At 28.5% G+C, this 144,179-nt stretch overlaps 2 protein-coding genes across 2 annotated transcripts; both read right to left on the reverse strand.

The window, feature by feature from the left end:
• Positions 1-33,147: 33,147 nt before the first annotated feature.
• Positions 33,148-57,524, reverse strand: LOC129987500 (fanconi-associated nuclease 1-like). The gene is made up of 16 exons (XM_056095474.1): positions 56,302-57,524; positions 55,299-55,439; positions 55,178-55,224; positions 54,185-54,351; positions 52,805-52,942; positions 50,652-50,750; positions 47,843-47,977; positions 47,366-47,510; positions 45,904-45,984; positions 43,880-44,041; positions 42,856-43,009; positions 42,132-42,331; positions 40,475-40,570; positions 38,628-38,756; positions 34,304-34,409; positions 33,148-33,217 (listed from the first exon to the last, which is right to left on the reverse strand). Exons 1-16 carry the CDS (start codon positions 57,374-57,376, stop codon positions 33,171-33,173), a joined length of 2,922 nt encoding a protein of 973 aa, XP_055951449.1. The 5' UTR covers positions 57,377-57,524; the 3' UTR covers positions 33,148-33,170.
• A 6,098-nt stretch (positions 57,525-63,622) lies between these two features.
• LOC129988294 (centrosomal protein of 120 kDa-like) lies at positions 63,623-88,351 on the reverse strand. Its single transcript, XM_056096481.1, has 21 exons — positions 88,080-88,351; positions 87,047-87,114; positions 85,047-85,318; positions 83,242-83,604; positions 81,066-81,257; positions 79,344-79,463; positions 78,112-78,198; positions 77,564-77,753; positions 74,789-75,035; positions 73,924-74,073; positions 72,945-73,059; positions 72,704-72,768; positions 71,923-72,031; positions 71,389-71,520; positions 70,969-71,058; positions 70,268-70,360; positions 68,953-69,065; positions 68,706-68,754; positions 67,665-67,787; positions 67,027-67,268; positions 63,623-66,023 (listed from the first exon to the last, which is right to left on the reverse strand). Exons 2-21 carry the CDS (start codon positions 87,084-87,086, stop codon positions 65,519-65,521), a joined length of 3,297 nt encoding a protein of 1,098 aa, XP_055952456.1. The 5' UTR covers positions 87,087-87,114; positions 88,080-88,351; the 3' UTR covers positions 63,623-65,518.
• Positions 88,352-144,179: the final 55,828 nt, after the last annotated feature.

The raw sequence follows: 144,179 nt of genomic DNA on the forward strand, positions 1-144,179 counted from the left end.
ACTCTTTTTCTTTTAATTAAAACTAGTTGCATTTGGCGACCAATTGGTTCTCCCAGAATTTTGGCTGTGCATATTTTCACTTAAATCTCTTATGCATAACTTAATAACACGATTCTCTCAAAACAATATATTTGAGTCCGAATTGTGATGAAATTAAAACCATTTAAAATTTAATAAACCAACACTTGTTTGGTTCACGATGTGTAAGTACCATTCGATTAGAATCAACTGCTATTGCATAGCGCTTAAGAAAGTAATTGTCTGCTTCCTTTATCTTCAAAATTTCGTTATAATTTCACTTTTTTTTTCCCTCATATAAACTCATGTGCGCGATTAAATATTTTAGCAAACAATGAAAATGGTTTGAATTTTACTGCAAAAATGTATTCTGTTGTCGAAAATGATACAAAAAATTTTTTTAAGTGGAAAAATTCATAAAAAATTTGTATGGCTATTGAATTGCTATCATTCAAAATATTTTTGTTAAATTTTAAGATAGTATAAAAATAGTTTCCGTGCTGTAATATTTTCAGAAGTTATTGCGGAAAAACACCAAATTTTCTTTAATTTTAATTATCAATCTTTATATATGTGCCGAATTTGGTAGCTTTAATACTAATGGTTTATCCTCAAGAGCATCAAACATAGACACATATTCATCTTTCTTAATAGGAGAGATAATAAAACAGTCATAAACACTCCTGAAAGCAGTGAAACACTCACTTCGCCCATCAAAAGCTACCTAACACTAACATAGTATATTTTTTGAATTTCTATTTTTAGTTAATTCAGAATCAATATGGTTTAAAACTGAATATAAGGCATAAAAATAAACCTTTTTAATATTTTAGGATAATTTATTTCATGAAAAGGGACAATATTAGTTAATAAATTATTAATTCAGTCAAAAAAAACTATCTTAATTATCAAATAAAAATATTGATTTTAATTGAAAATTCAAATAACTTTCAGATTTTTTGATTGAGATATGTTTAAATCTTTTAAAAAATTTTTTCACAAAAAACGTACAATACTAAATCAATAAATTATTAAATAAAAAATTATTTTAATTATCAAATAAATATATGGATTTTAATTGAAAATTCAAGCAACTTTCATATTTTTTTTTATCAAAAATTTTATTTGAAGATTTTGGAGTCTTTTATATCTTTTTAACAAAGACACGCATGAAAATTTCAAGGGCATTTTAAAATTTATGGACTCATTTTTTTTTTTTTTTTTTTTTTTAGAAAACATGCGCGAAAATTATATCTTCAAACCCAGCTCGTTTCGCTTGTCTCTCATCAGATTGATGGCCCTAATCTTCCCTCATTCAATATCCCTACGTTAAAAACTGACCGAACACTTTCAACAACCCTGATCCCTCTTCTTTTTACACCCTCCTTTCACTATCGTTCGATTACCACGCGATTTTTTTCCACCACCCCACTATTCATTTTGGAACCCAAAGAGTACCACGCCACGCGTATCCTTTTCCTCAAGGTCCGCATTTTGTCACCTTCCGCGACGACAAAGAGGACCACAAAGCAGCCACCGCATGAACGTCTCAAACACAATTGATACGTACAGCTCTGGCCTGGAAGGGGGGAGAGATACCAGGGTTGGGGAATTTTGCATAAAAGAAGGATTTGTGAAAACTTTTGGCCACAAACACCCCTGAAAACGATTTACAAATGCTGCGCGAGGAAATAATGAAGCCCTCTTCCATCACCTTCCGTGTGACCTTCCGCGAGACTTAAAAATAATCCGAAAAGGATGTCACTTTTTCGGGAAAAAGTGAGTTAATAGTCCGAATCTTTTCTTCCACAAAAACGGAACACTTTCTCCCGGCCGTTGAGAATAGAGAAGATTAAGAACTCTTAAAGACCTTTAAAAACATTTTGATTGCTGTTGTAGCAAGGTGTTAACCTACTGTTGCCAGTGTCACAATCCAAGAGCAATTATTCCGGAAGACAGCATTCGCTTTGTGCCGTTCTAAAGTGCCTCTTGAGAAAAGTGGGAAAAACTTTCGTTTAACACATTTTCAACAAGAAAGAAGAATTGCTTTGAGAGTCACGCTAAAGAAAGCGAAAAAACTTTTGTTGTTGATCAATGGTAAAAACTCATGTGCTGGCGATTTGATTGTGAGAAAAGGTGTTTTTGGTTAGAATTGGAATCGAATTTGATGGGAAGAATTTGTCTTGGATTGTATAAAAGAAATCTTGCTTTGTCAAAGGATTATCTTTTGTCAATTGCTGTCCAACTGATTCAGATATTGAATCCAATTTTGCCAACTTAATTTGGTATTGAATGGTTTTTAATAATTTCATATTTAATTATAAAACCAAAGATGTAAAGAATATATTGATAAAAACGGACTTTTATTTTTATTGCAGAATTGTTATAACGTGATTAGTGTCATTGGGATATTGTTTAATACTAAAGTAGCCATTTGACACATTTAATTATTTTTTTTAATTTGGCAAAAAAAAAAAAAAAAAAAATTTAAAATGTTTTAAACCTAAATTATATGCAAGTATTTAAAGCAAATAATTTTTGTAAAGAAAAATAATAAAATCTCTTGCATTCTAGGGTTAAAGAATAAAGAGAAATACAGCTTAATTTCTAGTTTAAAATCTAAGTAATGCATTTCTTATGTTATCTGTAAAAATTTTAACAAAATATTTAATAAACTTCCAACTTGAAAATTTTTATCTCATATTTTCTAGCTGATGTATTCTTTTTTCATAGATATTAAAATGTATTTCATGGAAAAATTTAAAAATATGAGTTTTGTATAGCCTTTTTCAAAAAAATTCATCCCCTATATAGTTCATATACTTTAAACTGAATTTATCTTTCATATTTAAAGATCTAAGTGCAGGACCATTTACGAAATCAGAAATCTAAAGCTGAACTTTACTCAAAGTAGAAATATCGCTTCAGGTTAAAATGAAAGCTATTGAATATGATGCAAATTTCGGAATTCCCAAGTTTCAAGTCAATTCTAGATGGTTCGACAAATTCAAAAAGCTATATGGCATCCGAAACCACTTAATATGGAATAATGCATGCAAAACATTTTTCTGGAAATTATTCTATAAGAATATAAAACAAACGACGTGTTTAATCTGATAAAATGCTCTTTAAAATGTTACCGCAATAAAACTCTTATTTTCAAAGATTAAAAGTGGTTTAGAGGAACTGAATTACGAATGTCGTTTGTGTGAGCATTTTCGATATAAGAAGAAAGAAAATTCTTCACAATAGGAAAAAGTAAAAAAGTTAAAGTTAGAAAAGTAAAAGTTAGTTGTTCCAAAAGCATGATTTCAATTGAAATTCACTATGATTTTAACAAATAATAATGATAATGGATGAAGAGAGATGTTTTTATAAAATAGATAGTTAATTTTAAAAAATAGACGCTGAAACAAACAAAAAAAAAAAAAAAAAAAGAGAGAAAAAAAAAGTGTTTATCTATTTGTGAATATTTAACTGGACTTTCCTAGTTCAGTTGGTTGCAAATTGACTGTTAACATTGTTTTCTATCTGTTTAATACAACAGTTAAATTACAAACATGGATCAAGAAGTAATTAAAAATTTGAAAGTTCTTTACCGAAGATAAATTCTCAAACGCTTGAAATTTGCATTTGAAAATAGCAAAGCTACAAAACAAAGTAGTATTCGATTATGTATGAGGAAATTGATCTAAGTAAGAAAGAATGATGTCTTAGAAAAGGATATAGAATACGAATAGTATATTTAGAACACGAATATTTATTTTCTAAAGTTGTGTTTGTAGGAGAAATTTCTAGGAAATATAAAAGCAAAGAAAAACAAATGATGAAGAACAAACAGATACCGAATATTCCGAAGAATCATAGAAACAACTGGTTTCATTAAATCAAATAAATGTTGGCATTGAATTTGAGATGTTTAAATATAGTCTTAAATGTTTTAAATTGTCATTATCAAGGCATGCTAGAAGAATGGTTTGATCAAAATGATAGCAACAGATGATAGCAATGAAAAATTAATTCAAGAACCATTTAGCAAATAAGTCATGGAAATATTCCAAGTTATCTTACACGACCTAATCTTTAACTATCCAAAAGAAAATTATAATTCTCTGAAAAAAATGAAATTTAATTTTATAACATTCAACCAAAAATTAGGTATATTCAAAAAGATATTACAGATTACTTTGATCTAAATTAAACAATTAAGTTTCGTTTTTATGTATTATAATATATTTCTTAATCCATTTTAAGCAAATCTGCAAATTATATGCATTTTTAAGAATAAATTACGTAGTTTTTTTTATTTAGTTTAAGTTTTTTTAATTATCAAAATATAATCATGTATAAATTCAATGTAGGTAAAAAATGAAAAATTCACAATTAGTATTTCTGTTTATTAAAATTACTACAAATCGAATTTTTTCCAGAACTTTTCAACTTCGATAAGTAGAGATTCGACTGTACATAACAAACTTACTAGATATATAAATACTATATATAATCAGCTATTATATAAAATCTTCACTTCCTTTCATAGACGCAACAAAACGCTTTAAGAAAATTAATTTATCCTCAATGTTATCTTAAAGCTCGTGAGAAAATATTTTAAACACTTTCATTTCATTACGAAATATCCGGCGTTAAGAAACTACATTTTTTCTTTGCGGATTTTAAGTAGATAACGGCAGCCACAACGTTACAAAACACAGCAAAAAGTTCTCACAGATCGGTGTTCGGGAGAAAAAAAAAAGCGAAGAATCAAACGCATTAAAAAAAAAAAAATCGTCCTTGAAAGATAGAGATGAACACTACAGAATTTCAACCACGCACCGGAAAAAGTTGTACAATTTCTTTTGTTTACGTTCTGGAGTGTTCTTCGTGACACTATTCGAAACTGATAAACCGAATCATCCTCTCCGTGAGATATATTAACCTGCAATTAAAAGAAGGCGTGGGAAAATCTAGCTGATACGACTTACTTCCGCTAATTTTCCCGCCAGTGAGACACTGATTTCGTAAAAAGTTCAAAGCGATTCATTCCTTGTTCTTTCAGAACACAGTTTCTTCGATGAAAGCAGACGACGTCGTCCAGCGTCGCGTGAGCTCGTGACGATCATTAATTGGCTCAGTTTCGCTTCCTGTGCGTGCGCTGAAAACCAAACCATTTCCGCAGACGATATTTTCACCGCCTCCAAAACAATAATTTTTCTCTTGTTTTCTTGATTTTGCTTTTGTCTCGTTTGCTCTGGGTTGGTGGTAAATTTGTTTATTGTTATGTAAGTGGATATTGCTTTATCTATTTTTTATTTTTTACACCTTTTTTAACTGCGCAGGATATGCAAATTAAGGATTACATTTATTTGTGCAATTCAAGACCTCGATAATTCATCGTTATTAGGTAAGAACAAAGCAGTGTGAGTCATTTCAGAATATACATATATTGCACAGTTTCCTTATAACGAATTCTCTTTAATACAGGATACGTAGTTATTAAATTAAAAAATTTGATAAACTCTGTAAGCGGAGTTCCTTTTTTTTTTTTTTGTAATATTTTTGCAAAAGATTCTTTAAAAATAAAGTCTTGGAACTCGACTTCAGATGTAGCAATCATAACATGTGGAAATTTTGTCTATATAAAAGAACAGATATAATCCTTTTCATCAAGATAATATGTAAATAAATACATAATATAAAATAATATAATATACAAGAAAGTTTTTTTTTTTTTTCAAAATCCAGCCTGCTATTTTACATTGTCAGTTAATGTCAATTAATACTATCTACTATTTTTTTTTTTTTTTTTTTTTTTTTTGAGATATTGTGCTTGAAGAAAGAGGAATCCTCATTTCAAACAACTTTAATTCTAATTCTGTTATACCATTTTAGTAAATATTAGTATTTGACAGATACTAAACAGATGAAATATTCCGATTTAATTACCAAATTACGGCAAAAAATTTACCTAAATTATTTTCTGATAAAAGAAAATTGGTGAAAACTAAACTAGATGCAAAAAAACTCCAAAAGAAATAAAGAAAATAATTTCTGTACTTGTATCTTCATTTCTTAAGATTGCTCTCTTTTTTTGTTGTTGTTGTTGTGCACGAAGATAAATAGTTCATGATTACTCAAGCGCGATTTTTTTACTGTTCTATTTTTTTATATGTCTTTGTATAGCAGATATTATTTGTTTATTCTTGAGTACAAGTGTATGTGCATTTCTACTCAGAACAAAAAGCAATGTGAATTTTTTTAAGGTGTTACTTTTCATCAATTAAATTTATAGCAAATATTAACTCTTTCAAAAAGCCACATAAAGCCGTTAGATTAAATGCTCTAAATGAATTTTCATACGTCGATTAGTTTTTATTCATTGTTTTTTCAGTTATTTAACTTTTTAACTGAAACTTTGCATGAGGGCAACAGCTGAAAACAGAGGTGATTTCGAAACCATATCAAAAAATTCATAAAACTATTACTAATGGTGCGCATACCGAAATATATTAAAATGTATATTAAACTTTGAACGTTTTTTATTTTTTTATTATTTTTTTTAAACATCGTAGTGAGTCGTGGTGGCTTGATAGTAAGGTCTCGTCTTCGGGGCAGAAAGGTTCCAGAATCGAGACCCGATTCCAACCGGAGAACCGTCGTGTAAGAGGATTTGGTGCACGTAAAATCCGTCGGGGCCAAATGTCCTCTTACTAGTGTGGAGCGGAAGTTTCGTGCAGTGGGTGCTAATTCAGGTGTAGTCCTCGTCATCTGATCGTGGTTCAAAATTACGAGGTCCGTCCCAAAATAGCCCAAGTGTTGCTTTAAAAACGGTAGGCTAGCATAAATGAACTTTATATTTTAGTACAAAATATCTTTGCATAAGAGTTTATTATTTTATCTAAGTTGATTTTGTACTGCTTTGCCATTCGTTTTCGATGAATCTGCAATCTCCAGTTATTTTACTAACGAAACAAAGAGTTTAAAAATTTGAAAAAACCAGCCGTCTTCAATGACCAACTTTTCTCTAGCAATACCAATTGCGTTTAATTTCAATTAAATCTTATGCATAATTTGATGTCCATGATTTCTTCAATACGCTTATTGAGTAGACGTTAAAAACACGTTATTTTATTAATCTCGTTCATTTTTGCCTATTGTGTACAATAAGTAAAAATTCCATGTCAATGTAGAGTGCTATTAAAAATGTAATTGTTCGGATAATCTTTCTAACTGCACGTTTACTTTCATGGAATTGTAACTTCGCCACCTTATTCTTCATGTAAGTAATTTGTGCAAATAATAAATGTAGTTTTTAACAAAGAAAGAAAGTCACACGTTTAAATATTTCAAGAAATATTGAAAGCGGCTAGGATTTCATTACAACAATTAAACGTATTGTTGTAAATTATGTAAAAATATTTTTAAAAAGTACTGAGATTTAATAAAAATGTTTATGACAAATAAACTGATGTCCTTAAAAAAGCTTTTGAAAAATAGAAATGTTGCAAAAATCCTTTTTGTGAATCATATTTTTGAATGTTAAAGCAGAAAATGATTTTTAATTCATTGAATTTCTAATGAAATTTCAAAAAAACTTGCTTCATGGTGCATATTTTTATCCTCCAAAGTACGTTTCTGCCTAATTTCTTAGCTCTAAGCCCAGCAGTTTGCCCACAGAGCCAGGGAAGATTAAAAACTGAAAAGAGGCCGGAAACATTTTTTTGAAAAACTTCACGATAGATATTTCCTTTTCAATTCTTCCTATTTTTATCTTGACACTAATATTAATAAGTAATCTCTATTACATTAGAAAGGATTGATAAGAATTTTTAAAATTAAATTTCAGTTTCCGAGATTAAATTTATTCACTTCAATTTATAAAATTTCTTTAAAAAATGCCATGATAAATAAAAGAGATTAAATAACATATTTTTGTTTGGATTTATAAATTATATGTAAAGGCTTATTTCGGCAATATTTAATAGATTTAAAGCAAATTATCTATACTTATTAAAGTAAGTGTTTGTGTATGTTTATGTTTCATTCTGGACGGACATGACAGTTAGAATAACTAAATTCTGCACAGATATACTTTTAAAAAGTAGCAGTTAAATAAAAGTACTAGTAAAATTTTTAGCTATTTTGAAATTCAGTAGAATTTCGGAATTCTTTCTTAAATTTAGTGTTTTTAACTTTCTTCAATTCAATAGCATAAGTTTGATTTTTACATCATTTTAAAATTATAAAAAAAATTAATGACACCAATTTAATTACTATGCAGATTTATTGTAAATTTTGACACATTTTTAAATTTTTTTTGTCTGATTTTCAAAGATAGATTTATTGTTGCAATGAAATTCAAGCCATTTTCATTGTTTCATCAAATATTTAACTGTGTGATTTTCGTCCGTTATGGAAAAACCAAAAAAAAAAAAAAAAAAAAAGAATCTGTTAATTCTCTGAGCATCTTCACAAGGAATCAAAAAAGGAAATTATATTACAACAAAGACGATTTGGATTTTGAAATATATTACCCAGCCACTTAATGACCAAGTAATGTCACTATACTTTGATTTGACTTCATTAGATAAATTATTTCTTTGTTGAGAGAATTATGAACATTAATTTATGCAAATGAAATTTAGTTTAAATTAAACATAATCTTTATTCTTAATAATTCAGCTAGTTGCCAGAGGTAACTAGTAAAATATAATATAATAACAGGTTGCTAAAGAAGAAAAACAGATTATTAAATACCATTACGTTTTTTAATTGCGAATTGAATCATTTATACATAGTATAAAATGAAGTCACCTGAAAGCGTCTGTATGTTTGAAAGAGAAAAACTCGAGAAATACTTACCTGAAATTGGAGAGATTTGTGCCATTTTGTAGGGCATTTATTGGGGAAGGTTTTAGTATATTGAAATCATATCAAAATAAAAAAAAAAGAGTTTTATAATTGCGATTTTAATTATTTTCCTACTACGATTCGCGCATGCGTGAAATAGCAGTATCTGAGCTTTACACTTATCCGCGCATGTGTGAAAACCTCAAATTGCGCATGCCCAAAATGGCGAGAGCTGTGGTATGCATATGCGATACATTTCTTTATTGATGTCTGATTTTAAACAGCGATTCAAAGCTCGTTATGCCTTATTATTATGGGGGGGGGCAAAAAATCAATCTTGGTAGAGCATATTAAATTTTTACCTTTTTAACAGTCTAAATATTACTGAATATGTGCTATAAAAATTGTTTTATAGTTATTTTTGATGATTTCTAAATATATTTTTATGTTTGTTTAATGTTGCGTGACATGCCCATGTCACATCGGATGGAGGATAGACTTAAGTTTAAAGCTACTTTTTCCTCTTGGATGTTATGTCACGGGCAACGCTATGCGGGTACTTCTAGTATCGTATATTTTGTAACCTAATAAATTAGCACTAATATCAATTTTAAAACAAAATGTAAAGAAATTAGAGTGACAAGGATTAAAAATAATTGATGATTGTAGAAGGAACCTTTAATGAGTTATAACATTTACCACAGATTTAACCAGCCTTGCGTAGAACGCTAAAATACATACACATGGATACAAATCTTCCTTTATTGTTATTAGAGGTTCATTTCACTACGTTATTTATAAAGTTTTACATTTACTTCTTTTTGGTTTCTCAATGTCTTTTTAAATAATTGCCAACTTTACCTTTTCCCCAAGATATAATTTATGAGTATATATGTTCTGAATTAATAAAAAAAAAATAAACGATTAATTTATAAAGCTTTAAGTTCAATCTGAAAATGCACTCGGTAGAATCACTTTCGCTCAGCAGGTTTTTGTTTCGCTGTCTCTAGAGTGCTCTGGTGCCAAATTGTCAAAGGATGAATACTGTTATGTCAATTAGAGCTACTGTAATCGTTTTACTAAAACCTTTGAACACAATCTAAATGTTATTTAATTATAGCGCTTTCAAATAAATAATGAACACAGAACAATTCTTTTTAATTTCTTGTATACGAAGCACAAAAAAAGCATTGCATTTATATATACAGTAGACTCCCGATTATCCGCGGGCGGGTTATACGCGGAGCTAGATGAATAACATTCTGTACACAGATTTAACATCTATATTATAGATATCTATCAAATTTTGAATCAAATCCGATAAGGGGTTGACCGTCTGTCGGTCTGTGCTTTCAGAAGCCTATAAACACAACAGTACATAAGCGTAGTGACTTAAATTTATCAAATGTGTTATATTTTATGTTAAATGTGTCTGTTTCAAATTTTGGTTTTAATCCATTTGGAAAACACGTCCAAAAAAGATATTCCATTTTCAAATACTTTTAAACGCATGTCAAATATGTTTTTGGAATTTTTGGAATTTTATATGGAATTTTAGGACAACAATGTAATCTATTATTGCAAATTAGATAAAAAATTTTTTTTGCTTAATTTGTTTTGTTTTTTTCCGCATAAATACAAAAAATTTAAAATCTTTACCCCTTGATTTTCATGCAAAAATACCAACAACGAAAAAAAAAAGTTAACTAATATGATTTTCATTATAATTTATTCTGTTTAACATATAAAATAACTATAAGCTAATAGTCATAATTTTCTAATACGCCCTTAATTCCAATTAGGGAAGCCTTTTGCCTTTGAAAATAATTTTCTCTGTCTTTGCCGAAACTGTTTTAATTTCTAAAATTATTGGAGATAAGAGATTATTAAAAATTTAATTTTCTTTTAAATACAACGAAATGATTTCTTAATTTGGCACCACCTGGCCACATGCCCTTTTTGCCCACTCTAGTTGCACTGCTGATTGAGTATATTATGGAAAATGAAATGCTTGCTCAAATATTTAACTTTATCAATAAACCATGTTTCAAAACGACACATACCTTACTCCCGAAGAAATATGAGGAATTAAAATTACATCAGCTTAACTATTGCTTAAAAATCATAAAAATATTATTCTCCGTTTCTTTTTGGAAACATCATTTTTTAACAGATATACAATTCTGACAAAACATGAAAATACAATTTTGGAAAAAATCTCTTTAAATTTAATTATTTTAAATTTAAGAAAAAAAGTATGAAAATAATTAGAATTTTTAGTGAGTCTTCATTCATTATGTTTTTTTTCAATGACAAAATGTTTATATTATTAAAATGTATCTAATAAACAAGAAAAAAATATTCAACATAGGTGAAAATTTCCATGCTGCCATCTGTCGCTTTCAAAAGAAACTATTTAAACCGAGACAAACTTAATGTCCCAAGTTTAGAAATAAACCTTTTTGTAAAGGAAATTTTAAAATGATAAAATAAAATTTAAAAAATCATTCGTTGCTTGTTTAAGTTGTTTATTAAAAATCTTTATCGTCAAAAAGTTGCTGTAAATAAAATTTATAAATGTGGCATAATTACCATTATTATCGAAATAGTATTGAAAGTCCAAAATTCTAATTAAATTTGGGAAAGATAAAGATAAAATATAAACTTATCATATTAAGTACAGAAAATTATTTAAAACGGTAGAATTCTTATATACATAAATGAAAAGAAATGATAGAAAAGTTTTAGAGAAGCGTTATCAATAATATCATAGCATATATAAAGTTTTCGCCTTGATTCTTCTATTCCTTTTTTAATTTTAAAATTTATTCTTTATTATACGGCTGGGATAACGTGTATATGCACACACACAAAAAGAAATGGCTTTGTAAAATCTCTTAGAATGTACAATCTAAAAGAAGATTAATGCCTAATTTAGTAACTCAATGACCAATAATCTGCTCTATAGAACATTTTGAAGGAACTCTGCATTTTGCGCGCGCAAATATATAAACATTATCATGACAAAAAAAAAATAATTTTATGTAAAATACTAATTTGAGTCATATAATAAAAATTTCCAATATTGTCAAAGTATCGAAGAAACAAGTTTTGTTACAAAGCTTTTATAATATTTTTTAAATTAATCATTTTAAATTCATTTTAGTATAATTTAATTGGTGAAAGCCTTTATTTCGTTGCAGTTTTTATCTTTAAAATAATCTTTATTTTAGAATTCAGGTTGCTTTCTTTATTAATTTAATTAAAGAATAATTCCGGTTTTTTTTTTCAATCTAATTTTATCACATTTTTATATTTTACACGCATTTTAAAATAAAAATTTCAGATATTTTCTATTTTTTATAAAACTTGAAATGTAAATTTTGTTACAGTTTAGTAAAGTTTATGATTTTTGTTATTTACTTAATTGATTATTTTTTTGGAAACATAATCCAAATTAAAATTAAAATTTAAAAAACACTCCAAATTAAAAGAATGATTTCGAGATGATGCAAACTTATATAATTATCACAAATATTACTCGGAAGAAATAATTATTTATATTTAAAATAATATTATATAAATGCATTAATAAAATTATAATTATTAATAAATAATACATTATTAATTTATTTATGTTTTAATAAAATTAAATATAATTTTACAAATTAATTATAATTTATATCAGAGGCATCAATGAAATTAATTATATTTTAAATTGCAACTGAAATTAATTGCAATTGCAATTAATTACATTTTTAATTGCTTTAATTATATTTTTAAATAAATTAAATATTTTTAGTTGCAATTCAAAATAAAAATTTCGATTTCATTTCTTTCATGAAATTCACCAATGTAAGTTGTATACATATCGTTAAATTCGTTGACCCCTCTTAACAAACTCTTACTTTCAAATATAAATAACATTTCACAAAAAAACAAAACAAAAAAAAAATTGATAATGCTTTTTGATCTTGCTTTTTTAAGACCTAACAATTTAAATTTTTATTGCACCTAAATTAATGACCTGATATTCCGATTTCTCTTTTAAACGGCTCGTCGTTTAAGCCCGTGTTACCTACAAAAACTAATAAAATTGTTTTTGATCTTTAAGAAACCATGTACATGGAAAAAAAAAAGAAAGAAATCGACATCATCAAAATTTTAGAAAAGAAAAAAAAAAAAAAAATCCATTAATGCCTTTCCCCTAGCCTTTCCTTGCTACTTTACACTTTTAACCTTTCTTTCTTTGCTCTCATTTCAGATGTGTTACGACTCGATTCTTATTGTCGATTGCATATAGAAGGCGCCACGTCCTATGCCCGAACTCTTTATTTTATTCGTTTCCACGCCAATGAAATTTTTTTCCCTCCTGCATGGTAAAGGTTCTCGCTCAACAAAGCTACGAATTCGCCAATATCAATAAGATACCGGTTGATCAAACCATTAAAAAAATACCGCTTGATGCAAAAAAAAAAAAAAAAAAAATGCTGTCGCAAATTTCAACTTATTATGTGAGAACATTTTTTTCGATGCATTTCTTACAGTTGGAAAGCGATATTTGAAGCTCAGAATCGAAACGGAGACATTTTGCGTTGAGCGTTGACCGTTGTGATTCAGAATCCAAATGGTCACGCTCTGTGTTTGAAGCTGAGTGTTGCGATTGAGAATCTGCAACGCATCGTTTACACTTTCTTCATTGTCGTTATAAAGATATATTACGTTCATGTTTAATTCTACCAGTTTCTAATTTTAAATTTTCAAGATTCGTTTTTGTTGATTGAATGTTCTGACTCTGAAGGTTTGATTGAAAGTTTTATTCCTGGCTGCTTTCTCTTTCGTTCCCTTTCTTTTTTTTCTTTGCATTGCTTCATCGCGAGAAAGATTAGGACGCCCCATTTGTGCTTTATTCATTGCCCCCCCCCGATTTCGAGCTTCAACCCCCCTAACCAAAACAACATGTTCTTTTTCCGTTCTCGTTTCCGTTTCTCGGCTCCTAATAACGTAAGCAACGTTCGATAAAGGACATCGAGTAGAGTGTATCTATGCCAGTCGAAATTCCGATCTGACCGGAAGTCGACGTCATCAACATCCCGAGACAAATAGAATGTCTATGGTATCGATTCGACATTGATTAGACCAATATTCAGCAAAATCCGTACTGCGCATGCGCAATGATTCCAATATTTTGGGGGACTCAGAGAACCCCCCGGGGTACTTCTGAGTGAAAACCTCATGTCTTTAACATATATAGTTTATGAGATATAACGAAAACCATCTGCGCATGCGCAGTAGATGACACCATGGGCAGATCTTCTATAGTCCCCTAGGATTACTATAGTGAAAACCCTTGTCTCTAACACATATATTTTGCGAGATATAATGAAAACCATCTGCGCATGTGCAATAGATGACTCCATGGGGGGTCTTCTATAGTGCCGTAGGATTACTATGGTGGAAACCCAATGTCTCTAACATATATAGTTTACGAGACATAACGAAAACCATCTGCGCATGCGCAACAGATGACTCCAATGGGATGGTCTCTGCTAATAACTGGATAAGCCATTTAACAGGTCGAGCATGAGGATAATCGCTTGTCTAGAGGTTATGTTACGCTTATGCTAACCCTTAGGTCGCGGGTTCGGCCCTCGCGAGTATTGTTTCTGCGTTGATGACTCGCAGTTCTCGTGGTGCCATCTAACCGCAACAAAAAGGAATCAAACCAACTCGGTAAACTCACTTGATGCGACGCCAAAAATTCGGCACACTCACATGACGAAACAGCCGACTTCACCACTTCACAGCAACCACTCACCATAACGTGTGGCGCGATAATATCGTTCGTCGCCCCGAAGACTCGTTTGTGGGGGAGTATTGTGGTGGTAGCTTATATTTGTGTAAGATTACTACGGTGAAAATCCCATGTCTCTAGAATATATAGTTCACCAGATATAACGAAAACCATGTGCGCATAGCATAGCATGGAATCATCAATACATCACCATACTTATTCAATAACACAGAATAAGGTTGCAAGAATGGAACGGTCGCCGATATGTTGCGATATAATAAAGTATGGACAAAACAATTATTTACGAGATCGTGGAAACCAAAACATACAATTGCTCGAAAAAATATATGAGCACCGTAACCCCAAGAAAATTTTCCCAAAAGTAGAAAACGACCATTTTATGATTGTAAAGGGTTGGGGTTTGTGTAAATTTCCATACTTGGATGTTTGTAAGTGAAATGTTTCGTGTTCTGCCCTAAATATTTACTTGAGTCCATACTTGCAAGTGAAATGCTTCGAGTTTTACCCTCTCGTCATGAAACAAATTGCTTATGTTTTAAGAATTAAGTAAAATATTAAATTGAGGGTTTGTGTAAATTTCCATACTTGGATGTTTGTAAGTGAAATGTTTCGTGTTCTGCCCTAAAAATTTACTTGTGTCCATACTTGCAAGTGAAATGCTTCGAGTTTCAACCTCTCGTCATGAAACAAATTGCTTATGTTTTAAGGATCAAGTAAAATATTAAATTGAGGGTTTGTGTTAAATTTCCATACTTGCAAGTGAAATGTTTCGTGTTCTGAACCAAATATCATGAAATAAATTGCTTATAAGGATGAGTAAAATATTAAATTCTTTTATTTTGCGAGATATTGGGTAAAACTTTGCAAGAGACGGGATTCCTTACAAGAAAGAAACTGCAAATTTATGATTGGAGGAAAAAAAATTTTTTTTGCAAGAGAAATGAAACAGAGCCTTTTCATATGAAAACATTATTTATTGACAGCACAGAAATTATTTTACACAGCATTAAATATTTACACAGCACAGAAATTTGTTTACATAGCACAGAAATTTGTTTACAAATATGAAATATTTACACATGACATGACAAGTCCCGTGGACCCGTCCCAGGTTTAAAGACATGAATTTGCCTGGGGAGGGCCACTCTTGCCTCCAATGTCAAGTCCATCGGTGGTGATTCATCGAACAAAGTGTCTCTAAATGACATTGGAGGTAAAGATTCATTGGACCCCCAGTAATAATTATCTGGGGGTGGAGGTAGCACCTCCAAACAGACACATTTGGTGGTTGGTATACATCAGGTGGTCTTTCAACATGTATCTGATGAGCCGGACCCATCGAACAAAGTTCTCGCTCAAAGTTTGCCAAGAAATCATTAATGGTTTCTTGGCAAACATCTTGCTGCATAATGTTCATCCAATCGTCTTCAAAAATCAAAACATCTTCCTGCGATGCTTGTGTGAGCTCAGGTTGAGGGTCTTGTGTGGGCTCGGGCTCAGGTACAGGATCTTGTGTGGGCTGTTGCACAAAAGTCACTTCTGTGGGCTCTTGCATAATAGTTTCAGGCTCAGGGTCCCTCGGCCGAATGAATACAGGTTCGGGTGAATTTCTTCTCATCCTTTTTCTTGATCGTCTTTCCTCAGGTCTGATCATGTCTGGCACTTGCATCTCGTGCTTTGGCGTGGGAGGGTGCAAATTATATGCCGGCAAGGTGTACTGCCTATGTGTACGAAAGTCTTGAAGGCCTCGGACATCCTACCACGCCATCACATCCACAGCAAATAAAGTTTTTTGAACAGTCAAAATCAGATATCTGGTCTAGGGTGGCACGACATATATTGAATTTGGAGCATGGCATACCTGTCGTACAAGAACTGATCTTGTTCCACAAAACTCCTTTGCACCATGCTGGGTTTTGGGTGACACTGTAAACTTTTTGAAGGAAGATGAAAAATCAGCATTGGGGCGTCGGAGGTTTGGAAAACGTAGCGGTCCCCACGAGGCACAGTCCACAAACCAAAGGAAAATAGCTGTTTCACTATTAGCATGTTATACAATTTGAAACTGAGTCTTTGATCAGAGTTTTCTTTTCGTGGGTTGGGCTCAGTTTCAGTTTCTTGGCCACTCGAGACCATCTTACGCTGGTATCGAAGAAATTCACCCGCTTGCATTTCATCACCGTTCTCTTGAAGTTGTCCACGTGCAACGTAATCATAGTCCAATCCCTCACCTCATGGTGAAATATTCGGCGCGTCGTATATTCCATGAAAGAAATGAATGCGATAATCCGGCCTTGAAACATGAGGGCTACAAAGGGCCCCCATGTTCCCGGGTGAGACACCGCCACAAGACTTTCGGACCTCTTCTTAGGAAAAACATCCATGATTGGCACAAAAATTGGTAGTGGGTACACACACAAAGAGAGAGAGTTGAAAGGGAGATCTTGCACAGGTGAGCTGCTGGAACTCAAATGATGACTGCCGTTGCAATCGTCCTCCTTTTATAGTCCTCAACCCGGAAGTAACCGATGCAAAAATAAAACTGATTTCTTGGAACTACAACTAGTTTCCAAGGTCGATACGTGCAATTTCCAAGAATGCTGACTCATCGCGAAACAATGAGTCTGATGCTTGAAAACTTGGATGACGGGCTCTTGAATCGACAAGACTGGTACAGATTCTTCATCTGGAATAGGAGATATGACGGGAGGAACGGTGAACATGGGTAAACCGAGCATGATGAAAATGCGTGCAATGAACAGTGCACACAAAATAACACTGGAAGTTGATCAAGCCTAAAGAAGAAAAAGTTACAGTAAAAAAAAAAAAAAAAAAAAATTCTTCTCTCTGAAAATTTTTTGTGACCAGAATTTTTTTGCTTAATTACTTCATTATGAAAAATTACATTTTACTGGTTGTCGGGTCCACTTTAACTTTTCTCACCGAATTCAATGCAAAGATGGCCACCCATCTCATGCAATTTTTCCCACAAGTCGAGCAATTGCCCGCATTCGTCTTCATGTTGATGACAGACAATTCTGTCAGTGTATGAGTACCTTTCAACCGCCTTCTTAATAATGCCCAGCGGTACAGACTTGCTTCATCCGTTACTTATAACTTGTTAACAAACGTCTCACGCAAATGGCGCAAAAGTGACTTGTCCAAGTCTGGATCGTCTTGTCTCACATAAGGCGTGATACCGTCCGTGAGACAATATCCATGATTCCTGAAACACAGTACCAGAAATGAATCTTTATGCCGATACATCTGAATAATTTTGTTGGCATTTGTCGTTGGTTTCCAGGGTCGAATCATCAAATGACGTCGAGAAGAAATTTTTCGGCGATGTGGAGTAACACATTTGGGAAGCGTGTCAACAGAATCTTCAGGCTGCATCAAAGTTTCGTTCTCGGGCACAGTGAGTTCCAATACGTCCGACATTGTTGGGTGCAAGAAGCGTAATGAGAAACACTCAAAGGGTTAAGAGAATTTGTGGGATTTATAAGCAGTCAGAGTGAAAAAAAAAACTTGTGACCTTGACGTTAAGGTGAAAGGTCAAGGTCAGAAACCAGCGTATGAAACTGGTGACCAAAAATTTTCTTGAGACAAAAAATTTTTCAAAGAAAACAATTTTTTTTTTTTTTTTTTTTTTTTTTTTGCCTTTTCTCGGAAAATTTTTTAGCTTGAAAATATTTGTTGCATTCTGACACACTAGTTTCCTACTTTTAACATTTCATTTTCCAAGCTCAGCACCTGAGCATTTTTGCCCACACATTCTTTTTCATCCAATGGTTTCTGGCTGCATTTTACATGCCTCACATCGCAAATGATTTTTCCCAACCATGTAAACTGTCCATTCATACTTTACCGATTCCCCCCCCCCCCCAAAGACTCAAACATTACTTTTCCAATCTTGGCGCATACACTAATCCAAAAAAAAAAAAAAAAAAAAAAAAGGGAGAGAGTTTGATGCATTGCACCAAACTCTCTCCCATTTTTCTGGGGGGAAATCGCACGACGAAAGCATTATGATGTTGAGACTTCCATCAGTTCTTTTTCACTAATAAAAATCAGATAATCCCATCCTTGCAGTGGTGCTTTGCATTCTGGACAAAGCACTAAAGTATACAAATCTTCCAACAGACACAATAAGTGGTGGACACAGCCACACTCTAGCACGTGCAGTTCTTCATAATCCCAAATGATATTTTCACAAGTTCCACACTTGAGAGTAATATCGTCAATTTCTTCTGGAATATTCATATCGTCTGAATATTCTTCTTTTACAACCATCTCTTGAAAGACTGGGAGGCAGCACATGATGGGGCAGAAAATATCTGCAGAGTGCTGTGCGCCTCCTTTTATACAAATTTTGTGGACATGCGCAGAATATTTTGTGAGAGCGCTACTGTCAAGAGATGACCGACAAGAACGTGCACAAGGTTGACTTGAAAAAAATTTAATCAATATTTTCCATGCAACACTGTTTGACTTTTCCACTCTTGGCCAGTCGAATGAACTAAAAAAACTGAAAGAGAATCTGCTGCGTGCTTCTCCGCAACAGATTCTCTCCCATTTTTTTCTGGACTCGAGTTCCAAGATGAGTTGCATTCATCTCTTGCCCGATGAGCATCAAACAAACTTGTAAAGTCCCACGCATGTCGCATTTTCAGAGGAAAGCAAGCGTAATTGGGCAATAATCACAACGCGCAAAACTCGTTCTTGAAAATGTAATGTTAAAAGTAAAAGAAAGTACCGTCAAGAAAAGTTCACGACTCAAAAAATTTTTCAGAAGAAGGAAAAAAAAAAAAAATATCTGAAAATTTTTTGACATATTTTTTTCTTTTTTTTGTCTTGTTCTGAAAATTTTTTTTTCACCCAAATATTTTTTCAAAGTTTTAAAGTACGTTATTTTCGCGGTTAATTTCGGATGTTTAAATTTTACTCATTTTAAAGGTTTATCATACCAAAAATATGGTCACACACAAGTTGTACCATTTTTCACCAATACCTTATTTAACACAGCTCTCGGTGAGTTTTACCATTGACATATACCTTTTGTTAATACCAACACTTGAAAGGTTTTACCTTTTGGTGTTACCATGCCCACCCTCCCTCCCTGCATGGTAACACAACCAGTTTTACCAAGACTATGGTCTTGTACACATATTTTTTTTACCAAATACCTTTTTGTTGGACCACCGAGACAATAGTCATATACACTCATATTTATTTACCTTTTTATCATACACAATTTATTTGCAGCCATCAAACACAAAGATCCCATTCCAAAATACAAAGATGTTTCCCTCCAAACAAAACCCATTTTCCCCCCAAACAAGACCCATTTCCCCCCAAACAAAACCCATTTCCCCCCAAATACAAAACCCATTTCCCCCCCAAATCAAAGTTATCACTTAAAGGTAACTTATAACATATCATATTAATACACATCAACCATTACTTGTACATTTCACCTTAATAATATTTTACCAATACACATCAACCATTACTTACACATTTCACCTTCATAATATCTTACCAATACACATTTCACCTTCATAATATCTTAACAATACACATTTCACCTTCATAATATCTTACCAATACACATCAACAATTTTTTCCACCTGTTTAAAAATTTATTTATTTTTTTGTTATCATGCCCACCCTACACACCCTGCATGATAACTCGATCGTTTGACATTAGAGTTTGCTTAGTTTAATTAAGTTTTTGGGTATTCAATTTGAGTTTAATATTAAATTTTTGGACCGTTCAAGTGGGTTAGTAAACACGAAACATGTAAAGCGGACAAACATGCAAAGCAGACAGACAAACATAAAACATACAAGACTTGAGCTCATCTGTAATACCGGCCGATATGATTCACGTGGAGCAACCTTTAAGAGGTTTCATCTAAGCGCAAATTAATTCGCGGGGCTTCAGGGGTTTTAAGGAAGCTTCCAACTTTACTTACAAACTATTACTAGCCTAGCTTACAAACTATGACTATCCTAGCTTACAAACTATGACTAATCTAGCTTACAAACTAAATACCTGTTGGCCGTACGTTGACACCGTTAGGTTTCAGGCCAATAAATGAAAAAAATTAACAGAAAAAAGAGCAAAGAAAAATTAAGTTTACTAAGAGAAAAGAAAAATTAAGTTTATTCTCTGTTAAGTTTCAGATCAAGAAGTTGGGAGAAAAAGAGCAAAGAAAAATTAAGTTTATTCTTTACAGACCATTAAGTTTCAGATAAAGAAGTTGGGAGACAAATTTAAGGGTGTCGTGCAATTTCTTCTGGCCAGTCCTCAACAGAAAATATCAAGTTGGCATATTAAGAAACAATTTTGAGCAAATATACCAAACGCATGCCGTTTTTGTCACTACGATTCCGAGGACCTGCGAGCACCACCGCACTCTCTCCATGGGCTTAAAAGTTGATGCGCATTCACCTGCTAGGAGCTCACCTAACAGGTGGGAGAGTTAACGAATGGGCTCAGTTGCATCCGCAACCATTTAAACTGTATAGCCAAGAACTACAGAGATATCGTGTCACCTGAGCAGTGTGAACTTTACAGAACCCCGGGTGTTCACCCGTAGGCGGTCCCCGAGGCCATAGAAGCAACGACACTATTTGGCAAAATTTGCATTGAGTAAAAAAAACAAAAGGGTAGCCCAACAGATACCTCCAGGTATCAAGTGCCACCGCAAAATTCTAGAAGGCAGTGTGACTGAGCCCTCTTTCCCAAAGGAAAGTGACAGGAGCCGGGTAGCCGAAACTACATGCCACGTCGTGGGGGCATTCCACTGCGGAATCCTAGTTTTACACACGCGCTCGCGGAGCCAAACAGGAATTATTCCATTGCATTTCGTATGTCCGTCCAGCTTAGCTCGCTGAGTTAACTGCCACCTTTCGGAACATACTAGAGCAATGAACTCTCATGTTAAACCAATTTAAAGTCTGGGGGGAGGGTGAAATTTTTTTTTTCAAGTTTAAAAAACTTTCATCTCAACTCTGTATGTGATCATAAACCGGTCCAATAACGGTTACGTTACACGGCCGAGGTGTTTTCCATAGCCGAATTGAGGAACGTTATCGAAGCACACATCTCAAACCCAAAGGTTTACCTGTGTGGTCCCCGCGGGGATCTGAGCTTAATCATTCACGCTCTAGTTCCTCGTTCGTCAGGAAACGGGGCCGTCACGATCTTACACCATGGACCAAGTAAGAATATCCAGAGAGAGATGGTAACATTAATTGGAAAAAAAATTTAATAAGAAGAAATTACATTGGGGGAGATTTCTTGGCCGTACGTTGGCACCGTTAGGTTTCAGGCCAAGAAAAAACAGAGACAAAAAGAGTAGAGAAATTCTCTTGGCCGTACGTTAACACCGTTAGGTTTCAGGCCAAGAGAAAAAGAGCAAAGACAAAAACCATAGAGAGGATAGCCAAAAATGTTACCCATCCAATGGCTGGAGTGGGGATATGAATCCCACTGAAGCACAGAATAGCTGGATATTTAAAGGCTGAAAGGTAAAAGTTAAAAGTTAAAAATTAATTATTTGGAGAAGGAAAAAAAAATGAAGAATCTTTGCAGGAAAATGTCATTATTTGCACGGGTACAAAATTTACATGTACAGTGTATTTAAGAGGCAACAGAAAAAATGTGGGTAAAGAAAAATTTTCAGAGAGGATAAAAAAAATTTTTTTTTTTTTTTTTTTTTGCTTGTCTTGCCTTCTTGTCTCTACTGAAAAATTTTTCTGACCCATAATATTTTGTGCTCTCTGCAGAGTATGTTGTTGCATGTAATTTCTTGGGTGGTTCATTAAACAAGTTTTAATCCGACTTTGGTAGTGTTTTATGCGAGAAAATTTCTGTTTCACACTCTTAAACCTTGTTTGGCGCAAGAAATTTTTTGTGGTCCTTGTGCACGCATCTCTTTACCGAGAAAAAATTATTTCTTCCAAGAATGCAAGTCCGACTTTAACATTTCTTCCAGTCGCGTACTCTGACGTGGACCAATCAGACGCAACGGCCCTCCTTTCTCAGGCTATAAAAGCCGAGCCCTCTCGACGGTAAAGACATTGCATTTCTTCACAGAGTGCTAACTTTTTACTGCTCTTCTGACCATGTCTCTCTCGTGTTCACTACGTTGCTCTTGCCGACTGAATTTGACATAGGGATGCGTGGTGCATACGGAAAATAGCTTTTTGTAAAGTCTCTGATCCAGAGTCCACGATCGTCTTGATGCCGACAAAAGAATGGTATGGCCTGTTCACATTTGACAAATTTGTGAAAAACACGACGGTGCATCCGTTGAATGGGTTTGAGACTGATTATGTGGACGGTGCGGATTGCGAAGTTCCCATGCACGAGATGGAAACTTTCTTGACTGGCCGATTTTATCAGATTTTGCAGAGAGATGCCGATACTTGGAAAGAAATTATTATCGGAACATACGACATGGCTACATTCTTGTTGTTGGAACCCATGTTGCTTCACAAAGTGGTGTATTTAGGACCTAGAATTGATGTGGAGCAAACGGTCCAAATGCAAGTGGAAAGCAACAAAAACTGATTGAACTGGACTTGAACTATAATGGGAACATTCCCCCCAAAAAATGGGAGAGAGTTTGCTGTGACAAGCAGTGTGACAAGCAGCAAACTCTCTCCCATTTTTTTGGTTCAGTTTACTTGCCAAGATTGCAAAGAGTTGCTTGTGTTGTTTCAAAGACTGTTGCAGTTTGGACAAGTCACTTTTTGCAACATGCTGTGTATCGGTGTATTTCAGACTTGTCAAGCTTGGACGAATTATTTTTGCAACATAATGTGTCAGTGTATTCTGGATACTTGCCAGTTAGTCACAGAGCATGCGCATATGATGTCATGACGCTGAGAACCAATCAGAAGCTACTTTTTCATCACTCTGACTATAAAAGCTCGCATCAAACATTCATTTGCATGATATTTTTGTAGCAATTGCGCCATGTCTCTCGCTGAGTATATTCAGACTGTTCGAGTCGTCTTGGAGTCGCTGCCCCCGCCTGAAATTGTAACAATGACCAAGGAACTTGAAAGCTTACGGACAAGGATTGAGGGGCAATGGGGTCAATTCATGTGACGTAAAAGTCACATGTCATGAGCTATCCGCGCATGGCATTTAAGTTTCATCCGCACCGCTTTCGTCGAGTAGTCTGCCATTAACGTTCTCCGCCGAGTATGAATCGGATTTTTTTTGTTTACATTTGAAGTTATAATTTTTGAGTCATTTTCTTTCCTCTTATTATGTGTTAAAAGAGGAAATACTGGTGTACTGATGGATGTTTTAATACGAAGCACAAGAGTGACTGTCATGATAAAATGTTTTCTTATTTTCCTTTCAACAATCCTGCCTAGGGTTGATACCTTTGGTATAGATTTTTTCAAGCCTTAGAAGTCGGTGATATGCTTCGATCATTTTGAAGAATTCATTCAGTGTGTGTTCATTTATTAAATTGTAAATGGAATTCCAGTAACCGCAAATGTTTCAGTAATTTTTTAGAGAAATTCTTCGAAAAAAAGAATTTGGTAAGCGATTTGCCAACAAAAACTATCAAACAAAATCGTGAGAGCATTTCTAATTCACTTTATTCACATTTGATGAATTTCTGATAATTTTGAATATGCTTAGAAGGTTTTAAAATGTTTACATGAATATTACATTGCATTTTCTAAAAAATCTTTTCAAAATTTAATTAATGTAAGTAAACAAACTCCTGCTTCAAAAATAACAACTGCTATAATGCTAAACTTAGGTGGAAGTGAATAAATTTCTTAAAGATTTATTTAAGAAGTGAATTTACTAACTACTGAAAATTGAATTTTCTTATTGACTGTTATAATATATATATAATTGATGTATTTTATTAAACGTGCTCTTAATTTGATAAATTGAATGCTATATATAAGAAATATATATATATTTAAGTTTTGAAAACACATGTCATTTAATTAAGTATATAAATTAGTGAAGTATAAAAACAATTAATTAACGTCAAATAATTTTTGCATTTGATTTTTAGTTTTTGGCATTATAATAAAATGCATTATGATGCTTTACTTTTTTATTATGAGCCTTAAAGTTTTCTTTATCTTTTAGTAATTCATGTTATTCAGTTATTGCTGGGTAATCATGTCTAATAACAAAAGAGCAAAATAGATGGCTCCAGAAAGCATTATTACTAGTTTTCTAATTACATTTGCAGATTTGTGATGGATTCAAAGTGAATTTATATCAAACAACTTTTCTATTGTTAAAAATGAAATGTCAATAGTTTATTGTATTTAAACTGAAATTGACTGTTATCATAATATCATGTTATACCATTGTGCACTTCAGTGATTTCTGTTTTAAGAAATACAGGTCTTTTCATTGGAAATCAATTTCCATATCAGCATTTATTATATAATTTTTATTCCCCACTTCATTGCTACATGCATGTTTCACTTTTTTTTCTATTTTTTTAACATATCAATTTTGAATTATAAAATTCTGTAAAAGCATAAAAGTGTTTCTTCTAACTCATCTTTATATCCTATTTAACTTCTCTCTCTCTCTCTCTCTCTATATATATATATATATATATATATTCTTGTTTATTAAATTTACTGTATTGTATGTTTTATTTTATGATATTCATTCAATGTAACTTTAGCATTAAAATTTTTTTTTATAAATGTTCTGCTTTAAAAGTATATTGTTCAACATAATGTTTTTATTCGTGATAAAAAAAACTGTTGTTTAGTATTTAGAATGTTTCTGTTGAATAAAATTGATTTCATCATTTACATTGACATTCTTGTCATACTGTGTTTATATTTTTTCTAAGTCTCTAGAAAAATAAATGTTGATAAATAGTTTTTTAGTTTTTTGAATTAGTGAGTACACTGAAACATCCATTTGATGACATTTTTTCAAATAATTATCATATATATTTTATCTATCTATCTATATATTTTTTTGTAATGTGTAAATAAAAAATATGCAAGTGTAATTTTGTTTGTTTTCCTTTAATGATCTCTACAAATTAAAATGAAATAAATTGATTCATAAGTTGCATAGATTTAAAAAAAGGTATCTATACATAATATATGCATACATATCTATACATTGGTATCTATTTCATAATTTGAAATTGTAAACATAATTTCTTCAATATATACTAATTTGAGTTTCATGTTCTTTCCTCTGAGCAAACTGAAAACATCAATATTAATAAAAATAATTATATAGGAAAAAATTTAATAATTTTATTAGTAAGCTTTAAAATATTAACTTATCTAAGAGTAATAATTTATTTTTTAAAAGAACTATATTTATAAGATTCAACATTCAATAATATTTAAACAATATGTAAAAAAAGAACATATGTAATTTTTCAAAAACACTGCCATAGTCATTTGTCAAAATGTATCCTTTGGATAAAAAAAGGGGGAGAGGAAAGAATAAAGCAGCACCAAACGAATTAAAAAGCGACATTAATTAATTATGCAAAAACAATAATTCCATTGAAAATACTAATTAAAATTTTAATATAAGAAATAAAATTATATAACTACGAAAATTTGGAGAAAATAATAACTTAAAAAGAAAAATCAGAAGTTTTTAATAATTGATCGGCTATCGTAACATTTACTAAAAAATGGTTTCATCAATGTTATCGGCAGACATCCCGACATGCGGAGAACGGTTGAAAATTGAACAGATACGGTTTGTTTGGTACCTGACACGTGACCGTGAATTGACCCCATTGAAAGAGATTGTGAACCATCGAAGCTGGATCATGCCTGGTTTTAACGGTTTCATGGTGTTGGATGCATCAGTATACAGTGACTAGTTCCAAGAACTGGCAAGAGGGCCTCATGGACTACCATGGGCAGTTTGGAAAGCAATTGGCATTACCCCTTTTGATTCACTTGGCAATGACTGTATATTTCCGAGGAACTCAACGGGAATGCAATGTGGAGCAGTGGCAGAAAATGGGTGAGTTGGTATTGGAAGCTATTTACTCATCCGACTGCCCCAATGCCTGCTTTTCAAAACCACAAGAGTGCGTCATCTGCACTCAGCCTCTATTCCACGAAGTGACTACGACCTGTGGACATACGTTTCACTCGCCGTGCTTGGAAAGATGGATGTTTGAAGATGTTACCTGTCCTCTGTGCAGGTACGAACTGTGAACTCAGAACCAACTTCCCAAAAAAGGTGGGAAAGAGTCGATACGAGTCTTGAACAGACTCGTGTCGACTCTCTCCCATTTTTTTGGATCAGATGAAATGCCAATCTTGGAAAGATGCAAACGAGGCTTTTACAGAAAGAGAGTGTAAAAACTACAAACAGATGACCAGTAGTCTTGGAATGTAACATGACTGGAAAGTAAAACAAATATGAAAAGGAGTTGCGGACAACAAAGAGTAAGTCAGACTGGATTATAAAGCGGAAAAGGTATGATTATAAAGAAAATTTGAGCAAAATTTCACATTATTGGAAAAAGAGGAAAAATCAGTATAGGAAACCAGTAACCGAAAAACAGTGAAGGGAAAGAATTTTCAGAAAAGACACAGACAAAGTCAAGTAAAAAAAGAAAAAGAAAAAAAAAAAAAAAAAAAAAAAACTCTGTCTCTGTCTAAAAAATTTTTTTGGTCGGAAAAAATTTCTTGCCTCGTTTACGGTACGCTTTTATGTATGGCTTTTTAACATTGAATTTTTCAAGCATCAATTTTTGTAATTTATTTGCTGATATTAATTATTTATGCGTTATTTAACTCGTTTTACCAGGTTTAGTCATACGGTGAAAAAAGTTTTTCATTCAGAGTCGTAGATGGGCCGTACAACTCAGAAACATACTGGATGACTGATGCAATCTGCCAGATAAACAAATTTTGCTAGAGTCACGATTTAAATGGTGTTGCATAAAGCTTGTCAAGATATGTTTAATAAGAGATTTTCATTTTGCTGCTGTTATTACGAGACGAGTTACAGAGTTTGCAATTTCATGTAGTTTGGGACCCGGTCTGAAACCCATGTTACGGATTTGCTAGTGACAAATGTTTTTTGTTATTGGAAAGATCTTTATATGATACACTCAACGGTAGTCGTTTTATGCTCATCAGGTTGATAGTTTTGGCGCAATAGAGGGTTAAAGTTTGGAAATCTGGTCTCAGAACTCGGTTTCTTTTGGTACAAATTGACATGTGTTTGGTATCAAATGACGCAGAATAACTTGAGCAGTACAAATATATCACTGTTGTAAAGATGACTTTTACCAGACAGAAATTATCCGAGCTCAAAGTTTGCAAAATTGCATGCATTCAGCTCGATTTTATGAAATGTTTAATTTATTGCTCCATAATCATGTGTGATACATTACTTGAACCGTCTTGACGATAAAGATGAATGCAAAAAATATCTAGTCATTCGGCGCCATAGGTGACCCGTGGGAGCCTGAAAACTGATCATTTTAGTGACATACGGGCCATATGACCAACTATGGCTAGACACCCGGTTCAAGGTCATTTGGGATGAGGATGCAGAGATGAGTCTACGGTCTAAATTTCAAATAGTTCGCATCATTAGGAGCCGAGTTATGAGGGTGTCGGATTTTAACAAGTGTCGGGTCCGGATTGGGACTTTGGTTTGAGACCGGCTAGAGACATGGGAGTTTTATAACTTTAAAGCTTGCATCGAGACAAATCCAACGGTACTAGTTTTATGCTTCTAGGATCAATAGTTTGGTCACAATTTACGATTGAAAATTTAGGTGCAGGTGCCAGATCTCGGCTCCTATGGCACCTACAGATTCGGTTCGAGTATCGATGGATAGGGCATCAAATATCGTGTAAATTCCAGTCGATGGTGAAAATGTCACGTGATGCATAAGGGAATTATAGCCCCTCAAAGTTTGAAATTTTTGGACTTTATTGGACCTTTGCACGGAACCTATGGAACCTACCAAACAATACTTTGTGTCAATACGTGCAGAGTGACTCGTTTTACATAACTACCGAGTTTCTTGTCGTTCATATGAAAAATAAAATTTTGGTACCGGTACTCGAGTACCATAAGTGGTACAATGTCATCGATGGTACAGGTACATCCGTCTCGTCGAGACGAGTCATTTGAGTGGTTACAACATATACCTAGGTCCCATAGGAGCCGAGATATCGACGATTGAAACTTTGACCTTGATCGGACCCCAGGGGGGTGACCCCTCACAGAAAAATTTTGGGGGCATTCGGACCATAAACAGCCAAGATATTCACATTTTTTTTATTTTTTAGACCCAGGGGGGTCACCATGGGGGGTCGACCCCCTGGGGGGTAGGACACTCCATGGGGTACCTTCATACCAAATAACAAGACCCTACCCCCCATAGATCCCGAGTTATAGATAAAAACCCTATTTTACCATTGTTTCCTATGTGGGACCATGTTGCACTATAATAAAGTATGGACAAAACAATTATTTACGAGATCGTGGAAACCAAAACATACGAGAAAAACCGGTTGACTGATGGTGATCTCAGGCGATATCTTACAAATATTGATGAATTTATAGCTTTATTGAGCGTGAACCCTTTTCATGCAGGGGGGAAAAAACTTCATGGACGCGGAAACGAGTACAGTAAAGAATTCGGGCATTCAAGGTGGCGTCTGATATATGAGATTGACAAAAAACATAGAGTTGTGATACTCCTAAAGCTGGAGGACAGGAAAAAATGTTATAAACGTTAAAAAGGAAAGGGAGGGAAAAAAAAAAAAAAAAAAAAAAAACGCGACTTAAGCGTTTTTTTTTTTTTTTTTTTTTTTTTAAATCATGCGTGGACATGATGTTTTGGTTTGAGGTTTTTGAAGCCTCAAAATCCACAGGCAACAAATTGATGAAGCTTTAAAGTGCGTAGGCAACAAATTGTTGAAGCCTCAAAATGCGCAGGCAACAAATTGGCGAATGAGCGCGGATTGTTTTCGTTATATCTCGTAAACTATATATGTTAGAGACATGGGGTTTTCACCATAGTAATATTTAGAAATTTTATCACAAAATTGTGCAACCATGGTTCCCCATTCCAAACAATTCTAAAATGGGGTTTTTACCTACAACTCGGGATCTATGGGGGGTAGGGTCTTGATATTTGGTATGAAGGTACCCCATGAAGTATCTTACCGCCCCAGGGGGTCGACCCCCCATGGTGACCCCCTGGGTCTAAAAAATCAAAAAAATGTGAATATCTCGGCTGTTTATGGTCCGATTGTCTCCAAAATTTTTCTGTGAGGGGTCACCCCCCTGGGGTCCGATCAAGGTCAAAGTTTCAATCGTCGATATCTCGGCTCCTATGGGACCTAGGTATACGTTGTAACCACTCAAATGACTCGTCTCGACGAGACGGATGTACCTGCATCATCGAGGACATTGTACCCCTTATGGTACTCGAGTACCGGTACCAAAATTTTATTTTTCATAGGAACGACACGAAACTCGGTAGGTATGTAAAACGAGTCACTCTGCACGTATTGACTTAAAGTATTGTTTGGTAGGTTCCATAGGTTCCGTGCAAAGGTCCAATAAAGTCCAAAAATTTCAAACTTTGAGGGGCTATAATTCCCTTATGCATCACGTGACATTTTCACCACCGACTGGAATTTACTCGATATTTGATGCTCTATCCATCGATACTCGAACCGAGTCTCTAGGTGCCATAGGAGCCGAGAACTGGCACCTGCACCTAAATTTTCAATCGTAAATTGTGACCAAACTATTGATCCTAAAAGCATAAAACTAGTACCGTTGGATTTGTCTCGATGCAAGCTTTAATACGATACAACTCCTATGTCTCTATCTGGCTTAAAAAGTGTGTGGATGTTTGTCACCAGATTTTTGTGAAAATGCGCGAAATATTAAAAAGCTCGCCAAACGTCCTGCTGATACTATTAATTGTTATGAAACATTTGGAGCAGTATTGCCAAAGAAAAATGCAAGCTTGGTCATGTGTTTTACTTTATTTTTAAATTAATTAACTTACTTCACTTTACTTGAATTTATATGTAAATTAATTAACTTACTTGTCTTTATTACATTATTTTAATTATAAATTAATTTACTTTTGACAGCAAAATGAGAATTTATATACGAAATGCAGACATATATAATAGATGAAATGCAGCAATTAAAATTTTAACAAATTTTCAATTAGAAAAATCATTTTTTTGGGGGGGGGAGGGGGATAGCTTTTGATGAAGTGTGTTATACATGATGTGAAGTCATATAATTTGAATTTAATTTTTAGTAAGTGAAAAAAAATAATAATAATAATAATCATTCCTTTTATGAGTGTGCTTACATTGTTAATTTTATATTATATTTAATAATTATTATATTTATATTATATTCAATTATAAATATTATTTTTTTTTATAATCATTCAAATAATGCTCCTAGCTTGGCAAATAAAATCTGTAATGTGCGAAATGCATGATGAAAAATCTTATGAAACGTTCGGCAGATAGATCGGTACAAAATCATATAAGTTGAAAATGCGCGCTTTTCACAGTCATAAGATTTTTCATTATCATTAAATTTTGCTCTGGAACAATTTAAGTTGGTGGATATTTTCAGTAGATCTTAGTCACTCAAATTCTTAGACTAGGTTTTCTTGCACAGGTAAATTACTCTAGCCCAAGGAACTTAAAGTTTTTAAGACCATACAAACAGCAGTATATATATATATATATATATACAGCTGATTACAAATATACATGCCTGAAATAGTAAAATATACATGCATTTATTAATCCATTAATTTTTTTAGAAGGCTGCTTACATTAAAAACGGTTTTAATTAATTAATCAGTGTTACTAAAATAAAGTTATTAAAAATGTCTATAATATACAGCCTTTGAGGGTTATCATGCCATGAACAGTGAGTTTGATTTAATTGCAACTGAAATGAAAAATGCAGTTTCGTTCATGTTTTAATTCTTTCACCAGATTTCCACCCAGAACCTTCCAGATATTATTATCCTTTAAGTCATATCCAGAAAACGACTTTAATGTTCATAATTTGTTTCAAAAGAAAAGAAAACATAATTAAAAGAAATTAAAATTGATAAAAGAAGAAATTAAGATAAAAAATTAAGATTGATAAATTTTAAAATATTTCCTTCCTAAATTTTGATTTTGTTGATATATTTATCAAAAGAATCAATAATATAATTTTTCTACATCAAATTAATTCTTAGACCTTTACATATTTAATCCACAATAATTGATAGAAGAATACTATAAAAAATGAAAGAAATTAGGTAACGTTTTAATGGTTATTCAACAATTTTTATTAATTTACAACTTGCTTTGCAGTTAAATACTTTAGCTATAACTTCATACCCATGATTCCGTCAAATAGACATTAAAACTGTGTTATTTTAACTGTCCCACACAGGTTCTGTTTATTGAACATTTCAAATGGAGGCTTGTTCTATGACAGCTATATTAAGAACATAAATGTCTAATTCATCGATTTTCAAATTTTTGCAATATTGTAATTTCACTTTTTTTTTTTATTCTCGGAAATCAGAAATATATATATAAGAAACTGCCAAAATTCACTAAAAATCCGCATCCATTATAAAGTCATATTATTAAAAAGACAATTTTTTAAATTTTGGAATGGTATAAAATTTCTTTTTGTGCAATAATATTTTCGGAATTAATGCGTAAAAAGACAAAATTTTGTTCAATTTTTAATTGAATAAAATTATTATTAAAATTTTAAAAAGCACACTCTCAGATGCACATTCTAACCTCCAAAATATATATTTGTCCAGTTTGTAGCCCTAAGTCAAACGATCTGGTCTGTAAATCGGCAGTTCTCTTTCATACAAACATTTATTAATAGATTTTCTTATCAATATTCCTTTTCAATTAATATTTTCATTCCCACAAAAAAATAATAATTCTTTTAGAAATTTTAATGATGTGAAAATAGCATTACTTAATTGAATATGGCAGTTTTATTGTTCCTATCAGAAATTGTCAGCAAAGCCTTTCTATCCCACTCTTTTTAAATGTTAACAAAGAATTCTCCATCCATTACCTTTAACAGAAAAATGTTAATAATAAACCACAACCAAACCTCACATAAACTGAAAGATATGTTTTTATTTACTTCATAATTAAACTAAACATATCCTTTTTTCTAAGAAAATTGTATAATATTTAATGAAATAGTAGAGATTTACATAAGTATCATGTACACTATTTAAAATACAGAACTTTTTTTATATTATAAAAAATAAGTAAATAAAAAAATTTTTAATGTGTATCAAAAGCACTTCATAAAAATATTATGATGAGTGATACAAATATTATAATAAAATAATTCAACAAACTTAAATTTCATTAAAAAATATTTATTATAAAATTCTTTTCAAACTATTATAAAAAAATAAAACTACATTTCTTTGGAGGTTTCTTTTCGAAGTTTCTTTGATGCAACAGCTGAAAAGTAAGGGAAAAAAAAAAAAAAAAATTAAACCAATTTTTTTTTTTAATTTTAAAAACAATTATTAAAATACATAGATACAAAGTGAAAATAATGTTTATGTAAGAACAGTACAATACAATGCATAATATGCAAGCAATATTTTTTTTTGGGGGGGGAGGGCAGGAGGATAATAATGACACAGTCATTAAAGTTTGTTGGCTTTCAAATGCCTTGCAATATCACTTATATTAATTTAATATTCAAGAGATAAAAGAACATATTGTTGTATACCATTAAAGATCAATAACCTTAAGCAAGTTCACATTTTGTGGGATTCAGAATTTGTACATTTGAAGAGTAATTTCGAATACTTATCTAGATTTTTAAAGGCAGGACTAAAATCATCTAGAAAATAAAGAATATATAACAAGCTAAATAAAATAATACTCTTTCATTAGTCTACTGTGTTCAGAACTCAAACCATAGACAACCAGGCTTACAGTTTGATGCTCTATCAACTGAATCGCAAAAATTGTTGAAAAGATTTCTTTATGAGGCAATATTCTCAATTCAAAACTGAAATTCAAAATCTTTTTGAAAATTTTATTCAAAAATATATTGAACTGTTTATTTATTGAATTCTTATTCCTTGATTCCCTAAGATCAAGTGAAGCATGTTTTAAAAGTTTTGAAATTAAACTTCAAAGTATAATAATTTTAATACCTATAATTTCCTCAATTTTACTCACTTTAGAACTGAAACACAACATCAATTCAATAATTTAATTTTCTTTTAAAGTACAATGTATAAAATGTTTCACAAACAAATAAATATTACAGATTTTTTAAAAACAAAATTAGGGATTTTAGATATAGAATTACATTCCATACATACATTTAAATGCATTTTTGATTTTGTTTTGGATGATGCACAGTTAAGATCCAATATAAGTTATTTATATAATATAAGCTAATGATATTACAAAAATCATTAGCCCAGTTTCCTTTGAAAAATTATCTAATATATTTTGTGTGTGCTATTATAAATATTTTAAAGAATTAGGAAAGTTTTGGAAATAAATAAAAAAGTTTTTACACACCTTCAACTAAGCAGACTTCAGCATCTGCTCCCAACTGAATAAGATAATCAAGCCATAAAATTTGTTTAGAAGATAATTTATCACCAGGTCCTTTCACCTCTACTATCTGTAAAAAGATTTGTTTGTAAAAACCATTGATTTCTTTTACTAAAAAGTTATATAGAAAACAGGAGAACAAATGTAATTTTATTAACCTGTGCATATTAAAAGTTTTTTTTAAAAAAAAAGTCAATATGTACTAGAATTAAGATACTTTAGTAGGAATAATAGAAATAAATTTTAAATAAAAATATTTTCTTATTAACTTTTCATTTATAAGGGAAACAAGATTACTCAAAATACTTATCTCATATTTTATTAGTGAAAAAACAAGTAATTATCTTGTTGTTTATGACTATATCGACATATAAATTACAAGGTAGTAGCCATTAGCTCACTCATAAATATTCATTTACTAAAAATGCACAATATTTCCTTTCATATTGTTTCTTTTAAATATGCAGATGAAAATGTGTAGAACTCTAAATATGATAGTGATGATGGAAAAACTATTTTTATTCAAATATTTCAGTAATAATTGATACTGGCATTCTGGCCTAGGGGTAGCACGTCTTCTCCGTCATCTGGCGTCCTGGGTTCGAGTCCTGGTTGTATTCCCCTGTGTTCTATCTGTGAGATGTGTGAAAGAGCCCCCCCCCCCCATAAAAAGTGGTTGTACAAGCGAGTGTGTGAGTGAGTGTCATTTTCATATGAGCTAGAAGTCAGACTTTTGCCTTCGGGTGCAGAGGGTTCTTTATCCTCAGAAGCTACTGCATCCCCTTTACGACGTAACACGAACACGACATCATCATCATCAGTAATAATTGGTAAAAAAACAGTGATTAGAATAATTAATCTTTTTAGTTTACATTCAATTTACATTGAATATTTTAGAAATTGTTAAAGAATTATTTCAGATATTTAAATATAAAGAAAATAAATGATGACTAAGTTCATCTTTTATCACTTAAACAAACATTACAAAACACAGGTGAAAAAAGAAAAATATTATAAAATAGGAAATAAAGATAAAAATGCAAAACACTCAAACTAAAGAACTAAATTTAAAGTTTATTTTAATAGGTCTGAAAGTTCAAGGAGATAAAAAAAATTACATAAATTTTTTCTCTCAAAATTTATTAATTTTTTTGTTATTAAATTTGAATGAAGTTTTCAGGAAAAAAATAATAAACCACTTTTAATGAAAAAAAAGAAATTATGGTGGAAAGGTTTCTTTTTTTACGGGAAACTTAATCAGATTAGTTAGTTGTCCAAAATAATATTTGTCTGAAAATAAGACATTTTCACAAATGCAAAAATATATTTTAGTTGTGCTTTTCAATCTCTGATAAATTATTTTGAACATTTCAAAAACTATTATTCGTAGTCAGAGCCAGCTTTCTCTATACAGAGGCCAGGTGCAAAAAACTATTTGGGGCCTCAAATTTTTTGTAAAATAAATTAAAAAAAAAACTACAAATACAAACATATATTAATTACTATTGCATGTTTATTTAATTTGTTATTTTGTTTTTGGAATTATTTCAAGAAAATTACAATGTTTTGCAATTTCTTTTTCGATGCTTAGTGTCAAGTGCATTTAAGCATTATACACACATGCTGGATTTAAGACAATTCTTTATTAATTTTAATTTGTTGGAAAAGCATTCAGCATTTATTATAGTAATGGCAATGTCAAAAAAATATTTTAACACAGTTAATATATTTAGAAATAAATCATTATAATTATTAATTAGTCTATATTGCAATAGGTGCTGAGCGTTATTTAAAACACTTTCATTCAAAATCAAATCATATAGCAAAACAATTATTTGGATTAGGTTTTCATCTACATTGTTATTATAAAACATTACAAAGTTTTTGGCACATCTTTCTGATTCATGTTTTTTTAGAGTGTTTATATCAGTGATAAAAAGTGTTTAAAAGATAGAAATACTTTAAAATCTATCTTTTATCGGTACAAAAACAGTATCATTTATAGAGTTAAAAAAATAACATCTGAAATTCTTAACCAGGTTTTCTATAATTTCATTTTCTGCTGTTTTGAAATATAATTTTTCACTTTTTCAAATTCGCTTTTCAGAAAAATGTTCTGGAAGATTCAAATTACGTGCTATTGTTTTTTCTTCGTCTAAAAATGAGTTAAATTTTGTTCTTAAATCTTGGATTTTAGTTTTAATTTTATAGGCTAAATTAAAAGCCCAGTCGAGAACAACTGTTTTTACTTGAAATAATTTATGGATAGTGCTATATTGGAAATTATTGCAAACCATACTATAAAACATAAAATAAATATCATTTCTTGTATTGAATCCATTAGACTTTTAGCTTCAGATACCGCTGTATTATTGTCATTTGCCATCAATAAATCCATTACAAGTTTGTTTAAACTGTATATACACTGCTTTAACTGACTCTAATTTAGCTTTCCAACATTTTAATATAATGGTTTAAGAGTAATATTTAAATCCTTTGTAGAATTTCCCATCTTTTTATAGATGGATAAAATAAGCAATATAAATGTTGCAATATCCAAAAAATTTACAATATTTATTCCTGGAAGTGGCATCATAAGATAATAAATGAAAAGAATGTCATAGGCAAGGCACATAAACTACATGAGGGTTTAGAGCAATTATTCTAGTTTGTACACCTTTATATTTCCCTTTCACGTTGCTACCTTTGTCGCATGCCTGTCAACTATAATCCCTTATATCTAAATCAGGGTCACTTAATATTTATAATAGAGCTTTTGGTAGTTCTTCTCTAGTCACATAAGTTACTTCAATAAATATTATAAATGACTCATTTATACTTAATCTTTTCTCTTCAAAATTTACATACCTAATAAAGACTGAAGTTTTATTTTTTTTATTTTTTTTTATTTTTTATTTTTTTTTATGAGAAATATCAGAAGTAGAATCCATTTGGATACTGTAATACATGGCTACTTTTGTACCATCTTTGATTTAATAAGATCTTTATTTCCTAACGCAAAACTGTATTTACGTAATAATTCGAATAAAAAATTTCCATTATTAGACATTTCAATTATTATTTGGTTTCCTTGAAGAGGAAGATTATTACATGCTAAAAATAGAATCACATCTACAATTCTTTGAGATCACAATTTAAGTCATTCCGTTTCTATATTTATATTAATTTGATTTGTTTATCAATAGTTGAACGTAAATTTAGTCGTTTCAGCAATTATTTCCAAGCAATAAATGAATTAAGAGACAAATAGAATGCTCATGATCTTGAATTACAATGGATAGCTATCTCCAGTTATTATAGACACCTATAAATTGTGGAACCTGTAAATAGAGGAATTTCATTTCCTCTGGAAAATAATGTACAGCAAAAACAAAATATATAGTCTTGCGTTTTTAAATAAATCAGAAAGCTGCATTTCACCATTTGGCACTTTTAAAAAAAAGTAATAAGTAGTTGAAAATAATCTACCTTCAGCATTCATAGCAATAACTCCTTTATGTCACACAGGTCTGTTTTTAATAGAAAACATTTTAAACTTAATAGTTATAATGCTTGGTCATAAACCTGAATCACTTATATGCACATCATCATATTTGTTAATGTCATTTTTGTCGTTATTTTCTGATTCAATCATATTTGTATAAACATATGGTTCTTCAAAGGTTTTCACAGTTTCTACCCTTTCATTGCAAGATTGTGTAGTTTGTGAGGAACAGTTTTCGCCCATTCAAGCTTGAATTATAACTTCTGAAGTTGTAGCATTTTCGTTGCCAGAATTACTTTGTAGATAAGAAAAGAGACATACTCATGACTTTTCGAAATTAGCTTTTCTTCTTTTTTTGAAGTCAAGTCTCGACACCTAGATTGATACTTCCTTGGCATGGACATGATTATATCTAACAATATTAAATAGTTTATAGTATGAATTATCAAATTTATAAATGCAATTTAACAGTAGGTGAGGTAAATTTATAATGTTTACTCTATGTTTATAATATGTTGCACACTTATATTAAACTGTATCTGTAAACTTCGTATATTTCAAAATCCATCTATTTTTCCAGTTAAATTTCTTCCTCCCTTCTTTCTAGCCCACTATTACCATTCAGAACATTATTTTAATTATTGATCATGTCAGGGGCCCCTCAATTGCAGGGCCGATGAACCCCCCAGATGGCCGGCCCTGTTTGTAGTCTTATTACTATAGAGTTACAATTAGCCAAACAAAAAGATGTAAAGATTACGGATATTTTATTACATGTCTTACTTTTACTTTAAAGGCTTCAGGATTCCAAACAACTAAATCTGGAACACCACTTCTTGTGAATCTGTAGTCTTTAGCAAGTCTCTCACAGATACCACAGAGAACATCAGAATTAAAACAGCAAATTAAACCCTAAAATCAAAGACAGAAATTAAATTATTTACATATTTATTTGATATTTAAATAATCCAATGTTTTTAAAAATAAATCAAATATATAAAATTTAAATTGTAATTATTAATAACAATATTTTCTTAAATTACTTAAGGAAAAATAATTTAAAACATGATTTGTATAGAAAAATGTAACTAATACACATTGATGGACAAATACCTTTGAGTTTTCGTTTTATACTTCACTGATCATAAAATGACTGGTAGAAAAAGCAAAATATATTTTGGAATCCAGTAACTTATATGTAATTTATTAAAAATAAAAATATGTAATAATTAATGTAACTCTGAATGTGTTAACCTAAAATATAATATTGTGCTCTGGACAACTGTTTTGCCAGAGCTCATCTGAATCTACTAAGCTGCACAGAATAGAAAAATTATATTTGAAGACTTCAATAATTATTTTGATGCTATGCAATTTCCAATTTTATTGAGTTAAATAACCTCGGCAATCAAATTCTTTTCCCTGTCCAAAGTGCATAAGTTTGCATTCAAAGGACTGGCCAAATTAAAAATTTTGGAGCAAGGAGAGAAAAATTTAAAAGAAAAGATTGATTCACCACAACTTTTGGAATTTCAAATTTCAGTGTAATGCAGATATGACATATAAATATGAAACTTTAAGAGTTCATAGCTTCATAAGGAAAAAGAATTTGAACAATTAAAATACAAATTAGGGCTGAAATAGATAAAAAAAATCAAAATTTTGTTTTATTCTTTAAAATATTTAGAAAGTTACATAAACAAAAGTAAAAATTCATTTTCTAAATATTTATCATTGCTTTTTAATATTAAGAACTAACCTTTCTTTAAAAAAGAAATTGATTTACAAGACATATGATTGTAGGATATTAACAATATTGCAATCATGCACCAATATTTGGAGTGTTTTAAAATGACCTGAACACAAGTGACTGTTTTATAAATTTTGATACGAAATTATATAACAATAATTCTAAAGACAATAAAAGGAACTTTTTATTACAATTCTAAAAACAGCAGAAAATATTAGAACAGTAGGCTCTCCTAAATATCCTTGCCTAGCCATTGAATATAAACTCTCTAACATTCTCCTACATAAATATTCATAGTAAATGCAATTTTAAAAAAAATTTCAAGTAGTATATTACACACATTTCTAATTTCTTTTTTAAAAAAAGAAGTATTTCAATACAATAGTTTGAATGTATTTCAATCTATTTATCATTTTGAAGCACGTTACGGTGGTAAAATATTTTAAATTTTACTATCATAAAATTTATTCAATGGTGGTATCTTATGATTACCCTCCCCTCCTCAAATTTATTATGGTTATACACATGAATTATGAATTTTTCCAATTAATTTATCTAGTTTCCAAGCGTGATACTATATAAGCTGGTAGGCAATTGTCAGTTTTTAAGTTTTCAAAGCAGTTCGTATGTTTGCAGTGATGATGCTGATATGTTGAAATATAATAAAATGACATACAGAGACATTTTGCATCAAGGAAAATAAATGAATATAAAAAAAAAAACAATAACAGTTTGCATATCAGATTCACAATGTTCTTTATAATTATAGCATGGTAATAGAATATGAAACAAAAGAAAAATATATTTATATTACAAAATATTTAACTTGTAAAATGAACTGAAACTAATAAAATTATATAAAATATGAAAACATATTTACTTGAACATGCTCTAAATCTGCAAAGTGGTCCCAGGCAACAAGTGATGCTTGACCATGATGATTTTCCCATGTAGTTTTCACAATTTCTTTGATTTCCTTGAAAAAAAAAAGAATATTTAAACCAATTAAGACACTGAACAAACCCATTGTAACTTTCATAAGGTAGGATAGAAATGAAGCTCAAGAGCAATAAAAACACCTGCTTTAAATGGAGATTGTTTTAGCTTCAAAACAATTATAAAATTAAGTAATAAACATAACAAAAAATTTATTAAGTTGCAAAAAAAAAAAAAAAAGATTTTTTTTTAGTTACCTTGAGAATAGAAATTTATTTATTTTAAAACTCTTGATATAATCGATATAATTAGTATATTTTCAATACAGTTTTTAGCAATAACGAGGAATTTTAATATGATTAATTAGTTACAATATAATTATTTAATGTCACTCAAAACATTTGAAATTAAATTCTTAAATTTTCTTAATATTATATTTATATGAATATCTGGAAAGATTTCTTTCTTTGATATTTTATTCTTTTTATAAATTGGTTAGGTAAATGTAGATTTAAATATTGAAAGTTAAATGGTGTACTATAGCATTCTTCTTTTAATGGTTCCCAGTAAGTTTTAAATTTCAATAACAGTTATTCAAATTAAAATTTGATTATCTCAGATTGAGAAATTTGGAATAGTACTGTTCCTTTAAACAATTTATATTCATTTATTCACAAGTTTTTAATACATTTTTTATAAGAAATACTATGAGTTTATTCAACATTGAAATTTGCATGTAGTGCAGATTTTTGCAGCAAAGATGCTTAAAATCAAAAATGTTAGCTAGTCTGCATTAACTTAATAATAATAATAAAACTACATTAAACAAATGATAAATTGTGTTACAAATATTTAATTAAATAATTTAAAATTTCTAAACATATCTATAATAATAATAATAATAATAAAAACTACATTCAACAAAAGATAAATTGTGTTACAAATATTTAATTAAATAATTTAAAATTTCTAAACATATCTATGATATTTCTCTCAAATTTAAGTCTGTAATTTCAGGTTAAGAAAAGTGACTTTATATGGAAATCAACGAATGAACAAAATTTACAATTTCCATGAGTTATATTCCATGTTAATCTTGATTATGTGATATTCTAAAAAAACTATAATCTCAATTAAAATAATCAAAAAGCAAAAAAGCAGAAAAAAGATTTAAATCCCAATCATTAAGTAATGTAATGATGTAAAGTAAAATAATATATTCATATACTGCCCATATATCCGACTTTCAGAAGTAATGAAAGATTTGCAAACAAAACTTCATCTTAAGTCATTGAAATACAGTTTCAACAGTAAGAATCAATATATTTTATAGAAAAATTATTTATATAATAAAAAATATGAAATACATGGATGCATTATTTTTTAACCAAGTTTGTTTATAAACTCAAACTCCATTCACTTAATGTGATATTTTTGAAAAATTAATAATCCCATAGATAAAATTCAAATTTATTTTAAAGTTAATTTTTAAAATAAATAACAATAATTAAAAACATATAAAAAACACAACAGTGAAAAATTATTATTAATTTTTTACAATTATATAAAGAGAGGGGGGGGGACAAAACAACATTACTAACTTCATGAGATGATTTCCGCAATGTTTCGAGATGGCTCAATATTTGATCTTTTCTGCTCTGAAAAAATGTTTCAGAATTGAGATCTAAAGGATGTGTTTGGTAAGGGCTAATGAATACATCTGGTATATTGCCATCATAGATGATGTCCCAGAATAACAAGCCATATATTGAATGAAATGTAGAGCCTTCTCCATGAATGCCTGCACAAAATATATTTATGAATTTTGTATTTTACACACAAAAGTATATTTTTGCAACATTGAGGTTTAGAGAAAAAAAAATGGACAAACAAAATAAAAATCTTGCTGAATCAAAAAGGAAAAATAAGTTATAAAATATCAAATTAGAGAAAAATTTGTTTGATCAGTTTTATTTAATTTGAGCTAAATATGCTCATATTTAATGACATTTGAAAAATATTTTTCAAATGTCATTAAAAATAAAATTATGTTTTGGAACTAACTGCTATAATATGTTAAAATTACTATTATTATGGCATTATACAGCTAAAATCGTTTTTGAAAATATTTATTTTTAAATATTCTATTAATCACTTTACATTTGATTGTTTTTTTAAATAGTTCTATTAAAATTTTCAAATCAGAAAAAATTGAAAATCAATATTAATTTATCCAAAATTATTGTTTATATCAGAATTTTTTATTATTCTAATATGCAGCAGGAATTCTCATAAATATATTAAAAAATAAAAAATATATATAACCTTCTGGAAAACCTTCTTCTTTATAATGTTCAATAGCTAATTGTTCAACACCTAAAATAGTAACATCATCAACATCTGCAGTACTAGATGAAGAAATGAAAACATTTCTTCGACCCAAAATAGGTCTTGGACATAATCTTCCTTTAATAACCACCTATCAATAAATAATTTTATTTATGGAGTATTTATAAAGATTCCATAAAGTCTTTGTAGCATTACAAATATCAAAGTAAAAAAATATACAAAGAATATTCCCAAATGTGTCCAAATTCTGTAAATTTACACACATATAAATATAATATATATAAGGAAGAAAAATTAATGTGGCAGTGTATCAAATCCAGCAAAGAATTTTATAAATTATTGATTTTTAAATACTAACCACTTTTTAATCTTTTTTTTAATGACTTAAAATTTTGTCACAACAATGCATTAAATCACAAATATCTATTAAAATTCAACAGTGGAGTGAGTAATATTACTAGACATTCTAAATGATAAAGAAAGTTACAGAAATTAAATTTAAATTAACATACTCAAATCAATAACATTAAAATAGCTTTACTGCAGAGTAATTCATTTTATATTAAGAGATTCCAGGCAAACTGAAAGATAAAGGAAAAAAGAAAGACTTCATTCAGTCTTAAATAGAGTTAATTTAATGTGGTGAAAATAATTAAATGTAGTGAAAATAATGAACACAGATATAGCACATTAACATTTTAATTTTTAAATTGTTGGAAAATGTGGTAAAAAGTTAAAAGAATAATTTTAACAAAACACAAAAATTAATGAAAATCTACGTTAAAATACTAATAAAACTTTTAAACATTAAGTTAAAACATTTAGTTAAAAAAAATCTTTCACACAGATTCATAATAATAACTTTTGCTGTGTATTTCTACATGTAGATAAGTTGAATTAAAAGTAACTATATTTAGTTATATTTACCAAATGATATGTGCTATTAAACTAAAGTAAAATTTTTCATTTATAAATTTAATATACAAAGTTTTTATCTTACTTTGGGAGCTTCGATTACAGAAGATTCTTTCAAAATCTGCTGCCGAAATTCATCAGTATCTTCTAATGACTTTGTTATTCTTAAGGCTCGAGTTAGTAATGAATATCTATGCCCAACCCTCACATTACTATCACTTATTGCAGATTTGATAGCTTTCAAAGCCTGAAAATATTAATAAAAGTATTTCTGTAGGTAACAACTATCAAAATAGATCAATCCTAGGCAGGTAAAAATTGGAAATCTCAAACATTTTTTAGTTTAAAATATTTGTTATCTGCAAAGTAATTTTCTACAAAAATAAATAAATAAATAAAATAAAATAAGTAATATCTGGAGGCCAAATCATTTATGTTTTTTTTTCCCATTACGAAATGAAATTTGTCCATTCTGAAACGTCTAAAAAGGACGAAAGAAAGCTACAACCCAAATGTCTACGACTTTGGCAAATTAATAAAAATAATTAAGTACATCTTCAGATTATACTTCAAAACCTCCCAAAAACAACAATTATAATTGGAAGAAATTTATTATAAAAATAACAAATAATACATAGGATATTAGTCTTACTTGAAGAATTCACTAGGAAACTGCAAAAATTCAAATTAAAACTATTTATACCATCAATTATATAAATAAAAAGAATAGAAAAAAAAAATAGGACTTCAAAATGAAATTTTTTTTAAAAAGGCTTATCAAACAATATATGTAGCTAGCTTACAAAGAAAAAATATATAAATAAATGATAGTATAGTTAAATACTACCATTTCTTTATTTACAGAAGTTAGGATATTATCATAATATGTGTAATACAGGAAATTATTTTTTAAGATTTAAAAAAAATTTTCAAAAAATATTATAAGTTGCTAAAATTATGAGACAATCTAATAACAACAGCAACAAAAACATTTGAAGAAAATATCATTACATAAACTTCTAAGGCTAAACAAAAGAAAATTATTTTTAGATGAAACAAGAATTTTTCATTAATTATGATATAATGATGGAATTTTGTGTATTTAAATACAGATTTAGAACAGGTAATAGATCAAAATTTTACAGTAACAACACTGTAATCAATATATAGTTCAACAAAAAAATTAGCATGCAGCCTAAAACTTAAAACAGTCCACAAAAAGTTATGTATTAATGTCCTATAATTAAATATAATGCACAGTTTCACTCTCTAGGATATCAATGGAATCTTAAACAGATTTCAAATTTGTTATATAAATATGGTTTGATTATGAGCATAGCTAATAAGATCTATGATTTCAATAACTTAATTCAATTTGAAGAAACAAAAAAGTGCTCAAAACAAATGCTTCCTTTATAAATTAAATGTTTTTATTTAATTCGTCAAATGAAATTTATTCAGTGGCTATTTTCCTTTCAACATGAACAATAAATATTTGTATATATAAATTTAAATCATTATTACACGATTAAAATCCATAACAAAGAATTAAAAAAAAATATTTATAGTAAGAAAATATTAATAAATTAATTTTCATAAAATGTAAGCAAATATTGACAATGCTGTAGTAATAATGACAGGCATAAAGTCTGATTTGCACTAATAAAACAGAAAAACTATTTTCCCATGTAGCAATGTTGTAAGCAGAGTTTAAAATATTTTTCCTTATTATCCTCTAACGCACACATGCACACACACAAAATCATAATTTCTATTTCTTTTCTACTACTACAAACATTTGAATAAAAAGACAATCGTTAGACAGATTGTACAATAACATTCAATTACATTTTTTATTATAATTACTTTGACCTAAAAATTATTATTATTAAGTTTATGATTTTTTCAGTTTACAAAACTTACTTGTAAAGATGTTTTATTGTATTGAATAAGAAAAATAAATTGATATCTATAACAAAAATGTTGCACCGCAAAATTTTTTCAAGAGCATAAAAAAGATTTGCTTACATAATTATCAAGAAATTAGGTAATAACAATTGGAATAAAATGAATTTTAATTTAAGTGGCAAAAATTAAAATGTCTCTTACTTGTTCAGGCTGTTTTAAGTGTTGTTCTAAATTCAGAGCTAGTCGATCATACCATCGTCCTTTATAATCTTGACAAAAGGCCTTAAAGAAAGGAAATTAATTTATGAATGAGATAAAGTACATCTTTGCACTTTCTTTTTATTATTTATTCTTTGCAGAAAAAAATGCTAGCAGTAAAGAAGGATTTTAAATAAAAATGTTATAAAGTGTAATGAAAAAATCAATATAACACAAACATAAATCAACATGTATAAAAGAAAGTACCATCTACACCATAAAAAAAACAAAACAAATTATAGATCATACAATATAAAAATTAGTTAATTTATATTTTATATTAAATAATTTTTTCATAGCTTTTATGTTGCTTTCAACAGTTTTATAAAGAAGTAAGATAACATAAATATACATTAAAATAGTTTACCAAACAAAACAAAGAAAATTTTGAAATGTGATATTGAACAAGAAATTTATTGATTGTTAATATACAAAATTCAGTCATCATATCCAAGAAAAAAAAATTAATCAGCAATTATGTCAAATAAAGGAATTAAATCAATGATGTATGATTACTGTAATAAATATTAAAACAATAATTAAATTGTTATAAATACAGATCTAAAGAGTCATTTAATGTGTATAGAGCAACAACACAATAACTTTCAAATACATTATTTCTCTTTTGCATTGGCTAATTCTCTTACTGTTTTTTATAGCAATAATACAACAGTATTGACACTGTTCTATAATTTGTAATCATTAAGATTTGAATCTTTCATCTTAAAATATATAAAAAGAATCACAAAAAGATGTCTTAATATTGCTTTAAAAAAAACTATCTTCATAATTATCATGAAATGAGATAATAAAATTGGAACAAAAATAATAAAGCAAGAGATATATTTACATATTCATAATTATCATGAAATGGGACAATAAAGCTCAAAGAAAAGTAGGAAAGTAAACCATATATTTACTTAATTCTGAGAAAATCTGCCATAAATTTAATTTTTTTTCGAAATACACTATTAATATGAAGAAAAAAGACAAATTTTACAATATTTTAGGTTAGAAACTAGATTAGATTGTTGGAGATTAGAAACAGCAGAATGTATCCATTTTTTAATAAATAAATTTTGTGGGAGCTCACAGAAAATAAAGGAAATGTATTGTAAATGAAATAATGGCATACAACTTCTGAAATAGTACAAATTATATATCAACTAAAATTTACAGCTTAAAAATATTTTGCCAGAGTAGCTATTAAGAACAAATTACATAAAACATTTAATTGAAAATTGTAGCAACTATTAATCCCAATGAATCAGCTTGTCAACAAAATAGATAGTAATTAATTAAATGCACTGCAATGAGTACTAATAAATCAAGACGTGTACAATATTAGAAGATGAAACCTATTATATAAATTATTTTCCACAAAAATAAATATGAATATACTGACTGTTTGTTTTAACAACTTCCGCAATAATGATACAGCTTCTTTATACTGCCTTAGCCTCTGAAGAGCTTCAACACCAAGAGTCATGCACCGAATATAGACATGAAACGATGTATACCTTTTCAAAAATGGTGGTAAAATTGAAGCCCTGCATGAAAACAATATAGATGAGACAATAATAGTAATATGTCACAAATTCCTTTTAATTTTCATATTTTATATTTAAAATAGGACACTTCCAAATCAAAAAACATGCAGGTAAAATTTTGGCTTTTTAAAATTGGCCTCATAATTATGTGAAATCAAAAAAATGTATTTGTAAATTGATACGGTTGTTAAAATTAAAAAAAAAATCTTTTAGAACATTATAATAGAAAATTATTTTTTGAACAATCCATAACTTTATATTTTTCCTATGACAAAAATAACTAAATAAATAATATAAAAGAAAGCTAAAAAGCATAAAATAAAATTAAGTACCTTTTAGCAAAATCAGAAGAACACTGATCTTCAAATTCTTCCCTGGCATTAATATACAATTCCTTTGCTAGCTCAAACTTTTTGCTCTCTATAGCATTAAATATATCATTTTCAAGCTGTCTAGCTTCTTCATACCTAAAAAGAGAAATTAAAATCAAACAAATTAACTAATAATAAGAAAAGCATGCTTAAATTTAGAAGAACTACATTTAAATTTAGTACATCAAAAAAAATCTTTCTGGCACACAAAGTTTACACTACTCTATTCTTTCTAAATATACAAATACATAATCTATTTAAATATTCAATTCAATTCAACATAAATTCAATTCATATTATTCAATATAAATTCAATTCATATCATTCAATATATATTCAAACTATTTAATATATATTGAATTTTTATATTTATATATATATTTTTTTCATTTATTGAAATAAAATATATAGAATAGAGAAGAAGAGAATCAATTCCATCTTATTTCTACAAACTATTTTCTGAATATTAATTTGAATTCATTGAAAAAAAATGAGCAAACAGGCACTAAATTGTTTTGCAATTTATATAATTTTTATGAAAAAAAAAAAGATTGCTGTTTGTAATTAGGAAAAATACTAACTAGAAACGCTCCTCAAGGAACTAAACAGTGAATCTGAATGTGTTTAAATGATATAGCATAAGAATATAAATAAATCTTCTATATAACATTACTAACTAAGCAGACTATCTGATTTTTATATATGTAGCTTTTTACAAAATTTATTATTCCATCTACTCCAAATTGCATACAATCAAAATACCTTATACATAAAAAAAAATATTTAAATAAAAAAAATAATCTGAAATTAAAATTTTACAAAATGTATGAAAAAAATATGTCTTACAATGGCATTAGAGAAAATATACTAAGATGATTTTGTAAATGATATTTATAAGATATAAGATAGAACAAATAAAATATAATAGATGAATTGTATCTTTGACAGAAATATTACTCATTATTATTTGTTACTATCAGGGATTTTTTAATTACATTCATATCGAATGGGTTTTACTTTAATTGGGAAAATAAAAATTAAAAAATCCTATCAAATCATCTGATTAAATCTCTTCATTGATATGAATTATTCATTGTTTATGAAATAAAAAGTTTTACTATAATAAATGTATTATGTCAAAGCTATAATATGCCCAACATAAAATCGAACTGTACACTATCTTAAGATATGATATGATGCTGTATTCTTTTTTTCTCTGGCAAAGATGCAAAAATGGATTCCAAAATTTAACCAGTATAATATATTTGGCATATATTATATATTTACATGAACATAACTTGAGTATATGGTAATAAAAAAAAAAGACTTAAAAAATAGGTTAGATAAAAATACAAATATAATTACATTAGTACATATAATATAAACATAATTATATTAGTACATATAATATAAACATAATTACATTAGTACATATAATATAAACATAATTACATTACCAAAAGTAAAAATACAATTTAAAAGCAACTAATGTTACCATGTATTATCAAAACATAAATAAAAGAACGAGAATATACATGAAAAGTTTGTATTTTAGCTCTGTTTTTAACATTTCTAATACAAATAACAGTTAATAGCTATAATTTATGACAACACTTGAATTTTAAAATACCAAAATTGAAAAAGAGAAATAGGAAATAGATAAGTACAGGTTGAATCATTATTCTCTCAAGCTAACAATTCTAAAAGTGGATCTGTGTAAAAAATTTCCAAGTACAAATATTTTTAGTGCATATTTTAGTACAGAATGTTACTGACATATGAAAAGAGAATAGGTTATTATAATTTCTTCTTTTACGCCATAATAAATAAAAAAAAGAGCAACAACAACAAAAACTTAAGTTTTATAGATTGTCGATACATATGCTATGTAATAATGAGTTTTGATTAGTTCAACTTTATTAATCATGGTAAGTTCTGAGATTACTTTTTTCCATTTTAAGTCAGGGAAACCGTTTTCATAAAGGAGATAAAACTTGTATTTCAGAAAAGAAACTAAGTACTTGAAGAAAATTTTTAATCGATTATTTCACTTTTTGAGTTACTAGCAAAATCTAATAGATCTCCTTACACTAGCTCAATAGCGATCATTTCTAAAAAGCTATTTGTGACAGGTTTAATTTAGGTAACACTACCAGTAGAGATTCCAAATAATAAATCAGAGATTCCAGTATGTACTTTAGAAGCTATTTTGATTTCCATGATCATATTAGCAGTTGGTTCAGTTGATGTGTATCAAATAATTGTATAAGGATATTGATTCATTAAAAACTGTTTCAAAACCTATTATTAAAAATGATATTCAACAATAAAATTCTTAAGAATCTTAAAATCAAACATTGAAAAAGAAATGACATTAATAGTTGAAAATGGACAAGTTTTATTAAAATAAAAATAGAGAATTTAAAAGCACCCTTATTTTTTATGAACTTTAAAATTAGTTTTTTTACAAAATGAGCGCATTGGATTATTACAATAATTTCTACAATTATTGTGAGTAAATGATGTATTATTTGATAAACAAACTGGAGGGGTTCAACAATGATGACAGACCTTTTTAGAATTAAAAAAAAAATATTGTTTCTCCACTTTTGGGAGTTCTTTTGAGCTTTGCCTTTCGGCATTGCTACTATATTGATGGTTTTATAAGACAGACAGTTTTTCACACATACTTCTTGAGAGCATTACAAGTGAGAGGCAGGGCAATATGCTTATGTAACACAAATAAGGCTAAAAATGTGAGAAATCTTACCTAATTAATTCATCTCTATCACAAAATATCACAGTTTTCTTATTAACTTTATAGTTAGGGAAAACAAGCTCTCCTTTATTCACTTGTAACAAAGTGATCCTGAAATACAAGTTTATCACATGTCAAAAATTTTCAAAAATAAATTTTAAAAACTAAAAATAAATAAGATAATAAAATGAAGTAAAAAAATGTATTGATAAAAATATTATAGAATGAATCTCTTAACAATTGAAAATCAATAAAAAAACATTCTTTCATTTTCCATGCTTAAAATTTTTTTGCACGCTAAGCCACTTTCATTGAAATCAGACTACTGTGTCTCATGCCTGTATTTGGATATAATTTTCTAATACTCATCAATTCAACGCTCATCAATTGAGATAACCTGCAATGATTAACACTATATAAAGAACAATAAACACTTAATAAAGCAGCACGCTTTAGATAAATGGAAACTGCATTTGACTCTTATATTAAAGTCAATATGCAGCAGCTACTGAACTTCAAACAAAATCATTGCAGTAACATAGCATTTGATGTCAACAATATGTTATATAAAGGATTATAATCGTATTTTTAGACAGCTTTTGTGCTATATTTTGTTTTTACAGTATGTTTTGAATAAAATGTCAAATCACGGCAGCTCAATACTAAAAAAGTATCACCATGTGTTAAATGAATTTGTTATTAATTATTTTGCTTTTAGAAATATTATTATTTGCAGATTAATTTTTATTTGAATTTATATTTATTGTAATATTTGTTGCTTTTTATCGTAAAAAGTAGTCCACTATTGTTAATTTCCATGTCACATTTTTTTAATTGTATAACTTTCAGAACAGGCAATTATTTAACAGTAACGTTAGATAGTTGGTTGTTTTGGAAATAAAATTCAGAAAAATGTAATATTTACTATGCTTATTAAGCACAATTTTAATGCTATAAAGCCATGAAACTGAATGAAATTACAAGAATTTATATAATAATCTACCCACTAAATTTCATTCACAAATTTAAATTAATTATCCAATAAAAGATTTGATTCCTTAAGATACACAATTTTCTTTATTAAGATAAGAATTTGGTTATCTAGTATATATTTAGTATTTTATTTATATTCCATTAAATTACCAATGTTTCTCATGCTTTTGTTTCAACACAGTATAAGTTCAAGCTAAAATAATTCTTCATGAAGCAATATATTTTCCACCATTCACAGTTTCAATAAAATATCAACTACTAGTTAATAAAAGCTTCACAAAACTTTCAATTTCGAACTAAAGATTTTCTCATTTTCGGTTACAATAGAAACAACAGGTAATGAAAACACATTCCACAGCTACATACAAATGTTACTTCAATTTCTTTTTTGTTTCAATTCTTGTTACAATAAAAGATAATTTCCCTAATTAATACTTGTTAGCATTTCTCAAATCAAGCCATAGAGTGTACTCATACATTCAAATATAGACATAAACCTGAAGAAACTTCATGTAAAATGATATCTGAAATATGGAAGATAGATGAAGATCAATAAATGATATGTAATAACATTTTTTAATTTTCTATCTATTATGCAGCTTGATTATTTTCTTAAATTAAGCGAAAATATTTTTAGTATTTTTCTGTTAGTTTAAAAACAAAAATGATTCCTTTCATATTTACAAAAAAAAAAAATCTGTTTTCTTATCTATTCGGTAGCATAAACATGCTAAATCCGCAATACCTATGTACATTTTGGTCATTCTTAAATTAACAACAAAAAGATATTTCGTGTTTATATTTTAAGTTACGGAATCAACAGAAATGTAACATATTTCGGACTAAAAAAAAAAAAAAACCATAAAAAAAAGAACACTTTTATTACACTAAATTTGAGGAATATAATTTTTAATTGCTTTTTACTTTTCAGTCTTTAAATTATGATAAATATTAAGAATTCTTGAAATTAATTTTTCAGCTCAAATTTATCCAAAATTAAATTTTTTGGATAAATGGTAATTAAGTTCTCAAAATATTAAAATAGTGTATTGTTTCCCAGAATGAAAAAATTTCTAATCTCTAGTATATAAAGAAATAAAAATTCTATCTCAACAAACAGGAAACAAATCAAGTTAAATAAAAGTTGAAATAAAAAATGAAAAGCATGTTACAGTTGCTGTTGTTGTCCACCAGCTGCTTCTTCTTCATCATCAGACATTGTAGGTAAAGAAAACAACATTAAAATGCGAGTGAATACACGTTTTGGAAGGAGAGATATCCTGTAACATGGTCCCATTATTTGCTTCACCCTAAAACAAAATAACAATTACATATCCGTTAAAATTAATTAATCTTCAATTATGAAGTTATTACTAATTTTAAAATGAATTAAATATGAAAGACAACTTGGAGAAAAATATTTTCAGATTAAAAATCAAAGATATAAAAGAAATTTGGAATATTGTTTAAAAATATATTTCAATTCCTTATATAAATAAAAAATATTTTATAATTATTTTGATCATCAGAAATAATTTACAATATTCCATTTTAAAATTACACTCTAAAAGAAAGCATATCGTAACTATTTCTGCCTATCATCATGCTTTAAAGGAAAGTAACTTGAAACAATAATGCTGTAAAAATTATACAAATAATGATTTCATAAAAATAGTTACAATATCTGAACCATAAATATAGTTTTTACATAGAATATCAGAATTATGAACTATCACAAATAAACAATTATTTTTTCTTCTTAAATTTACATTTTGGATAGTTTATTTTGCTGATGACTTTTAAAAATTATAATAATTAGATATTTGTTTTTATCAATAAGAATAGGATCAAGAAATATGAATTGGGGAATTTTGAATCAGAAAGATAAACAATATTCAGATAGAATAATAAATAATCTATTTGATTGATGGCATTCAATAATAAGCAAAATAAGAGAAAAATGATATATAAGAAGATAATATAAAATACATAATAAATCTACTGGAAATCAAATTTGACATAGATAGAATAGAAAATTTTTTAATTTCTGTCTATGAAAGTTGTTCTAAGTAAATTAACACAAGGAAGTGCACTAATATATATACTAATCATTGCATATTTTGAATGAAGCACTATAAAATTTGTATTATATAAGATCAGGAATTTGCATCGGATAGGGAACCACTTATATATTAAACATGCAGTAGACCTTTGTAATTAATAAATATTAATAAGACTATTTTTATAGAGAAGTCTTATAAAAAATAAGACTAGTCTCTAGTTCTAAATTTAAGACTATTCCATTTGGCTATTATGGCATGTTCTGATAGCAGAGGAAAAGAATATATATCAAATCTATAACAAGCAGTTACAAAATATAATTTCAAAGTTAGACAACCGTAAAACAGATTCCTTTTCTTCAAACATGCTTTTTTTAAAAACAAAACAAAACAATATTAATATTTTCATTTTAGGATATGAAAAACATATTAAGTAGGAAAAAAAAAATAGAGATAGAAATAATTTTTTTTTTTTTTATTAAATAAACTTACTTTTTTAACATTATGCTAGAAATACCATTACTTCCATTCGTGAAAAATACAGATTTGTGCTGTTTGCAATGCTTTAAAAGCATTTCTTTAATGTCTGTTTTATTTTTTGCTGAATTAAAATTAAAATGCTTAGCTAAATTCTTAGCTTCCTGGTAAAGACAGCAGCCCTATTGCTGTATCTAAATCAATTTCAGAAGAACCTTAAAAAGAACATAGAATATTTTTATTATTAAAAAAATGAAGAAAGAAATGAGTAATAATTTATAGAATTAAATTCTGTTATAACAAAACTTTTTATAAACATTCAAATATAACTGTAACACACAGATAAAATTAATAAAAAGAAATAATTTAATCTAACAAATAACTTATTCTAATAAAAATTCGGATTTTAAAAAAGTAAACATAAACAACATCCCTCTTTACAGAGAACAGGCAGAGAGAAGGAACAAAATATTTTAATTTTTATTTATTTATTCATTAATATATAGACTTATTTGTATAATAAGACTGACAAAGAAACTAATTTAATTTATTTTTAGAAATAATTTTAACCTTATAATAATAAAATTAATTTTTAAGTTTTCAAGCCAAAAATGAGAAGGGAAAGATTTATTCGAATTTAAAAAGCAATATTTACAATCATTAATCATAAAGCATTTATTTGCAATCAACAATCAATTGAAAGAATTAAAACAAATAATTATACTTTAAATAACTATTTTAATATCAACAATTCAATCAATTAAATTTATAGCTAGGGCAGCATATTTAACGAGGTGATGAATTTATTTCTCATTAAACAAATGTAGATTACTACAGAATGATATCCATTTCACTAGCTCAATTCCTTTTAAATGATGACATTCTTATATATGATAACTAATGAAATATGAAATCTCAGTTTTGTTTATATTTTTTAAAGTAAAAATTCTATAAAGTAAAGATTCTTTATATTGTTTTCTGATAAAATTTTGATTTAATTTATTATACATAGAACCTATTTTTAAAGGAGCAGGACAAAAATTGGGATGATTGCCCTAATAATTACAGATTAACAATGATAATTTGCCAATTAAAGGTAAAATATAAGACTAGATTCAGTGGAACTTACCTGAATCCACTAAACCAATCTTTACTAGTTCTTCTAGTGTAATCAGAGGATCTTGTGTAATATCAGGATAATTTATTTTATTGATTCTCAACCATTTATATTTCCGCTGGAAAAGTCTAACATATAGTTTTTGAGCAGCATCTAAGTAAAAATATTAAAAAACAATTGTTTTCACCAAGTAAAATATGCAATATATATATATATATATATATATATCTTGAATAATTGCAATAATATTTAGTATTTACATAAATAAACACCTTTGGCAACCAACTTATTGGCAGGAATATTGACTGTGTTTAATTATATTTAAATCTTATATGAACATCATAATAACAAAGAACAGTAATTTTAAATTATAGATATTTTGAAGTCAGAATCACTTTATTACTGTCCCCTTGTAATAAAATTTGCATGGCAACACTTGAAAATATAGTTGTGCATCTCATTAAATGATTATACTACACACTGTTTTATATTTTACTTCAGGGCTATTTTCAACTTCATGTTAGATATGTAATGGATCTCAAAATGAAATTGGCATAGGGAATTAGATATTTAATATATGAAAATTAATTAACTAACTTTTTTACAGGTCTAACTTATTATATATATGGGTAAAACATATTTCCATGTCTTAGTTAGATATACACTTAATAAAATAATTAAGGAACTATTAAAAATAATTTTAACTTCATTATAAAAAGTAAATTAAAATAGTCAAAATTTATTTAAATAAATGTAGTTTCATAAAAACAATCTGCAGAAAATTAAAATTGTATAAAAAGTAAACAGAATATAAACTATAATATATTTTTTAATTAATAAAATAATTTATTAATTATTTCACAGGTATAAATGAAAGAGCTTTATTAATGAAAATTTCATCAATTATTGATTCATAAATTGATAGCAAACTCTTATTAAAGACAAAATAATTTAACTAAGCAAAGACTTCTGTTATTAAAAATATGCCAACATTTCATTAATAAAAAATATGTACCAGATGCTGCTTTGAAAACTTCAACTGATTTCATATCGTCATCATTAAATAAAACCTGATTGTCCTTTTCATTCAACACAATATTTAAAATGTGTTTGAAATTCGCAATGTAATAAGGAATATAATTCTTTTGACTACTTTGTTTTTCTTCTTTTTCATTAGTATCAGATAATTCCTCAGAAAACACAGCATCATCTTCCAGAACTATTTTAGCATCATTGTTTATATCTGACTTTATTGATTTTGATTCAGAAGTATTTGACTCTAGTGTTTTAACTGGTAGATCACTCTGCAAATGAGCTTTTATTCTCTTTGATTTAGAAAAAAAAAATTCAGTTTTCTGCACACTATATGTTGTTTCAGTAGTTTCTGTACAAATTGCCACAATTTTTTCACCTGAATTTTGATAGCTAGTATCTGAAGTCAGTGTTTCGCTCTTTAGCCTTTTAGCAGGCACTTCATCAAAATGAACCTGTGTACAGATTTCAGAATCCTTCTTTTCATTTACTTTTAGCTCATAATGTGTGGATTCATTAGCTTTCGAGCTGAATGTCAAATTTCTTTCACAGGTAATTTCAATATTTGTATTAAAAAAATTACAGTCTGTTTTACTTGAATCAAAAGTATGTGCTTCATTTTGGATAACAGAGCTATCACAGGTACCAAGCTTATTAGAAATAATATTGGACTTTTCGCAGTTAATTTTATCAGGAGAGGCTAATTTTTCTTCTAAAATAATTATATCATCATCACTTTCCTTTTTTTCCTCAGATTTTACATACTTCTTGATACTCTTCACATTTCTTTGCCTTTTAAGACTCAACCGATTTGAAACAACTTTATCAGCTGCTTGCCGTCCACTTTTCTGAGGAAATTTTGATGTTTCGCCGTCCTTTGCTTTCTTTCGTTTATTTGAATTTACAACTGAAATGGGCGATAAAATTGCACTGGAACATGAGGAATCAAGATGTTCATTTAATTTCGACTTGAGAAGTAAAGTCCCACATGCAGGACAAGGTACATTATTACTTTGAGATGATAATTGAAAAAAATCAAATATTTTGGTTTTCTTCATTGCCTAAAATACATTATCAGTCACAATCTAAATTTAATTTAGTGCATAATTTAATGAAGTGAAAATTAATAAAAGACATGTGTTATATAAATGAAAATTTAAAATCAAAGTCAAAATGAAAATGAAATCGGCGCTAAAATTAAATAGATTCGCTTTGTTTATTTACGTAAGTGAAGTAAAAGTTGAAGTACTAGAAATATATAGCAGGATCTTTTGTGGATTCTGGATTAGAGGTGAATCCTTGAGTTTCTGATCTGCCTTCGAGGTCTGGATCTGGATCCGAAATCAATGATATATTGTTTAAAATTACTTTAAAAATGGCGTTTTTAGTATTAATTTTTAAATAATTATTAAATGAAAAATGTAATAGTAATTATTGATGATGATATTTATCGTAATTAATTAAATTTATTAACTTTCAATTAAAATTAATAAAAATATTATTTTGCAGATAAACTGTCTCATCATATTTTCCTTCAACACTTGAAATTTGTTGACATTTATTAATTGGAGATATTGTTGAAAGCTGGGATGACAGCCTTTGTTGCTAAAAATTCCTTAATCCCCTCATTCATTCAATCAATCAATCAATAGATCTTTCGTTTAAAACGAAAACAACGATGAATCCAATTGTTTTCAGTAAGATAAAAAACATTGTTATGAATTAGGAGATTCTGCGCTTAACCATTTTTCTGAAGTTCGAATTAAGATCATATTTGGGTTATCTTTACAGTACTTATTTTATTCATGTGAAAGAATTAAGTGTTGTATCATGCTTAAAGTGTATTAAGGTTTCTCAGAAGAGGAAATTTCTGATAATATATATAAAGATGTCTAATGAATTATCTGTTTTTTTCAACAATCAGATAAACCAATCTGAGGGGAAGAATTCAAAAGTAATTAAAAGTACTCTACTAAAAAAAGAAAGAAAATCCTATATTTGTATGACTTGTAATAGAGCATTTAAGCAAAAAAGTGAACTTAGTAGACATAATTTAAGCCATACAAATTTTAGGTCTCATGTATGTGAAGTATGTAATCTGGGTTTTATTAGAAAACATCACCTCAGGAATCATATGTTTTCTCATACTAAGGAAAAACCTTTCAAGTGTGACATATGTAAAAGAAGTTTTGCAGAAAAAGGCACACTTAATAAACATTATCGTACTCATACAAAAGAAAAACCTTACTCATGTGAATTTTGCAAGAAAGATTTCAGTCGAGGAGCCAGTCTAAAATTACATTACCGTACTCACACTGAAGAAAAACCATATTCATGTGATATTTGTAATAAGAGTTTTAATAGAGAATGGAGCCTTAAAATGCACATTCTTAGATACCACAATGCTGGACCATCACCATATGTTTGTGAAGTTTGCAATAAGTCTTTTTCTCAAAAATGTAATCTCAAGTGTCATAAATTAATACACGAGAAGGAATGTAATTATATAATAGAGAATATAAAATTGGAAGTTGACTAAATTTTGTCTGCACATTTATGAAAGATTGTTAGAAAATGATGTTTTGTAACAATAAATCTTCATATTTTGTGAAAGGAGAAATTATGTATTTATTTTCTTTCTTTTAAGAAAGAAGAACTGGATCATTGATTTATATTTAAAGTGAAATTTTAGCTACTAGTTGCCTGCTTCGCCCATCTAATTTTTATAAAAAATCTTTAAAAAATGGTTGATTGAAATCATTATTAATGTAATTTATTCTAATAATTTGAAGTTATCCAACAAAGTAATTTTCAATTGATTTTTCTGAATCTAACAAATTGTTATTTTTGTGTGAGACAGTAAATAAAATGGAAAATTCAAACAAATGACTGATAAACCAAATAATATATATATATATATATATATATATATATATATATATAAATGCTTTAGAGAAACAATTCTAAAATTAAAAATGAAATCTAAGTGCATAGTAAATAAAAGCTGGAAAAGTCTTCTAGAGTACATCATTTTAAATTTCTAGATTTACGAATAGATAAATTAAATCAGATTTTAACTGCTCGAAACCTCCAATCTTCATTTTTGTTATTATTTAAACATTTTGATTTCATGTAAAAAAAAAAAAGGCATTATTTCAAAAGGGTGGGGAAAAAATGTGATAATCCTTATTACTCAACCCAATATTAAATTGAATTTTAAAGAAAAGCATGTGCCATCAGTGGAAGTTTTTATATTTAAACATTGTTAAAATAAAATACTTCAAATAAAATATTAAAAATATTAAAAAAAAATATTAAAATAAATTTTAACTTACTTCATAGCAAAAGTGGTTTAGCAAAATTAAAAAAATAATATAAAATTTCATAAAAATCTGTATGTTATAAAGTTTAATATTAATAGATAAACTTGCAAAAAAATTCAATTTTAATCCCCCTATTTTTCTGGTAGTGAATGAACTACAAAACGTCCGTGCTTCTTTCTCCCCCATTTTTATTTTTTTCAGTTTTATGCGAGTGTATGCAACTTTTTCCTTGAATGACTTTAGCAGCTGATCATAATAATCAGATTAAACATTATAGAATACTTAAACCAATTACTTAAAAACATAAATCTTTGTACTTTAAAATGATATAAAAATCATTTTTTGCAATTATTCTTTCTAAAATTATTGGCGAAAATATAATAATAGAAAAATTTGAATGAAAATTTCAAAAAGAGATCCAAATTGCACAATTTAATCCTCTGAAGTAAATATATTTTCAAATTTAGTGGTTCTAAGTTCAATCATCTATTCTATAGATCGTCAATAGACAGATTTTCATCTTGATTGATATTAGAGATTGGTCTTTTAATTCTTAATTTGTTTTTCAGTTTAAAATGAAATGTATTACAAAGAAATTTGGTTTTGTTTAATCATATAGTATATCTGTACAATTGTTTGAAGATGTGTAGTACTTTTACCATAATCCAGCTCAGTAATTGGTAAACCTTTAAATTAAAAATGCAGTTCCTGGTATTATCTGATATCAAGAAACAACACCAAGTATATTTAACCAAAGAAGCAGAGAGTGATATTTATAGTTTAAGCCTGTTTCATTGAAAGATATTTGGAAAAATTAACTATTTCTTTACTGAATCAAGAGCCTTATTTGTTAAATGAACTGAGGTTCAAATGAGGCTTCAGTTTTAAATAATGATGTTAAATTTTATTTAGGCATATTTGAAGATCCTAATATGCATTATATGAAAACAATGACTACCATTTACATTTCATACCTAAATATTTCGTCATCTGACCGCGGTTCAAAATTACGAGATCCGTCCCAAAATAGCCCTAGTGTTGCTTCACAATGGGACGTTAATATAACAAAACTAAACATTTTTTTTAACTGCCTTTTTGTTTCATCTGTTATTAAGTTTTAAATCATATTAATATAAGTAATATTTACTCAGTTCTTATATCTAATTTTTTGCATAAATAAATTCAAGTTATTTGGCTTAGTCACTTGGTAAAAATTTATAAATTTGATTAATATTTAAAATATGAAGCTTATTCTAATTTAGACATTTTTTTAAAGTCATATCAAAATAAAATAAGTTTGTATTTTTTTAATTCCTGCATTGAGATAATATTCTTAAAAAAACAGCGAAAAATAAAAAAGATCTTAAATGTCTTAAGGTTTTAAATCATATAATTATTCTTCAGTTAATACTTAGCATCATGTTGGTGTTAGCTATTCCTTGCTTCTTCCTATTGTAATTCTATTTTTTAATATTATAAAAAAATCTACTTTGATAGTTTTAATTTTATACTTGAAAGATCAGGAACAACTTGGAATTAAATGATTGCACCCTGATATTTTTTATGAGTGGAAAGTCAAATGTGTCCCCCCCCCCTCCTTAATAGATGAGATTTTGTCTGAATATTTTTTTAAAGCACAATTTCTGCAAACTTTTTTTGTTACAGTCTGCTTTTTTTTTATAACTTTCTGAGTACTTATAAACATGTTATTTCTATAGATATCCTTGGTATTGCTGAAATAAGTGATGTTAGGATAATAGACATTGCCTCACTCTACATGTAACCCTTATGTTCCTTTTTTTTAAATTGGCTATCTTATTCCCACAGAAATAAAGCTGTTTCAGCAATTAAATAATTAACCCTTATCTGATTTAAATTTTGGTACAATTCAGTTGTCATATCACTAACAATTTATTTTCTGTTCAAAGCAAAAGATGAAAAATTGCTATATGTTCAGCTTCTCCATAACAAAAGCAAATAGATATACTTCCATACAAAAATTTACTTTGTAATAAAAAATAGAAATAACAAGATAATTGACTTTCATAAATAACAGGCAATCTATAGTTAAAATATTATCTACAAGAATAGTAAAAATTATATCCTGAAAGTTTAACTTGCCAAAACCACGCAAATGGTGCATTAAAAAGTTTTTTCACATTCAGTATTGAGCTCAGTAAATATTTATTGTGTAAAAACAATTCATATTTTTATTAAAAGTGTGAAACAATCACATCTTTTTTGATAAGACATTGCAATAAATCAGTACAGTAATATTTTTTCTAACATGTTCCCCTTTAAAAGAACATAAAAGTTTTAGTGAAGCTGCATTTCTCATAATTACTCTGTTTTGTCATAATAATGAATAAATGAAAATAAAATCATTTATCTGAAAATGAACTTTGAAATAAATTTTATAAATAAAGAAAAGGGGTGGGAGCACATTGTGAAATTAATTTGCCAACCCATTTTCATTTATAGACATGAATATTAGTTTTTAAATTATTAAGAAATACTGAGTAAGAGCTAAGATAAGTTTTGCTAATTAAAATGAAAAGTCTGAGGAGTGTCAAATGAGATGGAAAACATACATACAAAGTCGTTAGGACATATTTATTAAGAGGGTAAAAGGGAAATCATTAAAAATAAATTCAAGAAATTCATGATTCAATTAATTTGATTTTGCATAATCATGTACAAGGATATCCAGCATCCTCATTAAGTACTGGAAAATAATTCAAAGGAATCTCCATCATCAGGGAAACACTCATATGATTGTGATAAGCAGTTTATATTGCCAGAGTAGTTTGAGGAGGGTCCATCTGATTACATTTGATAGCTGGAAGATACACTGGCTACCATTTGATTAAAAAGAGCTACATGCAGCAGTTAGTTCCATTGTAAAAATAACTTTTTAATTGATTTTATTTATTTCAAAGGCAGTTAATAACTAAGATCTGCAAGATAAATATTCTACCTTGAAAGTATAATTTAAAGTATTGAAAGTGGCATGACTTTGTAATTCTGAATTGCAGTCCTTTGATCGTCAACATTTGAGTTTTCAAACTTCAATATCACATAAGTAGATATTTGACAACAATTACATTTAAAGCACCATGTTCAAAACACAGTTAATCTTAAGGAAAAACAATACTAGAACTCAACAATCTTTTAATAAAAATTGGCAAGTAAATATATTCCTTGTTATTAAATGGACTACATAATTCTGAAATGTATCTGTGTGTGATTCAGTGGCACAAAATAAATAAATAAATAAATAATTACTAAACATAATTTTTTGGAACTTTTATTTTCCTTAACAACATTCAACTCTGTTTTGACATTTTAGTCACAAAAAAAAAATATTAAATTAATGCTTCAAAAACAATTCAATTAGTTTCCTGAAAAACATCAAAAATGAAACAAAAATTTGTTCACTGTATTATAATAAAAAACACAAATGCACATTAACAGTAAAATAGAATTTCCAAATTAATGCAAAAAGCATGTAATAAAATGTTTTTACTATAGAAACAAAATTGGAAAATAAAATGCCATTTGAATACATAATTATTCCCTCAGTAGTTAAATGTGAATATCTGGATTTCAAAAACTATACCAGCAGAAACTTGCATTTAAATGCTATATAAATAATATATATTATTTATTTCAGTATATATTTTTTAAATAGATGGGTTGATTTCTTTTTATTTTAATAAGGCTGTTTACACAGCATATAAGGCAATATCAACAAAAATGAACCAAATGTAATTTGACTTTTAAACTATTTTTTAAGAAATAATCTTACCTTAATCAAGTTCTTTTTTATAAATATCCATAAAATCACTCATATAATACAAAATAAAGCTTTAAACATTATATAGTAAGCTAAATAATTAAAAATAATATATATATATATATATGTATAAATATAATAACAAAAAATATGAAATAAATGCCAACAAATAAAAATTCACAATTTTATAGTCTTAAAAACAAGCTTTATATGTAAATTAGGGTAAAAACATAAATCATATATATTTAATAAAGTAAATTCATAAAACAGTATATAGGATGCATATATCTTATATGCATAAAATTTACATGTAAAAAATTGTAAGTAGTAAGAGAGCATAGAATAAGGTAAAAAAGGATAAAACAAACAAACAAAAAAATATTGCTACGATATTTTTGTAATAAAGACACATTTATTAGAAAATTTATATAATAAGCTGGAATTTAGAGTAATTAGTTTTGTTTTTTACTTTAAATATCTTATTAAAATAACTTAGGTGCATGTGAAGTTCAAACTGGATAGTAAATAAGGATATGCCAGAGTATAAAAGTAAAAACATTTGGTGCAATATTAACTAATTCTTATTAAAAATGCATATAAAATACAAATACACAGCAATTATTATACATAAGAGGACTAGAGATTTCTGCAGGATTGTTGTTAGTACCAGGAAATGGAGGTATCAATAAAACAACATCATTCTGGAACCAGATTTTTTTTTTATCAGCAATTGATGCAATAAAAATACTTTTTTGCACAAAATTTATATCCTAGACTGGAGCAGATTCAAAATTAGTATGGAAAGGTAAATTATTATAGACATTAATTACTTTAACATTAAAATTATTTCAGATTAAGGTTGATTTAAAAAATAATCAATTTTCTAATTAATCAAGTTTCCATATACCTTAAAAAATTGTAAAAGTTCATTTTATGAATCAGAATTTCAAAAGAATCATAGATAAAATAAAAGCATACAAATTTAGAAAATGTAATAATAGATGTTGGAAATGTTATATTTTCAAGCTCTTTTATAAATATATCCCCCCCCCCCTTTCTTTTTCTTTGTAACACTTTTACAATAATAGTAATAAAACATAGTCTTGAATTTATATATGTATAAAAACTAAATAAAATATGGTTTAACAAAACAGAAGTTATAATTCCCTTTAAAAAATTTTTTTTACTGACATGATTTTCTTAGTTATTATTTTTTCCTTGTCTTTTATTATTCATCAACCTTCAATTTTATTTCTGAGACTGAATTTGAATTAAAAACACATAATTTATGAAAAACTATTTTGTTCTATGTACATATGCAATGCATTCATTTGCCTCATATTAATAATAAAATACAGCAAAAAAAATATCTATCAAATAAGTTGATGTAATTATTCAAATACTGATCCAAAACCTGGAAGTAATAACTTTTTTTCTTTAAGTGCAAATTTGTTATATGCAGAAAGTGGGTAATTCTAGGGAAAATAGTTTGAAAATATTTCTCTGAAAATTCAGCTCTTGTGAATTTATCAAAAGTAAGAGTTTGCAAAGATAATAATAAAAGTACATCACAGAAGATACACTTTCGTTGCAAATCGTTGAAATAAAATTCAAATAATACTTTCATGATGAATCTTGTACAATGAGGGCTTACATTAACATTTCTATTTCCATAACTATTTTTTAAAACATTCTTACTTTGCATACAACAATAAATAAAAACTATGCAACAAAAATTAAACTATTTTCCAAAATAAGAAGATTTAAGATTAGAATTGACTATTTTCTATATTGTACTGGAAGGGTTAGTCTTTAAAACATTCTATAAACATATACTATTCATAAAACTAACATATTTTGATCTAATAAAAACAAGAAAACACTAGTTATATCATCTAAGAAAAAAAAAAAGACTAAGGAATTAATATTATCACAATAGGGTTCTCTAAGCAATAACTTTGATGATAGCAACAAAAATCTATGTACAAGAATTTTATTTACAGATTATTTAAAATCAAAGCAAATATACTGAAACAATTCCACTACAGATCTATATAAAGCAATAAATTTTACAAATAAGATTATTTAAATCCATTCTTAGCCTTCTCTATATGAGAATTTAGCTCTTTGATTAGTTTATCTTGTTCTGTATATCCTCGTATGAGAAGAGATTCTTTTTCAGCGAGTAAATGCTGAATGTGTAAATTAGTGTCTTTGGCTGTTGTATTTCCATTGAGATCTGGCGATTCTTTGGTTGGCTTGGATATGGTGGAAGATTTTGATGGAAGCTGATTTGCATTGGGTAAATTTTGCTCTTGTGGACTGGGTGTCAAACCAGAAGTATCACTTGGTGTAGATACAGAAACATTTGAATTATGTTTTCCAGTTTCACTTGAAATACTGGTCATACATTTGGCAATTGAATTCAGAATAGGACCATTAGAAATTATCTTGTTCATCATGGTGCTTGAGTTTGGACGAGTATGGCATGCACTGCTGGTTGGAACAGTTTCAGAGCCATGCATAGCTAGTGACATCTGTCGCAATTGTTGCTGTATATTTTCAGGAGATACCACAGACTTTAAACTATAAAATAATAATAATAATAAATGTTTTTATTTATTTATAAAAATTAAATAAAAAATTTTAATTGCAGAGTAATTAAAATATTACTCTGAAAATTTTTGATTTCAATCAATAACTAAACAACTTCAGGAAAATCATTTTAAAAAAAAGGAGCCTAAGCATCATTTCAATTTACAAAAATCAATATCTGCAAATGTTGCAGATTAAAAATAGCTATATTTGGTTTCAGAAAAAGTTGATTTTTAGAAAGTGCACTTAAATTTCACTTGATGTTAAACCAAATGTTGATGTTAAGCTAAATGTTATGAGTTAGAACTATGTAAGTTTTTAACTAGAATAGCATTTTCATGCTGAAAATTCCATAACAGCAGTCAAGTTAGCTTAAAGATCATAAACTATACAATAAAAAACCAGTTTCTATGATATCTTGTCTAATCTATTTTGATCTGCTTAGTTTTTAAATATTAGTAAAACTTTTAACTTTAGAAATAATTTATATTTCTAATGATGAGAATTCCTACTGTTAGAAGTATTGTTATACTCATTTGTACCAGAATTGTTAGAAATAATTTTATTTCAAACAATTCTTCTACAAATGAATTAAAAGCAAACAAATATTAAAAAAACAAAAAAAAAACAATAAATTTTAATTAAAAAAGAAATTTCAATTAAATATCGAATTAAATTGGTTATATGTTAATATCCAAAACACTTAATTATTACTAATTTATTATTCTATTAAGCATTTGTAATAGTAATTACATCCTTAAGAAAGGGAAGGTTCTAATGTAATTTGGACCCATAATTATTCAATACATTTATTCTTAAAGAATTTTTATTTATATTCATAAAATCTTTAATTAAAAGGAAATAATTTTGAATGCAAATATTTAATGGATTAATAGCATTTTAGTTTGGTAAACAATGTTTGGGTCAATAATTAAACAATAATATATAATGCATATAATATTAATTTTTTAATTACTGAAAAAATTATCTTTACCTTTGCACTTTCTCATTCATCATTTCCAATATATCATCATTAGTTTGGTGAGCATTCTTTTCTTCCGCATTGATTATTCTCTGTTGTAAAGCAGCAATCTTTTCCTTTTTCTCCTTTTCTAAACATTCCATCATATGAATTTTCTGCTGAAGTGCATTGATCTGTCTTACAGCTTGACTCCATTGGTATTTGTATTTTTGTTTAGAAGCTAATGCAGTCTCTAATTTTTGTTGCAATTCAGCCTAAAAGCAAAAGCCCAATATCTAACATACAAACTAGACACATTAAGAAAATTTAAAGTTTAGTTTGTCTTAAAGATGAGTTGAAAAAGAAGCAAATATTTTTATTTCTGAGGCGACGTTAATAATGCATATATGTATGATCTAATTTAAATAATTTAGAAGCAATGATATTAATTATTTCAGCAAGATATTGTATTTTCAGCCAAGATATTAATTATTTCACAGGAATATGATTGTAATTCAAGTAACAGAAACCAAATAGATTTCATAACTATTTTAAAATAAATGTAAATAAAATCTAAAGCTGTATTTAGCATTAGACTAAAATGATAATATATTTTAAATAAAACATATCCTTGTATAAAAGTTAAATGAAATAAATGTAAAAATAAATACCTTTTCCATATTTAAAATGTTAACTTCTGTTCTCAACTGAACGTCTGGATCTTTACTAGCTTGCAGTTTTAAACTATCAGCAGCACTTTGCACTTCTAGCAATTCTTTTTCAAGCTCTTTAACCTAAAAAAATTAAATTCTTCCTTAAAAAAACATACAATGCACAAAATGCAATACAATGCAGCAGTATACATGTTAGTTAAAACATAAAGATGAGTGATAATGCAATACATAACGAAATGCACTTAAAGAAATGCTTATAAAATGAAGGGTTTTTTTTGTATTAAAAAGAAACAGATATAAAAAAGTACATATATTTAGATGTGTAAAAACATGACTATAAAAGTTATTAAAATTATCAGAGTAATATTATAATAAATTTCATGTTTTAGGCTAGAAAATGAAAAGTATATATTCTGCAAAAGATAGAGGGGATTTTTTTAAAGGAATATTTATATAATAGTTCTAAAATTCTGAATATAGGTAAATGAAATCTCTATTGCATATGAAAAACTTTATAACATAGATCAAATACATAGCCTTATGTTAAAACAAATCAATTTTTTTTAATAAAATGAATTAATATTAATTTAATATATTAAAAACATTAAATAAATTATATCAAAATACAGACTATATTAATACTATTAATAATTTCTCATCTACCAGAAATTAGCATAAAAGATGTCACCTATAAAGGCCTAAACTAAGAATTTTATAACTTGAATTTTGAATTTTTAGCATAAATATAAAATGTAATGTGATAGTATAATGCATGTGTTTTAAACATGCATAGAATCATTGTATTTTTTGCAATTATAAATTAAAATTAATTTCTCTATAATTATATATAATAATTATAAGAAAAACATAAATCATAGATTTTAAATTTTATCGAATACATTTCCTGAACAAATTGTGTCATATGACAGGATAGTAAAGAAAATTGAATAGTAAAGTCACAAACTAATCCCAATAAAATTAGATAGAAAAATATAACAATCGAAGAACTTAAAAATAATAGCATATATAAATATTCACCTTTTGAACTAAAGAACTATTCTTCTGTTCCAATTCTCGTACATTTAACCTAAAAAAATTATTGCAGAGAATATTTTATACAAAACAACAAAGACAAGTACAGAATTAAAGTAAAGAAAATATAAATATTCAAATATCCATTATCACTGTTCATTTGAATGGTCATATATACCAATTTAAATCTATTAAGATTTCAAAAATTTTAAATGTGTTTTCTTTTTATTCTTACAAATTTATAAAGTTTTACCTTTCAAGTGTTAAAAGCTCATTAAATTCCATTTTAATGGATTCAATTTGATTTTTTGCTTCCTTTTTCTGCCGCTCTTGTTGTTCATCCAATTTTTGGAGTCTCATGGAGAGCTAAGAAAAGCAAACAAAAATTTTGATAACTTTAAAAATGACATACAATAAACTACAGCATCTAAAACACCATAAATACAATCAGAAATACTCTTTTTATATTTAAAAATTAACAGTTCCTTGAAAAAAAGGTTTTTAGCAAGCAAAATAATATTTTTTTAAAATATAAGTAATGTGTAAAATTTATCAAACCATTTGATGTTAAAAGTTTTGTTGTTGTTCCCCTTCATTTAACATTAACATTTAAATCTAATAGTTAAAACTGAATTTAGGAGAAAAAAAAAAAAAAAAAAAAGAAAGAAAAAACACTGAAGAATTAAATTTTATATAAGCAAAATTATTTAAAACATATTCTATTCTTTTATTAATTTTAAAGGAATAAAAAAAAAAACTTTTATATGAATATGATAATTTTTTGTAATTAATATGCATGGAACTATAATTCAGTAACTTTGTACAAAAATTTTAATACTTTATATTTAGAATATGGAATTAAAATTTTAAATTAAGTAATCCTTTAATGATTTGTTGATTCAAAAAAGTTATTTTTATGATTTTTAATAGTCTAAATAAATTCACTCATTAGATCATTAATTCTATTCAATAACCAAATGAAAAAATAAAATGTTGTTCAGTGTTAAAGATGTAAAAAAAGATCAATGACACAACAATAGAATGGAAAACAACAATTTGATAGCAAAAAGTAATCAAAAGAAATTTTTTTTCCTAGTATTTAATTTTTGTTCAATATCATATGTTTTTCATGATGAACAAATTTAATTATAAAAGAATAATTTCTTTTTTTCTTTTCTTCTCCAAAATATTTTCTATGCGTACAAACTGAAATATAAATAATTACTACCATTTTTAAGTACTGTGACTAAAAGCATCTCAGGGCAATATGTCTGTACTTCTGCTCTAACCCTTTCACTCTATTTTATTAATTCAAATCAAATATTCCAATAAAAATATTTGAAAGTTATTACAGTTTGAAAATACAAGTTACCTAAATATTTATTTATTGGTAAGCACAGCGAATAAATTGTTTTGTTTCAACACAGAAAAGTTATTTTATTTCATTTGTAGATTAAAAAAAAATGTATGAATGTATGATAAATAAAAGTCAAAATAAAAATATAGAGCACAATTCTAAAATGAATGCAGGTTAATTTATAAAGATTTAATATAATATAAATAATTACTTCTTTTTCTTGAGTTGACAGCTGCTTTTCTTTCAATTCAGCATCTTTTAATGTTGTTTTTAATTTATCTTCTAATTTTTGACATTCTTGAAGCTATAGAACAGAAATATAATCGATCATTCTTTTTATTCAATGAATGTTAGTGTATACACTAGCATATGTAGAAGTAAAAAATTACAACTTGAAAAAACATTAATTTTAGGTGTTCAAAGGGAATAAAATAAATATCTCATTTAACAATAATGAGGAAAAAATTCTAAGAAAGAACTCCTGGCTTTTCTCATTTATTAAGAACAATTTTATTTAAATTGAAAATAATTTTCATGTATTTTTAATTTTTGGTTAAGGCTTTTAATTAGGTTCTAAGTATTCAAATACTATTATATTATGATGGATTAAATGTTTTCATACTCTGTCAATTATTATTTTATTAATAATAGATAACATGTAAATTGTATTAATATATTTTTACTACTGCTTCAAATTAGTTTAAAATCAAACTGATTGTACAGATACATTAAGAGAAAATATATTATTTAGTTTTATCTATCAAAGATGAAATTTGAAAGCAGAAAATGCAAAACTTTATGAATCAGAAATATGTCGTATATCTTTATTGGCCAAAGACAGGCACAAACAAAGTAGAAAATATATATAAAAATATAATTTGAAAAATCAGATAAATTAAGAAGAATTCTCACCTGCCTTTGAAGTAACAATTCTCTTTCCATATCTCGTTGCTTCCATTCTGAAGTAAGAACTGATAGATGTTGCATTTCTTTATCTTTGAGCTTCAGAAGTAAATTTATTTAAAATGAATTAAACAATAAGCATTATAAAAATATTTATAACAATAATATATTTTTAATTAAGAATGATGATGTATTTAAGAAATCTGATAACTAGAACTAATGTTCAAATATTTTTTTTTTTTAAATTATACTACTCAAATTACAGAATACACAAAAAAATTTGGATTACACTAGAAAATTTATTATTCTAGTATTTTTTTTAAAAAAGAAAAAAATATTTTAAAAGAATAATTATATATATAAAATAACATTACATATAATCCAAATGAATTAATATTAAAAAGGACACATAGATTAAATTTAATATACCTGAGCTCTAAAAAGTTCTCTTTGTCGTTCTTGCCACAATTCTAATTCTAAAGCAGCCTGAAGAAGTTCATCTTGAGTTAGTCCATTTTGCCTCAATATGGGGACATTGAAATTTGGGACATAATTACGAACCTAAAATCAAATTTTTCAATTCATTATTTTGTCACATTAATCTTAATGCTTTTATAAAGAAAAAAATTATTATTTAATGAAAAAAAAATGTAAATTTTAGAAACTAAAAAAGCTTTTCACAGCAAAAAAATAAAAAATAAACATTAGAGCCAAATATGTTTACTGATTTTATTGCTATATCAATTAATCAATGGGTGATATTACAATAGTTGCAAATAGAAATAATAAGGTTAGGAAACAGCAGGTAAACTTATTTAACAGCAGGTAAACTAATGAGGGGAAAAAATCCAGTGAACTGGAAACTCCATACAATGTTCAGTAATCAGTATATGATATTTTCTATCAGAACAAACAATGATAGCATTTAAAATTAATTTTCTACATTAAAAAAATGTAACATACCTCATTATAGCAAGATATGGTAGATTTATTTGAATGATGATCACAAAGAGCAGAAGTTGGTCCAAAATCAATTAAAGTTAAAGCAGCATAAATCTCACCAATTTCATAACTAGATATATACAAAAATTAAAAAAATATATAGAGACATAAAATTGTTTAACAGAATAAAAATAATAAGAGAGTTCACCTTCAATATCAAAGTTAAGATTTTTAAGTAAGGGACATTTGAGATATAGACAATTCCCTAAATAAGTAAAAACATTTAACATTTTTAGGAAATCATTTCTGAAATTTGTCTGGATTCTAAAATGAATATATAGCAAAATAACTATTCAAATTGAAATTTTAATTTGAAATCTTAAATTTTTTAATATTGAAATCTTAATTTTTTTTAAAAAAAATCATATAAAGTTAAAAATATTGTTATTTTAATTATTGATGCAATTTTTAATGAAATTTTCAAATACATTCTAAGCCGGTACATTTCTCTGAAAATTAACCGGGAGAAATTTCAATTATTACTAAGTAATAATTAATTATCAGAAAATAAACAGCTCTTCCAAACTATTTTCACAATTAAATCAATAATGTTAGGGTTATTTTAATATAATCCAAAATTAAAACAAAAATAGCAATAATAATACATTAAACAAATATTTAAAACAATTTAATTGGACAAATGTGTCAGTCTATCCATCTCTCTACATTTTCAAATGAAACTTAAATGTATCTTAACTTTTCAAAATAATGATATATACAAAAATAGTAAAATTATAATTACCCTTCTGGAGATGTCACAACAACTTTGCAAGTACTCATCTGCCGCATACCTTGCTTCTTATCAACCTGATAAAGAACATCATTCAATAATTTACCTTCACAACAAAAAGTACAACTTAAAATTTTTTTAAAAGCTGCTTTCCAACAGTTATATAGCATGTTTACACTTTAAAAAACTGTAAAAATTAAGTAGAAATAAAATAAGTAACTATAAAACAGAATTTAAAATAAAAACTGCTTACCGAATGACTCACACAAGCAGCATCTAAAACTTGAAACAAATTAATTCGAGCAGTTCCAACAAGTTGTTCTTGTCCACCTTTTTTTCTGTGAAGTACTTCCAGTATAAGAGGAGTTCTATCGAAATAAATATGAAAAACATTTATTTATTCTTAAAACTTTGCTTCAAAATTATAAATATTTGAATGTTTAATAAAAAAAATATAGTTAATGAATTCTCATAATGAATTAAGAAGTTTTATATTAATATAAATACAATGAATAAAAATTTAAAATTAATATAATCAAAGCAAATCATTTCATAAACAACTAAGTAACTTTTATTATCAAATAATACATAAATCTGTAATGAAATTTTAAAATTAAAATCATACATCTCAAGAAATTTTGAATATTGCCACATTGTTATTGCTGGCAATTATTATTACTCATATGATAAATGCATAACATGATAATGCATTTCCAATACAAATTCCTCATACCTTCTTCAATTATTTGAAAATGCAACAAACTAATGAATTTTGCATATGTGTATGTGGAAAGTTCATTCTTTCACTCTTTCAGTCTTCAACTTTCTTAAAATAATAGTATTCAACATTATTGTTAATGCTTTCAGTTTTTTTTTCTTCAGTAAAACACCTATTTTAATGATAGTAACGTTTTTAAACAAAGGCAGGTCAAGAACAATTATATTTAAGCATGTATATAATAATAAGTATTATATTCATTATATTATGTCATTGCAGTAATATTGAATATTATTACAATGACAAAATAAAAACCAACATTAAAATTAACAGCAAATACATATATTAAACAAAGAAAAATCTTTTTCGTTTAATGATAATTAAATTTTTATGTTTGGTGCATGTAAAACTGCACACATATACATAAATATTGGAAATATTCTTTACAACTTAATGAAGAATTCCACTTAAACTAATTTGTATTTGTTGCTGTTTCTTAAACAAAGACACATACTCCCAAAAAGTTGATTTCAGTAGAGTAAATGTAGTTGCAAAATTGAAGGCACAATAACCATGAGGAATACTGATTTCTCGCTTGGGATTCACTTCAATGTCAGGATGAGTGACCATAGATGATGTAGTGCCAAAAAATGGATAAGAATATCTGAAATAAAATGAAAAATTAATAAGTTTCCATATATACATATGTTAGAATAAGTAAACTAGATGACAATATCATACACAAGCTTTAAATGCATTTTGAAGTAAAATAATTTTAGAAAATAATGGGCAAATTTCTAGTAACAAAGCTTTATTCATAAGACTTTTTATTACATATTCGTGAAAAAAAAATGCTGTATTTCTCTAAAATAAAGCCAAACAAAATATTTAAAATCAAACTAGCAAAACTTTAAGAAAAAAATTGATTCATTAGCATGTATTATACTTAGGAAACAAGATGGAAATTTCAAATCTTTTAAATATCAGATTCTTTTTCAAATGCATTACAATAAACAATGCTTTTTATAAAGTTAAAAATTATAAAAAGAAAAAAAAACTAGTTTAAAGTTACAAAAACAGAAAGGCTAATGAATCTAAAAATATTATACATCTATTGATTACATTTTTAAAAACACAATTATTTTAAATAATTTTGAACATTATCATTCATTAGTCAAATCAATATTAATAGAGCAAAGCAAAGACTATTTTAAAACTCAATTTTGTTAAAGTAAAATGATACAACAAGAAAAATATTCTAAACAAAATAATATTACAAAAAGTAAGAAAAAGAAAATTTTAAAATAAAAAAAGATATAGATAAAAGAACTTGGATAGAAAAAAATCAGTTAATATTTAATAATTTCATTGCATAATACCTAATAAAGAGATTAATAGGATGAGCTAATCGTGTTGCTTTGAAGTTGCACAGATCTAGAGAAAACGAAAAATGATGTGCACTGTTGTCATTTTTTATAGGCAGAGAATTAGGAGGACTGTTTATAGCTGTGCTTGGATCTCTAACTTCTGGAGGACTATTATCAGAAGAATGATTATAGGACCCAGAACTGGGATCATTTGGCACGGCACTGTGGTGAGGATTTGAATTTTCAGATCTATCTACATCTACAAGAATAAAACATGATCATTAAAGATGAAAGTTTTTAAGAAGCTATCAATAATAATGTAAAATTAAAGCAATATTATACATAGGTAATAAAAAGTTGAAACAAAATGTAAAACAAGTGTATTTTATATTTTCTCTCCTTCTTATTCAAATGTCTTTACACTTTTCCATATTGTATTTTTTTTAACTAGGATTTTTTTTTTCTTTTGTATGTACACATGCACAAATACTTATGAGATATTAAATGAGCTGATAAGTGTTCTTGAAATAGTTCTTAAATTTTCTTCTGAATTGTAAGGTAAAAGTTTTCATTTTTTAGATAAGTTTAAAACTTCTATTAGATGACACAACCAAGAACTTGAGTGCTATCAACACCGATCCAGAAGCCGGGGGGGGGGGGGAGGCTGGAAATGTGTCCTAATTTTTTTTCTTCTCTTTACTTTATGCATTCAAGATAAGAATTTTCTCTTAAAAAACGAACTAAGCATTTCCTTGAAATTTGTGAACATGTTAGATCAAAACTACACAGTTAAAATAAAAATAATTCAAATAGAAAAGTATGGGAAAAAGAACTGAAAAGCCAATGTAAATTCATTGCTTTTTAAGTTTCAATGCAAACAGAAGAAAAACTAATTTTAAAAAGGTGGAAATCTCTCTCTCTCTCTCTATATATATATATGCATGTAAATATGATAAATTGTTCTTGAACTATTGTAAATTTTAATACAACTAACTTTGCTTTTTTTTTTTTACTTTGTTTTCAAATGGAAGATTTTATTGAGTATAATTTTTCCTATGGTTGGCTTTGCCATGACCCTTTTGAAAAATGTTCAATTAACAAACAGCGTTACATCCAGAGGATTTCATATTTTCATTCTATATGTGTTACTTTCTATCAGTCTTTTTAGATATTTCACACTTCAGAAGAAGAATGTTAATCGCTTAGTTATGAACTAACTTCAATTATGGTATTTTTGAATTTGAAATCTAAATCTAAGCCATTTGTAGGTGTATACAAATGAGCAGTATAATAAATATCTCAAGTATTCTATGGAATTTTACTGCAACCAACACAAAATTATTTTTTTTCAAAAAAAAAAAAAAGTAATTTTATTAAATAGTAGAAAAATAATATATTCAAGGGAATAAAATGAAGTGCTGCTTTATAAAAAAGTTTTTTTTTTCTTTCCTTTTTTTAAACCAAGTAACATATGTATATACACACATCATGAAAAAAAAACATTGTGCAGATTTTGAATCAAATTTATATAAGGTATGTTTTTTTAAGTCAAATTTAACATTTAAATATTCTTATGAAACTTGCACTATTTTCTCATATAAATTATTTATATTATCACATTAAAATATTACAGCTCATTCCTTTTAAGCAAATTAAGGTGCTGAGATGGCATTTAATGATGTTACCTTTTAATGTGATGAACAAGCCTAAGAATTTAAAACTTCATTAAGCAACAATAAAAATTGGAAATACTTTTTATGATTTATAATTTGGCATATTGCCAAATCAGCAAAGAAATAAAGCTTCTCTCCGCAAGCAACATATTTTAACATAGATTTTGGGGGAAAAAAAAAAAAAGAATTTTCCAGGAAAATAATTTTAAAAAAACCAAGGAATGAAGGTACTTTGATTGTTTAGGTTTTAAATTAGACAGAAATATTTGAATAATGATCACAAAAAATTTGAAAGAGATAAGGTGAATTAGAATGATTGAAAAAGAAATTTTAGTTTAAATTTTTTTTTTTAAAAGTAACTATTTTAAACATTTTTCAGTTTTTTAAAAATTAATTTAGAAATAAATGTTAATTCTCTACAATGATTAATAGATTTTTTTTTATCTGCTATAATTAAAAATGATAATATGGACTAAAGAATATGAAACATCATTCACAACAAACAAGATATGAAATAAAAAAAATTTCTATATTAAATTTTAAAATTTGGGCTTTGAGATGCATTGCTCTACCATTTTGAATGCTCACAATTCTTTATAAAAATATAGATAATTCACACACTTCATTTATTCATTAATATTCATATTATTAATACACATAGAATTTTAATTATTAATAAATACGTATAATTTTTTTTCTTTAAGTAAGTTTCAATAAAAATGAAATTTTTAGTTGAAGCTTTTGTTGTACATAAATAAATAAACTCAGCAGGAAATATATCAAGAGAGATTCACATAATGACTTCGTGCTAGGCAAACAAATTTCATATTTTTACAATGCATTCATTATGATAAAAATAAACAATATTAAAAACAGTATTTAAGATGTTGTGATGTAAATGGATTTTGGATTAGTAGATACAATAAAATCAACAAATTTAATAAAATAAATATAATACAATAAAAAATATAATATTTTAATAATAATAATATATAAAAATATAACGTAAAATAAAAATAATACACTAAATATATATTTTAATGTGACAAAAAATTATAATTTAGTGTTTTATCATCTAGATAAATTTAAACCTGTAAATATGATTTTTACTTACTAATTTTATCCCCTTGAGCATCATGAGAAGAAAGGATATCTTCATTCTTAGAAAAAATTTTTTGGGCAAAACTCGGATTTTTTTTTAATGTCAAAGCTGAACGATGATGGTTCTGAGATGTTTCAGGAGGAGCAATTTCTTCCTGAACTGGTGTGCTGTTTTCTTTATGTTCATTAGATTCTTCATCAGGCTAAAAAATATATTGCAGAAAATTAAATGGTATGAACTGTACAAAATATGCATGAAAAAGCTCGACCATGTTTTAATCAAAATAATAATTTCTCTTATTGTTTAATTATTAATACAGTTTTGTTGAGTAATAAACAAGATCATGTAAGGACTTATTAAAATAAGTGTGTCAGTCTTTTAAGGTAAGTAAAAAGTAATTTTATCATAGCTTCTCTAATTAAAAATATTAAATTACAAGAATAATTTTAATAATTAATTTCATAAAACTTTATAATTTCTCATCATTAATTAATTAAAAAAATAAAATGAAATGAAATTCCAATGTTACAATTCTGAAAAGATTATAATAGATTTAGTACCTTATCAGCTTGTAAAACAACAGTTACGCCAACAAAGGGAGACAAATCATCACCTCCTAAGCGAGATGTCTTCTCAATTGGCATTATCTAAAAATGATATAAAATACTAATACATACAACATTACTCAGCAAAGAAAAAAAAATCTAACTTTGCTGATATTTATGAACAAGTATATAAAATTATATTATTTATTAGTGAACATCTGGCAAGAAAATAATGAATTTACCGATTATTAATGGAATTGGAAAATTAAGAAATGACTTGTATATAACAAAATATATTTAAAAATGGACAATTTAAAAACTTTTGAATACAAATAAACATCATTATTCATTAATCTAGCTTATTTCAATTATATTATTAGAATCAGTAAATCAACCTAAGCTTATTTTCAGCATTATTACTTTATTTCAACCATCATAACATGCTTATATTATGACAACCATTTTTTTACAATAGTATTACAAATCTGTAATTTTGCTATCCGGCACGAATAGTGTCATCCTGGAAAAACCATTAAAACCTTTGTAAGATCTGTATTGTGCGTGCTGAGCTTGGCGACCATTTGGCGACAAATTTAGCGACTAAATGGATAATACTGGAAAGTTCGAGAACTTTCACGATCCATCCACTAAGACCCGAGGTACAGCCAGGTACACCCTGATTGGTCTGGAAGACTCTAGCCCTGCCTCCCGGAACTATAAAAGACAGGCACTCCGAAGTCGTGGTGTGGATCGTCAAAAGTTGTGTGTGTGTGTGAGAGGAGTTGGAGTCGCTGACAAATAAGAGAAATTAGAGGATGAGACAGCAAACAAACTGCTGAACTATAGCAATTAAATGTGCTGCGTCATTACGATTTATTGGCGGTATTTGTTGTAGTAGAAAATTTTTTTGTAACAATAGTTTGCAACTCATCTTTTTAAAGGGACATGCATTATCTTATTAGTCAGTATGACTGTTCAGAATAAAGTACAGTTATGTTAAGTTACATTAATTCCTTCTTTGACATCAGAAATAAAAATTCTAAATTTTGAGTACTCCATTATGAAAAAAGTTTTAAAAAATGGAATTTTTATATTAATTGTTCGATTTTTTTTTTCCAGAATAACTTATTTTCTTCCAAAAAACTTTTATTTCCATTTTATTAAAAATAATACAAGAAACAAACTTTAAATATCTTTAACAATGCTTACATTTTATAATTTAAGATTGAAAAAAAAAGAATAATTACTTGGACACTTCCTTCAATACACAAAGGTTCTTGATTTATATCATGATTATTTACACATGAAAGTGGCCCTAAAGGTATCTGACCAGATCCCAAAGAAATATCACCACAGCACAGCAATATCTAAGAAGCAAAAAATGTATATAGGTAATTACATACATATTGCTTTATAAATAATATTTCCATAAATAAAATTTATCAAGTAAACCAAAGAGAAATTTAGAATTTTTTTCTATATAATTTTCTTTAGCAACAATATACAGTAATATTTGAATAAATGTAATAAAATGATGCATAATTGTATTTATTCAGGATGCATAGCGAGAAACTGCCGTAAGAATTAGACACTTTTTAAGTACCTTAGTCAAAAGAAAGGAGGGAGGGGGAAGGAAAAAAACCCCCACCTTTGCACATGTATATCTTTGACCTACATATCTTCCAAGCATAAGATGCTTTATGTTTTATAAGAATGCATAATTTTTATTAGAAAATTTAATATATATAACTTTAAATATGTATTTTTAATTTTTATTTCTGTATCATACTTATTAGAATTTAACACATTGTAATGAATTATATTAATATAATACAGTAAAATCCTCTTTGTAGGTCATTCAAGGAATCATTTTGAAATAATTATTTATGAGAGATCAAATTATCAAAGAGATTTCACTGTAATAAAAATGTAAGCATTAAAGTGTTGTATAAAATTTTCATGCCCGTTTCTAGTGCAGTTTCTCACATGTGCGATGCATCTATTTCTTTTGTGCCTTAAATACATTTTGCTTTACTCTTATGACCCATTACTCATACCAAATTTTTAAATTTTTCTTTAATCATGCATAAGAGTTAAACATACACTGACAAGCATAATTAAAATAAATTCTTCACTATCTAAAATATTAAAAATTTATGAAAATTGAAAAAGCCTTTAGTTGCAACACATATGGCATAGTCTGTATTTCATCACTGTACATAGTACTTTAGTGTCCACTATTGGGGGGGGGGAGGAGCCCCCCTCCCCACCAAAAAAAAGATCATAAACGGTTATATGTAGATCTATCTAATCTTGGATTTCTTTTCCGAATTCTCTCTTTTCTTTGATTTTCTTTCTAGACAAATTCAATAAATATATATATTTTTGATATATCTAGTAAACAAAGCTTTTAATTTGCTGTATTCAACATCTGAAAATACATAAAAAGAAGTTTTATTTACACTTCTCAAGAAAATAACGGCTTTAAAAAAAATTCAGCATTTTTAAAATGCTTAAAAGTGATGTTCAACTTTTAGCATGTTTCATGACAACACACAACCTGTTATTACAATTTTGCATTACCAAAAAGAAAAGAGAAAGAAATAAAGGAGATCTTTATAAATTTCCATTTATTTTTTAAGTAACATTCTGCAATACTTAAAATATATTATCCAGCCTATTCATATAACAAGATTTTTGCATCACATAGTAAAAGGTAAATAATCCATAACAGAAAACGTTTTTTAAACCTCTCAAGAAAGTGATAATAAAGATATAATTTTTTCTATTTACACTTTTGAAAAACCTTAATTAATATAACTTTAAATTATTGATATACTTAACAATAAAAAATTAGCAAAAAGTAAAGTACATATTTAGCAAAATAAGGAAAACATATTTTTGCTAAATGTAAGTACAGGTGAGAATTTTTACAAATATTAATAATTGTTGCTAGAAATTTTACATACCTCTAGGGCAGAATTTTGCTCAAAATATTCTGATAATACATTTGGTGAACTAGATATACGGACAGAAGCTCTTTCAGCAAGGAAATCAGGATTGGAAAGACTGGAGAATTTTTCAGTTATAACATCATTATCAAACAAGGAATAATAGAAGAAGAAACCTTTGGAAGACTTCAACATAGCAGGAGGTGCAAGCTGAAATGGGAAAGGAATTATCATTTTAACAACATAAATCTACGGTTTAGTATCCAAAATAGCAGAAAATATGAGTGCAAGACATACAAAAAGGCACTATGAATCAAAATATTATTTGAAATGCATTATTTATAAACATAAGAACATAAATATTCAAGAATTTGAAGTCCTTAATTAAGAATCATTCCCAATATTTCATTATTGGGAATGAAAATACCAGGAACAAGTTTAATGAATTTAACTCTCCCCTTAAACATAGCTAAAATAATGAAATCTTTTCTAAAAGAGAATTTATTTACACTGCATTATTAATAAAAGTGTATGATTACTTTTATGCCTTTATCTGATTGCACCAGTGTCCTTCAAGTGCAACAGAAGTCTGGAGAAAAATATGTTGACTCAGTTTTATCTAGTTATTCAAATACAATTCAAAATTATTAGGTATATCACGAAAAAGGCTCCATATTTCTTCAAAATGGGACAAATGTATAATTGCAATGACTTTTACTCATGAGAAAATTATTTGAGAATAATTAGCCTCACTTCTCTCCAACCCCCCACCAAAAAAAATCACACCGAAAACTCAATACCTTAGATGGTTTACATCTTCTCATTTACAATAATAAATTAATATGTGTGAAATATCACAAATTATAATTAACTTACTTAAAATCAATTAATGTGTAATTTAAAAATCATTTACAGTGTTTCGAAATACATGATATAAATGTAGGAGTATAATCAACTTTTAGTGTACCAATTAGTTTTTATAAAGGAATGAATAAATAAATTTCTACAATTTGCCATTCTTTTCCTTAATGATTCCTTTTGTTTGCTTTTATTATTTATTATTATCAGTTGAGAAAGTGAAATAGGAATTTAAGGTTGTAAAACATGAAACAAGAAAAAGTTCTACCAATTCTGTAAATGCAAACTTAAATCAGCTAAAATTTTATTAATTGAAATTTTAAGTCGGTAAAAATGCAAAAGTCAAACTATTTTTTCTACATCTGTTTTAAAATTACTAATGAATAGGAGCATATCAAATGTTTTAAACTACTACATTAGAAACCAGAATACACGGCACTAATATAAATGATATTGAAATAATAATTAATGAGAATATTTATTTAACATATTTGGTGAATGCAACTCATGCAATACATATCATTAGTATCAAAAATTCTGAGATGAATAGAGGAATGATAAAATTGAACTCTGTTCTTGACATTTAGTAGTGGTAAAGGTAAATGCTGTGTCAACCAATACTAAATAAACTACATTCAGTCACTTAAATATAATGGAAATGTTACTGACTTATAGAATAATAATTGCAGATATTTATTTGCTCATAGAGTTTCACTGATTTAGCATTTTACATAATGAAATAAATATCTGCATTTATTTGCCAACTATTAATATAAAAATAATAAAAGAAATTAGTACATTTAAAAGAATAAAATGTAACAATTATATTAATAAAAACCGAAAAGAATACATAATTTTCCTTTTTGTTAAATTCACTATTCCCCAAAAAGCTTTAACTAACTAAGGACTTAAAGTAAATGAATTGTATAAAAAAAGTTACCAAATAAAAAAAAAATTATTCTTGCTAATAATGTCAAAATAGATATGCAATTTATAATCTTTAAACCAGCCCTTGTAAATTTACTTAAAAAGTACCCCTGTTGTCAATATCAAAATTTTTATTTCCTTATAAAATTTATATATTTCACTTCATACATGATTTTCAAAAGCCACTTACTATATTCTTATAGTTAGTGTTATTAATTAGTGTTAGAGTTTTAAAAACACTAATATTTCACTCACAACTTCATTTTCTGACCTTTGAAAATCATATTTCCTTTATTATATACAATTACAGGTTATTCAATTCTTTTTTTGATATAATATAATTTTTAAAACCATGCATGCAAATTAAATTTAAAAAAATATTTCTAGCATAAATATATTAAAATCATACCTTGTTTAGATTAGCTGCAAAAGCCAAAGTAACAGAAAATACATATTTTTCATTGCAGAGTTCTGGAGGTCCTATTTGGTAGCATCCAGCTTGAGACAGCAAAATTGGTTTTAAGGAGTTTGTATGAGATACATGATTAGGTGTCTTCATAGTAGATGGTTTAGGGATTCTAGGTGCAACAGGCTGCTTCTTGCATCCATTTCTATCTTGGCTCAGAGAATTTCTACGAGAACTATAAGCACTGTGACCATTTGGCAATGAAGAAGGAATTTCTTCCACAACCCTTTCTAAATATAATGAAAGTAAGACTTCTGGCTTTTCCTTCTGGTATTTTGAGTTCAGAAGTGGATACCACTTGGGACTCTGAGTTGGAAGAAAAGAAAATGAATTCAGCAATAAAAAAAGAAAGGATAGAAAAACCAGTTTTTTTCCCTTTTTATCTTTTTTTTTTCCTAAAATTTTTGAAAATAATTATAAATGAACTTTTACTGCATAATAAAATACAGTGGAATAAAAATCAAATAACAAAATATATCAAAGAAAAAAAATCATTTTTTTTCCAAGAATAATTAACTTTATATCAATAGAATGGTAAAAAATACATATGTACTTAAATTCATATTCAAATAAAATTATTTAATAAGTTCTCTGAAAAATTTGACAAAAGTGACAATATTGTTATGAAGAAAATATAATTTTATAACACCAAATTCAAGAAAAACTCTAGAAAATCTTATCTTTTATGTGACTAGAACATCACCAATAGCTTTACTACACCAATTTGACTCTGAACCAAATTTTGCCAATATAACTCTAATGTAATTTACTCCCCCCCCACATAATCAGTAAATATTATAATTATTATGCACATGAGAAATATTTTTTTATACATAATTATTGGTTTAATAATTTTACTTCCATATTATTGCCCTATTTAATTGCAAAGCTTGGATGGGAAGAATTTCATGTTCAAGTACTCCATGAATCTTCCAGCAAATCAAATAAAGCTAATATATTTGATAAAAAAGGAATAAACATCAATAAATCAAACACTATTTAATGAATGTTAAATTCATTACTATAATCTTGAGTGGTTAAGTGCATGTAAGTAGTTACTAAAAATCAAATCAATAGCAACTTTTTGCACAATGGATTATTATCTATAATATATATATATATATATATATATATACATTGTAAATCACAGCAATTTTATTTTTCCATTGTTAATTTAAGGAAAAAAGTCATAACTCAAAATTCTATTTTTGATTTGGCTTTATATTATATAGTTGCATTCTAATAAAAATGAATGCAATATCTAACTAATGTCTTCCAAATTTATTGAATATTAAAATTTTTATATATGGGGATACTAATCATAATGATCAACATATAATAAGGACAATATAGCAAACCTATAATACAATTATAGATTATAAAACATTATGAATAAATTAAAATATCCAATAACTGAAATACAAATTCAATTTGTTTTAAAGAGCATATTAAACTTCATAATAAAATAAATTGTTTTCTAAAAGGCAGATATAATCTAATTTGCTAATAAAGTGCAAATGAAAATGCATTTATTTTTCTTACAGATTATATATGTGTAATTATGAAATATCTGATAAACACTTTAAATTATTATTTTAAGATTTAGACAAACTGTATGCAGAAGCAATATACTTAAAATAATGACATTAAGTCATGAGAAATTAATATATTATAGTATAGTCAGATTTCATGTTAAATAATTTTAAGTAAGGAAATTAGAAACTCACATTAAAACTAATAAAATATACCTGTAGTTTTTCTTGGGCAAGTCTTACATCAATTATCATGTAACCGATAGTCTCTTTTTTAGTGAGATCAAGATCAACAGCATACCACTGCAGCTTGATGGGAGATCTCTGCAGACGATGCATTTGAAGACCTTTCTTGTCCACTTCCCATGCCAATTCTGTATTGAAGTGAGGTCGCATGACATGGGGAGCAGGATCTGTTGACATAACCTCTCCATCAAATTTTGCTTCCACAAGCAAATATTTGTCATGGCGAGTTGGGAAGTTTTTTCCTGAAAATGTAAAATAAAAATACGTTTTGTAAAAGAATTATTTTCAGCAATAACTGATAAGAAGTAATTTAATCTTGTTGTTTTATTATTCAAAGAAAACTACAGGTTTTTAAAATATACAAGAAGCCATTGAGATTAAAATACTAAATGTTCAAAAAGGAAAAATGCATATCATGTTCAAAAAGGAAAAATGCATATCAAACTAATAGAAATAGCGTCTTCAACAACAGACAGATGAAAATTTCCAGGAAATTTAATTTTTCTTCACATATAAGAACTTTATATGACAAACACTTTCTTTTGAAATTAAAAAATAAATAAATCATGAATTGAGAATTTAAATGAAAATAGAGATAATTATTGGATTTAAACACACAATAACTCACATTACAACAATTTTTGCAACTAGTACAAAATATCATACAAATTTAACTTCTGTGTAAATTCTGAGTAACACAATTAGTTTTTTTTTTTTTTTTAAATTTGAAATGCAAACATTTATAATCACATTTTTACATAATAAATAAATTCATTTAATGGTAATCTGTAAAATATAAAAAATAAAATTGAAAAATGTTTGCGAGCAAAAATATGAAAACTTTGCATTTTCATTTTGGTTGCGATACTCATACAAATATGTATACACAAATGATTTAACATCATTTTACATATTTATAATAAAGGTTCACAATTTATTATGTAAGAAAAAGAATAAACATCCACATAGAGTTAATTACATAGAATATATGTTTACATTACTCAAATTAATAATATAGCAAATATAAATATTAAAAATAAGTCACTCATTACCTTATAAATAATGCAGTAAAAATAATTTCAATGATTCAGAAATTAACAATAGGCATGTTCTTACTGAAATTTCAACAACAGAAAATTTGATATTGTCTAATTCTAAATTTTTTCAATTCAATTTTTAAAAAACTAGCCCAAATTTGATATATTATTACTAAGAAAATCAAGTTCTATTTCTAAAATTCATTTTAACAAAACCAAATTTTAATATTCATGAAGACAAATTTAACATTATTAAAATATTACTTTCTTGTAATACCAATTAGACAGTAAAGGTCACTACAAAAAATTAGTCTTATAAAGTTCTTATATCCAAACATCACAAAATGTAATAACTCTATAAAAAAATAAATAAAATAAAAATAAAAAACAGCAAGAAAGATTTTTTATTAACAAACATTTATAAAAATAAACAGCATTAAAGTCATTTAGAGTAAAGTGACTTTGTAAAGTCTACATTTAACTACATTAGAAGAGAGAAGAACTAGATTAGAGTAGAGTAAGAACTACATTTTCATTTTATCGTTATAGACAAAAAAAACTAATTTTTAGGTACATTTTACAATGATATCACCATAACACAGTAAGAATCATTAATACAAAAAAAAAAAAAATCACTGGTAATTCCAATCTTCTAAAGATTAATTAATTTATGCAGCCTTATCAAAAATAAATAAAAAAATATTTACTTAGCAAAATTTTCCATCATTTATTACATCTGACACATATTAGAAAGTGATACAAAGAAAAATAATTTCAGAAGTTGTAAGAGTCGCAGAAAATGTCAGTAATTATATGAACTCCACATTTTTTTAAAAAATGAGGATAAAATTATCTTAAAGTTAGAAAAATTATTTTATAATAATTGATACTTAAATTAGATTATGAGAAGTATTTAAATATTAACTAACTTACCTTCCAAAACAGATATAACAATAATATAATTAGTAGACATAATTACTGAAACTCAGCATGATGGTTACCTGAAATGAAATATTCCATAAGCAACTGTATTTGATAAAATAAATAATTTTGCATCATTACAAAATTTGACTTATTTGCACATATTTTATTAAATTTCTAAAAAATCAAAATGCATCATTTTATGATAATTTTTTTTTTGTGTGTGTGTGTGTGTGTTTCAAATGAGTAAAAGAAATAACAATATTTTATAATACAATATAACAGAAGAAGATAAAAGAACTCTGAAGATATTTGAAAATGTAATGCACCAGAGCTTTTATTTTTTCAAATGTGTCAACTTTAATTTCTCTAAAAGTATTATAATATCAAAACTACAGAAAAAAAAAGTTTTAAAAACATTAAAGATCTATTACATTTTATGCACATTAATCTATTACATTCCTATGGATATTATGATAACTATAAAACTGTATTCAGAAATCGAATCTTAATAAAAGGAAACATTTTATTTTTGCTGAAATAAGAAGACAACTAAAACAATTAATCCTTTGAAAATCAAGTATATGGTGGTCTGTAATCAGATGTAAAACAACTAAGATAAAATTAAAAATGGTCAGACAGCAAATATTCAACTGTTAATGAAAAAAAAAGCCCTTTAAATAAAATATATGTGAATAAGAGATGAATCCTGAGAGCGTCTATATTTAAAATTTGAATACAAACTGCATTCTAATGATGTTGATTATTCTACAACACTCTTGATTGAATGCTTGTTTATAATAATATAATTAACATACATTCGTTAGCATTCTATAATTAATAAACGTACATTAATGTAGAATTGGAATTACTGCTTACAAACAATAGACGATCGTCAGAAATATATTTATATTTATTATATTATACAATACTGGCATTTATTAATACCAGTAAAAAAAATGAATCGATGTATTAATAAAACATTCACATAAACATATGTTTACAAGTGAAAATTTTAATTAAAGACCAAATCTCAAATACTTGCCTCCTACAACTCGAAAAATATGATCTAAAATCATACATATTAATCGCAATTTATAAATATTTTGAAAAACATTTGAAACAAGCGAAATGCGTTGTGAAAAAAGCGTTTACACAACATTCATATCAACTTTTATATCTTGTGAAATATTTCATATGAAGAAAACTCAATTATTTTTCTGTTCAAATATTAAAACTCAAACAGAATCATAACAAAATACTACGTTGAAATTCTAAACTAAATCCTATATGTCAAATGTTTTCAGTTTTCATTTAGTAGTAGAGTACTTCACTTCAGTACAGAATACATCCAAATCTGCAGCATAAGATTTTGCTTTCGGAATTTAAAAAAAAAGAGGGAAGGAAAAAAGGCGTGATGACTAAAGCGAAACTGAAGAAGTCGTGTTGTCATACATTAGACGTATTCTTGTTAAAATAATTCAATCCAAAGTAAGACGACATAAGCATTTAATATTTACATTTAAAACATGTAAATATAACGCCTGAGGATTAAAAGAGGTAACGCTAATGCGTATATTAAATTTTTCGAGCACAAATCAATCAACAAAGCAGAGTTGAGTTTTTATACTCCATCTAAGTTCAATAATGTTTTAAGTTGCACGTGAGTTTATTTTTGCTTCTTCGTTGCACCACAGTACTCCCCCCCCCCTCTAATTCGAACGATGAAGAAAAGTCACTTGTAACAAGATGGAATGTGGACTGGATGTCCAGATTATGGATGACGAATATTTTACGAGCGGTTATTACGTAACCAATATCAAAAAGACACAAATACCAGTAATCAATACTTTTCAAAGAGGGGAGTGATTCAAATCCTTGATACGGTCTTACTGGTATATTCCGATTACAGGTCTTGGATCAGGACCGAAAGTAACAATCGATACGATCTGTTCATTGGAAGCTCTCGAACAAGAGTTCAATCATGCATAGGGAAAGTCCCTTACCCTCTGAAGTGAACGGACTGGTTATTCTTGGAATTTACGTATCATTGAATTGCGCATTACTGAAATTTACCAGAGTTGTGACTTCACTGGAAAGTGAGCTCCACTTTATGGGAGTGACCTTGACTTTCCGATATTCGCATTTGTTGATGCACTATTCCATACAGATCATTTTTAATTGCTTGTGGCTTTGAATGCATATATTCTGTTTGGCGTCTGCTGGCGTCATCTATTGGTAGAATATAGAACTAAAGTAAACATTTTAAAGAAAGACATATATGTTTACTTCAAATTCTTCAGAAAATGGTTTACTCCAATAAAGAAATTAAATAACTAGTTTTGAGAAAAAAATCACATTTAAAAAGTAAGCTGAAATAGATAAATTAATTCAATCACACGTTACTTAAATTAGTAAATTAAGTATTAATTACAATTAATAAATTTTATATTTAATACTAATTAATAATTTTAATTAATAATATGATTAAAAAAACAAATATTTGGAACAAATATTTAAAAATAACAATAGCAAAACTATTTGTTATTCAAAAAATCGTGGATTATGCTTCTCTAGTCCAGATCTTGTCACTAGTTTTGGAGCAGCAAATCTCACTCTTTTCTCGCTGGTGACTTGCTTAGTCGAAGGAGTTTCTGAATTTGCAGTATGTGATACAGCTACTGAATTCTTTTTAACAGTGGCTGGAATTTTGGAAATCACATCAGGTTCTGTAGAATTGTCAGAAAAATAGAGCTTTATTCTGTCTACAGAAACATTGACTTCTTTTTTATTTATTTTTAAAGTGAAAACTTTATCTGTTCTCCTTTCAACTGTGTATAGTCCATGATAAGATTGTTGTATACTACGACGAAAGCTATCAGTACTGACAAATACGTGTGAGAAAGTTCTTAAGTCCTTGAAAACAAATGTTTTTTGGCTTGAATGATTGGCTTGAAGGGAATAGGTTTTAAATTTTCTATGGTGCTTTTTAAATCTGGATAAATTCAGATTGTGGTTGAAAGCTTGAATTCTGAAGAAAATCACATGGTAATTTTATATTTTCACCATACTGGAGTTCAGCGGGGTGGCTTGAAAATCATCATCACAATCACATTGTGCGTAAACCAAGTAGAATAATTGGAAAGGATTTTGTCCAACTTTGGTTCTCATAACACATGATACTGGTTTTCAGTGTACGGTACCAACGCTCGATACAACCATTAGTTTGTGGGTGATATGCGGTTGTTTTATTTCTTTGAAAACCAAAAAATTTGAAAGTTCTTCGAACAGTTGAGATTCAAATTGAGCATCTTGGTTCTGTTATTATTACAGTTGGAATGCCATAACGGGCGATCCAATTTTTCAATAAAGTATCAGTTACAGTTTCTGCACGGATGTCAGGTAAAGAGATAGCCTCTGCCCATCATGTGTAGTGGTCAATTATTGTAAGACAATACCGAAGTCCTTCTGATGGTGACAAATGACCAATTAGATCTGGGTTAATTTCTTGAAATCGTTGGCTTACTGTCGGATACCTTTGTAATAGAGTATGAACATGTTTAGTTATTTTGGATTTTTGACATTTTAAACAACTTTTTGTCCAATTGCGAATATCCTCGTTGATGGATGGCCAAATAAATTTCGATGAAGCTAATCTTACAGTTGCTTTAATTCCGAGATGTGATAGATCGTGAACACTATGGAATACTATTTTCCTGAAGCTGATCGGAATAAATGGTATTTTAGTTTAAGTTGAAATATCACAATATAATTCGTAATTCGAGCCAAACACTGGTATTTTTTGTGTTTTCAATGAAGAGTTTTGAGATGAAATTATTTCATTTAACACCGTATCTGTTTCTTGAGCTTTGGTTATGGATTCGTAATCAATTTGTGATGACATTATAATTTCCTCCAGTCTAGATAAGACATCAACAACAATATTGCCTTTTCCAGAAATGTGTTCGATTTCTAGCGTGAACTGAATAAAGAATTCTAATTCGTTGACGTGGAGTTGCCTTTTCTAAATTTTGACGTAACGCATAAATGAGCGGTTTATGATCCGTAAATAAAGGAAATTCACGACCTTCTAGCAAGTATCGAAAATGATTAATGGGCGCATTCGGAGCAAGCAGTTCCTGGTCATATGTGTTATAATTCCTTTGCGTTGGTGTCAGTCTTACGGAAAAGAAAGCAAGTGGCTGTTAATCATTATTTACAAATTCTTTCACGACTCCACCCAGAGCTACATTGGGGGCATCTGACATGAGAGCAAGTTTAGCAGATGATTCAGGGTGAGCTAAATATGTTGCAGATTTCAATAACTCTTTTCAAGTTGTAAAGGCTTTTGAAGTTTCGTTAGTCCATTTGAGGATCCGATTATCATTCTTTTTGCTACTTTTTAAACAATCGCTTGATGTTGAGCTGTATGAGGTATAAATCTTCTATAAAAATTGATAATTCCCAAAAATATTCTTAATTGTTTGACTATTTTGGGTTTTTCGAAATCTTTGATAACTTTGATTTCTTCATCTGTTGGATAAATTCCATTTGGAGAGAAGTATGATCTACAAAACTTACTTCAGGTTTTGCGAAATTGCCTTTACTGAGATTTAAGGTTAATTGAAATTGCTGAATTGAGTTTATTTTTGCTTCTTCGTTGCAACAAAGGAAGAATAAATTAATTAAATTGCATGTTTTATGAATACTGTATTTTTAAAAATTCGTCTTCTTCATTAGATAGAAGGAAACTGTTTATAAACCTGAGTTTTTTTTGCTCGTTCAGAGGTTATAAGCAGGAACGAATAAATTAAGAATATTAATATTTGAATTTAAAAAATTCTACAGATAAAAAGAAAAAGAAAAGAAAAAGTATGAAAGACAATTTAATGACAGAATAAACATGCTTCGGCGCAGAAAAAAGTGCCAGCTCATACAAAATCGGATATAATCTTTTTTCAATATACAGATACGCAAGATGAAATTGAATAACCATGAAAAAAAAACTAGTTGTCAAAAAAAGCTCTAAGAATACGAGAATACAAGCACAAACTTTTGTTGAAACACTTTTTAATTGGCTGCTTTAATTATCTTGAAAATTAGTAATAAACAAAAGATACATAATTTTTTATAGATATTGTGGAATGACTTTTTAAAGAAAAGATCCAATTTAAATCCTTATTCAGATTAGCAGCCTGACAAAATATGCATTTGGTTATTTGGAATTAGCTAAAAATTCTTTAGTAAATTTTTAATTGTCATTTGTTTAAAATTATCTGTAAATTTAAAGCATCTAAATACATGGAATGATCAAACCAATTCTTTTAAAGCTGACTCTCGTTTAAATTTTGTTTTATTTCAGTGATATTTATTATTTACAAGCTATTTTACAAGCTAAAGATATTAAATTTCAACTAATAGAAATACTTTTTTTTGGAAATTTGGAAGAAGAAAGAGGGATTCCAAAATCTGCATAGAATGGGAGACTCTGAAGATCTTAATGCGGCTTTGCCTTATTCACAGAGATTCAACATTGGAGATGCAACCTTAAAATATTTTGATGCAGCAGCGATGTAAGTTTGTTAGTTAGCTAGAATTGGATTTAATGGCACAAAAGCCAAACATGGCCATGCTGCGCCAAACACATGGTGAATATATAAACATATGATGATGTAAAATTATGGTGAAAAAAGTTCTAAATTATGACTAATTTATTTAAAAAAATGGTTAGGTATTTAAAAGTAAATGGCACACTATAAAAACAATCATATATGATGTAAAAAGCCAATCGATTGAAAAAAAAAGGGAAGATATTAGAGTGGAGATTTTCTTCCACTAGATCGTTAAGAGATAAAATCGTTCTATTAAAAAAATTATTGATATTGGAAGTTAAAATCTGAGCATTCGGTTAAAATGTATACAACTGATTAGTGTGTTTGGCACGTACTACAAATGGGTGCGATTTCAACAAGAAGTAAATACTTATGAGTAAAACGTGTATGCCCAATACGACGATGAGTCAGTATAATGTCCTTTCTCCTAATTGAGATACTAAACCATTTTCTAAGTGTGGGTTTTAAGGATTGCCATTTGTTATTTCCCTTCAAATCCCATTATTGCAACCACATTTGGTAAATATGCTTCTTTATGTGTGCGAATTAAGAGTTAACTCCTTCAGGATCAGCACGTGGAGAGCGAAGCGCTCTTACAGGACCGAACGCTCCGAAGTGGAACGTCACCATGGGCTCACGCAGTTTTCGCATTTAAGTCTAATTTTACAAAAAATTTTTTACAAGTAACATTTGTAATATACTACTACTTAATATGCATTAATATAATAACTATAATTTTAATAGAAATGAATGAAATAAGCAAAACACTCAACTTTTAACTGTACACACGAAAACAAATATTATACACTTGAAAACAAAGTTGCAAATATAAAAATTGTATAATATTTCACTCTCATTCCCAGCAACAGTGTAATCTGAATGCATTTTCTCATATTCTCTCAAAGAAAAATCCCAAAGCAATCAACAAGATCCTTTAAATCACACGTGAATTTTTTAGAGAGCCCTTTGTTTATATCAATAAATGTATCAAATCTAGAAACGCAGAGCCGAAACCAATGCCTTCCCGCATATGAATGCCAAATGCCATACTTTAAGTTAAGTATGTTAAGACTGTTAAGTTTTTCACTCTTTTCGAAATGGGGAGGCAAAATGAAACTATCAAAAACATGCAAAATATTACGTTGCGAGCCTGAAACTGCAAACGACAAATCTGTTCCTCCTACATAAACCAATAAGCATTCCATACTTTACCACTCTGTCAAAATATAAACAAAATCCAGAGAAAAAAAATTCATGGTCCTTTAAACGCCCAATCTTCTCGAAAGAGCCGAACACGTGCGATTGCTTACATATTTAAATACCTTAGATAATGTAATATATATATATATATATATATATATATATATATATATATATATATATATATATATATATATATATATATATATATATATATATATATATATATATATATATATATATATATATATATATATTAACAGGATTAAAAAGGGTTTGCAATAATAAAAATTCTTATATTGAAGCATCAAACAACCTCCTTAAAAATATAATTAAAAATGAATTTCCTAGAAATTACTGTAATGTCAATTTTTTAATTAAACAAGGTATGGTTTGGGATTAATCCTTTGGCTTAAATAAAAATAGAACTTTCCTTGCATATTGGATCACTCAATAGATGGCGTTGGGTGCCTACATCTGTTTACATAATTTACCGTTAGTTTTTTAAAAACAGGGAATCACAATCGATAGTTTAAAGTTTCCTTGACTGTTGATGGTATGTACTGGCCTTTTCGTTTTTAATTTTTAATTTTAGTGCTATTTTTTGTTTTTATTGTTATTTTTGTTATTGTATTTTTACTTTGTTGTGGTTAATTTCTTCTAATTTGTTGTTTTGTATTTCCTTTCTGTTAAAATGGTATATCTCTTGAGCATAATTTCAGGGGATTTTCGGGTCACGAGGAATCATTATTAGACAATGTCTGTATTTCCTCACAGAAAAAATCCCTTTCTTTGAATCCCTGCCTGAGGGTGACCCTTGAAAAAGTCTTCAGGCCGGATTCTTTTTTTATATTTTTTTATAATTTTTTTGGTTTAATTTTTATTTGATTTTTTGTTTTTCCTATTAACTTGATTCTAATATTTTTGTATATATATATATATATATATATATATATATATATATATATATATATATATATATAGTAAAAAGCTCAGAACCGAAAACTATATTTATAGAAATACATTTTTAATAGCTATTTAAAAGTTAAAATGACAGAAAAAATCTCGCTTTTTCTATTCATCGTTGAATAGTTGAGGAAAGAAATTGTTAAAAAAAAGCTATGTATTTTTATAACTTTGATTGAGGCAGAAAATATGAAGACTAATATTAGGCATAATTTACAACTAGAATTGTGTGTCTGTACAAATTAGAATTTAAGATATCATATTTAAAAAAAATGTGCTAATTAGCTCATTAAATATTAATTAATTAATTAATTAATAATTAGTGTAATATGGTTTTTTTTCTCACTGAAATGAGTTTAAACATATATTAATGACCTACTGTGAAAAAACTGGATTTTTAAAGTTAAAATTTTTAAAAAATTATCTTCTAATGTGTACGTACACCTTAATCAAGGAATCTCAAATTGATTTATTATCTTTAGCAATTCTAGTGCGATTAATTAAAGACCTTTTGCTTTTAAATTTTATAGTTTTCGATTTCTCGGGCATCCAGTAATTCGGTAGAAAAATTATTATCCCATGTTATATAGTCTTTTGAATAAAAACCATAATACATTATCGAAAAGAAAATGTCATCTAACTAGATGATAAAAAAAAAAAAATTTAAAGAGATTAATTTCATGCTTTATGAAAGACAGTGTTGAGTCAATATTCTAAAAACATCAGAAAAATGATTTATTCTCAAATTTTATGTTATTAAATTACCTAATTATTTTGACGAATTCTGTTTCTTTTTCAACAAGTATAAAAGAAAATACAACAATGGAATTTTATGATTTAAATTTATTCAAAGCAAAATTATGATTACATCAAATATATGTATATAATATAAACTTGTTTATGCTTAAATGGAGACAAAAAGTGATGATTCAGTAAGTGCCAAAAGCAAAAATCTGAGGAAATTAGAAAATAAATTTTTTTTATTCATATCGAACTTTTACACGTTTAAAATATCAACTCAACCCCAACCCAACCTGAAGTTCCTTTTGGTACCTAAAATAAATTTAATGGAACAATAATTTTTTAAAGAAATTTAAGTTCTTTTATATGGAAAAACTTGTTCAATTTTCCTTGCTTCTGTAATTAATTATTTTTATTTAATATACTTATTTAAATTAAGGACAATGATTTCACATTTTTTTTATTTTCGCCTCTTTTTAAATTATTGTTTTTGAATGTTAATAATCTACTTATAAAATAAACTATAAAATAGTTGTATTATTTTCAACATACCTTGTCAAAAAAAAAAAAAAAAAAAAACTGTCAAGATTAACGTAAATAAAAAATAATTTTTAAAATATTATTTTAAATAAAAACAAAACGAATGAGTTCAAAAGCTGAATAATATATTTACCAACTCAAAATGCAGAAGTAGGATCTCTATTGGATTAATATAATGCAAAAATTCACGTGATACTTCACCCAATTCACGCATACTGATAGTCACATTAGCGACATCTTTGCACACTTTTAAAACTATTTCGATGACTACAGTACTAGTGATATTTAACACATTATAAAGCAGTCTTCTTTTGACGTTTTAAAGTTTAAAAAAAAAAGCAGCATTTAACTTTTTTTGGCACTTACCTAGATTTTCACTTTTAAATTTCAAATCTTTTTATTCAATATATATTTTCATAGACATTAAAATTCTTAGCTTAGTATGCCAATTAACAACATTAACAGTATGAAGTGGCAATGTCTTGCCAGTCAGTATAAGAGAAATGACACTATATGACAATGACTACAACAATCACAATTTTCTTTATAACAAATTAGATTCAATAACTCGTCATGATAATCAACAAGCTCGGCAGAATGAATTGGCATTGTCTTTATCAATAAATATAAGAGGAAAAACACCATATGACAACGGCTACAATGATTGCAATTTTTTGACAAAGCTCAATGATAATGATGAAAAAAACTAACATGCCTAATAAAGTCAATACTATCAACCGGCAATATCTTGACAGTCATCATAAGATGAATAACGCTACATTATAATGAATATAATTATAACAATTTTTTAATAATGTTCAATGGTAATGGTTCAAAAAATAAAATAAATAAATTTACGAGCTCAATATGATGACTAGTGATGTCAACAATGTGAACTGACAAAGTCTGGTCAGTCATTATAAATGAATGACACAATATGGCAATGACTACAATGATCACAATTATTTGATAATCCTCAATGATCATGTTAAAAAAATTAAATAAAAAATTCACCAGCTCGATATGATTATCAATAAGGACGACAGTATGAATTGGCGCAATAAAACAAATGACATTACATGATAGTGACAACAATATAGTGAACACAATTCTTTGACCATACTCAATGATCATGGTAAAAAAGATTAAATAAAAATGCACCAGCTTTATATTATGATCAATAGACAATATGAATTGGCACAATAAAACAGATAATACTGTATAGCAATGACTGCAATGATCGTAATTATATGATAATTCTCAATGATCATGATTAAAAACATTAAATAAAAAATGCACCAGCTCGATATGATTATCAATAATGTTGACAATATGAATTGGCACAATAAAACAAATGACATTACATGATAGTGACAACAATATAGTGAACACTACTACATGATAGTGAACACAATTTTTTGACAATGCTCAAAGATCATGGTAAAAAACATTTAAAAAAAATGCACCAGCTCGATATGAGGATCAATAAGGTCGACAATATGAATGGCACAATAAAACAAATGACACTACATGGCAATGACTGCAATGATCACAGTTCTTTTATAATGTTCAATGATCACGGTAACCAAAAATGTACCAGTTCAATATAATGATCAGCAACGTTGACAATAATTTGGCAGACACTGACACTACATGGCAATGACTGCAATGATCACAGTTCTTTTATAATGTTCAATGATCACGGTAACAAAAAATGCACTAGTTTGATATAATGATCAGCAATGTTGACAATAATTTGGCAGACACTGACACTACATGGCAATGACTGCAATGATCACAGTTCTTTTATAATGTTCAATGATCACGGTAACCAAAAATGTACCAGTTCAATATAATGATCAGCAACGTTGACAATAATTTGGCAGACACTGACACTACATGGCAATGACTGCAATGATCACAGTTCTTTTATAATGTTCAATGATCACGGTAACCAAAAATGTACCAGTTCAATATAATGATCAGCAACGTTGACAATAATTTGGCAGACACTGACACTACATGGCAATGACTGCAATGATCACAGTTCTTTTATAATGTTCAATGATCACGGTAACAAAAAATGCACTAGTTTGATATAATGATCAGCAATGTTGACAATAATTTGGCAGACACTGACACTGGCAATGACTGCAATGATCACAGTTCTTTTATAATGTTCAATGATCACGGTAACAAAAAATGCACTAGTTTGATATAATGATCAGCAATGTTGACAATAATTTGGCAGACACTGACACTACATGGCAATGACTGCAATGATCACAGTTCTTTTATAATGTTCAATGATCACGGTAACAAAAAATGCACTAGTTTGATATAATGATCAGCAATGTTGACAATAATTTGGCAGACACTGACACTACATGGCAATGACTGCAATGATCACAGTTCTTTTATAATGTTCAATGATCACGGTAACCAAAAATGTACCAGTTCAATATAATGATCAGCAACGTTGACAATAATTTGGCAGACACTGACACTACATGGCAATGACTGCAATGATCACAGTTCTTTTATAATGTTCAATGATCACGGTAACAAAAAATGCACTAGTTTGATATAATGATCAGCAATGTTGACAATAATTTGGCAGACACTGACACTACATGGCAATGACTGCAATGATCACAGTTCTTTTATAATGTTCAATGATCACGGTAACCAAAAATGTACCAGTTCAATATAATGATCAGCAACGTTGACAATAATTTGGCAGACACTGACACTACATGGCAATGACTGCAATGATCACAGTTCTTTTATAATGTTCAATGATCACGGTAACCAAAAATGTACCAGTTCAATATAATGATCAGCAACGTTGACAATAATTTGGCAGACACTGACACTACATGGCAATGACTGCAATGATCACAGTTCTTTTATAATGTTCAATGATCACGGTAACAAAAAATGCACTAGTTTGATATAATGATCAGCAATGTTGACAATAATTTGGCAGACACTGACACTACATGGCAATGACTGCAATGATCACAGTTCTTTTATAATGTTCAATGATCACGGTAACAAAAAATGCACTAGTTTGATATAATGATCAGCAATGTTGACAATAATTTGGACAATAATTTGGAGACACTGACACTACATGGCAATGACTGCAATGATCACAGTTCTTTTATAATGTTCAATGATCACGGTAACCAAAAATGTACCAGTTCAATATAATGATCAGCAACGTTGACAATAATTTGGCAGACACTGACACTACATGGCAATGACTGCAATGATCACAGTTCTTTTATAATGTTCAATGATCACGGTAACCAAAAATGTACCAGTTCAATATAATGATCAGCAACGTTGACAATAATTTGGCAGACACTGACACTACATGGCAATAACTGCAGTGATCACAGTTCTTTTATAATGTTCAATGATCACGGTAACAAAAAATGCACTAGTTTGATATAATGATCAGCAATGTTGACAATAATTTGGCAGACACTGACACTACATGGCAATGACTGCAATGATCACAGTTCTTTTATAATGTTCAATGATCACGGTAACCAAAAATGTACCAGTTCAATATAATGATCAGCAACGTTGACAATAATTTGGCAGACACTGACACTACATGGCAATGACTGCAATGATCACAGTTCTTTTATAATGTTCAATGATCACGGTAACCAAAAATGTACCAGTTCAATATAATGATCAGCAACGTTGACAATAATTTGGCAGACACTGACACTACATGGCAATGACTGCAATGATCACAGTTCTTTTATAATGTTCAATGATCACGGTAACAAAAAATGCACTAGTTTGATATAATGATCAGCAATGTTGACAATAATTTGGCAGACACTGACACTACATGGCAATGACTGCAATGATCACAGTTCTTTTATAATGTTCAATGATCACGGTAACAAAAAATGCACTAGTTTGATATAATGATCAGCAATGTTGACAATAATTTGGACAATAATTTGGAGACACTGACACTACATGGCAATGACTGCAATGATCACAGTTCTTTTATAATGTTCAATGATCACGGTAACCAAAAATGTACCAGTTCAATATAATGATCAGCAACGTTGACAATAATTTGGCAGACACTGACACTACATGGCAATGACTGCAATGATCACAGTTCTTTTATAATGTTCAATGATCACGGTAACCAAAAATGTACCAGTTCAATATAATGATCAGCAACGTTGACAATAATTTGGCAGACACTGACACTACATGGCAATAACTGCAGTGATCACAGTTCTTTTATAATGTTCAATGATCACGGTAACAAAAAATGCACTAGTTTGATATAATGATCAGCAATGTTGACAATAATTTGGCAGACACTGACACTACATGGCAATGACTGCAATGATCACAGTTCTTTTATAATGTTCAATGATCACGGTAACCAAAAATGTACCAGTTTAATATAATGATCAGCAACGTTGACAATAATTTGGCAGACACTGACACTACATGGCCATGACTGCAATGATCACAGTTCTTTTATAATGTTCAATGATCACGGTAACCAAAAATGTACCAGTTCAATATAATGATCAGCAACGTTGACAATAATTTGGCAGACACTGACACTACATGGCAATGACTGCAATGATCACAGTTCTTTTATAATGTTCAATGATCACGGTAACAAAAAATGCACCAGTTCGATATAATGATCAGCAATGTTGACAATAATTTGGAAGACACTGACACTACATGGCAATGACTGCAATGATCACAGTTCTTTTATAATGTTCAATGATCATGGTAACAAAAAATGCACCAGTTCGATATAATGATCAGCAATGTTGACAATAATTTGGCAGACAATGACACTACATGGCAATGACTGCAATGATCACAGTTCTTTTATACTGTTCAATGACCACGGTAACAAAAAATGCACTAGTTTGATATAATGATCGGCAATGTTGACAATAATTTGGCAGACAATGACACTACATGGCAATGACTGCAATGATCACAGTTCTTTTATAATGTTCAATGACCACGGTAACAAAAATGCACTAGTTCGATATAATGATCAGCAATGTTGACAATAATTTGGCAGACAATGACACTACATGGCAATGACTGCAATGATCACAGTTCTTTTATAATGTTCAATGACCACGGTAACAAAAATGCACTAGTTCGATATAATGATCAGCAATGTTGACAATAATTTGGCAGACAATGACACTACATTTCAATGACTGCAATGATCAGAGTTCTTTTATAATGTTCAATGACCACGGTAACAAAAAATGCAATAGTTTGATATAATGATCAGCAATGTTGACAATAATTTGGCAGACAATGACACTACATGACAATGACTGCAATGATCACAGTTCTTTTATAATGTTCAATGATCACGGTAAAACAAAATGCACCAGTTCGATATAATGATCAGCAATGTTGACAATAATTTGGCAGACAATGACACTACATGGCAATGACTGCAGTGATCAGAATTCTTTTATAATGTTCAATGATCACGGTAAAAAAAATGCACCAGTTCTATATAATGATCAGCAAGGTCTACAATAATTTGGTAGAATAAAACGAATGACCCTACATGGCAATGACTACAATGATCAGAATTATTTTATAATGTTCAATGATCACGGTAAAAAAGATTAAAAAAAATGCACCAGTTCTATATAATGATCAACAAGGACTACAATAATTTGGTAGAATAAAACGAATGACCCTACATGGCAATGACTACAATGATCAGAATTATTTTATAATGTTCAATGATCACGGTAAAAAAGATTAAAAAAATGCACCAGTTCAATATAAAGATCAACAAGGACTACAATAATTTGGTAGAATAAAACGAATGACCCTACATGGCAATGACTACAATGATCAGAATTATTTTATAATGTTCAATGATCACGGTAAAAAAGATTAAAAAAAATGCACCAGCTCGATCTGATGAATAGTAAGGTCGATAATATGAACTGGTAATACCCTGTTAACCAGTAGATCAGTAGATATAATAACTGCAATACATTCACTACAATGATCACATTATATAATGTTACTCAATTTGTGATGGTAAAGAAAACAAACTAAATAAAAGAATTGCCACAAGCTTTGAAACTGTTAATCTTAGATGAATAAATGAAAACAATATGAAACAAATATATATCAACACTCAAAACTGAGTTACTAGAAACTAAAGCACCATTTTCTTTATAATATACTACAGCTAACATTTAAAATAACTGTGCATTGCGCAAAGATTCAATTTCGGGTGATTTACTTACATTTGACTTCATGAATGTAAATTTGAATAATGTAATTGATAATTTATTTATTTCCATTTGAATTTTAAGTAAGAAAGATTTATAATAAAAAATAATTAAATATCGGTAGTGTGTTTAACAAACAATAAATTTTAAGTGAATTTTTGAAATTATTTTTTCCTTTCTTTCACACTTTAAAACACACTTGGTAAATCAACAATGTAAAAAAGAAAATTGCACAATGCACAGTTAAACATCGAGTTTTATAAAAGATATTGATGAAGGTGAAGCGCCTATCGATAACTGTTCAGTTTACTACGATCAGTTTTTCAGTGATAGTAATTTCTTTACAGGAACCATTATGCTGCTCACCGAAGAGTACTCTCCACCACACAAGTCCGAACTTCTATTATCCGAACTCGAATACCACGAAGGAATTTGGAATCAATCAGTCAATTTTACTTGCTTATCTAATTCTTCCAAATTTTCATTACTCCATGCTATTTGGAATGCGCTGGCTAGATAATGAATGCGGAAGGGGAGGGAGGAAGCTAGGAATTCTTGATGGGGGTGATGTGCTAATATACTCAAGCAAAATATTTATTGAGGGCACTGGGATAAAGTAGGTGGGTGTGACCATCATTTTTCCTTTTAAATGAATAGGTGGAAAAGTGAATAGAGAGATTGCTATTTGAACAAGAGTCACCGGCCTTATACAAGGGTTAATATCTATATTTCAATAGCCAAACATAAACAACTTAATAAAAATAAATAAATAAAGAGTAAAAATTGTAATAAAAATAAATAAGAGAACAGTTCTTTTTAAAAGTTCGATGGATCAGAAAAAAAGACAAATGTAAAGAATAAAAGGATCTCATTACCAACAGTTCTGTAAAAATATGGTATCTCACAGGCATAGATAGTTAGCAGTAAGTCCTTATCTCGGTGAACCAGGTTTTTGATATCCTCTTCAAAGAAAGTTACCACCAGTGATATGAGACAGATTTTAAGGCACTTTTGATGCTCCTCATTAGTGTAGCGTATTTAACAGCAGGAGAAAGTTTCCCCAAAACTTTCTCGCATACTCTCTAATAAACTTATGCCAGAGAACGCCTTGCATTCCACTGATGTACAATAGTTACGAAATATTAACTTGAATTTAGCATTTTTGCCGAATCTGTTGTCCTTGGCGAGTTTTTTGGCGATTTATCTTTGGCATGCGGTTAATAGTATCCGAAAATCGAATTTGTGCTATAGACGCGTTTTCCCCAACCGATTGAAACAAAAAATTGATGCAGATCTACAATTGTAGTCAGAAAATCCCATAACAAATTTGATGTATTTAAGTCATTGCCTCTTTGAATTATGGCTTTTATGTGGTTCTAAAAACACATATCGACAGGAGGTCAATTATTTGTTGGATTGGGTTCAAAGTTTAATAAGTGTCTAGACCAATAAGTGTCTCTTAGTTTTGTATCATCGTGTAAGCTTATATTTGAGCTGATGGATGGACAGACTTTTTCAAAATTTAATAGAAATCTAAAAATTTGGTGTACAAAGATTAGAGTCATACTACTAGATCAAAGTGTTTTTGAGTTATCTTTGTCACAGTCAGAAGGACGGACATTTTTCCAAAAATGTGTTTTTGAAACATGGATATTCGTAAAAATCTCAAATTCGAATTCTTTAACGATCACTACATTTTCTTTGTACTCCGTAAATAAGAATGTAACAAGGAATATTTAACATTAACCCACAAAAGCCACAATTTTGACATGTCGTTGGTCAGCTCATTGTTTGGGATTCCTGAAAAAAATCTTGCAAATTCTTCTGCTGCGATAGTAACATACTCTTGTTTCCATTCATAAAGAATGCGACTTAGAGCCAAGTGTTTTCTGTCTCTTACCTGAAATGAGTAACTGGCTACTGTGCCAAAATAATAATTCTAGATTTATGAGGTATTCAAAGAAATGCTAAGGTCAATCTCACATTACTGAAAGCAACATTCTTTGAAGTGGGATCAGAAATCTGATTCACCAATTTGATCTGAATTTATAAAGCGATTATGTTGAAAAGTAGCAACATTTTAGGTAGATTCCTAATGAAGACTACCTGTTGCAATGGCTCTCATGAAAAGACTTCAGGAAAAATTTCTGAAATATTTTCACCGATCATGGTCCCTAGAACCTCAGACCACTCTTCGTTCAAAAGTACATATTAGGTGTTTGCAGGTATTTTAATCAGCGACATCTATTGGTAAACATGCGAAGTATCTATATAAACGACAATGTTTTTGGGTTTCAGAAATTTACTATTACCTTATTGTTATCCTTTTGAAAGTTTTCAATTTAATGTTATTCAGTTCTTCAAAGTATAAAGACCCTGATCATGGAACGTTCCAAATTGTACTTTCGACATTCATTGCTTTTTTTTGTTTGATTTCAAGAAATCTGTCGCCGAAGCCCATCAGACACTTTTAAAAACGTATGGTGAGGCTGCGCCGTCATATCCCAATTTTCAGTTTTGGTTTCAACGATTTAAGAGTGGTGATTTCGATGCCAATGACAAAGAACGGCCTGGAGGACCAAACAATTCGAAGACAATCAGTTGCAAGATTTATTGAACGAAAATAAAAAGAAGTTGTAGAAAATGACTAAAAATATTTTGATTGATATATATTATACTAATTTTTCTCAATAAATGCCTTTTTAATGTGAAAAAATGATCAAAATACATGCAAGCATCTAATATATATGTGTATAATGCTTTTCCCATGTTATCATATGAACAGGATTACTAGAGTAATTTTGTTTGAATATTAACCGGCTAGAATTAAGAAATGTAAAAACCTTGGCTGAGTTCGTAAATGGGTCATCTAGCTCAAAGGGGATGGAAATGGTGCGTGGGGGATCGAATTTTTAACTTCCTTAATATTGACGATAGAAAAATAAATCCAATTAGCTAAATTGAAACCTCAATAAGTCAAAAAAATTTTGTATTGAAAGTTTTTCGGCAATTGCATTATTTTAGAAGTTAGGGGACTAAAGAGTAATTTGCAAACCCTAATTTTGGGCTAACATTAGTGAACGCCATGTAAGGCAGTTAAAAATTCGCGACACGGCATTCACTAACATTATCCAAGGTCCAAAATTTTATGCGGGGAGAGGAGGGGGGGGGGGGGATTAATTGGGAGGTACGCGAAAATGTTTCGGGAAGATCATTATCGTTGTTTTTTGTCTAAGGATTGAAAGAATTTGAAAATAGCAACTTAGATGAAAAGGAATCTATCTTTGCTTTCCAGCTTTCCGAAGTAATTTTTAATTCTTTAGTCTTTCTTTTGGTAATTAATTCATTTTTTCACTAATTTTATCTTTTTTTATAGTGCGACAAAATTAAGAAAACAAACAAAGAAACAAACAAACAAAAAACACGGCTCCTCGTAATTAAATCTGTGAAATAATGAGTTATTTTTCCAATGTTAAAAAGACTTTAAGTTTTGGCGGTAAGCCTAATTGTGCAATTCCGTAAGGCAATTGCAGGTTATAAGAAAGCAATCTCCGAATACTTGTCCTGCAATACTGCTGTAAAAGTCGAGGTTTGTCAGATATTAAATCCTTGTCCATAGCTTCTTCGTAAAACTTGTAAACTTCTTGAATGATTTTGTGATTCTTTGGAACATCTTCATAGGCCCTTAGTAGCTCTTCTAAAGTGAAATAACTATCCGGTAAAGATCTCCACAAAAGAAGCAGTGTGTTGGAGACAGTACGACCGCAGTAGGAGTACTGATTCCTGACAGCATAAGAATGGAATACTTGTAACCAAAGTAGGTATCTTCTTTTGCTCATCAAGCCTTTTAAGAGTGGTGCATCGATATATTCGGGATACCAATCGTTTGGAATATCTCTGCTAAAAAAAGATGAAGCAATACTCATTATCACGCATATGTCAATGTTCATAACAAATCAGTAAATTTTCAGAAAAAAATTAGCATTTTAATAAAACATATCAATGGAATAAGAGCAGTTTAGTAATGGGTGTCCCAAAATTCACGCAGGATTTGCATTTTTCGTGCAGTAAACACCATTGTGTGCACCATTCACGCAGTAAAGTGTTGGAAACCCTATAATAAAACTATTTGATAGCTGATAGTTTAGGGTTAGTAAAAATGGTGCATTACAGGTAGAACAATGTGTTGGCGTAAGATTTGAATTAAATAAAAAACTAGTTTTTTTTCTCATTAAATTGTTATATTTTTATTGAATCGTAAAGTACACAGGATAGGATTAAATATGGAATAACACATAGGGTAAGAGGTCTTCATGACTTTCCTGGCATTTAAGCACTCTTTTGTCGAAATTTAAAAAGACCATTTTTCAAAAATGTGGTTGAATTTCATTGACGCAGCATTGAATTTCCTCCTTTAATGCACGCGTACTTGTGGGCTTGCTTCTACAGACCTTTGCCATCAAATAACCCAATAAAAAGAAATCCAATGGTGTTAAATCGCACGATCTAGGAGGTCAGTTCTCACATTTTCGAACTTTCATTATTTTAAATATTGTTCAACAATGAAAATACGTTGTTCTATCGTGTAACGCTCCATTTTTACTAACCCTAAATAATCAATTATCAAAATGTTTTTTTAATAGGGCTGTCAACATTTTACTGCACGAATAGTGGCAAATTCAAATCTTGCATTCATTTTGGGATATCCTTTATAAAATAAGCACCACCATCATTCAATATCATAAAAGACATATCAATATGAGCTTTCAATGGATTCATATATATTATATTGTTCGTTCCCAAATTCGAAAACTTTCTGCTCTTTCGCGCATGCGTTAGGATGAGTTAATTAGTCAAAATAGGGGTGAGAGGAAAGATAGAAGAGTTTAACATTTAATAATAAGGTGAATGTGGATTATATGGTAATTTAGGAGGCGTAAAAATACAGTGGATAACTCGTAATATTGTCTGGAAAAGGTTGTAATTTACAATAAAATACTTTAGTGAAATTTTTATTTATTGTGAGGTCCCTACACATTAAATTATGATAAGTAAATGGTAGATTTCTGTTCTTAAAATTCGCTAATTCACTTTTTCACATAATAATACTATTTTTTTAATGTTAAAACTCTTTTTTATTATCTGTTATTGAATTTTTTGATAACATTTTGAGATTAACAGCGGTAGATAATATAGGTCACATTTAATGATATTATGTAAAACATTCTTTGTGCAACTCCTGAATAATTCTTCCTTTTTTTGTCGCTTGAATTAGACATATAAGCACTCGATGTGCAAGTTCGAGTTAAAATAAAATAGTACGGGGCAAAAATGACAGGATGGTCACATACACATGGGAAAAAAGGTGAAAAAAATTGAACGAAAAGTATCTAATGGAGCAGAAATCAAGGTCGAAGAATTCTGGAAAAGCACTTATCTATCCGCGTCTAGCTCCTTAGCGAGGTAAAAATGTCGAAAAGCGGCATTTTTGGGATGCTGAAACGAACAATACCAACTAAGTTCTACCAGTATAATCGACACTTTGTCCTTACCTGTATAGGATTGCATGTTATTGTTTAGCTTAATTACATTATCTTCCCAATTTTAAAGCAACACTAGGGATATTTCAAAACGGACCTCATAATTTTGAGCCGCAGTCAGTTGACGAGGACGACACCTGACTTGGCACCCCCTTCCTAAGTTTCTACACCATGCCAGCGGGAGGACATTTAGCACTTGCGAACTTAGCGTGCATCAGACTGCTTACACGACGGTTCTTCGGTGAAATCAGGTCTCGAACTTGAAACCCTCTGGTTCTGAAGCCAAGATCTTACCACCAGGGCATCAAGGTTCAAACATGTCATTGTGTCAAACTGATTGTATCAAATAAGTAAGTACTTTGTATCGAATATAAATATCGGTACTTTGTATCAAATAAGTAAGTACTTTGTATCGAATATAAATATCGGTACTTTGTATCGAATATAAATATCGGTACTTTGTATTAAATAAGTAACATTTGAAACGTATTTTTTTCGATCAATCGACACCAAAATCTTACAACAAAGAGAACTACAATTTTTTAGCAACCACAAAATCACAAGACAAATTTCATTCATTTATGTCATTGTGTTTTTGAATTATCGTATTTATAAGCATGCAAATGTAAAAAAATCGACAAGCGGTTTGCCCTTTAATACATTTCAAAATATGATACAAAAGTTCTTCAATTTAAATGTTAAAACTCCGTACTAAATTTTATTTATCTAATTCGCTATATTTTTGAGCTATGCGCGTGAAATTACAGCCTGAAAGACGGTCAATACCCTGACTGATTTATTAAAAAATTTGATTAAAAAATTACTTTAGATGTAAAACCATTGTACTAAATTTTATCCAACTGGTTGTTTATGTTTTGCAGTCATCACGCTCTTTTATACAGGAAAAGTACTTGAATGAATTTCATCCACAAATTTAATGTAAAAAAACATATACCATATTTCATCTATCTAGTTCAAAGTCTATATAGTTATCTTGTTCAAATGATCTTCGAACTTAGGGATTCGTCAAAATCTCGAGTTAGTATTACATTTTTCTTTGCATATATCCCAAAGGTGAAGGTTTTTTTTCTTTTCTTTCTGATTTGGGCATTTTAGCATATTTTCGATGTCGAATTATTTAGCTAAAGCAATATTTTCATTTCTCAAAAAAAATGAATTAATTAAATTTAATAAATAAATAAATAAAAAAAGTAGCAACCGTTTTTTGAAAATATCTGAAGAATCATATTGTTCATTTTAGAAAAATAAGACTATTATTTTTTTGGGTGATTTTACCTCGCATAAGACTGATACACATGATTAAGATGAGTATACTTCTTTGACATGCAACCTTCTCCTCGTTAGAAAAGAATAGGAATTTCATTTCATCCCCCCCCCCCAGCTTGTCATTTTAAATATTATTATTTTTTTATTTGTAATTAAATATTATTTTATTGTATTCAGTATGGTTCAGCTTTACCGATTATAATCGGTTGCTACGCCACAGAATTACGCTTATAATCGAAAATTGAATTAACCATATATAACATCTCCTCCTTCATCTTTCATCTCCCCTATTTTGGAAAAATCGACGCGTCTTGGTCATGCGCAGAAGGTTACAACTAAAAATGACAGATTTCGTTTCCATCTGACAAATTGAATTAGACACTAATCTGTTGAAATCTGTGGTATCTCTGTTTATTTCTAGTAAAATATTTGGCTATAGATAATAAATGTTGCTCAGATTTCTCGATATTTAATATCAAATGGGCTTTCACTAGTTTTTTCCTAATGTTGAACATATTTATTATGAGGTGCATGAATATGTTTTTATTCAACATGCCACATTCTTTGGTTTAGATAATTTGATAATTTAAGCAACAAATAAATTTTGTCTATAATGAACATTTAATAAGTTTCAGTATTCATTCTGATGTATTACATCAGTGCCCGCAATGAACTACTGTAGATTTGATGTAATTCTTATTTTGGAAAAATCTTGCCTGTAATATATTGTATGTAAATATACAATATATTACAATATAAGGCTGAAAATATATTACAATAAAGGCTGAAAATGGGCACCAATTTTTTTTGAAATTTTTATTGGAATTTTAATTAATTAAAAACTAAGCAATATTTTACCGTTTTTGCTCTATAATTTCTGACATTATTACAGCATAAGAATTAATTTTTTAGAATTTCTAAACTCAAAGAATTATCCTTATAATGATAGAAATTTAATAAACGTAAATTTTTTTTTAATTTTGGAAATTAAAAAAAATGGGTTTTTTTTGGAAATGTTTTTAACAATAGATTTATTTTATTGTTGAACTGAAGTTCAAACCATTTTCATAATGTCGCCAAATATTTAATCAACTTACTCTTTCATATTTGTTGAAAACTAAGAAGGAAAAATTCTGCCTAATATCTCTGTAGAGGAGAAAAAAAAAAAAAAAGGAATTCTACAGTGCCACTCGATTCCCCAAGTCATCATAATTATGTGGAAATTATCCATGGGTTTCCAATTAGGCAACTACCAAGGGCTGTTGAACTAAGAGAATGTCGCAGACCGGTCGGCTAAGACAATGTTATTAATTTAATTCCAAATCATTGTCGATTATCAAAAAGACAAAGAAGGCAACTGGCCAACAGCCCCGAAATTATAGAGAAGCCCGCGATATTTTTGCAGTATTTCCAAGTTAACCTATTTTTTGCTTTTATTTGATTCAAAAGAATCATGCATTCGAGCATAATCAAATTAGAATCAAGTTCGTCTAAGTTCCGAAACATTTAACTCAAGATTTTGTTGTATTTCCAAATTAACTTGAAGATCATTGCAGTCCATTTCTTTTTTCATTTGACGGAATGTCTTACATTTTAACAATCCAGATAAACTTTGTATCTGAGAATTTAGAATACATTAAAAAAGATTCAAGAAATAAAATATTATTTTTTATTTAAATTATTTTAAAATTTAATTTTTTTATATGCATCATATAAGAATTGATTCTCTTGAAGACGGTTTATGGTGAAATGTTATTTGGTTTCTGATTGCCTTAATATTTGCCATTCAAACACCTGCTTATATAGATACCAGTCGCCTTTGGCGACCAGCCGGTTCATCAATCTTAATGCTCTATAAAATTTTCAATTAAATATTTTAAGTAACTTTTACTTTAATAGCTTCTTTATTAAAACATTTTTAAACTTCAAATTTTGATAGTCATATAATTCACTCATACTATTATAAAGGCCTTAAGTCTTAATGTACTATATATGTCTTTAATTTTCTTTACAGCTCCAATTATATTTTCAAGTTTATATGACAGTGGAAATGCTTTCACTGCAATTAATATTAAAAACATTTTTTTACTGAAACCAGGAATTATTTTTAAATATGTGTACTGAAAACAGAGTTGTTTATCATTTAAGTCTTTTGTGCACTACAGAATAATTTTCATAATTTATGTAATATCTCAAGAATTATTTAACAAAAATTTCTCAGATTCATCGTATAATTCAATTTTCAGTTTTACTTTCAAAGGATTTAAATGACGTGAATAATAACATTTTATTTTGTTTCGGTCTATAAATATATTTCAAAAAATTATGAAGTCTAAATTTTATACCGTCCTTTTGTCTTAAGGTATCATATTATGCGAAATATTCTTGATGCTTCAACTTTTTGATAAATAAATGAACGTTTCTATCTTCTATCAAATCTGACCTATTTATGAAATTTTTTATTGAATAGTATAGAACAATCAACATTTTCATAATCTTAGGCTAATCAGTCTTGGAAACTCCTGGACGATGATTGGGGTATCATTTTTTAGACGGTCAATGAAGTGGTCTAAAATCGGTCGTTTTTATTGAATAGTGATATTTAAATTTTCATAAATCAGTCAGTTTTAGTTACTGATTTATTTTATTGGAGTACAACACTTTTTATTTAAGATACTACCAGCCTCTGGCGACCAGTCGGTTCGCCAGTATTAATTCTGGCTAAAATTTCCAATTAAATATTTTATGTAACTTGGTTTCAAAATAGCTTTTTCTGCAAAATATTTTTAAGCTTCAGATTTTGATAGTTATATATTTCAATCATACTATTATGTAGGCCTTAAACAGTTCTGTTCATTGTAATATTTCTCTCTCTCTCTCTTTAATTTTCTGTCAGCGCCCATAAAATTTCAGTTTTAAATTAAAGTGGAAATGTTACACTGCAATTAATATAAAAACATTTTTTTTACTGAAACTAGCCCTGTCTTTTTTTAAATATGAAAATGAAAGCAGAGTTTTTCAGCACTGAAATTGTATGTGCACTGCAGAATAATTTTCATAATTTATATAATATCTTAAAGAATTATTCAATAAATTTTTTTTTCATATTCATCGTAAAATTCAGTTTTTAGTTTTACTTTAAAAATATTGAAATGATTTAAATAGAAATATTTTATTTTATTTCAGTCAATAAATATACTTATGAAAAAAATGTGAAGTTTAAATTTTATACAATTCTTTGGTCCTACGGAATCGCATTCTGCGAAATAATCTTGACACTTCAACTTTTAAATAAATAAACGTTTATATCATCTGCGATCAAATCCAATCGAATTATGAAGTTTCTATATATCAATTTTAGAACAATCAACATTTTCATAATCATAGGCCAATCACTGTCGAGAAACTCTGTCAGAAGATTCGCGAATGTTCTTTGAGATGGTAACTGAAATGATTTAAAATCGCCAGTTTTTATAAAAGAGATATTTAAATTTCATAAATTAGTCAGTTTTAGTGATCGATTTAGTTAATTGGAGATCATCAATTTCTGTTTAAAATATTGGTGTCTCAAGAATATTTTGTTAAATATGATTCAAAGGGCAAAAAAACTATGTAAAAATTTAAAATTCGTAATTCATCGGATCCTTTATTGACTCAAGTTACATAAAATATAACTATTTATTTCATTTAGATCCTTTTGTTAGCAGAGTTATACCCCAAATTAGCTGATGGGCGCTGATTAGAGTGATTATCCTGTATATATTAAACTGTGTTTGCCTTAAATTAAACTGTTTTATTGAATTAATAATATAGATATTGTAAAAGATCACAGACAACTTATCCACCATTTGCTTTAAAATATCATATTCCAAATTTTTTTTTTTCACTTCATACAGAGAAGTGCGGAAAATTTCACTTTTATATATTTAATTTCAATAATAGTTGATTTATTTCTTAATTTCAACTTCTGACAATGTTATGACAACACGTTGATAAAAGCTAATTTTTCCCCATTGACGTGCCGTGTGCAGATTAAATTTTATTTTTATTTTGTCCAAAATATATTGTTGAAAAATATGGTTAAAATATTTCTTTAAAAATCGAAACTTAATTTATAGGTAAAATTATTGGTATAAAAGATAATTTTTTGAGCTTTAACTTGATGCAAAAATCAATTTTGTGCTGTAATAATTTCGGAAATTGCAATGGAAAAACGCCAAAATGTCGCTTAATTTTTAATTAATTAAAATTCTAATAAAAAATTAAAAAAAAAATCGCATCGAGGTGCATATTGCAGGCCTCCAAGGTTACACATACCAAATTTGGTATCTGTAAATAGAATGGTCTGACCTGTAGATCGCCAACACACACACACACACACACACACACACACACACACACACACACACACACACACACACACACACACACACACACACACACACACACAAATTGCGCTTTATAATAAGCATAGATCTTTATTATAAGCATAGATTAGCGTTTCAAGGATATTATATTTAATATGATTCACAGAGCAGAGGTTTTAGATGTAAGCTAAACATTCTTCATTTGTCAGAGCATTTATGGACTCAAGTTACATAAAGTATAATTATTTACTTCATTTGGACCATTTTAACACATTTCTTTCTATTGTTAAAGGTTTACAAATTAGCTGCTGGGCTCTAAACTGAAAAGATATAAACCAAGTTTGCCTTAAATAAAGCTGACTTATTGAAATAATAATGTAGATATTGTAAAAGATCATAAAAAACTTTGTCTTGCATTTTTTATTTTAGAAAATATTATATTTCCTATTTATTTCATTTCATACAGAAGTGTGCTGAAAATTACACTTTTGAAGGTTTCATTAATATTTAATTTATTTTTAATTTGAACTTTTGTAAATGTGATGCCAACTTGTTCATAAAAGCTAATTTTATCCCATTGACACATAACGTGATTATGTAGCTCAAATTAAATTTTTATTTTGTGCGAAATATATTGTTAAAAAATATGATTAAATTATTTTTTTTAAAAAAATTCATTAAAAATAGAAATTTAATTTATAGATTAAAACATTAGTATCATTGAAAAAAGTCTGTTTTTTGAACTTCAGTATGATGTAAAAATCAATTTTGTGTTGTGATATTTTCGGAAATTATGGCGGAAAAACGCAAAAATTTTGCTTACTTTTTAATTAATTAAAATTCTAATTAAAAATTCAAAAAAAAAATCGCTCAGAGGTTATGGGACTGTATCCAGTATGCACTTAAGTAGGTCAATTATAATAACATGCCATTAACATTTAATGATTATTAATTGTTAATGTCATGACATTAACAATTTAATGTCAGGCAATTTAGCGTAATCATGAACATTAAGTTATAAGAAAACGATTTATCTGAAATCAAATATTGCCCATATTCCCGTATTATTTATTTATTAGTCGTCTGTGACGATTAGTAAATAAATAAGTAAAAACATACATTTTCATGAAATTACTAAAATAAAAAAGTAATCTAAAAATAATTAAAAAGTTGATTAAGTTGAAAAAATGAGTTAGAATATAAAACTAAATCGACCAATTTATAGAAAAAGGGGCCTCACCATATGCACTGCTGGGTCATAAAATATTAAAACTCACTACTGGAAATTAATCCTTTAACCCTTTAAAGGGCCATTTTTTTTTCTAGTCATACTATGTTAAAATATTTTTAGGCTTGAAATTAGAATAAGAAAAAGGATTCATTTAGCTTATTAGATAAATTTAATATGAGTAATTAATTAATTTGGTTAATTAATAATTAAATAACAAATCAAGACACATCATTTTGTGTAAGATAAAGGACTGAAGCATTTAAGTTTCTGTCTTTCTAAAAAAATTTATCAGAACTTATGCCAATCTACATAATTTCATACAAATATTGATAACTTTGGTGGGAAGCATACTTCCCACGGCCCTAGAAAAGGTTAAAAGGCTATTTTTTTTCTTCTTGATATATTGAAATATTTTTAAGATTGAGATTGGCTTCAGAAAAATGATTCATTTAGCATATTAGATAAATTTAATTAATTAATTTGGCTAATTAATAATCAAGTAAAAAATCAAGAGACGCCATTTTGTATTAGATAAGGAATTGAAGCACCTAGGTTTCTGTCTTCTAGAAAAATTTGTCAGAATTTATGCCATCTTCATAACATCATATAAAGATTGACAAAGTTGGTGGGAAGCTTACTTCCCATGACCGTAGAAAGGGTTAAGCAAAGCAACTCTGAATTATTTTTAAAGTAAATATATTCAAGGAGATAACTTACCGTTGCCAATTGGAAAGGACACAGCTGTAATCATGATCATAATAAAATGGTGCATTTTGGTACTTCAGGAGTAGTTCAACGTTTCTGTACTGAGATTTGAAGAAACACTTGTTTACTAATATTCCTTCTTTGTCATTTAACTTCAAGTTAAATCTGCTTCGATAGGCGTAATATAACAAATAGTCCAACATATTCTGTTTCGGATCTCTGAGGACCCATGAATTAAAATCCAGTATCAACAGAAACTCTTTTACCATATCAGGGTCGGTGCAGTTTAGATACAAAAAGTTTAGAATTCTCTCTTCCAAAGAATGTCGCTCAAATTTTGTAACATCTAAAACACGCTTCATTAAAGCCATCTGTCTCCTGACAGAATCCACCTGCATGCCACTTCGGTCAAGAGCTTCTCCCATGAAACGCCTTAAAGACCATTGATAGATGCTGCTGTTAACGAACAATTCATTAAAGCAAATGGTTTTTGGTTGCCAACAGTTAATGACTTCATTTTCATTTAAACTTATAAAATCATTTTCTCGTCCATGGGGTAAGTCTAAATGCAGAGAATACAGCCATCTTCGTTCCAGAACCATCATTTTTCTACATGCCTCTGCTGTACAGACGAATTTTTTCGAAAAAGCAGGATCGGCTGCACAAAAAAGTAATGGAACAAGAACTTTCCTCTTTTCCCTCATACTTGAGAATTCTCGAAGGCTTAAATCAAGATGATTAATCGATTTGTGCACAATGAAGCTATATTTGGCGATCATTTGCATATCTCGCAAACGAATGGGTTCGAAATAAATTTTGTTTTCGAAAAAATTTCCATCCCAATTCTGTATTCGCAACATTGTTTATATTTGAAACTATCGGAATACGAAGAATCAAGACTTCCGAGAAAATTTAATTAACGAAAATTAAAAAAAATAAAATATTTTCGAATTTAATGAAATATTTGAAATAAATAAAACGATAAATTTAACGAAGAAAAAAAAAGTTTCATTATCTAATTATAGACATAGATTAATAAACTTCTCCCTAAATATCAAGACAATAGAAGTAATCTTACGTAAATCTAACGACCGAGCAACCCGCCGGTCGAAAAATCATATCAGCAGTAATTCAGTAAACAAAACAAGATTGTCTATTTTGAGGAGTCTTTGGAGCATCTCTTAAAAGAAAAACAGGTGTCTTTTACCATCGAATGGCTACCCGCGAAAACCCAAAAGGTATTCTTTTTTGAAATTAGTTTTCTCGAAGTTATCTTTCATTATAAGAAAACGATCTCGTATGAGATTTTTTTTAAAGATTCATCATGTTGAAGCATTCGACGTGATTCTTCAAACATCAGGGTTTGTTTTCAAAAAGACGAACGATAACACTGAACGTCAGATGGTAGTGAAATATCCTGGTTTCTCCCTGAAATGGTTGCCTGATTTAAATAGCCAAATAACGCCAAGGTGCTGTAAATATGAGCCAACTTTTGACGCCAACGTCACTGACTTTTTACTGTGAGATAAATTTATAGAAATCTTTTCTCATAAGATGAATTTAGTAAAGATTATTAAAGGGTAAATATACCTCCATTTTTTGAGAAATGTATTTTAATTAGATTCCTTTTAAAAATTGTGCAAAATTTTCTATAAAAATGAATTGGAAAACGGCGTTACATTTTTTTCTTAATTTTTTTTCTCTCTCTATTTTTTTAAATCATATGATGGTTGATGATAATTTAAAAAAGTGATGATGCGAAAGTAGTAGTATCTCAAGGAATAAAAATTTTTATATTTAAAAAAATAATAATTTTCTAAATTTTTAAAAAATTTAACTCTTAGAAAGTTGATTTTTAACAACCCAATTTCTTTGAACTAAGCAGTTATTCAAAAATTATGTTGTTAAACAATATTGTTTTACCAAATGTTAACTTTTTAAAAATTAATGCAAATATAAGTTAATACAAAAAAATAAAAAAATATTATATTATACAATATTATAACGAAATTAAGACGCAATAAAAAACGAGAACATTTATTAAAAATTAAAATATATTATAAATGAAATTAAAATTCCAATTACATTAAATTCTTCTGTCATATCTCGCGCTATGATATCCAGATTGTCATCGGCAATTTTGATAAAAAAATTAAATGAAGTAATAAATTTAGAATATTAGGAAAATATGAGAATTAACTTATTTATTATTAAAATAAGAATCTTAGTATGAGAACTAGAATATTTATTATTTTAATAGAATATCAAAGATGTAGATTATGTTTAACTTAGGATAATTATTTTTAGGAATTTTTACTATTAATAAAAGGTAATTTATTATCTTCACAATAAAATTTTTGTACGTCTGTTTAAAATATAAATTGAACTTCAGCAATTTCGACTAATTTGATCATTTGATTTGCTTCGGCGTTTTTGGATGAAGCTTAGTTATTTTGTGTCTTTCTTTAAAATTGCAACGAATAGTATATTAAACGAAGACAAAAAAATAATAATAAAAAAATAAATAAAGGATAAATAAATTAAAAAGAATGAAATAATTTCCCATCAAGAACCTAGAGTTTAGAACAAAAATCGTAAAATCGTGAGGCGAAAGAGAGAGAGAGAGAATGTTTTAGCCACAATAAAAATCACAAGGAAAAAAAAAACAGCAAATTTTCAACACATAAAAATTAAAATACTAATTTTGCAAATAAGATTACGAATTTAATTTACTTGAAGCTTTTCAAAATCTGTCTCATGCTTTTGATATTTTTGTTTTCACTTACAGATTTTTTATAAAAAAAATAATTTTTCTTTTTAATAACTGTTAAGCGTTTTTAAAAATTGATTTTATATTTATTTTATATATGAAGAGAGAAAAAAGAAAGCATTTTATTAATTAAATTCGAGAAATTAACGATTTTCAACAATTTAGGCTTTTCTGAATATGAAAATACACACACACGCACACACACACACATTTTTAGAATTACATCTGTTTGCTAGTTGCTTTTTAAACACAATGGAATAAAAATGCGATAATTGATTAATGGAACTTATTTTGCGGCCTGAGCACTAAAATTGTTGAATTCTATTAAATTTTCAACGGAATACTTTTGTAGAAAGTTAGCCTGTCTTTCCATCTGTGTTTTTGTGCTCATAATTCATATACAAACAAGCGAGATATGAAATTCAACATGCATACCCTTTATCGCCAAAACTGCAGATCTTCGCCAAAATGTAAGCCTAATCTGCCAACGTGTTGATATCTGTGGATCGATCGATATCTATATTTAAACTCAATTACTCAAAAACACATTCGTGGAATTGAAATCTTTTATGTTTTCCTTGTAAACAAAATTGCTATGCGTCAATTTTTTTAAATAATTCAGACAGATGGAAAAAAAATACGAGATGTATAACTCTTTGTATATGATGAAGAAGTGAAGCACACAGACAATAGACTGTCTTGTGTAATTATATGAAAAAGTCTAGTTTTCTAGAAAAAGCCTGGTTTTTCTGGGAAATGAAACCTAAGCGATTATCGATTGAGGCGACCTGTTCTTTACAAGGCACGTGGGTGCCAAGAAATATATATAAATAACAGGCTTAACTTTGTACTTCAATTGTGCAAGAATTTTATATGTCATGTTATGCACCATCATACATGTTATATAATTTATGGATATTTTTATTTTATTTATAAAATAAAAATAACCCTTGGGTGACCAAGTGTGAAGCATTATATTTTTGGAATCACTGGATATTATAAAATCAAACAAGTAGACAATTTTAATATCTAATAATAAATTTATTTTATTCTCTTGGAAAATATGCAACGAATATTTTACTATTATTCATAAAAAATAATAAGCACACATCAGTTTTTCCCTTTTTCAACACATTTTATTTATGACAAAATACAACATTATTAACTTAAAATAAGTTTTCTTGTGGAAGTTAAATTTTTTTTAGAAAATAAATAGTTAAAGCGCAATAAACAATCGAAGAAAGTTATAGAGTTGAAATAAATGTTATAAGAACAGAAAATGTTGATAACATAAAAATTAAATTACATTGAATTCAATTTGCTAGAAGCTTTCTACCTCTAACTCATGCTTTTACGATTTTTGTTTTGATTTACAGATTTTTGATGCAAAATGATTTTTCTTTTTAATAATCGTTAAGTGTTTTAAACATTGATTTTATATTTATTTAATTTACGAAGTATAAAAACTGAAATTACTGTATTAATTAAACTCAAGAAATTTATGACTCTCTTCAATTTAGACTTTCTTTTATGAGTAAAAATAAACAATTTTTGGAATTTCATCTGTCTGTCTATTGGTTTTTGAAAAGGACAAATTAAAAATGCTATAATTGACGAATGGAATTTAGATCACAGCTTAAACACCAAAGCCGTAGAATTCCATTAAGTTTTCAGCGAAAAGCACTTTTAAAATGTCAGCCCGTCTTTCCATCTGCGTTCATGTGCCCATAGTAACTCAAACATGAAATTTGGCACGCACCTTGATACCTAGAACTGCAGATCGACGCCAATACATGAGCCTAAACTGTCAACATGTTGATATTTGTTCATCGATTGATATCTGTTTTTAGTTTAAAAGCGCATCTTTTGAATCGAAATTTACTAAATTTTATCAACCAAATATTTCTTGTATCAAATTTTAAAACCAATCAAGCAGATGGAAGAAATATAAAATGCATACTCTGTATTTGTTAACGAAATGAAACACCTACACAACAAACTCTATTGCGAAATCATATGAAAAAGGCGATCGAAGAGAAATGCCTTTGGTTAAATTTAGCTCTACGTGGGTGCCTGATTTTTCTAGGAAGTGAAGCCTTAAAGCTGTTATCGATTGATGCGATTCTTTCGACACAATTCATGTGGACGCAAAGCAATATATATAAATTATATGCTTAACCTATGCATTTTAATTATGCAAGCATTATATTTTTTTATGTTATGCTTTATCATACATGTTATATAATTTATGAATATTTTTATTTTATTTATAAACTAGTCGCCTTTTGAGACTAGTTGATTCTCTTTTATTTTTTTGCTATGGAGTAAGGAATAAAAGGAAGAAATATTCCCTAAAGTTTCTTGATATTTCCTATTTTGATAAATTTGGTACAGTCTTCAAAAACAACAACAATAAAAATGGAACATTTCTGTTTTTTATTTTTTATCTCATCTTCACGAATTTTGTGAAGATGGAAATGACTCTAGAAGACAAGTTTGTTCCGTACAATAAATCGATCAATCAAGTTAATTAACATACTTAATTAACTATATAGAAATTTTTACTATTATGGCTATAATTTGTTTTTTGCTAAATCCGTTTGTCGTCATAAACTTAACCTTTCAATAAAATTTTGTGAAATTCTGATTATAATTTCGAAAGTTATAGGGTTTTAAAAAATAATACTTCGAAAATTGAATAAATCTTATGAGATTCCGGTGATATCTTGGAAACTATTATATATTTTTCAAAACTTTTTTCGCTTATTAAAATAAAGTAATCATTTTTTATTAAATCACGGAATAAGCACACAAATTTAATATTTTTTAATAAATTTTTAAACATGAATGTTGGAAAAATTTAAATTATAACATAGTAAAATTTTTATATGGCAACAAAGCTGACTTGCTAAAATGTCTGAATTTAAAAAATTGTGATCATATCTCAAATAGTTTTTGAAATATAGATAAAAATTGTAAAATTGTAAAATATAGACAAAAATTGTAAAAAAATTGTAAAATTGTAAAATATAGACAAAAATTGTAAAAAAATTTGTAAAATTGTAAAAAAAATTGTAAAATTGTAAAATATAGACAAAAATTGTAAAAAAAATTGTAAAATTGTAAAAAAAATTGTAAAATTGTAAAATATAGACAAAAATTGTAAAATAAAAATTGTAAAAAAAAATCGTAAAAAAAAAAAGAAAGAAAGAAATTGTAAAAATGATCTGCAACAACCATCTTTTAAGGGACCTTATATTAAATTTATTTGTATTTATAGATCTACTTTTCATGAAGCACGAGCTTTAACGACCATTATAATATCGCAATTATATATATAAAAAAACCCTTGTATATAAAACTTATTTTCAGACCAGACGATTTTCATTTAATACGAATTTTTTATTTTTTGTTTTTAATGAATGCTTTTTGTTTCCACAAAGAAAGGTATAAAATTAGGCTGCAGAACATATTGACTGTATTAATGTTTAATTAATTTTTAATCTTTACCGGCAATTATCGTTTTCAAGTTAATTAAAAAGAAATCCAAAGAAACCCTATAATTTCTTACCATTCAGTAAATTAATTAAAGCTAAAATAGGGAAATAAATCAGCATCTATCATTTATATACTCAATGGTTTAATATTGAGCTCCCGTTCATAAGTTTATTTAATTAAATGGAGGATATTTTTAAGCTATCCTTAAAATTATTTCCTCAGAGTTATCCTCTATTGTAGCCTATTTGGCATGGATTCGACCAATTTTTTGCAAAGTGATCCATTGGTTTTGGCTCATTCTTCGGCCAAATGTTTTCTTGTCAGAAATTTGATGCTCATGTATGTAGTTTTTGTTGTGAGCATATCTCAAATAGTTTTTGAAATATAGATAAAAATTGTAAAATATGGACAAAAATTGTAAAAAAAAATTTGTAAAATTGTAAAATATAGACAAAAATTGTAAAAAAATTGTAAAATTGTAAAATATAGACAAAAATTGTAAAATTGTAAAATATAGACAAAAATTGTAAAATAAAAATTGTAAAAAAAATCGTAAAATGTTTTCTTATATCCTGCTTGTCAGAAATTTGATGCTCATATATGTAGTTTTTGTTGTGAGCATATCTCAAATAGTTTTTGAAATATAGATAAAAATTGTAAAATTGTAAAATATGGACAAAAATTGTAAAATAAAAATTGTAAAAAAAAAAAAAATAAAAAAAAATGTATAATTGTAAAATTGTAAAATTTCTTCAGAGTTATCCTCTATTGTAGCCTATTTGGCATGGATTCGACCAATTTTTTGCAAAGTGATCCATTGGTTTGGGCTCATTCTTCGGCTAAATGTTTTCTTATATCCTGCTTGTCAGAAATTTGATGCTCATATATGTAGTTTTTGTTGCAAATAATCCCACACATGCTCAATGGTAATAAGGTCTGGACTTCGTGCAAGAATCTTAATAACACTAGGACAGTGGCAAAGGACCTATATCTTGCCAATATCACCAGTACATTTCGGATCATTATCTAGGAGCAATTTAAAATATCTTGAGATTCCCAGTTTACTCGCTCTTTGTTTTAAATTTAGCTTGAGAATCTCAAGGTAGACATATTTATTCCTTGTACTATCCCAGACTATTTGATTCTCAACTCCATATTTGACAGTAAGCCGTATATTTTTGACATGCTTTGCTGTATTTGGTTTCCGCCAAACTTTTCGCTTGCCATCCGATCTGAAATTTTTATATATTCTTTCATCAACAAAAATTACAGTTTCCCCAAATTCTTTTGGTTGCCTTACATACATTGCAGGAAATGCAAGTCTAGCTTATAGATTTGCCTTGCTGATGTAGAGCTTTCTTTGAGGTGCTCTGCCATGATAATGATGTTTTTTTTAAAACATTTCTGACAGTTTCATGATTTACAGATTTTCCGAACTTACTTTTACATTGCAGAGCTAATTTTACGGTACTAATTTTTGGATTAAAGTGAACTTGTTTCACAATAGACCTCTTTTCATATTCATTGGAAGCTCTGATCTATACTTGTTTTCAACATTATTTGTTTTCTTGAATCGTTATGACTTCACCAATTTTTCTATTTCCCTTTTTCCAATGATTTATTAAAGGATTTCGCACATCACAGCGTATATCTTTGTTTCCCGCCATTTTTTTCTATAAGTAATCTTATCTCTTGAAACTTTTATGTTTAAAATTATACTGTAAGGAAACTAGTAATTCAATTCTATTGATGTGCTATATATTTGTTGAATTTCTCATTTCAAAAGTATCCCAATACTGTTTTGATTCTTAATTGCCTTTGAATTATATTTGAAAAGGTAGATCAAATTATAATTCTAAAATAACAATAAAATTTTCCTTAGAAACTGTAAATAAAATGGTAAAATATTTCTCGATTTCTTTTGTTTTTATTTTAATGTGATAAATAGTTTAATAAATACCTTTGCGCCGGCGTCCTGGCATAGGGGTAGCGCGTCTTTCCAGTGATCTGAGCGTCCTGGGTTCGAGTCCCGGTTCGGGCATGGTTGTTCTTCATCTGTTCTATTTGTGAGATGTGTGAATGTGTCCCTCCGTGAAAAGGGGATGTGCAAGCGAATGTGATGCGTGAGTAGCAAAATCGTCCTCTTGGCCCTAGTTGGTGTTACTAAAAACAAGAGACGCTCAAACCAAAGAGATTCAGAAAACCACTGAATTCGAAATCAGCGGGGATTGTTCATGGCAAGTGCCATCAGAAACAACAACAATATAAATAGATTTGTAGATTTTTATTAATGACAAGTGTCATAATACTTTTTTGAGTGACTGAACTTAAGTCATTGCGTTTACATGTTTCTGAAAGTACAGACTGACGGACAGTCAACCTTTGGATGGATTTAATTGAAAATTAGATGCATGTCTACACTGTAGATGTTAAATCTGTGTACCGAATTTTATCTATCTAGCTCTCTTCATTTTGTATTTATCGTTTTAACTTACATTAGAACAGCCGGATTGACAGATTTTCGATGAACGCATTTTGCTCATACTTTGACAGGAAATCACAATTTTGGTGTTAAGACCTTGTTCTAAATTCCATCTGTCTAGCTCCAAACGTTTTTGAGTTATCTTTATCACAGATAGATTTTCCAGAAATGCGTTGTTCAAACTCGGGGTGGGGGTGGGGGTATCTAAAACGTATAGATTCATCAAAATCTCGAGTGCCAATTTTTTGACGATTACAATACTTTATATTTCGTATACGAGAAAGTAAAAAGTCAGGCTGTATCATTAGGGAATAAAATCTAAAATTTAGTTTTATATTTGGTACTAAATATACTAATTTTTAATAATTTTGTACCATATTGCCAAATTTGTACCATAATTGGTATTATGATACATATATCAATTAGTATATGTACCATATATACCATAATTGGTATTATATATATATTGTACATATATACATAATATACATTTGTACCATAATTGGTATTATGGTACATATACAATTGGTATATGTACTAATTTTGGTACCGTAATTGGTATTATGGTACATATACAATTGGTATATGTACTAATTTTGGTACCGTAATTGGTATTATGGTACATATACAATTGGTATATGTACTAATTTTGGTACCGTAATTGGTATTATGGTACAAAGTATACTAAATAAAGTTAATGGTATTAGTTATATTCTTCCAGCTAAGAACCTTGATATTTCTCGAATTTCTGAATGTTTAAATGTATTAAACTACTTTCCCAAAGAATGTAGAATAGATAAAGATTTCGTTGATACGCTCACGGATAGTAAAGATATAGCATCTTTTTGAAATGTTGAAACAAATTTTAAAAGCCTAGAAAAAATTTTTTGTGAAAAGAAAGACTTGAATATAGAGAACATAGAAATGAATTTAAAAATAACTTTGTTTTGGAATCTTAGATATATTATCGTTTTTAAGGTAAAATCTCATATCCTCTCGTTAAGAAAATTTTAAATTTTTATGAAATATTTCTGACTTCAGTAAATGCCCTGAACTAGATCCCCTCAATTTATGTTAAAACCTAAAAGAAACAGTAATGATAACCAGTGGGGATGGTCCCCCTAAAACTTTGTCGCATGCTCTATAATAAAGGTCTTATTCCTGAAAACGCCTTGCTGGTTGGTTGGTTTGGATTTTTTTGGCGAAAGGGCCAATCTCGGCCAAGCTGCGCCAAACGTGTGAGAAAACGCCTCGCATAGCACTGACGTGCAATAGTTACGAAATATTAACTTTTGGCGTGAATTTTACATTTTTACTGAAGCTAGCTTGCTTATACTTGGCAAGTTTCTTGGCGATTGATACTTGGCCTATGTTTAATAGTACCCAAAAATCGAATTTATGTTTTATACACCTTTTTAACAACCGATTAAAACAAAAATTTGACACAAAGCTACACTTCTAATTCCAAAATTCCATACCAAATTTGATATATATCAATCATTGTATTTTTGAGTTATCGAGTTTACATGTTTCATTCGAGTTTACATGACGGTCAACCCTTTGTTGAATTTGGCTCAAAATTTGATAAACGTTTACACTATAGATGTTAAATGTGTGTACCGAATTTTATTGATCTTGCTCTCTTCGTTTTGTAGTTATATTCGAAACAGCCAGACTTCCTCTGCACTGATTTCTCACAAAATTTGGTAGAAATTTGCAAATTTGGTGTAAAGAATCACATACCAGTTTTCATACGTTAGGCTCAAGGTGTTTTAGGATGATCTTTGTCTCGGACAGTCAGACAGACATTTTCCAAAAATGTGTTTTTCGAACTCAGGAAGGCCTGAAACTTAGAGATTTATCGACATCTCGACTTTGGATTTTTTTTCACGATTACAATACTTTCTCTATACTATGTATAAAGGAAAGTAAAAATCAAAGCGAAATAATATTTTTTTATGCATGCAGTTTTTGGAAAATTTTAGAAAAAATTATAGCATTGCCGTTTGAAACTTTAACAATTTCACTCGAACTTTTCTAACAATAATATTGCTTTACACATTTTATTAAATTATTTTAATTAAAGTAGAGAGGTCATTTGAACAACTCAAAATAATTAAAAGTTATCTGAAATCTACTATGGGTCTAAAGAGATTGGCAAATATTGCAATTATTTCTATCGAAAACGAAATTTACAAAAATTGTATATACTTTTGTATATACAATTTTTGTAAAACGAAATTTACAAAAATTGTATATAAAATTGCAACTTTCCTATAAAACCTTACTAAAAACATAGTTTGGAAACTTCAGTTACTCTTATTTAATTTCTATCAAATGCTAAAATTATTTTGCTAAAATTATTTTTCAGTTTATTTGCTTATTATATGCTTGTTATGTGTTTTATTAACGTAATCGAAGACAGTTAATGAAGAAAAAGATTTTATGTGTTAATATAAATTAATGTTAATAAATAAATAAATAAAATTGTTATTTGTTTATCTAAGTTTTCAGATAATGTATCTCTCTTTATTGTGCATTTTCAAATGTTTAACATATTGCATATGTGAATTAAATTTGTTTATGATTATTATTTTAAAATTATAAAGAAAACCAAGTGCAATAACTGACGTTTCAAGAAAAACGAGACTTTTTAAGGAAAGAAAGAAAACATACAGGTAAATGAAGAAGAGGTATTTTATGTAAAGTTTGTGATGCCCACCCTCTTCGATGTGATCCTGAAATTGTCGGATGCACTCTTTAACCTTGGTTGATATCAGTGACCATTATATGACACACCTAGATTATCAGTTGAATAATCAGTTGATAATCAGTTTGCCATCAGTTGAAAGAAAGTTGATGACAAAATCAGAGATTTTACTCCAAAAGTAGAAATTAAATTCTTCTAAAAGATAAAATACATCATTAAGATAGCTGAGAGGAAGTACCAATACATGACCTAAAAATGAACAGAAATAGGAGATACTTCCATATGATTCTTTATTAGTAGACACCCTTTCTGCTGAGACCCCCCAACCCCATGATCGATTGAATTATGGCAAATAGTGTATATGGACATCTGTCCAACAGGATATCCTAGAGAGTTTCTCATTAGTTGATGATAAAATCAGAGAATTTCCCTCAAAAACAGAAATTAAATTCTACCAAAAGATACACTCCACCACCAACTCAGCTGACAAGAAATACCAATACCTCACCTAAGAAGAAACAGAAATAGGAGACGCTCCCATATGATTCTTTTTCTGTAGACACCCTTTTTGCTGAGACAGCCCCTATGACCAATTGAATAATGATAAATAGTCTGGCAACAGATTATCTGGACGATATACTATAACTGAAGTAACAATTTTTAAAATAATAATTTAACATGTGTTTCACCATTTTCGCATATCAGAAGATGACTTTTGCTCTTGTGGAGAAGGTGGCGATTCCATCCATTTTGCGACATCCTGTCCTTTAACTTTATTATTGCACCTCAGAAAACCTTCATTTTCACTTGAAAGTCTTTGGGATAAAAGAATCTTTAACAATTAATCATCAAAAAAAAAATCCTAAACATGATTAAATTTTTAATTGGTCATGAACAATTATTTCAATTAGATTAGTATAATCAATTTTTCTGTGCAATGTTGTAATGCTCCCGGCATTTTATTCATAGTACATCTTTAATCCTACTCTGGTACTTGATTTTTATGTAATTGCTTTATTTTTTCACTCATATTGTACAATGTCATATATATTCATTCAGTTTTCTTGTACTCCAGATATTATACATGCCAGTTTCAATAATTTTTGTTAATGTTATATGTAATAATATATATATATATGTAATATTATTTGTTGTGAAGCATGATGCAGTTTGAAGACAATGAAGATACTTTTAATTTCGTGACGTCGTTTAATTTCATTTTGAAGAAGCAAGCATATGTACAAGCGACGAGCACACAGAACGACACAGAAAGGAATGAGGGAAGAGCTCTTGGACATTTTATCCCTGGTCTTATATAACCTATGATTTTGATAGGGAAAATATTTCTTTACAGTGCTAATGTATTATGAGATTTCGATAGGGATTTTCATTACAGGCGAGGAGAAGGTAAGGGAAACAAAGGGAGATTTTAAAAAAGAATTTGCTTGATCAGCGGTATGTTATCTCTTCACGCGTAGTGTGGGAAAGTTAGATTTTAGCTGATTCAACAATTTAACAAAGCTTCTCTTGAATTAATTAAGTAGAGACAGTGGAATTGGATCACGAAATAAGAGAATATTTTAGAATGAAGTTACTATGGGCTAAATTAAGATGAAGTTACTATGAAAATTAATTAAATTGAAATTAGAGTTAAAATATCATTACATATATATATTGTCATTTGTGCTTTTCTTTGTTACTGACTGCAGCGTATTCTTTTCTTTTCTTTTTTTTTTGTTTTTTAATCGCCCTCTAACAGGTTTTTTCGTAATTATTGTTCGTCGAGGGTGTACGATATAGGATATAAATAATATATCCCGCCTGGCCTGAGACAGACGGATAAAATCTGAACGACTGGAAAGCCGCTACAATATAGGCGAACTATGGTTGAATCTTAAGGGCGAAACCGGTTACGGTACAACCCTTCCCGAAGGAGTCACGTTCCGTCATCGGTAGGGGTTAGTTAACCCCAATCCATTTCTACATTCTCCAAGGTGACGTGAACAAATCATCATTCTGGAAACTTCTCAGCCTTATTTTTGGGGTGTTCCCGGGAAAAGGGGCGAGGAAAGGACACTGCAAATAATACACAAGTCAATTTATAACAGAATAGGCGAGAAAGTTTCGTGTAGACCAGTTCCTCTAGGTAAAATTAGATTCTTTCAGCGGATCAAAAAGAAAAAAAAAATAATCATAACGTTTATAATGTAATTCATACATATCTCTAAGGTTGAATATATTTGTTTGACAGATTTTTTTGTTAACGAATTAAGATTGCTAATGCAATAATAGGTAATGAGGAAGGATTATAATATTTCAATATAAATATATTTTTGAAGCTGAAATTTTTTTCTAGATATACTTTGCTGTTGGCTGCTTTATGAAGTCGGTTTATGACTCAATACAAACGCATCTCTAACATTGAATGTTATTTTCGTGTACTTATTATGCCGTAACTGATTAAGACTGCGGATGTAATAGTTTAGGAGAACGGTATATATTGCAATACAAATGCATCTATGAAGTAGAATATTTTTTGTCGATAGATTATTCCGTTTGAGGATTAAGATTGCTGATGTTAATGGCTTATGAGATCAATTTATAATACAATATAAGCACACTGCTGAGATCGAATATTTTTTTGCACACAGATTTTGCCGTAACCTGATTTGGATTGCCCATGTTAATGACTTATGAGATCGGTTAATAATGTAATACAAACACATCTTTGATGTTGGATAATTTTTGTAGATAAAAAAAAGGCGCCAGTTGGCATCTTAAAATTGCAAATATAATGGCTTGTGTTGCTGTTCTTGAAGGCGAAGATGAGCGATAATGAACTGATAAAGGTAAAGCTTTTAAAGATAATGAACTGTAAGCAAAATCGCTGCAAAATAACAACATTTATGTCTTTGAAAGGATTTATAAAGCAGCATTTGTGAAAAGGTGGTCTTTATAGCGAAGAAGAGTGTTAGGGTATGGAAGATTACAGAGATACTAAATTTATTCCAAATTCTACGCATGAAAAAAACGATGAATCATCCGTAAAATGTAAGAGTAATTCCTGCAGCTCCCATACAAATTCCAATCTGAGAATCTTTATCTTGCTCCACTCATCCATTTGATAGGTGAGTTCTTTCTATACTAAAATGCAATTTTTCTCACAGGCGTTAGAAGTGCTCGCTTCATCTCTCGAGATCCTGGAGACTCAAAATCTAGTCACATCGTATTTCCCAGACTGTAGCCAACGGCGAATTAATAATATTGGAGGGGAGGTATCTCAAAATAATTTTGCGTTTGCTGCCTAATATTTTTAGAAACGGCTACTACCCATACTTTAGTCAATAGGTCTACAGTAATGGATGTCAACATATACCAAAGGGTATAATCCTTATTCTTTTATCTATCTAAAAAAAACCAAATTTTCATTCCTGTAAAGTATTTTAAGGCTGTGCAACAACTCCCTCGGCGTTTTTAAATATACTTCTTTCTGCAGTCAATTAAAGGTTTTGAACTAATTGTGTTACAAATGATAAAAATTGTCATTTTGACGAATGTATTAAAAATTGTCGTCGGAAAGCACGTTGAATCTTTATTAAAGATGAGGCTTCGATGTCTTTGCTGGTGGTGCTATCTAGTGGTGAAAAAGATAAATAATTTAATTACATACAAATAAATAAAATCGTCTTAATGAAAGAAACTTTATAGAATAATAACAAATTAGAAAAAGTTTTTGGCCTGTTTCATGTGCAATCTATATATTGAATTGTTCAAAATATAAGGTAAATATATATTGATTAATTCGTATACTAATTATTTCTAATCTGATTTATTTGAGTATTAACTTTCTCTCAAATATCGTTATTTTTTAAATAATAAATCATTCCGGTTGTCTGATTATATTGTTTCTATAATTTTTATTTGCGAAATACAATATGTGCATTTACTGATAGTGGTTCTGAAGGTTTTTTTTAAAGGAAGGAAAAAACTCATTTAATTAGAAATTAGGAAAGTTTATTAAAATTTCATTATTGAACTGGACTTATTCATACAATAAATATATATTTATCTTCAAATGGTAAGAAAATAAACCGCGTGCAAAAGCTTTAAAATCAGCAAGAAAGTGTAGATTATTGGTAAATTTAAATACTAAAAAGAGGCCTATATTTTAATAACATTGTAAAACTGAAATGATAAAAAATAAAGTCAATAAAATATGGGCACGATAATTTTATTATGAAAACGAAACAATTATATAAAAACACTTTTTAAACTATTAAAAAATTTTTTTTCAAAAAAACTTTAAATCTATCAAAATGTAAACAAGATAATGATTCATAAACCAATATTTAATTATCTGTTCGACTGACCATTATAATGACCTCAAAAATCCAAACATTTGGGAATAATGTCAATTTCTTGCCTCTTTATTAACACCAAAGAATTAATTCTGCTGTTGAAGATGAATGCTTCCAGTTCCGATAAAGTTTCCTTGTTACGTTAATCACTTCACCAGTTCTGAAAATTGTTCCGATTTTATTATTTCGGATATTTTACATGAGATGTGATCAAAAGGGATCGGATCTCCTGCCCTGTTCTCAAAACTAAAACACATAGATTGGTGAATCATAGAAAAAAATTAATATTGAGATCTCTCACATATGCACCAAGAGTTGCAAGATCGTAGATTTTGCAGCTTTGGTTGTTTTAGAATTTGTATAATGCATGCACATTGCTGTCGTCGCAGTTGTTATATAGGATAGAGTTGGATTGAAAATTGTATTCCATCTCTTTGAATGCCGATTTTCTTTTATCGTAGCCATAAATCTGTAATTCATCAATTGCTATAATTATTCATTTTTTTTATTTTTAAGAATATCGAGAGTAACTGACCAAGTCTTTCTTAATTTTTTTTTATCAGTATTCAAGAATTTTGACACAAACACAAATATCAGGAAAAATCTTCAATCAGAATAAACACATTAAATCATATTTGATGCTGCATTCTTCAAATAACTCATGAACACTGATTCAGTGATTTTCGGATGTCTCTGAGTTTATAAACCTGAAACAAATCCATGAGCCTCCATGCTTACTGAACCAAAAATAGCTCTATGCTTTATTCGGCAAGACCTCATAACCAACATTTTGAAGCCATTTTTAAATAATAATTATAAATAATTTTTAAATTATGAATAATCACAATAGTACTTGAAATACAAATTCCACATCTTTCCAGCAGAAAAAAAGTATGTAAATATTGATAGTCTGCCTCCTTCAATTCCCTTTCGAATTCCAATTTCTGTATTTTCTTTTTGATTTGTAAAATACTTTTAAGCAGTTCTGCTCTATAATATAAATTTCGCTATCGAAATATAGTCTTGCAGATGGCGTACTTGCAAACATTTTAGATAGTCATTCATTCGAATAATTAATTTGCATGTGTAGCGGTTACATGACTCTACTACCTTCTCTTTTGATACAACAGATGGCGCTACCTTATTAATATGAAGGCATATTTCCCAGGATCCTTCTTGGTGGTCACTATTAGATTGTATTCTTAGTGTGTGTCGTGTATTCTCGTGTTCGTGTTTGGTTTGTCTTGCGAAATGTCGAACTTAGAAAATAATTGAATAACTGTTCCTGAAAATCGTCTGTTATTTTCATCTACCTCATAATGAAATTATAAAGAGTCTCGTTCCTCACCACAAGAGAATTTTTCAATTCTATCTTAAACTCGTCTTTTATCTAAGAACAATAAAATCTGAGTTTAGTCTCCATTGTTCCCCCCCCCCCCGCATTTAGCTTTAACATAAAAAAGGTTGGTAATTGTTTCATGGATTTTTTTTTGACTAAATTCGCCACAAATATACTGTAGATGTTGGGACTATGCACTTCGGCTCAATTTTTTTTAATTAAAAAAAAAAGAAGTGAAAATTTTTTCCTTTTTTTTCAATTATTTTCGAATACCATACAATACAAAAATGAATATTGCATCCTTTTTTAAATATAGAATCTTTTCAATGATGTCAATTTTATTCAAGTGCATTTTTTACCTCTATTTCAAATTAATATTTGAAAATATTTTAAACTTGATTTGACCACTGCATTTCACCGTCGTAAAAAAAATCACAAAGCATTTCCATTGTCAATTATTACATCAATTTTTTTCCCCAATGTTGATGGTGTAGACATGATGTTTTGGGTTATTTTTCGATAATATATATATGTGTTTATTTAAAATATACATTTAATATATTTAATATATAATTAAAGGGAGCTTAACAAAGAAATTTTTTCCATCCATTAATAAAAGACTATCATGCCATTATTTTTATACTAATTACAAAATAACCCAATTTCTAACTGGTCATGGTAACTTTAAGAGTTATTTGTACAAATTTAATTTGTTTCCGTCATCTTCCTGCGATTGTAATATTGGTGGGGAGGAAAATGTTGAACATGTGCTCCTTCAATGTTCCAAGTTTGTCAGAGAAAGACAGATCTTAAGACTGAATATAAATTGGCCTCCAGAGTTTCACCGACTTATTTCCACTAGAAGTGCTTTTGAAAATTTCTGCAAATTTATTGTTGACATCTGTAATCCTTCATGACATATATATATATATTGATGTGTATTAAAAGCATAATTTAATTTAGCATTTTAGTATAATTCTTAACAATTAAAACTTCACAAGTAAGCAATCATGAAAACATTTCCCAAGATGCCTCCATTTTTAAATACTATAGATCTTTAATATTATATAATTTAGTCCATAAAAGTATATTAACATTTGTACTGTTTGAAAATTATTTTTTATTATCGAGCATTGTGAGTTTTGCCCAATCAGAGAAATCTTTATTGTGTAATTCTCTGAATTATTATATGATTATGAAAATATTCCGTAATTTACATAAAATTTTAAACCTGAGCAAATTTACTTCCTGTCCTCATATTTTAAATTAAAAAAAAATAATTTCAGCAAGAAAGTTTATGCGTAAGTTTATATGCTTTGTTTCTCAAATGAAGGTTCACATTTTAGGGGAGATATCAGAAAATCAGGAAACGCATTGCTTTATGATCCAATTAGTGTGAGGGATTTTAAATAGTACGCGTTACATGTCTAAGGAAATTTGAAGTTTAAAAATTCTTTGCTTATACTTGTTGTAGTTTGCTCTTTATAGCATCAATATGTTCTATAAAGAACAAACCACATAAAATATTTAATTGAAACTTTTATCATCCATTAATCCTGGAAAACATATTGATTGCCAAAGGCTGTAAGTTTATATAATTGACGAAATCAATAAACCATTTCCCCAGTTCTAAAAAATAGATCTGATATCACTAATTTTTATTCTGTAGGGTAAGTTCAAGATCCATAAATATATTATTAAAGGCTGATTGTTTCTCTTTTCAAAACCACCTTTCACTTCCAAAGAAATCTTAAGAGCTCTATTTCACTATATATTTCTTAAGGATGACAAATTTCGGCAGAATTCCCCAGTCTTAACCACGATACTAATTTAACCCATTTTTACTTTAAATGAGCAGTTATTTCCACTAAAAAGATCATCAACACTCGTCAACCCTCTTTTCCTGTCATTGATGTCTCAAGTTAAAATTTCAATACAGTCTAATAGCATCAGTAACAACTGTCTCGATTTCACAAATTCTCTCGCTATTTTACAAGTATTGTTATGAGATTCTTTCCGCAAGATGGCGCTGGTCCGTGTTGAAGCACCGGCGCCATCTTGAACCAGAACGCGAGTTGAATGTAGCTAGCGTGGTGAACCAACCACCACCTTCTTTGTCGCTGAATTAAATGTTGTTATGTTAGAACAACTGGTATCGCATCTCATTACAACCCTACACTGCCAAAACAAATATGGCCAGCGTCAGAATACTCTTTGTTGAGGAAGCATAATTTAAAATAATACTTCCCTTTCTTCTGATAAAATATAGTTAAAAAAGTTCCTTTTAAATTGCTTAATCTCTAAATATCAGCAACTATAGCGTTGATTTGTACAAATTTTTCAACAATAAAATATTTATGAAAATTGACTACAGTGTTAATGATGTAAATATTTGTAAATAGAATATAATTCTAGTTCAGTAAAAGTATCTGAATTTTATCGTGAAATAATTTATTATTATTTTTTACCTACGTAAAAAATAGACTACGTATTATTTTTTACCTACGTAAAAAATAGACTGAAAAAATATGTACCTTGAAAATGATTTTTTTAATATTTACAGATTTCAAATTGGCAAATCAATGTCTTCGATATTATTTTTATATAGATGGTGCATTTATCCATGCGCAAATGGGTATAACAAAAATGCAGCACATTTCTTATTTGATAGCAAAACTGACATGCCTTAGTTTTACAAAAGTCTGCTGGTTAAATATGGATAGAATGGAAAATTGCATATAAGATTATTTCAATTATTTACATTGTTATGATAGCCACGTGATTACCACTCAATTATTTACATTAAATTATCTGTTTATTGGCAATCAACTATAGTCGATTTGAAAGAAAAGGAAATTCTTGTAATTAAGGAAAACAGATATAGAATACGGATTTCTGAGTTCGAAGAAAAAAAAAGCTGTTCTTATATTTTATTCGCTACTTTTTTTTAATGAGTAAACTTCCCTTTCTTTAAAATTCGTTGCAATTTTTAAAAATGTATTCTTAATAGCTTCTATACTATTCAAACTAATTTATTTTTAATAATCAATGGTAAAAAAAAATCAAGTTTTGAATTCAGAAAAATCTAACATATGTTTAGGTAACGGCACATTTTTTTAAGGAAAAAAAAAGATATCGATTTTTTTTTTTTTTTTGAATTTAAAAATATGGGATTGTCATAAAATATCTTTCACTGTTTGGAGACAGATGCAGATAAAAGAAACGAACAAAATGAAATCAAATTTCACCCGCAAACTATGAAAATCACCGGGAAAAATTTCATAAGAATATTTTCAGAATTTATTTATCTATTTCTTTATTTGTTTCGAATTAATTATAAGCAATTATATTTGCTTCTAAAGACTCCTCGACTTTAACTTTGATAGATGAATGTAGATGGCGCTACCAACCTCCCTCATTCACTTGTGAATGAGCTGAACTTGAGCAAACACATTCCAGGCAAATAGGGGTACAATTTAAATTAATTAAAGCCTTGCTGTTTTCGTAAGTCTGTTTTATCAGTTAGTATAACATGTTTACCTTTTATAACTTCCAACTGGATGGAATAATTTTAACGAAAGTTCAACAGCTAATACAATATTGTTTATGATAAGAAAGTTTAGTCGTAGAAAATTGTTCTACAAGTTTATTTTAGGTAGATAAGTTGTACAACTTATAGTTAAGTTTAACTAATTTTAATTATACTTTTGGAATTCAGAAGTTTAATAGATTATTTTAAGTATGATGGTACTTTGTTTTGAAATTTAGATGAGCATAAATAATTTCATCCTATTTATCGAAAAATGAGTTCTAACTTGTGAAAATAAATTACGGAAGTTAATACGGAAATTTGCAAAATTGTGCTTTAGTGGAATAGGAAAAATGAAATTTGTATCATATACAAATTAGCATAAAAGAGATATGCCTTCATTATTGTTGACAAGTGAACAATTTATGCAAATTGCATAATATGTTTTTAACAAGAATTTAATTTGGTGTTCGAAATGATAAATTTCTAAATGCTATTTGATTAGTTTCATGCGGATTAAGAGGTAAAGTAAAAATTCTAAGCCTTTTCAAAAGAAATTAATAAAATTATCGCTTTTTTCTTTCTTAAAGTGATAAAAGAAATGATCCAATTTGATAAATATCTATTAGATCTAAGCAAAGCAATTAAAATTTCTTTTGCTTTAAAAGTTCATTTTCATTAATTCATATTGAGAACTTCCAAATTAATTTGGACTTATTTTTTTCATTTTCTTAATTTACATTTGTAAAAATTAAATCTTCTAATCGATTTTTGACTCATTCTTTAAATGCTAGAATTTTGAAACTTTGTATATTTCCGCATTTTTGATGACGATATACCATTTTAAGTTGTTCAAAAATTAATCATCAGTGAATTGATAAATTGATAGTAAATTGATAATTTGATTAAATTTTAATTCTATACCCGTGGCACCATCTAATATTGGATTTGGAAAAATTTTATTCCAGTGTTCCATAATATTTATAATTTAAAATTAACTATTAAAAGTTAGCTTTATTATAAATTCAAAAGTAAAAAATAAACATTTTCAACTTTAAAAAATAAAATAAAAATAAAACTTTTAAACTTAAAAAAAAAGTTGTGTGCTTAAAAAATATTTTAATTTTTTTCTAAAAATACAAATGAGATGAGCATGATATTTATAAAATAGAATTTTTCAATCGATTATTTTAAAAAAAATATTTATGTCTCTTAAGAATGCCAAAAACTCGAGTTTTACTTTTTGAAAATTATATTGAAATAATATTAATAATGGTATTAAGAATATTAGGAACAGAATGAAAACGTCGAACTCTTTATGGACATTCCACATATATACTGGAGATTCTGCAGGGATTTGTGTAAAATGATTAGTTCTAAACCCAATTTTCATTGGTGGATAGGAATTATCCATCAATGAAAAGAAATTGTGCATGTTGAGGTTCGAACTCGCAACGTTAGGGTTCATAGCCGAGTAACATAGCCACTAGACAAAAGTGTACACTCTTCTCCGGAAACGTTAGGGTTCATAGCCGAGTAACATAGCCACTAGACAAAAGTGTACACTCTTCTCCGGAAGTTGTTATCTGGCTTATGATGTTACCACCACAAAATCTTTGGTGGATTCTATACTGCAGAATGTGACTCATTTTCATAAACGACGTTTATATGACTTTCTGCAGTAAGTCTATATAAACTAATAACTAATGTAAAGTAAGCAATTCTGTGTTCAGATGGCATATTATTATGTCACTTTTCTTAAATGATTGAACATACAGATTCAAGAGTTTTCTTTTCTAATGTTTAGAAGCTTGCAAAATGTCGTATGTAACGTTGCAGCACGTTTGATCAAGTAAAACAGCCCTGGAAACTACTTTCTGTGACATCTTAAGTGGACGGATAAACCCTTTTAATGCTTGGCTAATCTCTAAAATCCGGCTTTGTGGTTCTGGAATGTTAAATGACAAATGGATTTATATATAACAGAAGGAAGTCTTCATGTAATAACTTTGTTTGGTCAAATGCATTCCAAACTACACTGTTAAAATATTAGATTATTCTTTAAGCCTATAGAGAAGAATAATTTTTAATCAAGAGATCATAAGTCTAACACTTGACTATTTAGGAAACTATCAATTTTTCTTGAATAAAATAAATTTTGAAATTATTATTATTTTTTTTCATATTAGAATTTAGTCAATGCCCTTCTATTTTCTGGTAAGTGAAATATACAATAAATAAATATTGTAGTTGTCAAAAAATTCGAACTGTGAGTTTGACGAATTTTTGCGTTTCAGATCTTCCTGAGTTTGGAAAACATATTTTGGAATTATTCCTATATATTCTTATCCACAGACCCCCGGGGTGGCACCTCAAAATGAGGATGAGATCTTCCGGTATGGCGGTTGCATCTCGTCACCCTGGAGCGTACAGAAAAAGGTGGGGGACCTGGCTTCTTCCATCGATGACGGGACCTATTTCCTTCGGGAAGGGTTGTACCGCGGCCGGTGAAAGCTCTTAGGACTCAACCACAGTGTTGCGACAGTCCGATCTTTCAGTTTTCTTTATCCGTGTGCCTTCGGGTGGTCGGAGAGTCAGTGATATGACATATTCCTATCCACATTAAGATAGATGGGCGGAATTTGGTATTTAAATTTCCAAATTTATATCAAATTTTTATCGAAATATATATTTGGTCATGTCTATTTGTCTGTTTGCCCAAGTGCAAGATATTACAGTAACTACGAAATGTAAAGTGCTAATTGAATAAAATTTGGTACATAGATTTAACATCTAAAGGATTGATCCATATCAAAATTTGAACACATTTTCAAATCAAGAAATTGACTACCTGTCCTGCAGATGACTTCAAAATATACTAAATTAATTAACCTAATTCGATTCACAGGTTTAGCACCTAAAATATAAATGTTTACCAAATTTTGAACCAAACCTATTCAAGCAAAGTTATTTGTTGGTCTGTGTATTCTTGCGCATGCAAACACGACAATTGCAAAACGTCATAACCTAAATAAATTTGGTATATGATCTTGTTACCATAATTATTGTACTATGACACATTTTTGTCACAACTAGCTGAAAACAGAATGGAATCAAGATGATGTCATGTAAAGTAAATAAATTGTTGCCTCCATATAAAATTTTTAAAAAATTAATATATAACTTTTTTTTTCCATTTGAGTAAAGAATTAAGCTCACTCATATGAGTTTGGCAAGGATTTTTTTTTCTTCAATAAAAACACAGCTTATATTACATTTACGGGTTAGTCTGGGATCATTTCGATGTCGAATTGTATTATAGGATGCGTGGTTGAAAGAGAATTGTTCCCACTAAATTGACAATATTTAATAGAAGCGCTGAATGATAGGGAGAGTTACCAATAAATTAATTTTAATGGCACAAATGCCTACCAACATTGTTACTATATTTTCATGATATTGGGCGGCATTCAGAACATCGTGGAGATATTGCATAATATCTTGTGGGAATAGGACATATAACTATGATAAAGTTGTTAAATATAGTTAAGTTGTTTTTATAATAAATATTTATAATTATATAAAAATATAACATTATATAAAATTAATATATATATTTATATAAGAAATAATATTGTTACGAACCTGTGATGCGGCTTCCCAGCATAGCTGGTTCCATAGGAGGACCCAGAGCTTGGCGACAAACTTGGCGACTTGGCGGCGAATTTGGCGCCAAAATAGATTATACCGGAAACATTGAGAATTTTCCCGATCCGTCGAGTAGGAACGGAGATACGCCTCGAACGTTCCTGATTGGTTGAGAGGCGTCTAGCTCCGCCTCCTGAGACCTATAAAAAGAAGCAGCCGCAGCTACCGGGCAGTCGTGAACCGGGATGGTGAATTGAGAAGTCGGAAGCGACAGAGCAGAGTAGTGTGAACCAGTGGCGAGTCGAGTGGTGAATTGAGTAGTCGGAAGCGATAGAGAAGAGTGGTCGTGGACCAGTGAAGTCGTCGTAGTTGTGAACCGACGGTGAATCGAGTCGTGGACCGGTGGAGTCGAAGAGTAGTCAGAAACGACGATAAAGAACAGGCCTTCCAGAGATAAGGGGAGCAGCGATGGAGTGAAGCTAGTGCTGATGTTCTACTGTCTGCAGTAGAGTCTGTTGTATGCTGCACGTCTTGACTGAAGATAATCGTCTTCTGTGCTGTATATAGTTGTCGTCTTTGTGCTGGCCTGTGTGTCTTCGTGTAAATAAAAGTCGTTGTTTTATTTTCTACTGCCGCCTGGTGATTGAACGTTCTCCACACCATATAACTCCCACTATCCAAACGAACCCGGAAAATTTCGTAACACTATATATATATATATATATAAATATTATAATAAATAAATATTATATATATATATATATATATATATATATATATATATATATATATATATATATATATATATATATATATATATATATATATATATATATATATATATATATATATATATATATATATATATATATAAAATAAATTATTTTGCCTGATTCAGTATCAAAACGTCACTAACAATAAATAAACTACTGCTATGTAAAATTTTTAAAAAGTGTAATGTAACGTTTTGCCAGTTGAGCACCGAAGCAATGCACATAGTAAGTAAGTAATATCGCGTTTTGCAAATCCTCACTGAACAAGAATTTGCTTAACTAAATAAAGCTTTTATTACTTTCCATTTTGCTCTGGGATTATTTCGATTACCGAATTGTAATCCAGGATGTTTCGCTGCACGAGAAATTTTCCTAATTCTCTGATAGAACTAGAATGGAAACATGTAGCTTGTGTTGTATTGTAATCACCTATGCATTGATATAAACAAGCGAATAATTCATTCTGATAATACCAGCTAGAACTTGAGAACAGTTGTTTGAAATATAAATTTGAATAAGTCCTAGTTAAAACATCATCGTTACAGTTTCTATCACTCACATCATGTTCTATGTAATTTAATTTAACAACGACATGTTATAAATTGATTATTTAGGTCCCCACCAATCGATTCATTATCGGAAAAGGACGGAATGAAAGAATGCTTAAGTACATTCCCAAGCTGCTATTCATCCCATCATTTGTATTCGTTCTGCGTTTATGTAACGGACTCGTTTCCATTACATTGACAGAAATGTAAACGACAGAATCTGTTAATTTATTTTGACTACTGTCAATAGCACTGAAGGGAAGTGATGCAGGGAAATTTCCGTGTTGCTGATTGGATGGGTAGTGATTTATTAGCAAGGTGTCAACGCAAATCTAGCAGAAAAGGTAGACGTGGGGCGTTTTCAAAGAGATATATTGGGCTGCAAGGTTCGTCTGACATTCTCATTAAAAAACTGATCTCTTTTAATAGCAGAGTTAACTTTATTGACATTCTGTAAATTAAAAGGAAAAGGGCTTTTGGACTCTAATATGGGGCATTTTAGATTCAGTGTGTATTTAAATTTGTTTGAAGAAAGCTCGTAGATCAATATGTAACTTTAAAAATTAAGAAACAATCAGAAAAAGTTTAAAAAGAGTTTAAAAGACGATGTTTTGATGTTGTCTTTACTATTTTTCCATATAAACATGAATTATTATTATTGAAATTCGCCTAGTTAGATGGTTTTACAAATAGAACAAAATTTCACTGGTATGTGATACAAGTGAGGGGTAATGTTAAAACTTTCTTTAGTATGAAGCATTAAACCAATATCTTAAGTGATTTTTGTAAGTATTGTTTTCTGTTAACCATAACCGGCTACTCCGACTCTCCGTATTTTCAAAATTACAATTTTTTAATTGTTATTTTAAAACAAAGATGTCATATTTCGTTATCATTTGTATCTTGGCTGTTTTATATTAGTTTATACACAAACATACTTGGATTTTATACGAAGTTTCAATCCTTAACAATTCTCTACTTTTTACCTCGTGGACGACTCTATATGGACAAAAATGGCTTGTGTCAAAAAACCCAAATCAACCATCCAACCGACCCGCCGTTAATTTAGCTGATAAACCGGACCGCTGCGACAATAATACTGGCAGGAACTAAGGTTAAGTTCTAAGGGTCATCATCGGCCACGGTACAACCCTTCCCGTAGGAAGCACCTCCCGTCATCAATAGGAGGTAACCGACCCACACCATTTCTGTACCCAACCAGGTGGAGAGAACTAATGGCCATACCGGACGCTTCTCATCCTTATTTCTGAGGTGCACCCCGGTGGGAGATTTTCTTAGTTAAATAAATCACGAAAAAAATTATTTCATTACTATTAATATTACAGATTGCTAATTCTGAAAATTCGAAAACCACCAAATCTATAGTTCCAAACAATGCTGGAGAAACATTATCTCATGTGAGGCAATTTATGTCAACACACACATAAACAAATAATAATAATAAAACGTGTCATCAGGAATGACGATTAAACAAAAACAACACTATTTATTACTCACCACTTCATTATTTCATATCATTCAACAGGAGTATTTTTTATTGTACGGTTTAAAATGTCTAATAGATTTGAACAGACGTGAAGCTTCGTAATATTTTTTAGATTATAGGTCGTTTTGATAACTAATTTTAGACACCGGATCTTTAAAAGAAATCGCATGGAGTGAGATCAGGTGATTCCTTGAGCCATATTGCTTGTCAATAATGAATCGTCATCAGGTTTCGCATAAAATGGGGTTTTAAGAAGGGGGTTTGTGAGTCGGTCAATTATGAATCAGTCACCGTCTTGTATAAAAACATAAATTTGAAGGAAAAAGACCATATGCTTAGGACTGAGTTCCGACGGTGCTTTTAATTTAGATAAATAAACTCATTGGTTTTTTACCATTATGAAAAGGTAATTTAAAAAAATATCTATAGAATAACCATTGATATTAAAACAGTACGAATTATTGAAAAAATTCTTAATTAATTTATTTTCTTTTGTTTTTACAGTGTACGCCACTTGTATTAAATAAAAATGAAATTTAGTTTAATTTGGAACCATAAATCCGGCTATAGAGCCGTCCGAATGGCCAAATTTAAATAATAACAATCCTGTATTTTTTATGTTATGGGTTTTCAAATCCTTTTGAATTTACTCGTTTTTCTCGAAAGACAAAATAAATTGAAATATAATGAGCAACGTGCTACTTTGAAAAAACAACGCATTGTATATTAATTTTTGTTAAAAAAATGTATTATTGCTTATTTATAAATGAAGTCTTTCTTTTCATGTAAAATTCATATTTATTCTTGAAAGAAATCGTAGTTTACATCGCTACAGACAGAAATAAATTTCAGTGCTGAAATAATTTAAATTCTCCTGGTTGCGTCGTCCTCGTCCTCTGACCGCGGTTTAAAGGTCTGTGAGGACAGTTCTAAAATAGCCTAGTGTTTTAAAAGGGACGTTAATACAATTAAACTGAACATTCAATTCATTGCATAGTAATCTGTCTAACTATGGGCAAAAGTATGACTTGCCCTGCAGATACCCAAACACTTTGCATTCCTGGAAAAATGTTCATAGATGTCTTTCAATTCTGAAAATAATTGGTTCTGAAAATAATTGGTCCCTATTCACATTTAGCCTGTTTAGTATTTTCCTCTTTCACTCGTTAATTGAAGTAACAAGCTCGGAACATTCAAAAGTGATGATAACCTCAATGTTGTTTACCTGATCAATAACTCTTACTTCAACAACATAAACTTTGCTCTCTTGTCAACAATTCATTTACAGGTGTCTTCCAACTCAAAAAATAATTGTTTTCGACCGGAACGGCATTTACTCTTCCTACCATTGCTTCCGTCCACCTGTTAAAGAGGTTATTGCCATGTTTGAACTTTATGAAGATCCAGCTTCTTGAAAGATTCTAACCTGTAGAACTTTTACAATTCATCCAGTATTTGAGGTAATAGCTCTTCCTTCTTATACTCGTTTTATATAAGG

This window comes from Argiope bruennichi, chromosome 10, assembly GCF_947563725.1.
Source record: "Argiope bruennichi chromosome 10, qqArgBrue1.1, whole genome shotgun sequence".
Taxonomy (NCBI): domain Eukaryota; kingdom Metazoa; phylum Arthropoda; class Arachnida; order Araneae; family Araneidae; genus Argiope; species Argiope bruennichi.

Coding starts and splice junctions, on each gene's coding strand:
- LOC129987500 (XM_056095474.1), bottom strand. CDS start 57,376: ATGAAGAAAACCAAAATATTTGATTTTTTTCAATTATCATCTCAAAGT. Junction 50,751..52,804: donor GGTGGACAACAACAGCAACT/GTAACATGCTTT, acceptor CTTGTATTTCAG/GATCACTTTGTTACAAGTGA. Junction 47,511..47,842: donor TCTTCTGATTTTGCTAAAAG/GTACTTAATTTT, acceptor GTTTTCATGCAG/GGCTTCAATTTTACCACCAT.
- LOC129988294 (XM_056096481.1), bottom strand. CDS start 87,086: ATGTCTACTAATTATATTATTGTTATATCTGTTTTGGAAG. Junction 79,464..81,065: donor AGCAAAATTCTGCCCTAGAG/GTATGTAAAATT, acceptor TTTGCTTCTTAG/ATATTGCTGTGCTGTGGTGA. Junction 72,769..72,944: donor CTGCTTGTGTGAGTCATTCG/GTAAGCAGTTTT, acceptor GTTCTTTATCAG/GTTGATAAGAAGCAAGGTAT.